Source organism: Xyrauchen texanus, chromosome 1, assembly GCF_025860055.1.
Source record: "Xyrauchen texanus isolate HMW12.3.18 chromosome 1, RBS_HiC_50CHRs, whole genome shotgun sequence".
Taxonomy (NCBI): domain Eukaryota; kingdom Metazoa; phylum Chordata; class Actinopteri; order Cypriniformes; family Catostomidae; genus Xyrauchen; species Xyrauchen texanus.
In genome coordinates this window covers 62,928,398-63,072,576 of record NC_068276.1, presented here as the reverse complement: position 1 = coordinate 63,072,576, position 144,179 = coordinate 62,928,398, and the positions used below count along the sequence as shown (strand labels likewise).

Below are 144,179 nucleotides of genomic sequence, written 5' to 3'. Positions count from 1 at the left end.
GGAGGGTAGAGTCACATGGGGTAAACTCCTCGTGGTGGTGATTAGTGGTTCTCTCAATGGGGCGTGTGGTGAGTTGTGTGTGGATCGTGGAGAGTAGCATGAGACTCCACATGCTGTGAGTCTCCGCGGTGTCATGTGATAAGATGTTTGGATTGACGTCTCAGACGCGGACGCAACTGAGACTCGTCCTCTGCCACCCGGATTGAAGTGAGCAACCGTGCTACCACAAGGACCTACTAAGTAGTTTGAATTGGGCATTCCAAATTGGGGAGAAAGGGGATAAAATATCAAAATATCGTGGTGAAAATTGCCCCTGCAAAAAGTTCCTGTTGTCGCTCTCTGTGCCCACTAGTACATATCTCACTTATTTTTTTCAGATCCGACTTTTCTGATTTATTTTCATTCGTTTTGGATTTTCCATTTTTAACCAATTTTTACTTGTAAAATATCAACTAAATGACTTATAAAATTACTTCTTCCAAAAAGTTGAAAGTGCCTTATGTATTAATATTAGAAATGTACATGAATTACGAGCAGCAGTGAGCTAAATCAAAGTGATATATTAAAGCCATTATTAAACCTACAATCGTTACTACAATAAAAGCTGATGCTAATTTAATAAACACACCCCTATTACAATGTTGAGGACACTCAGGAGTTTTGGAATACCAACACAGTAAAATATGCAAATTCCGCGAGATTCCGTGTTTATAAGTAAATTCCGTTTTTATGTAAAGATTCTGTGATTCCGTCCGTATTTTCTGCAACGTGGAAACCACAGGGCCTTAGACATCGCTAACTGTCCCAGTTAAACCAAAGAGTTCAAAAATGTTGAGCTTTTATTTTGGCAGCAAATGCGCCACAGCGAAACAATGTTTAGAGTTTTTAAGAAAATGTACCTTTGAATGTCTTGGAGTTGTCTCTTCATATTAAGCACTGAGAACATTACACATTTAAACTTCAATGTTTTCATCTTTCAGAATGTTGTGGACGTTCTGTAAGTTACTTTATCTCAAAATAAGATGAAGGGAAATAAATGATATGAGCCTTTTAAATTGATTTGAATATGGTGCGCCACACACACACGCAATGTAAATGCAAAAATCTATTGATGCATTTTAAATTCATTTGAACATGTTCTCTGAAGCCACACACACGCACACGCACCTGTTCTTTGAGCTCATCTATGGTGGCTTCAGCATGGTTCATCTCCCCTGTAGTTTCTCTTTTTGTGCACGCAGTGTCTCCAGTTCTTCTTCTCCATCTGTTTTTGAAGCTTCACGTGTTCCTGCTTCTCAGACGATGACAAATCCCTCATCCTGAACGCAAACACACATATTCTTGTTTCTCCAATAGCTTGTTAGAAACAGCCCAAGCCGTCCTTACTAGTTCTGACGTGATGTTTTTGATTTAGAGGTTTGTGCGCATCTTTTGTGACAGTCCATATTTTTTATTTTTTGGGTTTTATTTTCTTTGAACTGTCACATTTGCGATCGTGCTTTATGGTCTAAATCAGCGCGGCTGGGATTTACTATGACCTCGTGCCTGTGGCCAAATCACAGCCGTGCTGATATAGTGCAATACAGCACGGCTGCGAGCATGATATTGTTAAAATATATTTTCATTGTTTATTATTTAATGACATTATTTGAAATGCTTCATGGGATTACAGGTCGTGCCCTCTTTACAGATGGTAAGTTCACAGTCTTGTACCTGTCTTTTTGCCCAATTTTCAAATACTTCCTTGCCTTAAAACATACGTTTGTTATGTTGTGATACACCTCGGAGCTGGTTGCTTGGGTACATGGAGCACAACTCTTATGGAGGATTTTAAGAACAACCTGAGCAAAAATTGAATGGGAAAAATACTTCTGGAACACAGGTGGCAGAAAAAGTGGGCGGGCACTGTTGCACTCCATTATGGATTTCCCTTAGAGGGTGATCAAAAATTAATCTATCTATCCATCCATCCATCCATCCATACATCAGTCAACCGTCCATCCATCCATCCATCCATCCATACATCAGTCAACCGTCCATCCATCCATCCATCCATACATCAGTCAACCGTCCATCCATCCATCCATCCATCCATCAGTCCACCGTCCGTATATCCATCAGTCCATCCATCCATCAGTCCACCGTTCATATATCCATCAGTCCGTCCATCAGTCCATCCATCAGTCCACCGTCCGTATATCCATCAGTCCGTCCATCCATCCATCCATCAGTCCATCCATCAGTCCACGTCCGTATATCCATCAGTCCATCCATCCATCAGTCCACCGTCCGTATATCCATCAGTCAGTCCATCAGTCCATCAGTCCGTCCATCAGTCCACCGTCCGTATATACATCAGTCCGTCCATCCATCCATCAACCGTCCATTCATCCATCAGTCATCCATCAGTCCACCTTCCGTATATACATCAGTCCGTCCATCCATCCATCCATCCATCAACCGTCCATCCATCCATCAGTCGTCCATCAGTCCACCGTCCGTATATCCATCAGTCCACCGTCCGTATATCCATCAGTCCACTGTCCATCAGTCAACCGTCTATCCATCCATCCATCCATCCATCTATCCATTCATCAGTCCGTCCATCCATCAGTCCACCGTCCGTATATCCATCCCTCCATCCATCCATCAGTCAACCGTCCATCCATCCATCCGTCCGTCAGTCCACCCATCCATCCGTCAGTCCATCAGTCCACCCGTCCATCAGTCCATCCATCCATCAGTCCATCCATCCATCAGTCCACAGTCCATCCATCAGTCCATCCATCAATCCATCAATCCATCAATCCATCAATCCATCCATCCGTCAACCGATCCGTCCATCAGTCCATCCATCCGTCCATCCATCAGTCCATCCATCCATCCATCCATCCATCCATCCATCCAGTCCATCCATCAGTCCATCCATCAGTCCATCCATCAGTCCATCCGTCCATCCATCCATCCATCCGTCCATCCATCAATCCATCAATCCAGTTTCAGCACCTTCTTGGCCTCTGAGTTGTTTCTGCAGTTCGTTCTGCTGCTCTTGCATCTTGTTCTTCCACTCCTGCAGCTGCTCCAGCTGAATCTTGTCTTTCTCCATCTCCTTCAGTTTGACGTTATCTTCTGAACGCTTCATCCTTTGAGTTTCCAACTTCTCCTCCAGATCCTTCACTTGACCACGCAGAGACTCCTCCTCCTACAGAGAGAGCATTACAAAATGTGATTTTGTGAAATTCAATCTAAAGGTCTGGGGAAAAAGGACTCATCGTTTTGACTCTTAGTAGCAAAGACTTCAGTATGAACAGCATTAAAAGGCACAGAAGAGCAACAGTGTGGCCGGTCACTCACCTTGTTAGTGGTCGCGGATGGGGTTGTGCTGAAGGTGTTGCAACCGGCGCTCCCAGTGCAGTCTGGGACGATGAGGTGGTCTCGCTCTCTGCTAACATGGATACTGAAAGCCCCGAACCACCAACAGAGGGACGACCCATCTGCAAAGAGAGAACAAGTGTGGTGAAATATATACGTGTTTTCTGGTGAATCTATAGGCTATAAAAAAACATAATTTGGTAAATATTGCATATAGAGCATTGTAACGGAGCCAAATCTCTGTTTTTCAAAATAAGAGTCCTCAGTGTATTTCTGGCTTGTTTTAAGTAAAAAGTTCCACGTTATGCACCAAATCTTCATTTCTCTGGTTATTATTGGGGTTTTGGTTGCACAATAAACTGCTTTTGGGATGTTATTTGTTTTGCAGCCTCAATGTCTATGCCCTTCATAGTAAGGAAAGAATTTGTAATTATTATTATATAGATCGATTTTTTAAAACTATTGGATGGTTAACCATTTATCAGCCTTTTCCACCACCATAGTTAACGTATCGGCAAAATCCACCATCGGTCACCTCTATACAATAATTCTGATGTCTGCTTTGCTATTCACGAATGCTCAAACTTTAGCAGGTTGACGTTGACGTGTTGTCAGGGGCGTGGCAAATGTTTCTTCTATGCTGCATGCTAGTCGTGCGCATTACATACTGCGTGCAAACAAGAGGGTGTTACAGCACCAAGATTATCAAGTGACATCTCGTTTTTAGCGTGTTAACTCGGTGTTTAAAAAAATAACACAATTAATCATGTCCCAGGACCGTAATGAGCAATATTTCTACCATTGGAGTAACTGAAGCAGGATGTAGCACCTTTTTTCAGCTGGGGGCAGTAAGCGAAACTCCAGCTGTATAGACAACACGCATCAAACCACACACAGGCTTCCTTGACACTTGTGACAGCACAAGATGAGGACGCATTCTTACGTTCAAGCACAGCTGGATGGAGCGCAACTCTGATTGCAGGGATCACAAGATGTGTTTTTCAATATATCATAAAACATCATCAACAATCAATAATAAAAACGGATTTAAAATTATTTAAAAAACAAAACAATTTTGACCGCACTGTGTGCTACAAAATGTTCATTTGTGCCAATTTTGGATCAAAGTTGGATTATTTTCTATTTGACATGCCATCTAAAAACGCATAGCTCCTGGTGAGACATTGCAAAACAGAGCGATTCGTGACGCAACGGCCAGACATCCATCTAAACATGTACGGCTGTAGCATCGGTGCTTTAAAGAAGGAAAATTTAAAGATGAAACTTTACAGAGACAGTTGTATTGAGCTGTTAGCACGCTAATTATCGCTCCAGCACATGCGCAGTGCTCACCAGACCCTTGAGAAGAGAAAACCCTCCACCCTCGGTTCTGATGTACAGTAGTTTCAGATCAGTTGTGATGGTGTAATAGCTCTGATCTTGGATCAGTTGTAGGATCAGAACCAGGTGGTACCAACTCAGGTGATTTTGGGGGAGATCTGGTACATACTATTATGAGAGAGGGGAGGGAACTGGAGATGGAAATGCGTCCGGGAGTGTTCCACTGTTACGCACAATAAACATTATGACACATTTAACCCAAGCTGCCTAACTGCCTCCATACAGAAACTATATGACTGTGCATTGAAAAATATAAAAGACAAGTCAAAGACAAAAGTGCAAGATCTGGAGGCCATGCATCAAAGTGAAAATGTATTTATGCATCAGATGCACATCAATGAGTTTGAAATGGAAAACTAGCATACTGTACAGTAAACGGATTATACTAGAATACTGATTACATTCATACTGTAATATTGTACCATACTAAATGAGCAAATAAATGAGCAAATAGCATGTAGTATGTTGTGCCGATAAGCACTGATGATACAGTGGTAACCATCACAATGGTTATTCCGTGTCAACTACTGGTAAAATAAATGCATAAACAAAGATGAAAGCCAAAAAGTCTCTGCATCAAATCTCTGGTACGCTTCTGCTACACGGCGACACGCTGCTCGCGATCCCAGTGTGAAGACTCGAACCTGTTAAAATGATACAGATCAACATTTACGGACCGATCCAGTATTATGTTGAGGGGGGACAAAATGACAATTTTAGCCTATGATTTCAGCAAAACTACAGTTCAAATGATAATAAATACCTTAGAAAGGTGTCAGCATCATTATTGTATTTTTACACATATAGGAAAGTCCATTACTAACATGAGTTGACTTAAGCACCCTTTGTTGCATTATATGACAATAGCGCGTGTCCAAAAATGTTGGGGAAAAAAAACAACATTATTGTGTTGTTTTGCAAAGTTTGAGTGCCTGTAACTCCAGAGATATTAAATATATCTTAATATCCTTTAAGATTCTGGTTTGAAACAAACTTTACTTTCTGCATCTCCATTTTTAAGGCATTTTTAAGGTTAAATCCCAGAGATATGGGGCTCTCAATGTGGCTCCATATGTAAAATTAGAGGTGGGAAAAGATATCGATATATCGTGAAATTTTGCAGGCCAAATATCGATATTATTATTTTCATTTTTTTCTTATTATGGTGATGGGAATTCAACAACAGTCCATTAGAAGGCGCCGTTATCATGCTTTACACATAATAACCCACCATTACTAAAATGTATTACAATTTTACATTAGTAACATTAGCTTATTATTATTATTTTGACAAAAATGTTAGCATCATATTGCTAAACTTTTAGTTGAAATCCATTTTATTTTAAGGTGTTTAGGCTACTAGGGAGGGACTTTTCCCACAAATCAATGGTAATTAGAAGGTCTTACTAAAGACAGCTGCTAGATTGTTTTATGCAAAAGGCTTTCTCTGGCGTCTTTAGCTAGTCAGACTAATTGTTAGACGAAGTCTTAAGTTAATGGCGATGTTGATGCAACCGGCCCCAGAAATAGTGGTAGTAAGCCGTTCCAAACATAGCGATAGATTAATGAATCATTTCCAGAGAGCTTTACCGCAGCGTTCAGGCTCACCTTGGTACTGCGGCGCACAGCAGTCTGAGGGAGGTGCGGTAAACAGGGTCAAGTTGAGGGGTTTGCCACAGGAAAGAGATTTTAACAGAGTTAGGGTTAGGTTGACAAAGAAACATACTGTGAAGATATGCAGGAATAAAACCGCTTAAAAAAAAAAGTCATCCCAAACCACAGAAGACAGCGATGTGAGCATGTCAGATGCATGTTATCTCTGAGCAAGACTCAAGGGTTCAGACAAGAGATGAAAAGATTCTGCCTTTCGATGATTTTCAATATGAATGTTGATATTCACTCTTTGTTCAGAGGATCATGGTTTTCACTCTCTCTTGGCTCTCAACGAAGGCGGTCGCATTTTCTCACCCTCTCCCTACCCTTATCTTCCCTGCTTTGCTCCTCTCGTCATATCTAGTCTACTGTCTTGTACTTGAGAGACTCTCTCAGCACTGCTCTTCAAACTAAGTCATCATGGATTTGATCAACTGGTCTCTCAACGCAATTGACACCATCTTCTCGACGAGAAGCTTGGGTTCGGGGGAACCTGTCTGCCCTGACGGAACGTTCGCAGCTGGCTACACGATGGACGCGTGGGAGAGGTGGCGGTCGTGTGTCTGGCGGCTCTTTCCGTGGAGGACGTTGAAGATATCTACCTATTCGGTACCATGATAACAGGTCTTCTGCTGATTGGATTAGGCATTGCCCTGGTTTATCGAGGAGTTAAGAAGACGGTGACAGCTGTCCAAAGCCTCACAAGGCTGCCCGTCATGATTGAAACAGTGGGCAGAGCTGTCTGCACTCAGACTGGGTCTATGAACCAAAATACGGATAACATCATGGAGAAGCTCACAGCTTTGCAAAGGCAAATGGATCGTTTCAGAGACCAAAATGGACCAGGAGAATAGCCGTGTAAATTAGAATGCGGCTACTCTCCTTAAGACCAAACAATCCCAATCTTATCTGTTTCGGCCACCCTCAACCAGCACTGGCCTTGGCCAAGGCCGCTGTTGGAACAACAACTCCCCCGGAAGAGCACTGCAGTGAGCCACTCTCGCGTTCCTTCCCCGACTCCCCAAACACCTAGTGATTGTTGACTATGTCTGGGACCTGATCAAGGTTGTCTCCATGGCAACTTGCTGTGTATCGCTATGACAACCCTGCGGACTGAGGCACCTAGATTAGATGCTGGCATAGCGACTCTCCAGGCCTACACACACATGAACTCTTACACATATATACAGATATGCAATCATCCGCCCGATACCCTATCCCTGCCTTAGCCGCTTTGTACCCCCAGTCTGACAGGCGGGTCTGTGACCAGCGCCGAACATGGCTGCAGGTCCGGATGGCTGCTTGCCTGTGCTGGGCCACCTCCACCCCCAATCCCTCCCCTGTTGCAAGTCTTGTTCATGTTGTAGAGTGTACTGATTATGTGCTAATGTTGCTGAGGTGTTTTTTCCCTGTTCCCACACTGTACTTCTTAAGGAGCATAGTCTGGGGGCTGCCTTTTTTTTCTCCTCTCCTCTCCTCATGTCATGCTGTATTTCTTCTAATTCCCTGTCTTCCTGTCCTGTCTATCCCCTTGTCATATGTATGTTTGTATGGACAGGTCGATGGCCAATTTCACTGGTTTACTATGTGACAATAAAGGACTACTACTACTACTACTACACTTGTAGTATTTTTATAATGTATTTTCTTAGTTTATTATTGAAAGTCTGGCACTGGGACAAGACTAAAACAGTCAAATCTAAACATGAAAGTCATTTGAAAGGTACTAAAAATAAATGATGAAGGCCTGGTAACAAGTTTCTAAGTCAGTTTTAATTTGATCATTTTAATAAAAAATAAAATAAAAATCAACCCCTGGGAAATGATAGAGCCCGGTTGCTAGGGAGGGTAGAGTCACATGGGGTAACCTCCTAAGGGTCGCTATAATGTGGTTCTCGCTCTCTTTGGGGAGCGTGGAGAGTTGGGCGTGGATGCCGCGTAGGATGGCGTGAAGCCTCCACACGTGCTATGTCTCCGTGGCAATGCGCTCAACAAGCCACATGACAAGATGCGCGGATTGACTGTCTCAGACGCGGAGGCAGCTGGCATTCGACCTCCGCCACCCAGACTGAGGCGAGTCACTACATCACCACGAGGACTTAAAAGCTCGGCACAGCCATTGACCAGGAAAATAAGACCTCTGGTCTAAATCATTGAGATCACATTTTTCCCCATTCTAATGGTTGATGTGAGCATTAACTGAAGTTCCTGACCCATATCGGCATGATTTTATACATTACACTGCTGCCACACGATTGGCTGAATAGATAATCACATGAATAAGTAGATGTGCAGGTGTACCTAATAAAGTGGCCGGTGAATGTATACATCTACTGTATGTATGTAGAGAGAAAGAGAGAGAGAGAGAGAGAGAGAGATACTGTGTATACATTGCCCAACCCTCAGACATCATATGAAGAATGAAATCTTGCTCTGCTACCTCATGCGTGTGATATTCAAATGACAACTTCATCGTGAACCAATCAGAACCAAATACTGTGGCGACATGAGAAAAATCCAACGTGATGATATTGTTTTCATGCAAACATGTGTGTGTATTTCAGTGGGATGTTGGCATGGCAACTGCAATTTTACACCACAGAATTCAAAGTGGAGTCCAACAATATAAAAGCCAGGCAAAAGAACATGAAACAGAAAAGTGTGGCACTAAAATGGTGATTTTGCGAAATGAATGAATGTTAAAAGAACACCAAGATCTTTCAGATTTCAGTGAAAATAAGCTTAAATCAGGAACACACATCACATGAATATAATACAGTGAGGAAAATAAGTATTTGAACACCCTGCTATTTTGCAAGTTCTCCCACTTGGAAATCATGGAGGGGTCTGAAATTGTCATCGTAGGTGCATGTCCACTGTGAGAGACATAATCTAAAAAAAAAAAATCCAGAAATCACAATGTATGATTTTTTAACTATTTATTTGTATGATACAGCTGCAAATAAGTATTTGAACACCTGTCTATCAGCTAGAATTCTGACCCTCAAAGACCTGTTAGTCTGCCTTTAAAATGTCCACCTCCACTCCATTTATTATCCTAAATTAGATGCACCTGTTTGAGGTCATTAGCTGCATAGACACCTGTCCACCCCATACAATCAGTAAGAATCCAACTACTAACATGGCCAAGACCAAAGAGCTGTCCAAAGACACTAGAGACAAAATTGTACACCTCCACAAGGCTGGAAAGGGCTACGGGGAAATTGCCAAGCAGCTTGGTGAAAAAAGGTCCACTGTTGGAGCAATCATTAGAAAATGGAAGAAGCTAAACATGACTGTCAATCTCCCTCGGACTGGGGCTCCATGCAAGATCTCACCTCGTGGGGTCTCAATGATCCTAAGAAAGGTGAGAAATCAGCCCAGAACTACACGGTAGGAGCTGGTCAATGACCTGAAAAGAGCTGGGACCACCGTTTCCAAGGTTACTGTTGGTAATACACTAAGACGTCATGGTTTGCAATCATGCATGGCACGGAAGGCTCCCCTGCTTAAACCAGCACATGTCAAGGCCTGTCTTAAGTTTGCCAATGACCATTTGGATGATCCAGAGGAGTCATGGGAGAAAGTCATGTGGTCAGATGAGACCAAAATAGAACTTTTTGGTCATAATTCCACTAACCGTGTTTGAAGAAGAATGATGAGTACCATCCCAAGAACACCATCCCTACTGTGAAGCATGGGGGTGGTAGCATCATGCTTTGGGGGTGTTTTTCTGCACATGGGACAGGGCGACTGGACTGTATTAAGGAGAGGATGACCGGGGCCATGTATTGCGAGATTTTGGGGAACAACCTCCTTCCCTCAGTTAGAGCATTGAAGATGGGTCGAGGCTGGGTCTTCCAACATGACAATGACCCGAAGCACACAGCCAGGATAACCAAGGAGTGGTTCTGTAAGAAGCATATCAAGGTTCTGGCGTGGCCTAGCCAGTCTCCAGACCTAAACCCAATAGAGAATCTTTGGAGGGAGCTCAAACTCCGTGTTTCTCAGCGACAGCCCAGAAACCTGACTGATCTAGAGAAGATCTGTGTGGAGGAGTGGGCCAAAATCCCTCCTGCAGTGTGTGCAAACCTGGTGAAAAACTACAGGAAGCGTTTGACCTCTGTAATTGCAAACAAAGGCTACTGTACCAAATATTAACATTGATTTTCTCAGGTGTTCAAATACTTATTTGCAGCTGTATCATACAAATAAATAGTTAAAAAATCATACATTGTGATTTCTGGATTTAGTTTTTTAGATTATGTCTCTCACAGTGGACATGCACCTACGATGACAATTTCAGACCCCTCCATGATTTCTAAGTGGGAGAACTTGCAAAATAGCAGGGTGTTCAAATACTTATTTTCCTCACTGTATATACTTATGTAGAATAATCCATTAATAATCAATGTGTTTATTTGAATGTTAACAGTACAAATGTAACTTATAATTAGGTATGCACTGATGTATCAGCCACTGATAAGAAATAAGAGAATGCAGATATGAAACCACTGCCACTTTGGTAGTTTTCAGATAAAGCAGAAGTATGGCGTGCCGCAGGGCTCAGTATTAGGTCCTCTGCTTATCTCCATGTACATGCTTCCCCTGGGAGACATTATCAGGAGCTGTGAAATTAGTTTTAGCAGTTACGCGACGATAACAAACTGTACATTTCCTCTAATCCCAGCTAAATTTCCCAATTCGTAAAGTTAGTAGAGTGTATCAACGATGTCAAAACAGGATGGCAAGGAATTTCCTTCTTCTCAGTTCAGACAAAACAGTGTTAAACTTTCTTTTGCTCACTAAAAAGTTTAAGGCATGATTTTCAATCATGATATTTATTTAAACCGCACAATAAGGACTTTAAGACATTATGGCATCATTTTCCGAAAAGCTGCTTTGAAATACACATCTTTCATTGTGGCTCACTTAAAATTTGGCCTGTCTTGTATTCAACAGAATCACTTTTACTTTTGGAACATTAAAATAGATTTTTGTACCTCTTTATACATTTTTGAAGGATAATTCTTAAGCAAAACATTGATCTGATGATAAAATAATGTAAGTGGCAAAATATCGGTATCAGCCTATCGGTTTTTTATTATTATTATCGGCCAAAAATGTTCATAGCATCCCTACTTTAAGTATTTTCAAGTTAAACCAGAAAACAAAGTATGAATGGAAAGTGAACTCAGGCTGAATCACAACTAAAGTGGAGCAAAAAGTGATCTGAGTCCACTTTCAAAGCCAAAGTAAAATCCGAACTGGGTTCTTTCTCACTTGGTTCACTGTTTCAGTCGCTCAGGAGTCCAAGTATAGTTTCCTTTAAAATAACTAAAGATTGACCAGCATTGCTGGCCACCTCTTATTTCATATATCTGGTATAATTATGTTTGGTGATGGAGACAAAACCAGAGAAAGAAAGCTGGAGTTGGTCATACCTGCTTACCAGCTTTCTGCGTCTCCTGGACTTCTGTAATATTGAACAAAAAGACAAAAGTCTGTATTGTTACGCCCCATGTTTGTTTTGTGCATTATTGCTATTGTGGTTTTGCTGTGTGTGTGTGCTTCGTATGTCTGTTTCAGGTGCATCTGATTTGCCAATAATTAGTTCCACCTGTGTGATGGCGATTGGCTGTTCCTGATTGCATTGCTAATAAAATCTCTGCGCTGGCGTTCAGATAGGAGATGTTGTGACTTCGGGCCAGTCACACTCCTCCACGCTCCCCAGCAGCTGCCAACTGTGTTGTTCATTTGTGCACTTTAGCAATAGTGTCAAATCTCCTGTGTCCTTACCGGAGACTGTCACACAAATATCCCATGATTCTCCTCGCAGGTGAAGTAGCGCTTTCCCTGCACCGTTCCATCATTCTTGCCTTTGGGTTCATCCAGAATCACACCCACCCATGTCCCAGAAGCAGAAAGTGTAGCACCGATATATATATATATATATTTGTTACTACTGGCTCTCAGATAGTAACAAAGAAAGGCAGGAGAAAGTTCGGCAAACAAATGTCTAAGGATTTATTTGTTAACTCCAAAAGTTTACACTTGCATACAAACAACAATTCAAACACCGAACAAAGCCGGTCTCTCCCACTTCCTCTCGCCACACCCAAGCCCTCTTTATGCCATCAGCTGGGACACGCCTCGCGCGCCGGCATCCCCATCAATTAAGCACAGGAAGTAACCTAGGATAACAACAAGACACAAAACAGAAGAAATACAGAAACACAGACAATCGCTGGATGTAACACCCAACCCCCCTTAAAAAATGGGTCTTGGAGGCATCGCTACACCACCCCCATAATGTGAATAACACTACAGGAAACTTAGTACCCTGGTGTTAAGAGTGAAAATTTAGTGCAAAAAAATGTGCAACACATCCAAAAGATATATACAAAAACACACTATACTCTATACAAATTTAGAACTCCTTTATTCAAACGCAACTTACAACTGTCCAACTTCTGTAATCCGGGCCCTGGAATGACAGAAGAGACAGGAAAGAAGACATAGGGTAACAACAGCAAAACATTAAGAAGCGGGGGCACGAGATAAGGCATCTGCAATCACATCATCTGTGCCTTTAATGTGACGAATATCCAAATGGTATGGTTGCAGAAAAAGAGCCCATCTCATTAGGCGCTGATTTGGATTCTGAAGTGAGTGCAAGAACGTTAACGGATTATGGTCACAGAAGACCACCAAAGAAAAAGCACCAGCTACATATATATCAAAATGTTGAAGCACCCAGATTAACGCCAAAGCCTCTTTTTCAATGACAGCATAATGTGCCTGATAAGAAAGAAACTTTCGAGAAAAAAAAGAAACCGGACGATCAACACCGTGTTCATCTTCCTGGAGCAAAACAGCTCCAACTCCTACCTGACTAACGTCAACTTGCAGCTTGAACGCCCGGTTCAACTGCGGTGCTGCAAGGACAAGAGAGGAGGTTAAGAGAGCTTTAACGGATTCAAAGGAAGACTGGCAAACAGGTGTCCAGGTATACTTAACACCAGACTTAAGTAGATCAGTTAGCGGAGCAACAACCGAAGAGAAATTTGGGCAGAAACAACGATAAAACCCTGCCATACCTAAGAACCTCATCAACTCCTTTTTATTTGTAGGTGACAGATACTGATCTATGGCCAAAATCTTAGCACGAATGGGACACACTTGTCCTTGGCCTACCACCTTTCCCAGGTAAGTTACCGTCGCCCGCGCAAACTCACACTTTGCGAGATTGATAGTTAAGTGAGCCTGGGCAAGGCGTTGGAACAGAGCTCTAATAGAGTCCAAGTGTTCAACCGAACTGTTACTAAAGACCACCACATCGTCTAAGTACACTGCACAACCCTCTAGACCAGCGACCACGGTGTTCATCAGTCGCTGGAAGGTGGCAGGAGCATTTCGCAGCCCAAAACTCATTACCTTATATGAGAACAACCCTTGCGAAGTGATAAAGCTGGACACCTCTTTTGCACGGTCAGTCAAGGGCACCTGCCAGTAGCCCTTAAGGAGGTCAAATTTACTAACAAATGTCGCGGCACCAACCTGGTCTACACAATCCTCTATACGAGGTAAAGGAAAACTATCTGGCTTTGTGACCGCATTAAGTTTCCGATAATCGGTGCAAAACCTAAAGGTACCATCTGGCTTGTTAACCAGAAGGCATGGTGATGCCCAGGCCGATGCCGAAGGTTCAGCCAGCCCAGTGTCGAGAAGATACTCTACCTCTGTGTCGATGTACTTCCGCTTTTCTTGAGAAGCACGATAAAAACGCTGCCTAATTGGAGAAGCCTCACCAACATCTATATCATGTTCCAAGAGATGCGTCTGAGTCGGAGTATCTGAGAAGAGAATTGGAAAGTCATTAATTAAATTAATTATCTCAGCACTTTTGTCCCCAGACAAATGCTGCAGCAATTGTGGAAGTTGCATCAATGTCTCAGAATTGTGCAACCGCGCACGCAAAACCCCATCATCAGGAGTTCTGATCTCCTCTTGCTCCTGCGCTGCCACCGAAGGAACAAGAGACACAACTGAGTACTTTTCCTTCTGTCCGGAGTGGCAATTACATAATTAACATCTGAAACCTTCTTGACAACCGTATACGGTCCAGAAAATTTTGCCTGAAAAGGAGATGACACAACCGGCAAAAGAGCCAATACTTTATCACCGACTACCAAAACATGACGCTCCGTTCGCTTATCATACTGCTCCTTCATTTTAGACTGAGTGTTTGTTAACTTCTCACGAGCCAACCGCCTCGCCTCATAAAGACGTCTCCTAAAACCATTGACATAATCACACAAGGCTTTTGTAGGTTCTTTTAGGTCCAATCCATCTTTTAGGACAGCCAAAGGTCCACATACAGAATGGCCAAACACCAAATCATTAGGACTGAATCCTGTACTCTCTTGAATGACTTCTCTAGAGGCAAGCAACAGCCATGGCAAACCTTCCTCCCAGTCACATCCCAACTCCATGCAATATGCACGGAGAAGCGACTTCAGTGTCTGGTGGAAACGTTAAAGAACACCTTGACTCTGAGGATGGTACGCCGAGGCTTTGTTGTGTTTAATATGAAGCTGGCGTAAGACCTGAGCAAAAACACGAGACATAAAATTTGAGCCTTGGTCAGTCTGGACAACTTTTGGTATACCAAATATAGAAAAAAACTGCATAAGAGCTCTTATAATGGCCCTGGTAGTAATAGAGCGTAATGGGTAGGCAGCAGGATAACGGGTTACCTGACACATTACGGTCAGCAAATACCTAGAGCCAGATTTAGCACCAACTAATGGCCCTACACAGTCCAACTGCAAATGTTCAAAAGGACCAGCTACAACAGGTATTGGATGCAGAGGTGCAGGCTTTATAACCTGATTAGGCTTTCCAGTCATCTGACAAATGTGGCAGGTTTTAATGTAGGCCGCAACTTCTTTCTTTAATTTTGGCCAATAGAAATGACGCATAATACGATCATATGTCTTTCTCACCCCTAAATGCCCCAACATGTCATGAGCAGTCTTTAACACCAGCTGTCGAATGGTGACAGGCACAACAACCTGAACCCATGGTTCTCCCAGTGAAATGTTCGTTGCGGGTGTCCATTTCCTCATTAGCAGGCCATCAACAACACCATAACCATGATCCACACTCTCAAAACAGTCAGCAGGAACAGCTCGCTCAAACAATGAAGACAGAGATTGATCTGTATGCTGTTCCTTGACTAGCTCTTCTTGAGAAAGAGTCAAGGGAAAATCTGTTAAAGCAAAACTAACCTTTCCTGCAGCAGCCTTAACCTCCAGGTCCTCCACATCAGCACGACTAGCAGCACGAGTCACTGCACAAGCAGCAACCACCTGAGGAAATTCTCTAAAACCCTCATCAGATTCATTCCCTAGCTGAGGAGAATCAGTCACCACAGGAATAGGACTAGTCTGCCAAACACGGCCCCCAGCCAGATTATTCCCTAATATAACAGACACCCCATCAACAGGGATGGCCGGGCGTACTCCCAACTCGACTTCCCCCTCTACCAACTCAGAGTAGAGCACAACCTTATGTAAAGGGACTTCTAAAGTACTAAGATCAATACCTCTCACCAAAAGTGACCTCCCGGACCTTGAGGAAGAAGAAAACGGCAAGACAGACTCCAAAATAAAGGACTCTGATGCTCCTGTATCACGCAAGATTTTTACAGGAACCTTCTCCTCGTTGCCAAGTAGTGAAACAAAGCCATCTGAAATAAACGGAAGATAATTAGGCTTCAGTTTACCAAACACAACATCTGAATTACTAGGCGACACCGCCAAAGAAGCAGGTTTCACAAACGAAAAACGAGCCTTAGCTTTTGATTTCAGCACTGAACAACTTCTTTTCCAATGGCCTTTCCCTTGGCAATAACGGCAAGTTTGCTCTGCATCAAACGTTACAATTGAGCGATCCTGATTTACCGGCAGAGGACTGACGTTTGGAGTATTATTACGAAAAAAAAACGCGTCTCTTTGTCCACTTACTGAACGCCCTCGTTCACCAGAATGAGCTTTATGCGTTAGTTCGTACTCATCCACCAATACAGCAGCATCTGCCTCATTTGTTGCCTGTTTTTCAGCAATATATATCGCAACTCGCTCCGGCAATGTGTTCTTAAATTGTTCTAAGACTATCAAGTCTGTCATGTTATCAACTGTTTGAACATTAGAGGCGACGCACCAGCGTTGGTATTGTAACCGCAAGTCTCTCGCAAACTCCACATTAGTTTGATTGAAACGTCTTCGCATACCTCTGAAATGCTGCCGATAGGCTTCTGGAATTAACTCAAATGATTTTAAAACTGACGTCTTTATGATTTTGTAGTCTTTCGCATCGTCCACACTGAGAGCAGAAAACGCTCTCTGTGCTCTCCCCGTAAGAGTGCACTGCAGCATAAGAGCGCGATGTACATCAGACCAACCCTGTGCGTCTGCCACCCTTTCAAACAACAGAAAAAAAAAGTGTCCACATCATTCTCATTAAACGAGGGAAGAAGCCGTAAACTAGTGGAGATATCGAACTTCGAATCCCCTAAACCAGACATTCTCCCTTGTTTTATTAGATCCAAACGTTCAGCTTCAAGTTCAAGCTTTTGATGCTCTCGTGCTCGTTTCGCACGTTCATTTTGTTCGTTTAGACGCAACCTGTCCATATGCATTTGATGTTCTAACTTACGATTTTCTAATTGTAAGAGCAACAATTCTTTTTGTTCAGCAAAGGTTAAGTTCTCAGCAGGACCCGAAGTCGGAGAAACTATATCATCATCATCATCTTCAGATGCATCGGGAGACGCTATCAGTAAACCTTTAGCGCACAAGGCTTCATTCACTATCTTTTTTATCTCTTTTTTATATCGCTTACTTGTAAGCTCTATGTTATAATGATCAGCAAGATCTATTAACTGTTCTTTTGTCAATGCATTTAACAAACCCTTCGAGGGTTCCTCTACAAAGGTTTTTACCAGTGACGCCATCCTTCAAACAATGCAGATCCTATTATTAAGAACTCAAACCAACGTTTCTTATTACCACCTGTACGATCTAAATAAAATAAACATGAGCCGGGTAGGCCAGCGATATTTTCAAAACCATATAACCATTTCTCTTAAGCTTACAAAAAGTACCCCACACAATTTAACTAGACGCGGATCTTCAAACAGGCCCACAGTGGGATGGATTAAACACAAAGCCCGCAGGAGTGGCTAAACAACCAGTAGTCTGGCGATTTCCCCAATTCCTCGGTAGTGCCCCCGAGACCAATGCTCTAGCCACAGACCGTTCAAAAACAAAAAAACCCACACGACCCAAAAAACACGCAATCTACAATGTAAGCACAAAAAGAAAGGTCATGGCTAATTGATTAAATACATATCGCTGAACTTACCCGCATGTCCAACATTCCCGTGTAGCCTCTGATTACCTCCAACAAGACAACAAACATTAATAGTAGTCCTAGACACGCACAAGACACAATAATGTTTAGGTTTAGCCACTGTCCGACCGCACAGCTTTTTCCTCTGTTTACATGACTTGCAATCGCTCAAAAAAAAAAAACAACAACGCCAGACTTAATAACGAAGACACGCGAGCGAGCGTCCCATCAGCCTCCGATTACAATAGATTATAGGCAAAATTGTGTTTAGACGAGCCCCCACTTTGTTACTACTGGCTCTCAGATAGTAACAAAGAAAGGCAGGAGAAAGTTCGGCAAACAAATGTCTAAGGATTTATTTGTTAACTCCAAAAGTTTACACTTGCATACAAACAACAATTCAAACACCGAACAAAGCTGGTCTCTCCCACTTCCTCTCGCCACACCCAAGCCCTCTTTATGCCATCAGCTGGGACACGCCTCGCGCGCCGGCATCCCCATCAATTAAGCACAGGAAGTAACCTAGGATAACAACAAGACACGAAACAGAAGAAATACAGAAACACAGACAATCGCTGGATGTAACACACACACCTAAAGGATTATTAGGAACACATACTAATACTGTGTTTGACCCCATTTCGCCTTCAGAACTGCCTTAATTCTACGTGGCATTGATTCAACAAGGTGCTGAAAGCATTCTTTAGAAATGTTGGCCCATATTGATAGGATAGCATCTTGCAGTTGATGGAGATTTGTGGGATGCACATCCAGGGCACGAAGCTCCCGTTCCACCACATCCCAAAGATGCTCTATTGGGTTGAGATCTGGTGACTGTGGGGGCCATTTTAGTACAGTGAACTCATTGTCATGTTCAAGAAACCAATTTGAAATGATTCGAGCTTTGTGACATGGTGCATTATCCTGCTGGAAGTAGCCATCAGAGGATGGGTACATGGTGGCAATAAAGGGATGGACATGGTCAGAAACAATGCTCAGGTAGGCCGTGGCATTTAAACGATGCCCCATTGGCACTAAAGTGTGCCAAGAAAACATCCCCCACACCATTACACCACCACCACCAGCCTGCACAGTGGTAACAAGGCATGATGGATCCATGTTCTCATTCTGTTTACACCAAATTCTGACTCTACCATCTGAATGTCTCAACAGAAATCGAGACTCATCAGACCAGGCAACATTTTTCCAGTCTTCAACTGTCCAATTTTGGTGAGCTCTTGCAAATTGTAGCCTCTTTTTCCTATTTGTAGTGGAGATGAGTGGTACCCGGTGGGGTCTTCTGCTGTTGTAGCCCATCCGCCTCAAGGTTGTGCGTGTTGTGGCTTCACAAATGCTTTGCTGCATACCTCGGTTGTAGCGAGTGGTTATTTCAGGCAAAGTTGCTCTTCTATCAGCTTGAATCAGTCGGCCCATTCCCTCTGACCTCTAGCATCAACAAGGCATTTTAAGCCCACAGGACTGCCGCATACTGGATGTTTTTCCTTTTCACACCATTCTTTGTAAACCCTAGAAATGGTTGTGCGTGAAAATCCCAGTAACTGAGCAGATTGTGAAATACTCAGACCGGCCCGTCTGGCACCAACAACCATGCCACGCTCAAAATTGCTTAAATCACCTTTCTTTCCCATTCTGACATTCAGTTTGGAGTTCAGGAGATTGTCTTGACCAGGACCACACCCCTAAATGCATTGAAGCAACTGCCATGTGATTGGTTGATTAGATAATTGCATTAATGAGAAATTGAACAGGTGTTCCTAATAATCCTTTAGGTGAGTGTATATAGCCACGGTCCCGCGCTGACCTTTACCGATGACCTCCACCAAACAGCCGGTTTACCCCCTCCTTCAGAACTCATTCTGCTGACTGCACTGATTGACTACAGACAGACAGACAATAAGAGAGAGAGACATAAAATATGAGACAACAGCATTGTTTCAAATCAGCTTAGACAGCTGTACTGTCTGTACAACATCCCCCCCCACTGCCCAAACAAGACTTATTATCTCTGCACCTCTTCTCTTTCCTGCCCACTCCTGTCGTGAGCCTGGCTGAAGGTTCTAAGCACATAACTGGTAATCTGGTAATCAGAAGGTTGCTGGTTTGATCCCCACAGTCACCACCATTGTGTCCTTGAGTAAGGCACTTAACTCCAGGTTGCTCCGGGGGGATTGTCCCTGTAATAAGGGCCTTTGGATAAAAGCGTCTGCCAAATGCATAAATGTAAATGACACTTACAATGGAAGTCAATGGGGTCATTCTGTAATCGTTAAATTACTCAATGTTTCAAAAGTATAGACCGCATCTGTAGAAAGTTATAAACAATTATACACCTTTGTTACATGACGATGCAATGCCGTAACCCCTAAAACGGCTGTAAAAACAATTTACAATTTAAACAACTTAAGCTCAAACTATTTTTGTGGTAATCAATATTACGTCACAAATGCTGTCAATTGAGATTAACTTGTACTGACCCCAGAATATTCCTTAAGATATTTAAAGATGCGCACACACAGCTTCGGAAATATGACAATTGTTTGACAATTAAGCCCTAAAATTGTCATTGTTGCAATTATTTGTTTAACAATTAATTGTCAGTCAAATTTCATAACTGTGGCAGCCCTAACTACTATTGACAGTCTTTTCCAGGAAGTAAAATGTTCGCAACTGTCATGAAAATAATGTCACAATTGAAACAAAAACCTTATTAGCACAAACAAAAAAAAAGTATTTATTTCCTATATGCAAATGATCCATTTAAAAAAAAAATTGGATTTTTAAGTGGTGTATGATGTTTCCTCTTTAACTTAAGTAGTTCATGGGATTTTAACACTAGACAGACAACAACAGGACAATGAAAAATAATCAATTGTTGTCTAATTGAAATGTTAAAAGATAATATTGATTAAATATCATAACAAAAATATTACATTAACAACCAACTACACCACTGCACATCTAAACACATGCACAGGAAATAAAGGTACATCTTAGTGATTAAGTCATTTTTAGGGTCTTCGAATAGAAGAAAAAGTGCATTTAGATGTTTCTGAATTACTGTATGTTTATTATTATTTAGCATTAGCTGTGATGCTAACCGGCTAGTTCCAATATATCGCTCAGAAACGATAAAAAAGACGGTACAATCGCGCACTTACCTGTAGTTTTGAGCTCTGTTGTCACAGTCCGTTGGACACTACCGGACCCCCGGTTAATTAAAGTGGACACGTCAAAATGACTGTCCGGTAGACGCGATCAAGCGCCAAAGCGCAGGGCGGATAGTGGAGAATATGGCACTCTTATTAACTTCCGGGCAGAGTCACGTGACACTCGCGGCACCTCTGATTGGTCCGAGGACTCCAGAGCCGTTCTACTGTGGAGCGCAGAGTGGCAGTGCGATCAAACACGAATGTTCTACACATGTTTCAGGGACGTCACTTTCTCGCTGCCGCCTGTCGTGTACTCGTCTGCAAGATGGGCGATGCCGCTCAGGCTGGTTTCACACATAGTGCGTTTTAAGTGAACCAAACCCAGTTGGGTTAAAGTGAACTCAGTGCTTTTGAACTTTTTTTTGTCCTCTTCACATTAATGTGGTCTCAGACCGCTAGTTGTTCACCCCAAGGCTCTTTAAGACCCCATTCTTGATTATGACATTTGGCTGACCATATGTTTTCATAAATAACTGCGATTATTATGATTGTCATACAAATGGTGAACATATGGCTATTACAGATAGGCCTACACCTGAAGTACTAATTTATTGTTGTTTAACTTGAAATCATATAATAAAATGGGGCTGTATGATTACTTTAAGGCTTTAAAAATTATAAAAACGTTAATAAAAAATTATTGCACAGTGATAGATTTACATAAAACATATTATTTTAGATGTTATGTCATTTATGAAACCCAGACAACACCGCCAATTATATTACATGATGCAGTGAGGTACTTATGTCATAAAATGCAAAGCGAACTGGTTCCTCTTCACTTACACATCACACAAGGAGGCAAGAACCGGCTTGACAATATAAATAATATTTTATGACAAACTTAACCCAAAAGACACAAACACACAAAGGTGTCGGACAGCTGCCCGTAAACGCTCTCTCTCTGTCGCACCACCGTCCGCAGTCGGCCTTTATCCCTCTTGATTAGCCTGATAAGAGACCGGGTGTGTAGAATCACGACACGAACCCACCCTCCGCCATGCCACAATTTCAATGCTTGTATTTATAATATTCACTGGTTATATCTATCCTTCTTCTACTTCTTTTCATTTTTAAAAGCTCTAGATCAACATTCGGGTTGTCCAGTAACCAAATTGGTTTGTCAGGCCACACCACAGTCTCAGCAAATTCTTTATCATACACTTCCACTTCCTTTGCTATTAAATCACCTGTCCAAACAAAACTTTCTCCTTCTCCCAACATTTCTGTAATACCTTTTTCGTTGGAAGGTTATCTCCATGTCCCCTTAGATTGATCCAATAGGTGGTTGTCAAGTGCCTTCAATAACCACAACAGCATTTCACCTGCTTCAACCTGAAGGGCACATACTGGGGAAGTTCTGCTCGCCCCTAAGCATATTCTTAAAGCACGTGCTTGCACAATGTCTAAATCGACACAGAATTTTCTGCTGATCCATATACAATACATCCATAGTCTATCTTTATGGTAAATAAATTTGGACTAATTACACTCCCTTGTGGAGTTCTGTTTTCTACATTATATTGCCTTGATATATCTGACCCTATCTTCACCTGTATATTCCTTCCATTTAAGAAATCCATGATCCAGTTGAACATTTTCCTTCCAACTCCCATCAAGTGCAATTTAATTAGAAGTCCTTCTTTCCATAGCATATCATTTACATTGACATTTATGCATTTGGCAGACGCTTTTATCCAAAGTGACTTACAGTGCACTTATTACAGGGACAATCCCCCCGGAGCAACCTGGAGTTAAGTGCCTTACTCAAGGACACAATGGTGGTGACTGTGGGGATCAAACCAGCAACCTTCTGATTACCAGTTATGTGCTTTAGTCCACTATGCCACCACCACTCCATATCGTATGCCTTCTCCACATTGCTGTTTCTTTCTTTATTTGAGCTTTCCTTATTTCCTCTTCCAACTGTATCACAGGATCCATTGTGTTTCTTCCTTTTCTAAATCCACTTTGACATCAATCCATTATATTTCTACTCTCTAAGAAATACATAGTCTTTTATTTATCATGCGTTCCATTATTTTACATAAATGTGATGTTAATGCTATTGGCCTATAGCTCCCAGGTCTACTTGCATCTTTCCCAGGCTTCCTTATTGGAATAATTACTGCTTCTTTCCAGCTTTGTTGCATTTGTCCCTCCTATTATACAACATCAGTAGTATCTGCTGGCTTTCTGGACTTCAATGTTTTAACATACATTTACATTTATGCATTTGGCAGATGCTTTTATCCAAAGTGACTTACAGTGCACTTATTACAGGGACAATCCCCCCGGAGCAACCTGTGATGGTGATGGCTGTGATGATCAAACCAGCAACCTTCTGATGACCAGTTATGTGCTTTAGCCCACTATGTCAACACCACTCCAGTACATACTGTAACATATTTAGTCTTTTCCTGGTGCAGTTTTCCCTATCCTGTTCAATGCTCTTTGCAGTTCTCCCATGCTAAAAGGGACATCTTGTTCCCCATCACCATTATTTTTCCTACATAACGCATCCATAACGTTCTTTCTCTACCTCTTCTTTCATCTTCTGATAAGTTATTAGCTGTTTATCTTAACAAAGGCTTTTTCTCTCCCTTTTCATTATTTGTTACTGCAGTTGCATTTTCTTCAATCTTAACTGGATAGCTCCATATCACCCCCCCATCTTTTTAATCATACCCCATATTTCTTCAATCTGAGTTGTGTTTCCAATTGAATCACTATGTTTTCCAGAATGTCCTATTGGTTTGTTTGCCTTATTGTCCTCCTGCCTGAGCTTGCTTATACTGAATCACGTGTTGAAAATTATGTGTTGTTTTACTGAGTAGCCCGACCGCACGAGGCGAGTGGGGACTGGACTCCCCGACCACCTGGAGCGGAAGAGTGCCCTGCCACCCCCAGAGGGGTCGAGAGGACCGCCGTCCGTGAGGGCCGCTGCCAGGGGCGGAGGAGTGTCCCCACAGGCCGCCAAGAACGCGGAGGGGCGTTCTGTCTGCCGAGGGTCGGTCTGACTCCGGTCCGCTCAGGGAGGGTGAGGAGTGATCGGAGACCATGTGACGGCGCATCAGAGAACCGGTGAGTGAGGTTTTATTCCCTCTCTCTCTCCTCTCTCTCTGTCGCTCCGTGTTGGCCTTTATCCCTCGACTATTTTGTTTTTTTGTAGTTTTTACCCTCCTGCCTCCTCCCAGGTCGAGGGAGGCGGGCATGCCCCCACAACGTATTACGACCATTAAAATCCCCACACCACGTTGCTACAATTTTGCCCCTCTATCTCATCAAATTTCCTTAAGTCTAGTCTTTTACAAGAATTATAATAATTGACAATCACCAGCTCTTCCTTTTCAACCCACACCTTTACTACCACATATTCTTGCTCATTTCCTACACCTAATACTTGGCACGGTATTCCTTTCTTTATAAATGTAGCACATCATCCTCCTCCTCCTCCCTCTCTTCTATCATGTCTTACCACCACATAATCATATAAAACTATCCTTTCTGTTTTTGATTTAATCTCATACGTTGCATTTAATACTCCTGCAATGAAAGTGACCAGTTTCTTCTTCTCAATCCATGTATTCCACTTGTCTTCCTGTTCCTTTATTTCAACATGCTCTTTATTACCTCTTCCCTCCTTATTCAGATTTTCCTGACCAACCAACCTAACTGCTTCAGCTAACAGATGCCTTTCTTTTCCGATTTTTCCCTTCCCCACGCTTTCCCATTCACATACCCTCCTCTCATCTTCCTCACTACAAACCCTGCTATTACTCTCACTATCTGTCTCTTTCCCTGCCATTTTCCCCTCGGTTTGCAAGGAACGTTGGGATATATATCATTCCGGACCTATACAGGCCATGGGTCACTAATCCCACTCGAAGTTCCCCACAATACACAACTGCCAACTGTGCCCAAGCCTGCAGACCAAGAAGCAACAGTGCCACCAACAGCTAAGAAGTCGTCATCACTGGCAAGCTTCTTCAAGCAGAACACAACAACCATTACCGCACTGACACAGAGGCAGGAAACTGAAAATGAACTTTGAATGTGTAGAGAGTGATACAGATCCGACTGAGCCGCCTGACAAAGACATATATTTTGGTACCAGCCACTTGTAAATTAGATTTACATTTTACATTTATGCATTTAGCAGACAAATGCATAAATGTAAGTACCTTGCTCAAGGACACAATGGTGGTGACTGTGCGGATCGAACCAGCAACCTTTTGATTACCAGTTATGTGCTTTAACCCACTACACCACCACCACCACACTTTAAAAAAAATTTAAATCCCTTCCCAGACACATATGCATCTGCAACCTTCTTTCTGAAGGCCTCAGATAGCTCTTGGTGATCTCGCTCACTTCAACAATCAAGAGCAAACCAAATTAAATGTCTGAGGTTTAAATAAGACAGACTCCTCCACAATCCTCTCTAATGATAATCTAATCTTTTGCACCTGATGTGGTGCACCTGATTCTAATTGTATGCATTTTAAGTGTGTGACAGGTCGTGATGCTATGCACCCGGCCCCTAATCAGGCTAATCAAGCCTCAGAGAGGGATAAAAGCTTACTGGAGATTGCAGTGGGACAGAGAGAGAGATTTACGGACAGCTGTCCGACACCTTTGTGTGTTTGTCTTTTTGTTTAAGTTCTTCACTAAACGATTATTTATATTGTCAATCCGGTTCTCGCCTCCTCCTTTCCAGTAATCCCTTTACACTGGTGCCGAAATCCGGGAAGGAGGAGAGATGCGCCATTGTAGAGTCCTCACCAGTACCATCCACCCAAATGGAGCAGCCACGGCCATCTGCCGGAGGAGCCCGTCCGACCTGGAAGCGGAGGAACGGCCGCCGACCGCGAGGGGAGGAGGGGCTACCAACCAACCGCCTGGAGCGGTTATCACTGCCAGGGGCAGGGGAGACCCCTACCATCCACCAAAAACACGGCGGGCCATTCCGTGCACAAGGAGCCGGAGGTCTGGCTCCAATCCGTCCGGGGAGGCACGGCTGTCGTCCATTAGAGGGTGGAGGAGTGGCTGAGGACCAAGCTACGGCGTATCTGAGAACCGGTGAGTAAGTGTTTTTTTTCTCTCTCTCTCTCTCTCTCTCTCTACCACTGCCGCTCCATGTTGGCCTTTCCCTCTCTTTTTAAAATGTTTTGTTAATTTGACACGATCGCCATTACGTTGTGTAGATGGCGCATTTTTTTTGTTTCCCTCCCCTTGTCCCCTCCCTCATCCAGGTAGACGGGGATGACCTGCTGGCAGACGGGGCGGAAGGCACGCCCCTCCCCAGGGAAAGAGGGTCGTGGGGGGGGGTTTTGGTCATGCCGGGGGCTTCCCGGCCTCAGAGAACAAGGGAGGGATGTGGCAGGGTGGGCAGGGTCGTGATTCTGCACACATGGCCCCTAATCAGGCTAATCAAGCCTCAGAGAGGGATAAAGGCCGACTGGAGACTGCAGTGGGACAGAGAGAGAGATTTACGGGCAGCTGTCCGACACCTTTGTGTGTTCTTCATTAAAATATTATTTATATTGTTAAGCTGGTTTTCGCTCCTTCTTTCCATTAATCCCTTTACAAAGTGGTTAATAAATGTGGGGGTGTCCTATCTTTTTCTATTAAGTACATTTTACAAATAATTTTAAAAAGCCATTTCTTCAGTTTTATTAGTTTATTTATATTACCTCCATCTCTCAATACTGTTAAAATGAAGATCTAATGTCCATATGTTGAAAAAGACAAAGGTTTTCTTTTTCACATGACTGTATATAAATCGATAAATGGTAAGGCAGTGTTTTTATACCCTTTTGCTCTTGTGTACATATTTACATACAATAATTAAACCATTTAAAAGTCAAAACAACCTGAAGAGGCTTCGCTCCCTCGTGGAACTGTGCCTGCCCAGCCAGAGTGCAATACAACGATACAGGTGTGAAAGTTTGAGTATGTTTGTTTTGCAATCTATGTGTGGCTCAGGTGGTGGAGCGGGTCGGACACTAATCTCAGGGTTGGTGGTTTGATTCCCGGCCCACAAGACTCCACATGCCGAAGTGTATTTGGGCAAGACACTGAACCCCAACTTGCTCCCAATGCCAGACTAGCGGCTCTGCTGTCATTGGTGTGTGTGTGAATGGGTGATTAGGACACAGTGTAAAGTGCTTTGGTAAACTCTGAGGTTAAAAAAGGCTCTATATAAGTGGAGACCCTTTACCATATATATATTGTGTTATGTAGGCTCAGAGCTCACTGTGCACTTTGTTTCCTGCTATTTTAAGAAGGCTATTGTTTGAGGAAATTCCACTGCAATAAACATTCTTTATTCTCACGTCCCGACTCACTTTCATGTGTCAAAAACACATGTCAAGACGTCTGTGTCCTGTTCAATTTATTGCGCTGCATCTAGTTTATTTTTAGCGCACGTGTAACAAAGACAAAACCATCTGAAGAAGTTCAGGCTGCAAAGAGGACTTCACGTGACTGTCCCAATATTTCAAAGTGTTCTGCACCCCAAGCAAAGTTTAGGCACTTAAAAAATGAACAAGTCAAATCATGTCATTTTTATTTGTACGGCGCTTTTAACAACACACGTCGTTTCAAAGCAGCTTTACAGAAGATTTGGCATTGACAATGACCGATGTCTCTGAAGTCCATCCTGGATTAACTGCAGAAGTTCACATAGATGCAATTGTCCTTGTTAGTGATGAAGGGTTTTGCTGGAAAATAATTGAAAGTCGATGTATTCCATTTTAAGAGTCTAGTCCATCATTAGTCCGAGGTGATGCAGACAGATATTAATGAGGTGCGTCACAGTTCATCCGGCAGGTCATTTCGATGAGGTCCATCCTAAGTCCAAGGTTCAGGCAATGGCATATGAAGTATCCCATGTCTTATTGTTGGAGTTGGCATCAGTTCATCCTCTGAAGTCCATAGATTGAAGTAATGTCTGGCTGTCACCGGCTGTAGTTTGTCATCATCTTTTAGAGACATGTAGCATTGGAGTCCGACACGAAGCAAGAACGGAGACGGATCTGGTAACCTCGGGATATGAATCCCAAGGTTGAGCTTTGAGTAACCTGCTCGTGTGTCTTGACTTATTCGTTTGTCTGAAGGCTGAAGATGCAGTGGGCAGGGTCCTTGTTTTGACCGCTCTCTTCTCGCAGCAGATTCCCTAGAGGTTTAGGATGGATGGCAGGACGACAATGCATTCAGGTTTCATTTCTGTTGTGGTTGTCGATCCAAACCACAAGTGACTCCATAATAGCTGCATTAACCTGTAATTAAACTGTCATCGACTCGCATGAGCTCGTGGCAGGTGAACATTTAGTTACCACAGGTATGAGCTTTCTGGGGAAGACAATGCAGACGCATTGACTTTTGTGTTTAAGAAGTAGGGCAGATGAGAGAGTGCACAAACCTGCTGCCAGCAATCCGGGAATCCAGCGTGTTTGCCCAAAAAACACAGGAAGCAGTAATGGTAATTTTGTTGGCATATTGTTGGATCTATGCCGTTTATAGTTAAATAAAACATGCATGAAGCAGTGAATAAGACTTATACACAACTTCCTGTTTTAATATTAGCATAAACTGGACAGATCCAACATTGTGAATGACTATTAATATGAAATGGACAATTTAGTGAGTGCAAACAGAAGTGTGAGTTATGCACGCAAGAGAGAAATATTGTTTGGTTGGATCGACATCGACATTAATTACAGAAGACATGCAAAAGCCCTTTTAAAAGTGATGTATATTACTGTACACAATTACAAAGTCACACAAATATACACAGTGACTGTTTGTGTGTTGTTGCCTTTTATTCTTTGCATTTAGCATTGTTTTCCTGCTGTCTACCAGTTGAGACCCATTGATTAAAAGAAACAGCAGCTGCTCTTGTTATGATGGCACACACTCATTATTGTGGTGTTCATCATCTGTCCAGTAGATGACACCCTTTTGACTCCTTCACAGCACTGAAATGGTTTGATCCAGATGAGTTTTGCTTTTATATATATATATATACAGTATATTTTACATTCTGAGTGATTCCAGTCTAAAGATTTCCAGACAGTGCAAGTGAATGGTGACCAGAATATCTCTTCTGAAGACATGGATTAAACCAAATGGATTATTTTTATGCCGCATTTTGGGCCTTGAAAGTTCTGGTCACCATTCACTTGCATTGTGTGGACCAACAGATCTGAAATATTCTCCTAAAAATCTTCATTTGTGTTCAGCAGAATAAAGTAACTCAAACACATCTGGGATGACATGAGGGTGAATAAACGAGGAGAGAAATTTCATTTTTGGCTGAACTGTCCCTTTAAGTGTTTGGGTAGTTGAAGGTTAACGACTCCTAATTGTTTTCCGCAACATTAAGATTTGATATTAAAATGAACGTGAATTTATAAAAGGAAAAGTACATTAGTTGATGTAACTACTCACCATTTCTTAGAAGTTTTGCACCATTTTTAATCACCTTTGGCATTCACTGTAGTTTAAAAGGTCATGCGATGCAACAAATGATTATTTTTTGTACAAATAATCCGCATAACCTGCATGCACAGTTATTAGACAAGAATAAATGCAGTTTGAAGTGTTAGATGTCATACAGCACTCATAACTCATGAAAACGTGCAGCTGCATGTGTTTAATGTCTTGAATCATTTTCACATGACAGATCTAATTCATAGTCAATCTGCCAAGACAAAAGAGTTTCAGCGCACTGAGCATAACCATCTGTGTCAAACATGTCTAACGCATCCATCAATGTCTGTGAGTAGACTATTGTAGTTATTTCCTCCAGAAACATATTTGACGCTGTTGGATGTGAAAGAAACGCAAGTTATGAATCTCATAGATTTTTAATCATAAACATTCATGCACACATGAGAGCATTTTAAATCCACACCCCCTTCAATATGTATATGCAGTGTGCGTCACATTTATTCCAAAACATTTATATTGCGTTATATTGGAAGTTTTGACACATTTCCTTGTTCCTTGAACATTGCTTTATTAACCATCAAATATTTCTTCCTCTTCTGTCATTTCACCCAGAATGGTAAATCGCTTTGACCTGACTAATGCTACGGGAATAATGAATCTTAAAATGCCATTTTTAAAAATAGTCTGTATGAGAGTTGTATGACCTCACTGGAGTGGCTGTAATGTCTATCCAATCCAGTTTTTCTGGTTTATCGTGTTTTGGCGAGAACTTTGTCCATCATGACTTTTGAAATAAGGCAGGAAACACACTGAGATTCAGTTGCTTTAAACATATTTTATTCACATAAATTAACATTAATTATGCTTATAGAGGCAAATAGAATAAGCTATTCACAGGGTTGGGTTACTTTTGAAATGTATTCCACTACAGATTACAGATTACATGCTATAAAATGTCATTTGTAAAGATTACGCAAGGTCAGTAATGTAATCTAAATACTTTGGATTACTTCCTCAGCACTGGTAGATTTTTTCACTAGTTTTGACTATAAAAACTGAAATACACATGTTAAAATGACATTCTCTGCAAAACCCAAATATCTTATGCAGAGATGTTTCTAAAATAAGATCAATCAAACTGATCCTGTTTTACAGATTTTTAGATAATTTTACAGGAAAACAATAACATTTTTGCCCTAATATCAAAGATCAAAGAAATTATGATCCAAGTGAATTTTCTTGAAACAAATGACAATAAAATGCAAAGTAATCTCTTTAGTAATCCAAGTACTTTTGATTGTAGCTGTACTCTAAATATCAATGATTAAAACTGTGCATTTAAAAGTGTATTTAAAAGACTCATTAATGTACTCATTTATTGCTACATTTAATGACATTTATACATGAAAAAACATGATTTATTAATGCACAATTTTATTGTTAAATATAATTACATTTCTCAACATGAATTACATAAACACATTTAAATGTGTCTTTTTATTTGTCCATTTATAGATTGATTGATTTATTCAAGTTTTATTTTCAAATGAGTAGATTGATCATTTATTCCTTCATTCTCTTTGATTTGGCTGATTTGTGTTGTGAAAGGTGCTATACATATAAAATGACTTGAATAGTAGATGTCTAACTCTGTTTTTCATAGTTTTTTGGCAGGGCTTTTAAGTATGACATGGAATGGTGTTATATATCTTTCTGTCTGCTGTCTCTGACTTCACAGCTCAGGATAATCACTTGTGAAGTGTTTGGGACTGGATGAATTGTTACGGTGACATCAGCAAATCAGTGTTGACAGGACGTTATAGTGATAAACATAGTGTCACATAGTGTTTATGTCTAAGGTGGTATGTGGTTAGGACTAACTGGTATGCGGTTTACTATGTGGTTTGGCATGGCTGCAAAAAATGCTTTAAAACATTGTGAAGTGACAAGAAATTGTATTTTGAGTTGCATTGTTTTTTTGAAGCTACAGGATATGTTTGGCTGCCTGATTTGAAACACAAATTCAGGTTAGCGATATCAGATATCTCTCGCTTTTAACCCTTACTAGAAAATTGTCTTGTTCCTGTAGCTCAACTGGTAGTAGGACACTAGTAAGGACAAGATCAGGGGTTCGATTCCTCTGTGGTCTCGCATTCCAGCAAGGGGCAGCAGGAGTACTTAAGGAGAGGAGAATACGGCAGACGGGAGAGAGAGAGCCATGTTAAACTGTTTATGTGTGTTTAGCTGAAAAGCCAACAGAGTTTATGTGTGATGAAGCTGAAAAGCAAACCTTTTGTGTACTGCTGAAAAGTGGCCTTATTGTGTGTGACTGAAAAGTGCAACAATAAATGTCTACGTGTATTGTCAAGCCGGCCCCAGCATGAGTCCATGTCGCTGACTTGGGGTCGTGACACTGAGGGAGTGTTCGATCCAGTGGTGCTGGAGCCCCGCATCAACTGGCAACCATAAGGAACGGCTTAGGCGTCCAGTGCCGTCTCCTGGCGTCGATGACGGAAGCAGGAGAGCGGGCTGAGGACCACTCGATGCCGTATCTGGGGATGGCGAGCTCCTCACTCTCCTCTCTCTCCCCTCTCTGCTTTCTCTCTCCCTTTTGTTATTCCCGCCCCCTCTTCCCTTTCTCCTCTCTTTCATCCTGCGGCGGGAGTACTTAAGGAGAGGAGAAAGCGGCAGACGGGAGTGAGAGATGCGTGAAGCTATTTATGTGTTGTGAAGCTGAAAGCGGCCTTATTGTGTGCCACAATAAAAGTCTAAGTGTTTTGTCAAGCCGGCCCCAGCGTCCTCCTTTCCACAAACTGATACACTGGTGCTGAAACCCGGGAAGGAAAGATGCACCGTCCAAGGAGTCCTCACCCGTCTACCGAGGGTTGCGTTGCAGAGGGAGTGTTCAATCCGGTGGCACTGGAGTCCCACATCCACCGGCAACAAGAAAGAACAGCTAAGGGGTCCAGTGCCATCACCCGGCATTGATGACAGAATCAGGACAGCGGGCCATGGACCACTCGACACCGTATCCGGGGCGATGGGGGTATGTGGTGAGCAGGGCCTAAGATAAGTGGCAAATTACTTTCACATGCCTGCCACACTGGTTTTGTGTTCCAGCAAGGGATGGTGGAGGTACTTGAGGAGAGGAGAAAGAGGCAGACGGGAGAGAGAGACACACCGCCGACCCCAGATATGCAGTCGAGTGGCCCTCGTCCCCCTGTCCTGCTTCTGTCCACAGCACTGGACCCCCTTAGCCATTCCTTCTGGTTACCGGTTGATGCGGAGCTCCAGCACCACCAGATCGAGCACTCCCTCAGCGATGCGACCCCCAGTCAGCGGCAAGGACTCTTTGGATGGTGCATCCTTCCTTCCCGGGCTGCACTTTTCAGAAGCACACAATAAGGCTGCTTTTCAGCAGCATACAGAAGGTTTACTTTTCAGCTTCACCACACATAAACTCTGTTGGCTTTTCAGCTCAACACACATAAACAGCTTCACGCATCTCTGTTCATCTTCATGCAGTTCTCCTGGCTCCTCTCTCTGGAACGCAAGACTGGTGTGGCATGCACGTGAAAGTCATTCGCCACATACCTTCCCATCTCACTCTGTCCAGATGCCGCTTTGCTCCGTCCTGCTCACCACACTGAATTTAATATAATGTTGTGTTACACATACTGGTTTTATTGTGTTGCTCACTCAAAGTATGTGTTCGCTCATGGGTGGCGCTTGGGTTGGACTACATGGGCTTAAGCCCTGAATGTTTAGAGTAAAGCCCTGAATGTTTTTGGATGTCATAAGTAGGCTACCAGTACCAGTCAACTTGATCCTAAAATATAAATGTATTACCTACAACTTTTTGGTCAGTTTTGCTGTCATGGGCTAGGCCAACCCCATAGATATGAACAATTCCCTTCAAAAGAGAAGACATACACATTTATGCATTTATCAGATGCTTTTAACCACAGTGCATTCACGGTATTGATGTTATCATTACTTGTATTCCATGGGAATTGTATGAATGACATTGGTATTGAAAGAGCAATGCACTACCAGTTGCACTTTTGAAATGACTGGTAGAACATGTGCTACTAAATATGTACTCACCCTCATGTAATTTCAAACCTGTATGCTGTTTTCTTCTGTGAAACACAAAATGATTTTTGTGTGGAAATTCACCTGTAAAATGAATCAGGTCACTCCAGTGGAAAAGCTTAAGCAAAGAAATTTTTTATTCTCACTTACGAGCCTGGGTTGCCTCTCCTACTTCAAAGTATACATCAGAGAGCTACGAATATTTATCCAACACAATCATGCATATTAATTTTTCAGAAGACAAAGAATTAATTTACATTAATGCATTTGGCAGAGGCTTTTATCCAAAGTGACTTACAGTGCACTTATTACAGGGACAATCCCCCCGGAGCAACCTGGAGTTAAGTGTCTTACTCAAGGACACAATGGTGGTGACTGTGGGGATCAAACCAGCAACCTCCTGATTGCCAGTTATGTGCTTTAACCCACCACGCCACCACCCCTCCTAATGGTTCACTAATTAAATGATTGGCTAAATATAAAAAGTAATTACCATAGAACCTTCTATCTTTCTTCACTTTACAAGGACAGTTTCCTCTCGTGAAATGCTCTATTCTTCATCCACACTATACGTCTTCAGCTCATTCCATAATAATAAGATGTTTTTTACTCTTCAGCTGTGCTCTCTGATAAGACACAATTCTCTGTGTCCTTCTTCCTCTCTGACCTTGGCAGAGATGGCCATACAAATAAACTTAAGTTGACTTGGCTATAAAAAGAGAAACTATTTATCTTAGTATTTGAACAAGTTTGGTAAATTTACAGAAAGCAATTTACAGTTAATAAAAATTATAGAAAAAAACAAAGCATGATGAGGATTAATACGAATTACTTTTCCACATCCCCTCATGCTGTCAAATCAGAATAGTGTTCAGAGATGATAGTCTTCTCAGCACAATTGTACAGAGTGGTTATCTGCGTTACCATAGACTTTGTCATTTCGAACCAGTCTGTCCATTCTCTGCTGACCTCTCTCAACAACAAGGTGTTTCCGTCCACAGAACTGCCGCTCACTGGATATTTTTTTGTACTTGGTACTCATTCTGAGTAAATTCTAGAGACTGTTGAGTGTGAAAATCCCAGGAGCTAAGAGTTACAATGTAGCAAGGAGGAGGGCGGGTCGGAGCGTGATGATGTACACCCGGCTCCTAATATGGCTAATTAAGCCGACAAGAGAGATAAAGGCGGCTGGAGGCAGAGGTTTTGCACAGAAAGAGCTACAGGCAGCTGCCCTGTATGCGTTTGTGTTGTATGTCTTTTGTTTGAAGTTAATCATTAAATTATTATTTATATTATCAAGCCGGTTCTCGCCTCTTCCTTTCCCTTTTACCCCATTACATTGGTGCCAAAGCATGGGAAGGAGGACGTATGCGCCATAGTACAGTCCTCGCCACTACCATCCACCCGAAAGGAGCAGCCGCGGCCATCTGCCGGGGGACTGAGGAGCCGGGCCACCTGAATGCGGAGGAACGACCACTGACCGCGAGGGGAGGAGGGGCTCCCTACCGACCGCCTGCAGTGGTCTTGCTACTGCCAGGGGCGGATGACACCCCTACCGGCCATTAAAACGTGGCGGGGTCAAAGATAAGACAGCCATCAGTGAGCGGGGAGGGGCTCACTGCCATCTGCCTGGAGCTGGAGAACTGCTGCCAGGGGCAGAGGAGGCCCCTACCATCCACTAAAAGGATTGGGTTTAACTTGTATTGAACCCAGAATTTTCCTTCACAAATTTTAACAGAGATCACAACAAAGTTTTCTCAAAGTTTCTAGTTATATTTTGATGGCAACTGATTCTGGAGAATTCATGGTTTTAGTTTTATTGTACCTTACTTCCACTTTTGGTACTGCTGATCACTGCTGATTTGGTTGGGATTTCTGGTTACCGGTTGATGCGGAGCTCCAGCACCACCAGATCGAGCACCCCATCAGTGAAGCGACCCCCAGTCAGCGGCAAGGACTCTTTGGATGGTGCATCCAAAATGGTGCATTGGTTGGGATTTCTGGATCAGTCTTATATTTGTTCTTACCTTTCTGACTGGAGTTTCTGTGTTTTTGTAAATCAGATCTTGTCAGAGACAACAGTCCTGTCTTGTGGGGTTCCTCAGGATTCTGTTTTGGGTCCATTTCTGTTTTTGTTGTATATAATTCCTCTAGGACAGCATATCAGCCAGTTCAGTAATGTCTTCTACCACCTATATGTTGATGATATCCAGCTGTATTCTTCCTTCAAAGTTTCTGAGTTCCACAAGTTATCAGGCTTAATTGGTTGCTTCAATGACATCAAGCAGAGGTTAGCAGACAACTTCCTCCAATTGAACACTGATAAAACAGAAACTCATCATTGCCCCTGATAGTGTAATTCCTCAAACTAGACAAAAAATTGGTTCTTTAGGCTCCTCTGTTAAATCAAGTCACAGAAACGCAGGTGATGTGCTTGCCAAATCGATGCCTTCAGATTGTCATTCCAACAAATTGGTTCATAACTGCTTTTTCCATTTGAGGAATATTTCACAATTAAGATGGCTGGTGTCAAAGGCAGAATCGGAGATGATTATCCATGCTTTTATTTCTTGTCTCAATGTCTCAACAAAACAGCTCTTGATCGTCTTCAGACTGTACAGAATGCTGCTGTAAGGCTCTTAACAGGAACTAATAGAAGAGCGCATATTACTCCTGTTCTAAATTTTAGAATACATTTACATGTCTTGGTGTTAACTCTCAGGACTTTACATGGACAAGCTCCCCAGTATATCTCAGACTTGTTATAGTCTTATTTATCTACTCTGAGCCTTTGATAATTTTGCCAGAGATTTGTTCACAAATAGTTATTTGGTTATTTGTCGTGAGTCTGGAATAAAGAACATTAATTGCAATGATATGCATCGAACACTACTTAAATTAGCATGGATTGTCCACAGTGAACTATGAGTCTAAATAGCACATTACATAGATCTTCAAATGTAAAAATGTGGTGACACATGTGAAATATAGGTGATGTTTAGTTTATGTGACATGCTTGAGACATCATACAGGCCACATAAATTACAACTCAGAATGTATAACCTAGATATCATATAGAGACTGTGTCTGTTCCCTGAACTACCAAACACAAACCCCTCACTAAATCATTTAGAAAAATGTTTAAATAAGGTTTACATTAAAAAAAAAAAAAAAAAACAATCATATAAAGCTAACACAACTAAAACTCAGATCACTTTCATCCAAAGCACTATTCAGTAGTTTGTATGTTAATGTAATCTTGTGCTGAAGCAGTAAACGTATTTGGCTTGCTGTCCATATACTGGAGGGCTCGGAGTTCGAGACTTGACTCGAGTCCTGATTACCCCCCGGACTTTCCTTATTTAGATAATGAATCTATAGAATAGAGGAGATGGGGTGGAGGTGGAAGTCAGGAGACACAGGAAGCAGGTAAGCAGCAGCTTATATACCTCTGCTCGTGGGTTGTGATTTGTCAGATTAAAATGAACCTGCTCCTCCAAAACCTCTGTTAATTAACACCATATTGTAAAGGAAATGATCACAGATCATAGATTGGATGCGCTCTGTTTGACTGAAACCTGGCTTAAACCGGATGAATATATTAGTTTAAATGAATCTACTCCCCCAGATTATTGTTATAAACATGAGCCTCGTCTGAAGGGTCGAGGAGGAGGTGTTGCTACAATGTGAAGTTTTTGGTGTTACTCAGAGGACAGGATATAAATGTAAGTCTTTTGAACCAATAATGCTTAATGTGACACCGTTAGATGTAAATATTCTTTTTTTATTTATAGTACAGTTTATAGATCACTCAGGCCTTATTCTGATTTCCTTGGTGAATTTGCTCATTTTCTTTCAGATCTACTGTAGATAGAGCTTTAATTGTTGTTGACTTCAACATTCACATAGATAATGATAATTATACATTGGGATTAACATTTATCAATATTCTCAACTCTGTTGGGGTAGACAAAAGATGACAGAACCAATAATATGGAGTGGTGGTGGCGTAGTGGGCTAAAGCACTAAACTGGTAATTAGAAGTTTGCTGGTTCGATCCCCACAGTCACTACCATTGTGTCCTTGAGTAAGACACTTAACTCCAGGTTGCTCCGGGGGGATTGTCCCTGTAATAAGTGCTCTGTATAATACATTGGTAATCAGAAGGTTACTGGTTTGATCCCCACAGTCACCACCATTGTGTCCTTGAGTAAGACACTTAACTCCAGGTTGCTCCGGGGGGATTGTCCCTGTAATAAGTGCTCTGTATAATACATTGGTACTCAGAAGGTTGCTGGTTTGATCCCCACAGTCACCACCATTGTGTCCTTGAGTAAGACACTTAACTCCAGGTTGCTCCAGGGGGATTGTCCCTGTAATAAGTGCACTGTAAGTCACTTTGGATAAAAGTGTCTGTCTAATGCATACATGTAAATGTAATCATATGCTATATTTAATTCTGTCCTATGCAGTCGATGTTGATAATATAGCAATTCTGCTGCAGAGCGATGACATCTTGGATCATTACCTTGTTTCTAGTATGCAGTGTTTAGCTAAGGTCACTCAATCTAAACCCCGCTATCGTTCAGGTAGAACATTTCTTTCGACCACTAAAGATAGCTTCACTAATAAACTTGACGTAGTCATAGAAAATATGGATACAGTCTTTTCTAGAACTCTAGATAGTGTCGTCCCCTTTGATTAAAGAAAGTTAAAGAGAAAATTCCCACACCATGTTACAATGATCACAATGGTAAAATGGTATTTCACGGTGCATTTAAGGACAGTGTCTGTAGCTACAGGCAGGCACTAAAAGCTGCCAGGTCAGCATATTTGAGCAAACTCATAGAAAAAAACAAAAACAATCTTAGATATTTATCTAGAACTGTGGCTAAATTTGCACGAAAAAAGCTTCGACAGAATCAGATATTCGATTGTAGCACAGTACACAGATTTTATTTACTGATAAAATTGTAATCATCAGAAATTAAATTGGAACTATGTAATCATCTGCTACCGCACCTCAGAAAACTCATTATTCCCTATGAGCAACTTCAATCCTTTGCTGTCATAGGTCAGGAAGATCTGACAAAACGTATCAAATCATCAAAAGCAACAACATGTATGTTAGACCCGTTACAGATTAAGCTCCTAAAAGAGGTGTTTCCGGTCATTTCAGACCCTCTTATTAATATTATTATTATTAATTGTTCATTATGTCCTATGAAATTTTAAGCTTCAGTTATCAAACCACTTATCAAGAAACCACAGCTTGATCCAGGAGAGTTAACTGATTATAGACAGATCTCAAATATCCTATTTATGTGGACAATACTTGAAAAGGTATTAAACATGCATAAACAGCCTTTATCTCACCTGAGGGTTTGTTGGGTCCCGTTAGACTCAGGCCAGGTTGAAGACCTGTACTGGACATGTAGAATAACCCAGTAGTGATTTTAGTATACATATTCAAATACAGGCACATTGAACGGTTAACCAAATAACAACTATTCATGCACATCCTTAAGAAAAAAAAAGCTCCTTTTTTGTAGTCTTTTGAAGTCATAGGAGTTTAAGTCAATTGCCAACTAAAAAGTTAGTCTAGCTAACGTATGACTTCAGATGGCTTGGAATATTCTTGAAACATTCTTCTTTTGTCTTCCACAGAAAAAACAATAGCATACTAGTTTGACTCAAGCACAACCAAATGGACACTGCCAGTGCGTTTGCCATCCTTAAAATTAGTAATAATAATTTTTTAATAATAATAATTTTATTTATAGTGCAACTTTTAGCGATTAAGCTCAAAGTCCTTCACAAAATATATAAATTAAAATACACACACAGTAAAAGTAGAATGTAGAATATAAGAATGATTACAGGCTTTAAAATACACACAAGTATACACACAGACAAGGGCCAAGTTTATTATCGTACTCTGTCTTATAATATCATCGAAATCACTCTGCATCTTTTTTGTTTTTTTGAGCATACACTTGATTTGGAGATTCCATTCATATCTTCATTCTTTAGTTTGCTGTTGCAAGCGCCTCTTATTGTTACATTGATGACAGCTCAGACTTGATTTGCTTATCAGGAAGAATTCTTACACCTGAACTCTGATAACATCATACATTGGAACTGGTATTGTCTTAATGTTGTTAATTTCATTCGACAGAACACACCGTGTACATGTGTTGTACTACATTTGAAAAGACACTAGAATGTACCACAACTAGTATAACTTATCAAAGCTAAAATGGGGTGTTGAGGAGTGTATGTTAGTGCAAAGGATTGTTATAACAAGAAGCCAATGAATCAGGCAGGAAATAAAGAATTGACTAGCGTGTGGGTGGAGAGAGAATCTGAAGAATGACCTCTAAAAAAATAAAGCAATCAAGAAGAGACAGACAAACATGACTGGTGATGACTGAAAACAATGCTGAAATCTACAAATCATTTCTGTTTAAAAAAAAAAATAGAAAGTATTGTTACGCTAAGTCAAACTTGTATAGCTTAAGCCAAAAAACAAAAGACTCAATCAGAAGAGATAAATTGCTGTCTGCACAATGAATAAAGATTCAAGACTTGAATTCACTCTGTACTTTTCACCTTTTTCACTATGTAAATGTACAAATAAATGTGAAAAAGAAGAAAGCAATTAAATAAAATGCAGTTAAATTAATTCCAATTTAGTTTATTTGAAACCCTGAACATAAATATAGAATAGTGCTCTCTCTCTCTCTCTCTCTCTCTCTCTCTCTCTCTATATATATATATATATATATATTTTATATATGCACTGTACATATATATAACTTACAAGATTTTATACAGATTTAGTTATTTATAAATACATAGTTGATGATCTTGTGATAATAGAATTGGTAATAGAATACATCTGTCTCAGACTGTTGGAACCCACTTTAAACACAGACTTTTCTCACCAGTTAAAATACTAGTTAGTTGTACCTATTATTTCGTTTTTACCAATATCTACCAATGAATTTAGAGAAAAGACCACTTAATTTAGGATTAATTTAGAGAATACACTTCCTGAAACTCTTTTTTCAGACAAAGTATATTAAACAACTGGTTTGACTGGTTAGTGGTGACGCTGGTTTAGTCTTTTTAAAGAGGATCTTGAGAACACAAATGTATTTGTTTTGTTCCAGGCAATGCTGACTCAGATGTAAATTCTTCACACTATTCAGATATGATTACTTGCGATGATAGTGTAGATAGATGTGATCTCTTTGTGTTGGTTTGTTTCAGAAACAGATGTTCATACTAAACATGTGTGCAAACATGCGATGGTCTGAGGTATACAGAACCAGCGCTGGAATGGAATCCTTCAAAGTCTTGTTTGTCATTTTCAGCAAGATTATGTACAATATTACTGTAGTATCTTCTTCATATATGTGATATTCCTTCATGTGAGCGGCATTGAGGGCACCGTTCAGACCTGTTGGAGTCAGGACATGTGTGTCTACTGTCAGTCAAACCATGTGACCAGAAGTGACACGGCAACCAGGATTGAAGCGGTTGACACACTGATCCTGCTAGTGACTTCGCTTGATGAATATGCTGCATTGTGGGGAAAAGAAACAACATTTATTTTAGATTCATCCTTCAATTACAATGCAGCATATTGTGTCTCTGTGGCACTTTCAAAACGTCCCTGAGCGGCGCGCCCAGCTCGACACCGCAACACTGAGCACGTTTACATGCACACCAATACACCGATTACTCAGTAAAATCAGCTTATTGAAAGCAATAAATCTGTGTTTACTCGTGCGCACATTGAATGAGGCAGTTAGAACTCTGGTTAATGTGTTTACATGCCACGAGATATCAGCGTAATGGGCAAAAATCTACCCGTGTAAACCGGTTTTTCATAAGCCGTTTATGGCCTTCACACCGACAGGAATGCGGTTTATTGCGTTTACATGACCACACGCATTGTCAGCTTATTGTGCATTATCGGGGAAAGAATGTGCATGTAAACGCGCTCATTGACTCAACAAACGGAGTGAGTTTGGACTGTCTGTCACACTTCAGCTTTGAGTACTGCAATGGTCGTCTGATGAATGACGTGCCATTATTAAACAGCTCTACTGAAGGATAAATGAGTTAACAATTTGTCACTGCGCCTTTAGTTAAGTCACGTACTGACACGACTTAATTATATTCAAAACAGCATAGCTTATCCAGTAATGAGCTACTATGCAACTTAAACAGACCGCCCTCTCTCAGATGTAGTGTTGGGAAATAATTGTAATAAATCGGTTTTGTTTTCGGACAGTTCATGTTAGTGAACCAGTTCGAATAAATGATTCCCCGAGTTCCTGTGCCTTTTTCTAACCAGTAGTTACTGGAACCAGTAGTTCCCCTAACACTAATGCACTGTAAGAAAGTAAATCACTCACCTGTGCCATTAATCACAATGGAAGACGTGAAGATCTGGAAGGGTAAAGAGTTGTTGTAGGCTGCTCGGACTATAGTTTTCAATATTTGTGTACTGTTGGGTAGAGTGGAGTTCGCTGCAAATGTGAGGTCTATGGCGTTTTTAATCATGGGCACACTCTTTGATTTTGCAGTGGCATTACTGGGGAGAGTCCAAGAGTTTTGAGACAAGATTCAATAAACAATATTGCGTGTTTTCAGGAATCTAAAGTGATTTTAAATGAAATAATAAACACAAATGCATACCTGAATTGTGTTGAAGTTAGTACAGTGAATGATGTTGGATAATCAGCAGTGAAAAAGGGTTCAAGCTAAAAAAAGAGAGTAGATTAGAGAGGATTGTTTTTTTGAAAGCATATTTCACCATTTAGACGAGTAGACAATCAATACTTACCCCTAATTTTATCATTGATGCCCTGTTTCGAAATTCAGTTGAACTTGTGTCTAACAGAGCAGCCACAAAGGAGCCATTGGTCAAGAGGGTCAAAGGAATGATCTGCAGTGATTCTAAAATAGTTTAGAAAGAGAAAATATGTTAAAGAGGATAGTTCACTCAAAAGTGTAAAGTTATGTCAACATTTACGTGTTTTTTCAAACCCAACTGACTTTTCTGCCGTGGAACACAAAAGGAAATTTTGGAGATATGATGAATGGTGACTGGGACTATTGCAGTCATACAAATTTCAAACAACAAAAAATAATTTTTTTTTTAACTTACTGGTAACACTAATAGATTCAGCAACAATAGAGAGGTTGAAGCCTGGAGTTGACACTGCCTCTTTCAGAGTAATCACAATGTCATCGTTGCTTGGGATGGGTTCAGTGGAGGTTTCATTAAACACTAACTCAAGCTCTGCCTCCACATTTTGTTGCATCCGGGTTCTGGTAACACCTCTAAAGAGAAACACATCACCGTGTTCTTTACAAGAGGTTTCAGGACACATGGTACACATTCAATCTAGAAGCTGTTTTATCTGTTGACATATTCAGTTGACTCTAAGAATTAGGGTGCCTATACACTAGAGATGGGGCGGCTGTGGCTCAGGTGGTGGAGCGGGTCGGCTGCTAATCGCAGGGTTGGTGGTTCAATTCTCAGCCCACATGACGTCACATACCGAAGTGTCCTTGGTCAAGTCACTGAACCCCAAGTTGCTCCCAATGGCGGACTAGGGCCTCAGTGTGAGTGTGAATGAGATACAGTGTAAAGTGCTGTGGTAACCTCTAAGGTTAAAAAAGGTGCTATATATGTTCAGACCATTTACCATTTAGAGTTAATTACGTTAAACAGACTGCAAATCCATTTATTTCAAAAAGGGTAACATTTAAGAGAGTCCTTCTGTGCTTTTGTGAGCTCCTATTAGCTGAATTCTTGCTTTATCTCACACTCACACCACTCTTTCCAAGCCCTCCAAACGAAGCTTACGCACCCCTATCCATCAAACACTCCATTGGAGATTTATCTAGCGTAGGTACCAGTAACTACTTTCAAAGATTGTCTTTCACATATCCAATTAAAATGAATGTTTTGTGTAACAGGTATTTGACTTCAAGGATACTTAAGTTTTAAGGACTTTTGAGGACAAAGGAAACGTAACTAAAGGAGTCTCTAAAGTAATGAAGCAAACCATTGACCTACCTGAAAGCAATCACATGAACCCTGATGAAAAGAGGTCCATACTTCTTTTTATAGATTTTGTCAAACTGTAAAAGAAAAAGTAGCATACTAAGTTTAGTTACAGTTTATTTATATTTTACATTAATCCAAAATGCTGTCAGGTCATGCTGTACTTGTCATAAAAACGGATTGTAGTTTGAAACTCACCTCAAATTCAATTTGAAATGCTAGTTTCTTAAATTCTTGACTTTGCGGGTCTGCAAGCTGTATAACATATATTTGTAAAATGATCAAGTCTATGGTTACAACTGGTGGAGGACGTGTTGGAACTGCTGTTGTTGTAGTTTTGGTTGTGGTGGTTGGACGTTTGGTGGTTGGTTTGGCTGCAGCGGGTTTGCTAGTAGTTGTAGTAGGTTTGGTTGTAGTTGTTGGTTTACGTGTAGTGGGTTTGGTTGTAGTTGTTGGTTTACTTGTAAAGGGTTTGGTTGTAGTTGTTGGTTTACGTGTAGTGGGTTTGGTTGTAGTTAAAGGGTCAGCATTTGGCCTGACTGTTGTTGGTGGAGGTTACACATAGTTGTCAAAATAATAAATGAGAAAATATATTAGTCTCCAAGAGGACAAATTAAAATGTTTTTCTTTTTAAAGGTAAACACCTAAATTAATCATAAAGGAGAATTTTTTATTGAATGTTGATGCAATTTGATAACATAAACTTATTGACATACCCTGTACACTTGTGATATTAAACGTAGTGGTAGCATTGAGGAAAACTTCACTGATCTCAATATCACTGGGCAATACGCTATCCAACCTGAACTCTAAATTCATATCGGTGATGACTGATCCAGGACTGTATAAATGGAGAGGAAGAAAAAGATCTGGTGTGAAATTATTACTTGTTACTTTGAAAATTAGCCTTATAAAATATAAAATTTATATTTACTACAGATATAAGCTTTAAAGAAATGAAATACCCACCGGAACCGAATAACTCTCAATCTGATGAAGAAGTGGTATATTTTTCTAAAGATTGGCTCAAACTGTAAACAAAATTACAATACTAAGTTCAACATTGAGTTAGTAAGTCTTACTTTTGGAGAAAATTAACACATTAAAAACAGGAAATAGTTTTGAAGATTAATTTGTTACATTACATCAAGTTTCTTTACAAATCGTCCAAATTTCAGTGCATATTAAAATTCTACTGTGCACTAAATGTCTGTTTAAAACTACACGCTCAAAGTATTGAAATGTTTGTTATAATACACACCTCATTTTTGACTCTTCGTTCTCGTATTTGAAAGGTTTCTGAATTTGAGTCAGACAGTGCTATTTCAAAGTTTTCATTGCTGGTAAACCTGACGGTGACTGTAGTTGTGAGGGGTGTTGTTGTATGAAGTGTAGGCTTGTTTGAATTTGTGGTGGGATGAGGTGCTGTTTTTGGCAGGGTTATAGTTGAAGCTACAGACTGGTTTGTAGTTCTAGGTTTGGTTGCAGGTGTAGTTATTAGCTGGGTTTTAGTTGTTGTAGGTTTCAATGTATTTATTGTTGGCTCGGTTGCAGTTGTCAGCTCTTTTGTAGTTTTAACTGTAGGCTTGGCAGTTGTGGTGGTGAGTTGGATTGTTGGCTGGGTTGTAGATATGTTTGGCTGTGTTGCAGTTGTCGGCTGGGATGTAAATGTTAGAGCTGCGGATGTGGATGAATCTGCTGGCTGGGTTGCAGCTGTTGCAGGCTTGGTTGTAACTGTAGACTGCTGGGATATTTTCTGGACTGTAGTTGGTAAAGATGAGGATGTAGTTGTGGTCTGGACTGCATTTGTAGGCCCAGCAGTTGTTGTAACACTAGGCTGAGTTGTAGCTGCTGCAGTCTTGGTTGTAGCTGTTGCAGGCTGGGATATTGTGGTTTGTATTGGAGGAGATTTAGTTGTGGTCTGGGCTGCATTTGTAAGTTGGGCAGCTGTTGTAATTGTAGACTGAGTAGTAACTGTTGTAGGCTTGGTTGTTGCTGTTGCAGGCTGGGAAATTATTTTCTGGGTTGTAGCTGGTGACGGTCTGGATGTAGTTGTGGACTGTGATGCATTTGTAGGCCCGACAGTTGTTGTAACTGTAGTCTCAGTATTAGCTGTTGAAGGCTTGGTTGTAGCTGTTGCAGGCTGGGAAATTATTTTCTGGGTTGTAGCTGGTGACGGTCTGGATGTAGTTGTGGACTGTGATGCAATTGTAGGCCCGACAGTTGTTGTAACTGTAGACTGAGTAGTAGCTGTTGAAGGCTTGGTTGTAGCAGTTGCAGGCTGGGAAATTATTTTCTGGGTTGTAGCTGGTGACGGTCTGGATGTAGTTGTGGACTGTGATGCATTTGTAGGCCCGACAGTTGTTGTAACTGTAGTCTCAGTATTAGCTGTTGAAGGCTTGGTTGTAGCTGTTGCAGGCTGGGAAATTATTTTCTGGGTTGTAGCTGGTGACGGTCTGGATGTAGTTGTGGACTGTGATGCATTTGTAGGCCCGACAGTTGTTGTAACTGTAGACTGAGTAGTAGCTGTTGAAGGCTTGGTTGTAGCTGTTGCAGGCTGGGAAATTATTTTCTGGGTTGTAGCTGGTGACGGTCTGGATGGAGTTGTGGACTGTGATGCATTTGTAGGCCCGACAGTTGTTGTAACTGTAGTCTCAGTATTAGCTGTTGAAGGCTTGGTTGTAGCTGTTGCAGGCTGGGAAATTATTTTCTGGGTTGTAGCTGGTGACGGTCTGGATGTAGTTGTGGACTGTGATGCAATTGTAGGCCCGACAGTTGTTGTAACTGTAGACTGAGTAGTAGCTGTTGAAGGCTTGGTTGTAGCTGTTGCAGGCTGGGAAATTATTTTCTGGGTTGTAGCTGGTGACGGTCTGGATGTAGTTGTGGACTGTGATGCATTTGTAGGCCCGACAGTTGTTGTAACTGTAGACTGAGTATTAGCTGTTGAAGGCTTGGTTGTAGCTGTTGCAGGCTGGGAAATTATTTTCTGGGTTGTAGCTGGTGACGGTCTGGATGTAGTTGTGGACTGTGATGCAATTGTAGGCCCGACAGTTGTTGTAACTGTAGACTGAGTAGTAGCTGTTGAAGGCTTGGTTGTAGCTGTTGCAGGCTGGGAAATTATTTTCTGGGTTGTAGCTGGTGACGGTCTGGATGTAGTTGTGGACTGTGATGCATTTGTAGGCCCGACAGTTGTTGTAACTGTAGACTGAGTATTAGCTGTTGAAGGCTTGGTTGTAGCTGTTGCAGGCTGGGAAATTATTTTCTGGGTTGTAGCTGGTGACGGTCTGGATGTAGTTGTGGACTGTGATGCATTTGTAGGCCCGACAGTTGTTGTAACTGTAGTCTCAGTATTAGCTGTTGAAGGCTTGGTTGTAGCTGTTGCAGGCTGGGAAATTATTTTCTGGGTTGTAGCTGGTGACGGTCTGGATGTAGTTGTGGACTGTGATGCAATTGTAGGCCCGACAGTTGTTGTAACTGTAGACTGAGTAGTAGCTGTTGAAGGCTTGGTTGTAGCAGTTGCAGGCTGGGAAATTATTTTCTGGGTTGTAGCTGGTGACGGTCTGGATGTAGTTGTGGACTGTGATGCATTTGTAGGCCCGACAGTTGTTGTAACTGTAGACTGAGTAGTAGCTGTTGAAGGCTTGGTTGTAGCTGTTGCAGGCTGGGAAATTATTTTCTGGGTTGTAGTTGGTGACGGTCTGGATGTAGTTGTGGACTGTGATGCATTTGTAGGCCCGACAGTTGTTGTAACTGTAGTCTCAGTATTAGCTGTTGAAGGCTTGGTTGTAGCTGTTGCAGGCTGGGAAATTATTTTCTGGGTTGTAGCTGGTGACGGTCTGGATGTAGTTGTGGACTGTGATGCATTTGTAGGCCCGACAGTTGTTGTAACTGTAGTCTCAGTATTAGCTGTTGAAGGCTTGGTTGTAGCTGTTGCAGGCTGGGAAATTATTTTCTGGGTTGTAGCTGGTGATGGTCTGGATGTAGTTGTGGACTGTGATGCATTTGTAGGCCCGACAGTTGTTGTAACTGTAGACTGAGTAGTAGCTGTTGAAGGCTTGGTTGTAGCAGTTGCAGGCTGGGATATTATTTTCTGGGTTGTAGCTGGTGACGGTCTGGATGTAGTTGTGGACTGTGATGCATTTGTAGGCCCGACAGTTGTTGTAACTGTAGACTGAGTAGTAGCTGTTGAAGGCTTGTTTGTAGCTGTTGCAGGCTGGGATATTATTTTCTGGGTTGTAGCTGGTGACGGTCTGGATGTAGTTGTGGACTGTGATGTATTTGTAGGCCCGACAGTTGTTGTAACTGTAGACTGAGTAGTAGCTGTTGAAGGCTTGGTTGTAGCTGTTGCAGGCTGGGATATTATTTTCTGGGTTGTAGCTGGTGACGGTCTGGATGTAGTTGTGGACTGTGATGCATTTGTAGGCCCGACAGTTGTTGTAACTGTAGACTGAGTAGTAGCTGTTGAAGGCTTGTTTGTAGCTGTTGCAGGCTGGGAAATTATTTTCTGGGTTGTTTTTGGGATAGTTGGGGGTATTGTTGTTGTCAGAGCTGAATTTGTAGGGTGCACTGTTGTTGTAACACTAGGCTGAGTTGTACCTGTGTCATGTTGTGGGGTAGATATCGTTGGGTGTGTTTTAATTACTGGCTGGATTGTAGTTGTAGGTTTTAATGTAGTTGTTGTCTGGACATTATTTGTACCATGGGCTGTTGTTGTAACTGTAGATTTTGTTGTAATTGTTGACTGGATTGCAGCTGTTGTGGATATGGTTGTATATATCATTGAACTTTCAGGTATACCCGTCAGTTTCGATAAACTTGTAACTCTTTGTGGCTGAGTTGTTGTAATCTGGGTTGTAGGTGTTGCAGGCTTTGATGTAGTGATTGTTGGCTGGGTTGGAGTTTGTGTAGGTTTCTGTGTAGTTTTGGTCTGGGCTGTATTTGTACTTTGTATTTGGGCAGTTGTTGAAAGCGTTGGCTTTGTTGAAGATGTTGCAGGTTGTGATGCAGATATTGTTGCAGGCTGAATCATAGTTGTAGGTTGGAATAGAGTTGTTGCTGTCATCCGTGTTGTAGTATGAGCACTGTTTGTATCTTGGGCTGTTGTTGTAACTGTAGGATAGGTTGAAGTGTGTTGGATTGCAGATACTGTTTGTTGGAGTGTTGTTGATGGTTCAAGTGTTTGTATGAAAGTAGTTGTAGAAGGATTTGTTGTAGTTGTAAGGTCATCTTTCGGCCTGACTGTTGTTGGTAGTTTTATAGTAGATTTAATTGTTGTCATCAAACAACAATTAAGAAAAGTTATTTATTGTTAGTTTTCATCAATCCAAAATTTTCCTTGGTCACATAACATAAAACATCCAAACTATGTAGTGCAACCTTTTTTACTGGTTGACTTTATTACTTTTCTAGTTAATTGAACAATTTGAAACTTGCTCTCCAATTGAATGTTTTAAATGTTTTTGGAAGAGTGATACAGGATGCATTAAAATTGCATTGTTTTTTTTCTCCATATGAACTGATTTGCTTACCCTCTACACTGGTGATATTAAACGTAGTGGAGGCATTGAGCATAATATTTCTTATCTCTTCATCAGCAGGTAAAATGCTGTCCATCCTGAATATTAAATCCATATCTGTGATGACTGATCCAGCACTGGAAAGAAAATAGAAGAAAATGAGTCAAATGTTAAAGGTTATAACAAATAGCTTATAAAAGTATATATTTTTGAGGCAATATAATGCCAGAGAGGACATGTTTTCATTATAAAGAAAATAAATACTTACTGGAACCGGATGAATGTCAATTCGATGAAGGAGTGGAATGCTTTACTTAAAATGTTCAAAAACTGTAGAAAATTGATAATATCAGGTTCAACACTGAGTAATAAAAATTAAGTATGAAACATTTGGGCAAAATGAAAACATGGTGGTTGGTGGTTAATTTGTTGGTTACATACAATTACTTTACCAATTTAAAATCGGTAAAAAATTTGGTAAAATCGGCCTGTACTCCTTTCTTTGGAGGTCTTGTTCTCTAGTGAACTTTGTTTGTCATTTACATTAACATTTACAGTGCATTCAAAGTATATATTTTTTTATCTTTGTTCAAACCCATAATCTTGGCATTGCTAGCACCATGCTCTGCCAGTTAAGCTACAGCACCCTTACAGGAGCTACATACCTTTGTCTGTACCAAACTATTTACTGAAACCTAAAATATCTAAATATTTACAACACAACGTACGTCATCTTTGACTCTTTGTTCTCGTTTTTTAAATGTGGGTGAAGTTGAGTCCAACAGTGCGGGATCAAAAGTTTCATCGCTGGTGAACCTCACAGGCACTGTAGTTTTAAGCAGTGTTGTAGTTTTAAGTGTAGGCTTGATTGTTGTCATAGTGAGTTCCACTCCATTTGTTGATTGTTGGGTTGAAGATTGTATTGCTGTTGCAAAAATAAGAATAAACTGATATTAGCCTCAATAAGAACTTTATATCTGAAAGTCAAAGACATTTATATATTTATATAATTACATATAATATATATTTTATATACATATATTTACAGTATATGTATAACATATGGGCTATTTATATGTGTGGCTGGGCAGAGGGCGGCCTAATCAGGCTAATTAGCCCTCGAGATGGATAAAGGCTGACCGAAAACAGCAGTGCAAGAGAGAGAGATATATGAGCAGCTGTCCGACACCTGTGTGTCAGTTTTATATTAAACTATTATTTATATTTTCAAGCCGTTCTCGCCTCCTCCTTTCCCTTTAATCCCTTTAAACTGATGCCAAAACCCGGGAAGGAGGAGGGATGCGCTGTAGTGGAGGTCTCGCCACTACCATCCAACCCAAAGGAGCAGCTGCGGCCATCCACCTGAGGACAGAGGAGGCGGCCGCCTGGAAGTGGAGGAACTGCTGCCGACCGCGAGGGGAGGAGGGGTTCCCAATCATCCGCCTGGAATGGTTACCACTGCCAGGGACAGGGGAGACCCCTACCGTCCACCAAAAACACAGCCGGAGGACTGCCCCCGATCCGCCCGGGGAGGCACGGCTGTCGTCCATTAGAGGGTGGAGGAGTGGCCGAGGACCAAGCTATGGTGTATTGGAGAACTGGCGAGTAAGTGTTTTTTTCCCTCTCTCTCTCCTCTCTCTCTCCCACTGCTGCTCCACATTGGCCTTTCCCTCTCTTTTAAATTTGAATGTGTTTTTGGGTGGTATTGGAATCTGGGAGAGAATCTGTCCCTCCCAGATTCAGGAAGGCGGGGGTGACCTGCCAGCAGATGGGGCCAGAAGGGCACACCCCACCCCCCGGAGAAAGGGGGGTGGGGTGTACATCATGCCGGGGGCGGATCAGGCTAATTAGCCCTTGAGAGGGATAAAGGCTGACCGAAGACAGTAGTGCGAGAGAGAGATATATATGGGTAGCTGTCCGACACCTGTGTGTGTGTTTGTCTTTTTGGTTCAGTTTTATATTAAACTATTATTTATATTGTCAAGCCGGTTCTCGTCTCCTCCTTTCCCTTTAATCCATTTTCAATATGTATACCTTAAAAGGGGAGGCTCGGAATGTGAAACCTTTTAGGTCATTGCCATTTATGCACCTTCATGTGTACTGTTTGACTTTCTTCCGTGAAACACAAAATATGTTTGGTAGAATGACAGAATCAGTCACCATTCACTTTCATTGCATTTTTTCTCTATTCAGTAAAATGTATGGTGACTAAGGCTGTACATCTCCTTATTATGTTCCACATAAATTATGAAAAATTTTTCATTAGTTGTGTCAATTAATGTTCCAAAACAAAATAAATCTCAAAATACTTGAATACAGGTTTGCCTAACTTATATAACAAGGGTGTTTTAGGTGAGACAGTTGTTGTACTGACAGATGTCGGAGTGCCCTCTGTGGTAGCAAATGGAGTGTGGGGTAATGTTGTGTCCACTAGTGTCACTGGTTCTACTGTAATACCTGCTGTAGTCCTTGATGTGATAACAGCATTTGTTTCTCCAGGCTCAGTAATGATCACTGTTGTTTCTTCTCTGCTCTTTCCTGTAGTGGACTGTGATGCAAAATCATCAGTTGTATCTGTAGCAATTTCTGTGGGCACTGCTGTGACACCAGAAGTTGATGTGGATTTGATCTCGGTTGTTGATTCTGGTGTGGTGCTTGTTGATTGATCGGTAATTCCTACACTTGATTTCTCTGTAAACAATGTTGTGGACTCTATAGTTGAACCTGAAGGTGATGACTTTGTGAAGACTGTGGTTGATGCTTCTGTTATTCCTTTTGTGGATTTCACTGTAGGAGCAGTAACTGACAAATCTGTGGACTCTGTGGTCAATTCAAAAGTAAATGTTGTGGATTTTGCTGTGTCACTTGAGGCTGATACTGATGTTATGGCTGTATGTGATTGATCAGTAGTTGCTGATTCTTCTTTGGTAAATTCAGCTGTTATTTCTGTAGCTGATTCTGTTGTTAATGTTGTAGTTGACTGAACAGAAGTTCTTGCACTTGTTTTCTGAGTAGATTCTGTTGTGGACTCTGTGGTGGTAGCTGTCACTAAAGAATCTGTGAAATCTGAGTTTGGTATCGGTGTAACTGTTTTGGATTCCATTGTTGAAGAATGAGTTGATAGATCTGGAAATTCTGTTGTTGATACTTTAGTGACATTTTGGGAGATGTCTGATGTAAACGCTGTCGTTGAACCCAGTGTGTCTTCAGTAGTTAATTGTGGTGTTAAGACTGTAGCTGTTTGATCAGTTATTCCTGTAGTTGTCAGATCAGTCTCTTCTGTTGATTCCTCCTCTGAGTCAGTAGTAAAAGGTGTTGATACTTTAGTGACATTTTGGGAGATGTCTGATGTAAATGCTGTTGTTGAACCCAGTGTGTCTTCAGTAGTTAATTGTGAAGTTGTGATTGTTGCTGTTTGATCAGTTATTCCTGTAGTTGTCAGATCAGTCTCTTCTGTTGATTCCTCCTCTGATGAGTCAGTAGTAAAAGCTGTTGATACTTTAGTGACATTTTGGGAGATGTCTGATGTAAATGCTGTTGTTGAACCCAGTGTGTCTTCAGTAGTTAATTGTGAAGTTGTGATTGTTGCTGTTTGATCAGTTATTCCTGTAGTTGTCAGATCAGTCTCTTCTGTTGATTCCTCCTCTGATGAGTCAGTAGTAAAAGCTGTGGATACTTTAGTGACATTTTGGGAGATGTCTGATGTAAATGCTGTTGTTGAACCCAGTGTGTCTTCAGTAGTTAATTGTGAAGTTGTGATTGTAGCTGTTTGATCAGTTATTCCTGTAGTTGTCAGATCAGTCTCTTCAGTTGATTCCTCCTCTGATGAGTCAGTAGTAAAAGCTGTTGATACTTTAGTGACATTTTGGGAGATGTCTGATGTAAATACTGTTGTTGATCCCAGTGTGTCTTCAGTAGTTAATTGTGAAGTTGTGATTGTAGCTGTTTGATCAGTTATTCCTGTAGTTGTCAGATCAGTCTCTTCTGTTGATTCCTCCTCTGATGAGTCAGTAGTAAAAGCTGTTGATACTTTAGTGACATTTTGGGAGATGTCTGATGTAAACGCTGTTGTTGAACCCAGTGTGTCTTCAGTAGTTAACTGTGAAGTTGTGATTGTAGCTGTTTGATCAGTTATTCCTGTAGTTGTCAGATCAGTCTCTTCTGTTGATTCCTCCTCTGATGAGTCAGTAGTAAAAGCTGTGGATACTTTAGTGACATTTTGGGTGATGTCTGATGTAAACGCTGTTGTTGAACCCAGTGTGTCTTCAGTAGTTAATTGTGAAGTTGTGATTGTTGCTGTTTGATCAGTTATTCCTGTAGTTGTCAGATCAGTCTCTTCTGTTGATTCCTCCTCTGATGAGTCAGTAGTAAAAGCTGTTGATACTTTAGTGACATTTTGGGAGATGTCTGATGTAAATGCTGTTGTTGAACCCAGTGTGTCTTCAGTAGTTAATTGTGGTGTTGTGATTGTAGCTGTTTGATCAGTTATTCCTGTAGTTGTCAGATCAGTCTCTTCTGTTGATTCCTCCTCTGATGAGACACTAGTAAAAGCTGTTGATACTTTAGTGACATTTTGGGAGATGTCTGATGTAAACGCTGTTGTTGAACCCAGTGTGTCTTCAGTAGTTAATTGTGGTGTTAAGACTGTTGCTGTTTGATCAGTTATTCCTGTAGTTGTCAGATCAGTCTCTTCTGTTGATTCCTCCTCTGATGAGTCAGTAGTAAAAGCTGTGGATACTTTAGTGACATTTTGGGAGATGTCTGATGTAAACGCTGTTGTTGAACCCAGTGTGTCTTCAGTAGTTAATTGTGAAGTTGTGATTGTTTCTGTTAGATCAGTTATTCCTGTAGTTGTCAGATCAGTCTTGTCTGTTGATTCCTCCTCTGATGAGTCAGTAGTAAAAGCTGTTGATACTTTAGTGACATTCTGGGAGATGTCTGATGTAAACGCTGTTGTTGAACCCAGTGTGTCTTCAGTAGTTAATTGTGAAGTTGTGATTGTTGCTGTTTGATCACTTATTCCTGTAGTTGTCAGATCAGTCTCTTCTGTTGATTCCTCCTCTGATGAGTCAGTAGTAAAAGCTGTTGATACTTTAGTGACATTTTGGGAGATGTCTGATGTAAATGCTGTTGTTGAACCCAGTGTGTCTTCAGTAGTTAATTGTGGTGTTGTGATTGTAGCTGTTTGATCAGTTATTCCTGTAGTTGTCAGATCAGTCTCTTCTGTTGATTCCTCCTCTGATGAGTCAGTAGTAAAAGCTGTGGATACTTTAGTGACATTTTGGGAGATGTCTGATGTAAATGCTGTTGTTGAACCCAGTGTGTCTTCAGTAGTTAACTGTGAAGTTGTGATTGTAGCTGTTTGATCAGTTATTCCTGTAGTTGTCAGATCAGTCTCTTCTGTTGATTCCTCCTCTGATGAGTCAGTAGTAAAAGCTGTTGATACTTTAGTGACATTTTGGGAGATGTCTGATGTAAACGCTGTTGTTGAACCCAGTGTGTCTTCAGTAGTTAATTGTGAAGTTGTGATTGTTGCTGTTTGATCAGTTATTCCTGTAGTTGTCAGATCAGTCTCTTCTGTTGATTCCTCCTCTGATGAGTCAGTAGTAAAAGCTGTTGATACTTTAGTGACATTTTGGGAGATGTCTGATGTAAATGCTGTTGTTGAACCCAGTGTGTCTTCAGTAGTTAATTGTGGTGTTGTGATTGTAGCTGTTTGATCAGTTATTCCTGTAGTTGTCAGATCAGTCTCTTCTGTTGATTCCTCCTCTGATGAGACACTAGTAAAAGCTGTTGATACTTTAGTGACATTTTGGGAGATGTCTGATGTAAACGCTGTTGTTGAACCCAGTGTGTCTTCAGTAGTTAATTGTGAAGTTGTGATTGTTGCTGTTTGATCACTTATTCCTGTAGTTGTCAGATCAGTCTCTTCTGTTGATTCCTCCTCTGATGAGTCAGTAGTAAAAGCTGTTGATACTTTAGTGACATTTTGGGAGATGTCTGATGTAAATGCTGTTGTTGAACCCAGTGTGTCTTCAGTAGTTAATTGTGGTGTTGTGATTGTAGCTGTTTGATCAGTTATTCCTGTAGTTGTCAGATCAGTCTCTTCTGTTGATTCCTCCTCTGATGAGTCAGTAGTAAAAGCTGTGGATACTTTAGTGACATTTTGGGAGATGTCTGATGTAAATGCTGTTGTTGAACCCAGTGTGTCTTCAGTAGTTAACTGTGAAGTTGTGATTGTAGCTGTTTGATCAGTTATTCCTGTAGTTGTCAGATCAGTCTCTTCTGTTGATTCCTCCTCTGATGAGTCAGTAGTAAAAGCTGTTGATACTTTAGTGACATTTTGGGAGATGTCTGATGTAAACGCTGTTGTTGAACCCAGTGTGTCTTCAGTAGTTAATTGTGAAGTTGTGATTGTTGCTGTTTGATCAGTTATTCCTGTAGTTGTCAGATCAGTCTCTTCTGTTGATTCCTCCTCTGATGAGTCAGTAGTAAAAGCTGTTGATACTTTAGTGACATTTTGGGAGATGTCTGATGTAAATGCTGTTGTTGAACCCAGTGTGTCTTCAGTAGTTAATTGTGGTGTTGTGATTGTAGCTGTTTGATCAGTTATTCCTGTAGTTGTCAGATCAGTCTCTTCTGTTGATTCCTCCTCTGATGAGTCAGTAGTAAAAGCTGTTGATACTTTAGTGACATTTTGGGAGATGTCTGATGTAAATGCTGTTGTTGAACCCAGTGTGTCTTCAGTAGTTAATTGTGATGTTGTGATTGTTGCTGTTTGATCAGTTATTCCTGTAGTTGTCAGATCAGTCTCTTCTGTTGATTCCTCCTCTGATGAGTCAGTAGTAAAAGCTGTTGATACTTTAGTGACATTTTGGGAGATGTCTGATGTAAATGCTGTTGTTGAACCCAGTGTGTCTTCAGTAGTTAATTGTGGTGTTGTGATTGTAGCTGTTTGATCAGTTATTCCTGTAGTTGTCAGATCAGTCTCTTCTGTTGATTCCTCCTCTGATGAGTCACTAGTAAAAGCTGTTGATACTTTAGTGACATTTTGGGAGATGTCTGATGTAAACGCTGTTGTTGAACCCAGTGTGTCTTCAGTAGTTAATTGTGAAGTTGTGATTGTTTCTGTTAGATCAGTTATTCCTGTAGTTGTCAGATCAGTCTCGTCTGTTGATTCCTCCTCTGATGAGTCAGTAGTAAAAGCTGTTGATACTTTAGTGACATTTTGGGAGATGTCTGATGTAAACGCTGTTGTTGAACCCAGTGTGTCTTCAGTAGTTAATTGTGAAGTTGTGATTGTTGCTGTTTGATCAGTTATTCCTGTAGTTGTCAGATCAGTCTCTTCTGTTGATTCCTCCTCTGATGAGTCAGTAGTAAAAGCTGTTGATACTTTAGTGACATTTTGGGAGATGTCTGATGTAAATGCTGTTGTTGAACCCAGTGTGTCTTCAGTAGTTAATTGTGGTGTTGTGATTGTAGCTGTTTGATCAGTTATTCCTGTAGTTGTCAGATCAGTCTCTTCTGTTGATTCCTCCTCTGATGAGTCAGTAGTAAAAGCTGTGGATACTTTAGTGACATTTTGGGAGATGTCTGATGTAAACGCTGTTGTTGAACCCAGTGTGTCTTCAGTAGTTAACTGTGAAGTTGTGATTGTAGCTGTTTGATCAGTTATTCCTGTAGTTGTCAGATCAGTCTCTTCTGTTGATTCCTCCTCTGATGAGTCAGTAGTAAAAGCTGTTGATACTTTAGTGACATTTTGGGAGATGTCTGATGTAAACGCTGTTGTTGAACCCAGTGTGTCTTCAGTAGTTAATTGTGAAGTTGTGATTGTAGCTGTTTGATCAGTTATTCCTGTAGTTGTCAGATCAGTCTCTTCTGTTGATTCCTCCTCTGATGAGTCAGTAGTAAAAGCTGTTGATACTTTAGTGACATTTTGGGAGATGTCTGATGTAAACGCTGTTGTTGAACCCAGTGTGTCTTCAGTAGTTAATTGTGAAGTTGTGATTGTTGCTGTTTGATCAGTTATTCCTGTAGTTGTCAGATCAGTCTCTTCTGTTGATTCCTCCTCTGATGAGTCAGTAGTAAAAGCTGTTGATACTTTAGTGACATTTTGGGAGATGTCTGATGTAAATGCTGTTGTTGAACCCAGTGTGTCTTCAGTAGTTAATTGTGGTGTTGTGATTGTAGCTGTTTGATCAGTTATTCCTGTAGTTGTCAGATCAGTCTCTTCTGTTGATTCCTCCTCTGATGAGTCACTAGTAAAAGCTGTTGATACTTTAGTGACATTTTGGGAGATGTCTGATGTAAACGCTGTTGTTGAACCCAGTGTGTCTTCAGTAGTTAATTGTGGTGTTAAGACTGTTGCTGTTTGATCAGTTATTCCTGTAGTTGTCAGATCAGTCTCTTCTGTTGATTCCTCCTCTGATGAGTCAGTAGTAAAAGCTGTGGATACTTTAGTGACATTTTGGGAGATGTCTGATGTAAATGCTGTTGTTGAACCCAGTGTGTCTTCAGTAGTTAATTGTGAAGTTGTGATTGTTGCTGTTTGATCAGTTATTCCTGTAGTTGTCAGATCAGTCTCTTCTGTTGATTCCTCCTCTGATGAGTCAGTAGTAAAAGCTGTTGATACTTTAGTGACATTTTGGGAGATGTCTGATGTAAATGCTGTTGTTGAACCCAGTGTGTCTTCAGTAGTTAATTGTGGTGTTGTGATTGTAGCTGTTTGATCAGTTATTCCTGTAGTTGTCAGATCAGTCTCTTCTGTTGATTCCTCCTCTGATGAGTCAGTAGTAAAAGCTGTTGATACTTTAGTGACATTTTGGGAGATGTCTGATGTAAACGCTGTTGTTGAACCCAGTGTGTCTTCAGTAGTTAATTGTGGTGTTAAGACTGTTGCTGTTTGATCAGTTATTCCTGTAGTTGTAAGATCAGTCTCTTCTGGTGATTCCTCCTCTGATGAGTCAGTAGTAAAATCTGTTGATACTTCAGTGACATTTATAGATATTTCTGAGGTTAATGCTGTTGTAAATTCTGGGTCCTCTTGAGTGAAATCTGTAGTTGATTCTTCAAAGTTGAATCCACTTGTATTTCCTGTCGTTGGTTCTGCTGTAATGGCTGTAGCTGTTTGATCAGTTATTCCTGTAGTTGACTGTTCAGTTTCCTCTGTGAAATCAACCTCATATGACTGAGTTGTGGTAGTGTTTTCCGACAAAAATGTTGAAAATTCTTCTGTTATTTCTGTTGTGAAATCTGTCAAGTCATTAAAGGCTGATTCATCTGTGAAAAAATGCAAATAAAATGTAAGTAACTTGGACAGTTGAAGTGATTTGGCAAGACTTTAAGTGACATTGAGCAAGTGAACATTATGTGAAAATACTGGTTCAACCTGTTACAGATTCGTCTGTGCTGCTTGTGATTGATTCAGGTATTTCTGTATGAAGTTCATCAGTTGTGTCTTCTGTAGTGTCATTTGTAACATTTATAACTGATTCTGTTGTGATATCATCTGTTGAGTCTGTAGGCATTGTAACACCAGTTGCATGTGTTTGTGCTTTGATGCCAGTATGTACTGTTGAAACTAGAGCAAACATTAAATAAAGCACAGTTATTACACACAAATAAATGAGTAAAATCAGAAGTGCAAGATCCAAAGACATGAACTGACTGACCTGTTAAAATAAGAAATGTCATCAATGCTCTTCTACGCATCTTGGTAGCTGTCAAAAGGACCACCTATAAACAAACACATTATGAGAGATAAATACATGTATCTAAAAACCACATCATTTTATCTCCTTAATAAATGTCTTGATAAATGCTACTGTCCCAGTGTAATTCATATAACCATTAGTTAGTTGTAAGAGCGGTAAGTAATTTGCTCTTGGCAGTCTGTTCACGTTTCCAACCAGGATTAATCTTTAATCATAACTCAACAGGGTTTAGTAAGAATCTGTACATCTGGGCTAATCACTCAAATAGACTAAAAAGAGAGTAAGTAATCTCAGGCTCAGGTCAGGTTCGGTCTTTACATTTTATTCTTGTCTGCTCAGACTTCTGACTAGTTTTATAATAACCAGGGTGGCAAATTCAATTGGTAACACTTCACAATATGGTTGCATTTGTTAATATTAATTAATGCATTTGGTATCATAAACAAAGGATTAAACAATATATTTTTTTTAATTACTAAAAATACAATTGTTCATTGTGTGTTCATAGTGCATTAACTAATGTTAACAAATAATTGATGAAATTATCATGATTAATAAATGCTGTAAAAATATTGTAAATTGTTAATTCATGTTAACTAATGTTAAAAAATGAAATGCTATTGTAAAGTGTTACCATTAACTTTTCTTGCCTGCCAGCCATTATAGCTGGTGAATGCCCAATTTTACCAGACGCTTTTTCAAAAGCTCACAATATATTTAATAAATGTCCAAAGACCTCTTAAAAGTGGACAAAAGCAAACCTACTTCTTCAGTTCACGCTGTCCCTGACTTTGAAAGTAGACTCGGATACACTTCAGTCCACTCTCCATTCACTTTTAACCCCCCCAAAAATGATAAATAAAAAAATTCAAATGACCCCTTAAGGTTCGTTCGTTTCCAGTATGACTACAATTGGAAAAGACTAAAATGTCCTCATGTTAAAAAATAATACCTTAATCCCATCAATGCAAATGTCATTTTGTCAATATTCAAGGTTTTTATATAATTAAAAAAAACTTGTTATTTTCACAAGAATGTACATTTTGAAGATTTAAATGAATAATGGACTTCCATTATCCTATTTTCTAGACCCTTTATTCTGCCGCTTAAGCTGCTTCACCCTGCGTGTACATCGCTCTTGACAAGTAAAATGATAATCTCTATATTGAAATATGATATTGCATTATATTATAGTCTATAACTTTGGGTTGAGAGAAATTCGAGAGTAGAAGATCATTTACAAGTGCATTATTTCTCAAACAAATGTTAACATCTTCATTTCACATTATTCTAAGTGGTGCAGAAGTGGAAGTCAATTATCAAACATATTTTCTATTGTGTCATGTGTAATTATCGTTGGCCGTAAGGGAAGAGGCACTGCCTGGGTTTAGTTACAGGCTACAGTTGAATGTGAAAAATGGGGAATGCTCAGTGGGGTGTCAGGTTAAAACATGAATGAAAATGAAATAGTAAATGGAAAGTTAAAAAAGATGAAGATGCCAGTGCTCAGAGGGGGGAAAATGTACCTGTAGTTTTTGTCACTTTAAAATATTCATTTTTAAAAACACATATTTTTTTCTTACCATTTAAATTGAATTGTGTCTTGTCCATTTATTTCAAATACATCCATACTGGACAATTCATGAACATAAATTCTCAATATAGATTTTATTACCCTTACCCTAAGAGTTACATTAAATTCAGCTCACATGTCATGCCATAATATGTATAACTACTCAAATAAAATATTAGGAACAAGAACAGATGTTACACATAAAAAAACAGAATTTATCATTGGCGCATTTTTTTAATTTATGCTAAAATTCATGAATGAGATGCTAATTTCACTGACATCTTTAATTCAGCTGTCCCAGTGACTAATATTTACATTTGAAAAATATAATAAATCTTTCTCTCTTCACCTGGGAAATTAGAGCATGTTCAATAAAACCTTCCACACTCATAAATGAGCTCAAAGTGGCATCAGCTATTAAGAGAACAAAGTTAATTAACTCATAATTAAAGTCATACTCACACAATCCATTTGCTTGCTTTAACGGTCAGTTTGGTGGTAGAATGTCCTGTTAGGCTGTATGTCCCATGATTAAGGTATGTAAAGACAATCTCTCCTCAAATGCTTGTTTTATTAGCCGTGAGTCACGTGATGTACTGATGGATCCTATTGTTATCGATGTGAGTTGAAGAAGAGGAACTGTGAAAGAAGCTAGACCATCAGGCATTCACTAGAGCTGTAAGCAGCATTCCAGTGCTGAAGTTCTCCTCATTCTTTCCTCAACTCTTAACAAGTTTATACTTATAGCATTCCGTTTTCAACCAAACCTGACTGACCATGTTATGAACAATACATTCATTGTTAACTAAACATACAGTATTATAACATTGTGAGAACACTGATCAGACAACTCAGATTACACCAATGTAAGTAGAAGCTACAAGATTGTTCCTTTAGTATTATTAAATTTTTTTGTAGACCCCAGAAACACAGCGTCCACATTGTGGAATTTAATGGAGATCCAAATAAAGAGTCATTTACATTTACATTTATGCATTTGGCACATGCTTTTATCCAAAGTGACTTACAGAGCACTTATTACAGGGACAATCCCCCCGGAGCAACCTGGAGTTAAGTGCCTTACTCAAGGACACAATGGTGGTGACTGTGGGGATCGAACCAGCAACCTTCTGATTACCAGTTATGTGCTTTAGTCCATTACACCACCACCACTCCATTAATTAAACAGCAACATTGCCTCAACCAATGGCATACGTTTTGGGACTGTAAGTTCAAAGAAACGAAATTGTTTTTCAATTCTTTTACACACAAATATGGATTTCACCTTTTAAAACAAAATTTGAATTGGCTTTAAAATTGATGTGGGCTTAATCTTGAGAAACAGCTGGAGGTGAAACATAAATACTTCTGCCAACCAGCAGATGGTGCTATTGCATCTCTCTCTCTCTCTCTCTCGCTCTCTCTCTCATTTGAATCTATTATAAACCTGTCATAACCCGCACCTGTGAGTGGTTATTGTTATTGCACACAAGGAAGTATTGTTAAAAGGAAAGAGGGACATCATATATGGGTGTATTCCATTTGGTATTTAAGTGTATTTGCCGTTGTTATTACTTGTGTTTAAAATTTGTTCAACCCCACAGAGTCAGAACTGAGACATTATTAGAAGAGAAACAATTATACATTTATTTAGGATTAGCAAAAGTAAGCAGATAGTTAAGTCTATGATTGGATCATTATTGCAGTGATTAATATGTTTCAGCTGGCAACTGTTATTTTAATCCAAACTGATGCAGTGTGTTGGAAGACATATCCTGCGGTTGTGGAAAATATGTTACCGTGTTTCAGAAGGGAACGATTATTGGCCTGCATCAAGCAAAGTGTAACGATGCTGGCAAAAGGCAGACAAAGGGATGATGTTGAAGTGATGAACCCAAGTGCAGTTTATTTCCAAACATGAATATCCAAAAACCCTAACTAAAATGTGAACTAGACTTGACAAATACAAAACATGACTTGACTTAAACTAGACTTGAACAAAACAACAAGGTTACATTCACGATACTTGACAAGAGACAATGGCAAACATGAGGGCTTAAATACACAGACATGGGTGACAAGACAACCAATGATAGAACTATAAACAAGATAACAAGACTAATAAACTTAAGAAAGCCACTTGTTAGTGAGGCTGAACAACTTCAGTTTGCTAGGGGGCATAAAGATTGGACTGTGGAGCGATGGAAAAAGGTCATGTGGTCTGATGAGTCCAGATGGGCATGTCAGGGTAAGAAGTGAAGCACATGAAGCAATGCACCCATCATGCATAGTGCCCTCTATACAAGCCTCTGGAGGCAGTGTTGTGATCTGGGGGTGCTTCAATCAGTCAGGTCGAGGCTCAGCAACGTTATGCGGCAATAAAATGAAGTCAGCGGACTACTTGAATGTACTGAATGACCAGATTAACCCATCAGTGGATTTTTTCTTCCCTGAAATCACAGGCATATTCCAGGACGACAATGCCAAGATTCATCGGGCTCAAGTGTTTCAGGGAGCATGAGGAATAATTTTCACACATGTATTGGCCACCAAAGAGTCCTTAACCCCATTGAAAGTCTTTGGGATGTGCTGGAGAAGACTTTATGGAGTGGTTCGACTCCCCCGTTATCAATACAAGATCTCGACCGAACATGTATGCAACTCTGGATGTAAATTTATGTTGTGACGTTGCATATGATTGTTGAAACAAAGTCACAACAAATGCATGCCATAATCAAAGATAATGGCTGTCCAGTTAAATATTAGCATGTGCAACTTTTTTTTTACCATGCAGTGTATATTCTCAATGTAAGGAGGCCGATATAAAACTGTCTGAGAGAAATAATGGAGCTCAGCTTGTTTTGCAAGAAGGTTGAAAGATTGGAATCAGGTCCTATTAAATGCATCTTTCGCTGTCCTGCAAGACGATTTAAACTGTAATGTGTTGTGCACTGTATATTGCTGTGCTGAAGTGCCGTCTATAGCCACTAGAGGCCCATCATGACTCAAACACTGAAGGAGATGCACTGTTTGTTTATGTTGTAGTTTCTACCCATTTTGTGAAAAATCACTCAACATCTTTGGGATTTTGATTTCAGAAGAATAGACTTTATTATCATACAATAAAGCCGAGTTGCCTGCAGAACAACTAAAGCATCTCTGGGTTTTGGTTCACTTATAATACATGTCCTCTAACAAGGTTGGGCTATACCTATTCTTTAACCCTGGTCAGATTATTTTAAGAAGTGGACAGGAGACACCTGCCTCACCATATATTTTCTCAGCAGTCATGAGAGCACATATATGAGGCTATTCCTGTTCCTGCACATACCTTCAAATAGTCACACATATGTTGAGCACACATTCATCACGTCCACAGTCCTTTACACACACACACAGTAAACTGCATGTTTGCCCGTCAGACATAACTGTGGTACAAATCAACAATGTTTACATTGATTACACCTGATTAATTTATACTTAACTTGATATAAATACACTACATTTACAAAACTCAGGCAGCATTTTGTGGTGAGGCGCTACTGTGTAGTGGTAAATTGCAATTTCATTTATCAGCAACAGTGTTTTAGGGACAAAAATCAGAATATGTCTTGAGATGAAACCCTGAACGATGTCTTAAGGTGTGTTGACCGTGGTATAAGCAGAATAATTGACTATGGCACGATGATTATATTGAAAAACCAGCTGAATGATAGTTGTGCAATGTGTATAAACCTCTCCTGACCACAAGAGGTGCACTAGCGACTGACGGTAGACACTGTAGCCATCAAATCAAATCAAATCACTTTATTGTCACACTATCATGTACACAAGTGCAACAGTAGGTGAAATTCTTGTGTGCAGTTCCTAATAACATAGCAGTGACGAGACATATAGCAATTACAGTAAACAACATACTTACACAACACAATTTACATATCAAATGTACACATACTTACACAACACAATTTACATATCAAATGTACACATACTTACACAACACAATTTACATATCAAATGTACACATACTTACACAACACAATAATTATATACAATGTACAGTAAACAATACACACAATATAGAATACACATACAATAAGAATAAAATGATAGATTAATAAAGTGCAGTGATGATTATTGATCATGAGAGATCAAGTGTTCAACAGTCTGACTGCTTGGGGGAAAGAAGCTGTCATGTAGTCGGGTCCTGATGCTGCGATACCGCCTGGCTGATGGTAGCAGTGAGAACAGACCATGACTCGGGTGGCTGGAGTCTCTGATGATCCTCCAAGCTTTTCTCACACACCGCCTGTTATATATGTACTGGAGGGGGGAAGCTCACCTCCGATGATGTGTCTGGCAGTTCGCACCACCCTTTGCAGGGCTTTGCAGTTGTGGGCGGTGCTATTGCCGTACCAGGCGGTGATGCAGCCAGTTAGGATGCTCTCTACAGAGCTGGTGTAGAACCGTGTGAGGATGTGGTGGTTCATTCCAAACTTCCTCAGCTGTCTCAGGAAGAAGAGGTGCTGGTGAGCCTTCTTCACAACGGCCTCAGTGTGGACGGACCATGTGAGTTCCTCAGTAATGTGGACACCGAGGAACTTGAAACTGCTGACTCTCTCCACCGGTGCTCCATTAATGGTGATGGGGCTGTGTTCTCCGTCTTTCCTCCTGAAGTCCACTACAAGCTCCTTGGTTTTACTGACGTTGAGGGAGAGGTTGTGCTCCTGACACCAGCGTGTCAGAGTGTGCACCTCCTCTCTGTAGACTCTTTCATCATTGTCAGTGATCAGACCTACCACTGTCGTATCGTCAGCAAACTTAATGATGGTATTGGAGCTATGTGTTGCCACACAGTCATGTGTGTACAGGGAATACAGGAGTGGGCTGAGAACACAGCCCTGCGGGGCTCCAGTGTTGAGGGTCAGTGATGAGGAGGTGTTGCTGCCCATTCTAACCACCTGACGTCTGCCTGACAGGAAATCCAGGATCCAGCTGCACAGCGAGCTGTTTAAGCCCAGAGCCTGGAGTTTCTCATCAAGCTTGGAGGGCACTATGGTGTTGAATGCTGAGCTGTAGTCTACAAACAGCATTCTCACATATGTGTTCCTTTTTTCCAGATGGGAGAGAGCAGTGTGTATTGTAGATGCAATGGCATCATCAGTGGAGCGGTTGTTGCGGTAGGCAAACTGCAATGGGTCCAAAGAGGTGGGCAGGACAGAGCAGATGTGATCGCTTATTAACCTCTCAAAGCATTTGCCGATGATGGGGGTCAGAGCAACAGGACGCCAGTCATTTAAGCAAGTGATTTCGGCTTGCTTCGGTACAGGCACAATGGTTGATGTTTTGAAGCATGTGGGGAATACAGACAGGGAGAGGGACAGATTGAAAATGTCCGTAAAAACACCAGCCAGTTGATTCGCACACGCTCTGATGACGTCTGGACCCGCGGCTTTACGGATGTTCACCCGTCGGAAGGATCGGGTTACATCCGCAACAGTGATGGAGAGTGAACCAATCTCTGTAGCGTTGGCCGTGAGTGCTCTCTCCGCGAGGGCGGTGTTATTTCCCTCGAAACGAGCATAACGTTTATTAAGCTCATCCGGGAGAGAGGCAGCGGTGTTCACGGTTCAGTTTTTATTCCGTTATTAGTCCGTGATGATGTTAATTCCCTGCCACATACTTCTAGAGTTGGTGGTGTTGAACTGTCCATCAATTTTGTGCCTGTACTGGCGTTTGGCTTCTCTGATAGAGTTACGGAGGTTTGTTTATGCTCCTCCACGTTCCCGGAATTAGAAGCGGAGGTCCGAGCATTAAGTGCCGCGTGAACATCGCCGTTGACCCATGGTTTCTGGTTGGGGTAGATCCGTATTGTTTTGGTTGGCACAACGTCTTCTACGCACTTCCTGATGAAACACGTTACGCAATCAGCGTAAACCTCGATGTCGTCATCAGAGGCGGACCGGAACATCTCCCAGTCTGTGTGATCAAAACAGTCTTGTAGCGCAGAGTCTGATTGGTCCGACCAGCACTGGATCGTTCAGAGGGAGGGTACTTCCTGTTTCCGTTTCAGTTTCTGCCTGTAAGAGGGCAGAAGCAGAATGGAAGAGTGGTCTGATTTGCCAAATGGGGGGCGGGGGAGGGATTTGTAGCCATCCCGGAAAGGAGAATAGCAATGATCCAAAACCCGGTCCCCTCGTGTGTTGAAGCTGATGTGTTGGTGGTATTTTGGTGCGATTGTTTTAAAATTGGCTTTGTTAAAGTCCCCGGTCACAATGAACGCGGCCTCAGGGTGCGCGGTTTCCTGCTCACTTATACTCCCATACAGTTCCCTGAGTGCCCAGTCTGTGTCGGCTTGTGGGGGGATGTACACAGCTGTGATGATGACCGCTGTGAATTCCCTCGGTAGCTAGAATAGTCGACACAGAAGCATGAGATATTCCAGATCAGGAGAGCAGAAAGACTTGATAAAATCTTTGACTCATCCACCTCTACTTTTACCTGAGAGGTCTTTTGCTCTGTCCGCTCGGTGCACAGAGAACCCAGAGGGTTCGACGGCCGAGTCTGGAATCTCCGCAGCCAGCCAGGTTTCTGTAAGGCAGATAACGCAGCAGTCTCTCGTTGGAAAGAGATCAGCACTCTCAGCTCGCAGAGCTTGTTGTCCAGAGACTGAATATATGCCAGTAGTATACTGGGTAGCGGGGGTCGATTTGCACGATGTCTTAAACTGATGTGGACGCCGGCTCTTTTTCCCCTTTTCCTTCTGCATTTACGCGGCCGGGCAGCCAAGACAAAGGGCTCCGCTGGCGTGTTTGTGAACAGCGGGTCGGCATTGAGTAATTTGAAGTCCGGTTTACGGTGTGTAATTGCAGAATAGTATACAATAAGGCAGACAACATCCAAGACAAAAAACTAAAAAAAGTAAACAAAACAAACAATAAACTGCAGTGTTTTGTTGGAGCTCGCAACGCAGCAGCCATACTCAGCGCCATCTTGAGTCCCTTTAGCCTCCTTGTTAGCGCACCTGCCTCCTATGCCGGGTAGAACAGGAGCGTCACGCTAGCCTTAAAGGAATATTCCGGGTTCAAGACAAGTTCAGCTCAATCGTCAGCATTTGTGGCACATTGTTGTTTACAACAAAAATGTATTTCGACTTGTTCCTCTTTTCTTTAAAAAAAAAGCACAAATCTGTGTTGCACTTACAATGGAAGTCAATGGGGTCAATATTTTGAGGGTTTAATGGCAGAAATGTGAAGCTTATAATTTTATAAAAGCACTTATATTAAGTATTCTGTTAAAAGTCATGTATTATTTAAGCTGTAAATTTGTTGAAATCATCATTATTACAGTCATTTTAGGGTTTTAAGGTTTGTTGACATTACATTGTCATGGTAATTAAGGTGTAAAATTGGCTATAACTTTACACAGAAATATATACTTTAGAAACAGAGTATTTTAACGTTGACCCCATTGACTATAAGTTTGTAACAACAACAAAATCAGGTTTGAAAATGTAATTTCATCAGAGAATATTCACTGATCACATCATTTGAGATTTGGTAGATTTGACATTTGTTTTTTCAGAAAAATGGCAGAATTCTCCTGCCGACATTGTCGGTAGACAAATGAAACTGTGAGACTGTGAAAAGTGAGTTTCAGAGTTTATTTTCTAAAAGCTGACAGGGCCAAAAGTGTCCACGGTTGAATGAACACCTTTCTATCCAAAAGCCAAAGCAGAAGAGATTCTTTATTTGTAAAACTATTTCCTGATAATTTACAGATCACATGCTTTATACAAAAACATTGAATCAATGAGGAAATTGCAGAAACTGGGCAGGCGGGTGTTGAGCAGATATAATCTGATATGAAACTCACCTCATGGAAATATGACAGCTGAGAAACACAAAGAGAACACATGCATCGACCAGGAAATTCCCATGACTTTTCCAGCCATTTTTAAAAAATTGCACTGAAAATGAGCTCGATTTAGCCAATGAGATATTTTATATCTGAGCATATTATATAAATCTCCTTGATTTTTTAAAGATTTTATTGATTTCCAGACCAAGAAGAGTTTTCCATGACTGTATAAAATAACACACGATGACTGAAAATTGCAGGTTAATGATCATGTTTATTCACCACAAACTCCCATTACAAATACAAATATATATATATATACAATAATCTAACGTGAGACTTAGTCACACTATCTCGTGATCATATATTTGTCTTGAATACAAAATGGCTCATTATGTTGTTTATGTGACATACATCAACCAACAATATATTTTGAAGCATTAAATTAGCATCAGAAAAAGAGTTTAACAACAATATAATTTGTAATAGATTGCTACTGTTTCAGAATAAATAGATTTGAATATAAATAATTTGCAGAATACACATCACATCAGCTGCTGTAGATGTTAAATGCACTGTTGCCATTATGGATAAACACATCAATCAAATATATTCATTTAAATCACTCATTTAAGTCATTTATGGATGGGGGTGATTTTAGATTTGTCAAAATGTAACTAAAAAGGTCTTAAATGAAACATGTGTGCTCAGTATTATGTAAGTAAATAATGAGCCTGCGGCTTCAATGCTGTCTGAAGAGTCGGTCTGGTCTATTGTTGTCAAGATGAATGACAAGTCAAAACATGTTGTTTCATTGATATGAAATATTACCAGACCGTCTATTTTCACACCAGACTTTTCTGATGTCACGTCCTGTGATTAACTTTCTTTCTTCAAAGTTGTTCTTCAGGTTTCGTGGTTGAAATACTTCATCTTTTAACTTATCAAATCTCATCACAGACTCTTCAGAGTCAGCAAGCATAAAAACAACACTATGAATGTTTTCCATTACAAAGATGGCTTGTGTGTGTTGTGTTTGAAAAACATTAGAAATATGTGTGTATGGGACAGGAGGGGAGGCACAGCCTCTTCCCTAATTTAAATGATTCATGTGACATTAAAGAGTGACATGCCTATGCTTATGTACTGTAACGGAAATAAACGTTACTTGATGTATTATTGCATTTTACCCAATTTACTGTTGTTGATGCCTTGATGTTATGTATTTGGAATTGAGTGTAGTAACAACAGGAGCTGCTGGAGGGCGCTATTGCCTGGAGGTGACAGGATATATAAACTCACCTACCATAGAGTAAGTCAGTTGATATTCGCAAACGGACGGAGGTAGGGCGGAAGGAACTGAATGAATGATCACTAGCGCTTTTTATAGAGTGGGACGGTAAAATCAAATAAACTACTCACAGTGAATGTAATTTGGACAATGGCTGAGACATCTGGTGGATCTTTATTATCGTTAAACCTAGATAACATGCTTGATGAAGGTAAAATGTTTTGGGATGAGGTTGTTAATGGCAACAAGCAGAATGTACGACAAAGATCAGAGAGTGAAGGGGAATCCATAGAATCAGTAGTTATGGTGAAAAAGACCAAAACAGATGGTAACAGGGCCTTGAGGCCTCAGATTGATGTTTGGAAAGTTATTTTGGTGTTTGATGAAAAGGGAGGACCAGGTAATGGGAGAATACTGATCTTTGCAAATTCCAAGGAACAACAAAGTAATATTCTCAAGAAAACCACACTCAACAAACTCAAGGTAACGTCACATATTCCGGGTGCAGCATCTAAGGTCAGAGGAGTAATGGAAAGTTTAAAAGAGTATGATTTAATTGAAGCTAAGCGGTTGACAAAAGGTAAAGATAAAATAGAAAGCCTGTCTATTTTATTAGGCTTCAAGAAAGAAGTACCCAGCAGGGTTCAAATGGGATACATGTCATATTCAGTGAGAGAATATATCCCGCCGCCATTAAGATGTTTTAATTGCCAACGGTATGGTCATGCTGCTAGCCAATGTCGAGGAAAAATTAGATGTGCGAAATGTGGAGGAGAACATGAGTATGGCAAATGTGAACATGATGCTGTATTAAAATGTTGTAATTGTGGTGGCAATCATAGTGCAGCTTATGGAGGTTGTGAGAAGCACAAAGAGGCAAAAGAAGTCCAGAAATGCAAAATGATTCATAAAGTTTCCTATGCTGAGGCGGTTAAGAAAATTGAAATGGAAAGAAAGGTGCTAGCCTAATTGTTCCCCAGTATATACCAGAGCAAGCTCGGAAACAAATGCTAGCAACCCAATAAGCAGAGTAAACCACAGGAGCCATCCTAACGAGAGAGTCCAACAGGTCAGTAGGCCTAAACGTAATTCTCAACAGTCAGAATACTGTGAATTCAAAAAGAAAATGTCAGAAGAAATAATGTTGGTCAAGAAAAATGACTTCCTTGCCTTCATTTGCGCAGTGATCAGTAAAGCAACTGAACCTCATCAGGGAAGTAATAAGGTAAAATCAATTGTGGATATTGCAAATGACTTTTTAGGATTTAGCTCACAAGCTAGTAAAATTCAAGAGATACTGAATTGTAAATATGAGGGTCAAAATAGTGATTAAAAGCCTTCTGGTGTTTTTCATTCTTCAATGGAATGCCAGAAGTCTCATAACAAATGGTCAAGAATTTAAGAGATATATACACAATCTGAAAGAAAAACCTGAGGTCGTATGCATTCAAGAAACATGGTTAAAACCACACCTTGATTTTGTATTGAAAGGATATAATGGCATTAGATGTGATAGAGGAAAAGGCAGAGAGGAGGAGGGTGTATGACATTTATTAAATTAGGAATACCGTATAGGTCTATTAATTCCAAGGACCATGAATGTGTGGTAACTGAAATATTTAATAAAGGTAGAGGTAATTTTACTATCATTAACTATTATAATCCATGTAAAGCATTAAATAGTGAGTTATTGAAAAGTATTGTTAAGAGAAGTCACAGAGAGATTTGGTGTGGGGACTTCAATGCTCACAACAGTTTATGGGGTAGTAAACAGACAGATTTGAATGGTGAGGCAGTGGAAGAAACGATGAATGATAGAATGTTAGTGTGTATAAATAATGGTTATGGTACTAGAATTAATGTTTATAAAAATGAAACTTCTTGTATAGATTTAACTCTAGTTGATAGGAAAATTGCCAGTAGATGTGAATGGGAAATAGATCAAAGCACAAGCATGGGTAGTGATCACTTCCCAATTACATGTGCAGTTGATATTGAATTTATGATTGAACAGAGTTATGTGCCCCAAAGATGGAATTTTAAAAAAGCAGATTGGGAGAAATTTGTAGAAAGCTGTGGGAATGGGGAAAGTATATCAATTAATAATGATCAGACAGGTGATGAAATGAATAGTATTGTCAGTTCTTTTATATTGGTTGCTGCCAGCCAAAGCATTCCTGTTAGTCAAAACCAAAAGAAGCAAACCAATGTTCCATGGTGGAATGATAAATGTTGTGAGGCTATCAAGGACAGGAATAGAGCTTTTAAGAATCTGCGCAGAACATTAACAATGGACAATCTTATTAACTACCAAAGGAAGAAGGCATTAGCCAGGAAGGTTATTAAAGAGGCTAAGACAGATTCATGGAGACAGTTTTGCTCAACAATAGGAAGAGAGACCACTTTAAATAAAGTATGGATGATGATTAAGAAGATGATAGGCAAATTTAAGCCTCTTCAGGTTTCTGTCTTAATTAAAGATGGGACCCATGCAATCTCAGATATGGAAAAAGCCAATATGCTTGCTAGAGCTTTTGCAGACATACACAAGGGTAGCACCTGGAGGAGCGGTATATGAAAAGGAAAGAAGAGGTATTGAAAATAAATAGGAACATCTTAAATACCAAAGAGTCAAATATGTCTATTATGGATGCTGAAATTAATATGTCCGAACTTAAAAGGGCATTGAGTAATACTGCATACTCTGCACCAGGGACGGACAACCTGTGTTATGCTATGTTTAGGAAATTACCTGATAATATATTGGAGAAAGTTCTTAAGCTGTTTAACAAAGTATGGAATGAAGGTAAATTACCAAGCATGTGGAAATGGGCAAGAATCCATCCATTTCCTAAACCAGGTAAAGACTCAAGTGACCCAGGAAACTATAGGCCTATTGCACTCACTTCACATTTCGGAAAATTAATGGAAAAAAATTATAGTTGGACGTTTAAATTATTTTCTAGAATACAAAAATCCAATTAAAGGGTATCAAACTGGATTTAGGAGGGGTAAGTCAACAACTGATGCTCTGGTTAAAGTATGCAATGAAATTGAAAAGTCTTTAATAATGAAAGAAGTAATGGCGGCAGTTTTCCTGGATATTGAGAAAGCCTATGATACTATGTGGTGAGAAGGTTTGTTGATTAAATTAGGAAAGTTGGGAATTAATGGGAAAATGTATAATTATATACTTGACTTTCTATCTCAACGTTCCATCAGGGTCAAAGTGGGTGATGTAGAGTCTGATGAGTTTATTGTTGAAAATGGAATTCCTCAGGGGAGTGTTATCAGTCCCATCTTGTTCAACATAATGATTAATGACATATATGAAAAACTGGGAGATAGTAACGAAGGTCTATTATATGCAGATGATGCTGTCATTTGGAGAAGAGGACGTAACATTACATATGTTAATGATAAGATTCAAAAGGACATTCATGTACTTGAACAGTGGGGAATTGATTGGGGTTTTAAATTTTCTATTTCAAAGTCACAGGTTGTTTATTTTACTAGGAAAAAAGTCCCTGAAACATATAAAATTATGCTTTATAATCAGCAACTTGAAAGAAGTGAAAAATTTAAGTCCCTAGGAATATGGTTAGATGCCAAACTTACATGGAAATATCACATTGAATATGTTGAAACAAAGTGTAAAAAGGTAATTAACCTTATGAGAATGGTCACTGGGCATAATTGGGGAGCTGTCAGGCTGTCTCTGATGAACATATATAAAGCATTGATAAGATCAACTATTGATTATGGCTGTATAATGTATAGCTCAGCTTGTAAGACATCCCTCAAGAAAATTGAAAGAATGCAGTTTAAGGCATTGAGGATTGCCCTTGGTGCTTTTAAAACAACTCATACAAGTGCTTTATTAGTTGAATCTAAGGAAACTCCTATTAATTTAAGGTATGAGAAATTGTCACTAACTTATTGGGTAAGGTTAAAAGGAAGTTTCAACAACCCAGCTCTGTCAGTACTTAGTGATTGTTGGGAATATTGTAAAAAGTCCAGTGGGTTTGGTTTGAATATTGACAATTTAGTAAATCTTTATGGATTAAAAGAGTTGAAGTATGGTCCAGCATTAGCTTTAAGTTGTGTTCCTCCATGGCTGCTTCCTGTTCCAGAGGTAAATATTGATTTATTAGCGGGAAAAGGTGAGCGTCACACTAAGCAAAGTTTTACTGAAGCCTGCTTAAGTTATTTAAATACTTTATATTATGGATATTTGAAAATATGTACAGATGGTTCTAAAGAATCCAAGGGTCATTGTGGTATTGGAATTTATATTCCAGAATTTGGAAAAAGATATGGGTATAGAGTGAGTGACCATTTATCAGTATATTCAATAGAGATGACTGCAATAATTACTGCCCTCAGGTGGGTTGAGGAGACTAAACCTCTGAGATCTGTCATATGTACTGACTCTATTGCAGTATTACAAAGTTTTATAACAGATAATGCAATACGTGAAGATTTGGTACTAGAAGTAAAGCATCTTCTTTTAAATCTTATAAGCCTTGGATTAGTGGTACAGTTCTGTTGGATTCCAGGCCATTATGGAATTGATGGCAATGAAATTGCTGATAAGTTAGCTAAAAAAGCTCTGGGATTAGACCAAGTACAAATTCACATTACATTGGGTAAAGGAGACTCTAAAGCTCTAATTAAATCTCAGATCATACTTAGGTGGCAAGATGAATGGGAGTTAGAGAGTAATGCCAGACATTATCATAGGAACCAGAACTGTGTTGGAGGGAAAAGACTCACCTCATTGGGTCTTAATAGGCACGAAGAATGTATGATAACCAGATTGAGGTTGGGCCACACAGGCCTTAATTCCACTTTATTCTTAATAGGTAAAAGTAATGGCATATGCTCTGAATGTAAAGTCTTGGAGGATGTCGCTCATGTTTTATTTAAATGTAAGAAATTTGACAAACTCAGACAGAAATGGAAAGACACTGATGCAGGAAATGATATTCATAATATTTTACAGGAGCAAGGAATGCAGGGACAAAGAAGCAAATATTTAATTATATATCTTAATGATACTGGTTTAAGTAGAAGAATTATTATTTTTTTTTATTTATTTATTTATTTTTATGATGTGATGTATATAATTTGCCAAACGTCCTTTTTACACACTCCTGTGTAGTAGTCCAGTAGGTGGCGGTATATATCGTAAAGATATGATCCGCCATTAATCAGAAGAAGAAGAAGAAGTAAGTCAGTTTGTTTGGTAGAGGGAAATCAGATGGTTGAACTCATGCTACCTTCTTGCTCCTTTAAAGTCCTTTGTTGAGAACTCTGAGTTTCTGCTCAACTGACTTTTAATTTACACATGTTCTTTTGTGAGCACTGATGGGATACTAGAGACAGTGAATCCAAGTGCAATCCACGCTGGCAACAAGGCTACAGCACATGGCCTTGCACATGGCCAGCAACATGGCACTGAGGACAATATTTCATTGAACACCATTGACTGTGATCTTTTCTCACATTGTGGACTATAGGATTACAGTCATTGCATCGCACTCAAATAGCTTGGTGGAATTGAAACTCATTGCATCTTCATCATCACTTCAACTTATCAAAAGACAGGACATTCGAACGATAAGTTTATTTCATCTCCTTGACTCATTGAAGAGACAAAGACTTTTGAGAGTGCTTTGCGGTTTATTTATTATCTGTTTGGCACATGTATTAAGCACTGGTGGGGAAAATAAAATAGGTTTAAATATTAATTTGTTTTCTGAAGAGATTTATTTATCAGTACATGTCCAAAATCTGTTGAACCCCCTCAGAGTAATATCTTTAAAAGAGAGGTACTGTTACAGTACTATAACAAAACTGGTGATCCATCCATCCATCCATCCATCCATCCATTTTTATTAAATATTGAGATGTCTAAGTATAGGTGTGTTTATGGGTAACGGTTGATAATCTCATACATTTGATTACACATGTTTTACAGGGTTAATGTTGTAATTTTCAATATAATGGCAAGTAAAGTTGTGGGAAATGTTTGATCCCATGTCTCAAGAATCAGTGCTCAAATTTAATATGTATTTCTGCATACTTCAGATTTGTATTTACTGTATAAACGCCCTTGGTCCTTGTAAAGTAGAACATTTCTGGGACAGTTCCATCATGTTGGATATTCCATTAATGTGTGCAGGCATGTATGGAGCCAGCTGACATGAAATCCATCGTAGCTTCAAGGATTCATTTTCAGCAAGATTACGTAGGAGGCAATAAAATACGACTCATTCAGTAGCTTCATGCACGTGATTCCTTCATGTGAGCAGGTATGAAAGGCAGACCTGTCAGAGTAAATAATGTTGAAGCATATACATTATATGGCTTTGATCAATCAAGCCACGAGGCCAGAATTGACACGGCAACCAGGATTGAAGCAGTTGACACGCTGATCCTGCTGGTGACCTCACTGGATGAAAACGCTGCGATGCAAAGAACAGAACAAATGTATCTTAGATTTATCATTCATTGACAGTGTGGAGTTTTCTCAAATGGAGGGGTTTACAAATAAGAACTGTTGACGAAAAACACTTTAAGTATTTTAACATTGAGAACCTGGCATAAATCAAAGGATGAAGGTTTATTGTGTTTTGCAATACATGTTCAGTCCCCCCATACAAAGATGTATGCAATGTTTCATTATACTTATGAATGCATTTGTTAAGTTATTCGTATCGATATTTTCCCAAACCAAACCCCATTGCTAAACTTAACCATTTATCAACTATATAAAAATGAAACATGCAACTAAATGTAATCACGCTAAACTTACATTACTGTGACAGGGCGGAGGGCGGGGCCGGGTCGTGATTTTACACACCCGGTCCGTTATCAGGCTAATCAAGCCTCCGAGAGGGATAAAGGCCGACTGCGGACGGTGGTGCGGGAGAGAGAGAGAGCGTTTACGGGCAGCTGTCCGACATATGTGTGTGTTTGTGTCTTTTGGTTTAAGTTCTTCATTAAATATTATGTAAAAACAAAAAATTGCTGAATGTTTTCCTCTATATAGCACAAAACTAGAATGTATTATATTATGATCACCATTCATGGTGAACATAAAACTAATCAATAACACTTAAATAATTAAAGTCATTGATTTTAAAATGTTGCATTGGGTAAAGTACTGAAATACAATGAACTAATCCCCATTGTAATATAGCAATACCTCAAGAGACCCTGAGTTCACATGCATGGACATTACGTTTTGGCTTTGCTACTGTCACGATCCCGTGTCTTCTGCACCGCGTTTCGTGTTACGGTCCCTTGTCGTCTGCACCGTGTTTTCCGTTTCACCCATCACCTATCACGTTCCATGTCACGTTTTCCCTGTTGTCCGCCTTGAGTCTCACTGTCTTTGTGCAAACTACACTTCCCGTCATTCCCGGCCCTTATTACCTCTGTCGCTACGTTATTGTCCGCACCTGTCCGGTATTTTGTCATCACCGTGTCTGTTTATTTAAACCCCGCTGTTTCCCCTTCCCTTCGTCATGCGTTGACGTTTCATGTTTTCGAGTATGTCTGTTAAGACTCAATTTCTGTTCGTTCGAGGTTACCCTGCTATTTGTCTGTTCGTTCGAGGTTACCCTGCTGTTCACGTTCCCTGCCTGTTAACTCGTTCGAGGTTTACCCAGCCCACCGTGGAGTTTCGCTCTGTATGTTGTTTAGTGTTTAGTTTCCTTTTTCCCATCGCGGACTTTCATTTGTTCCTGAGTTTATTTTGTGTCCTCTCTAATAAAAGCCGCATTTGGATCCACACCCCCATCTGCCTTGTCCTGCTTCCCTCACACATCATTACAGCTACAGGCTATGCTTAATTAAAAAACAAAATGTAAACCAACTGATCTCAGTTCAGGAAAGGCTGTCATTAAATGTTTAAACTTGTAGCGCACCGACAACATGGTCCCAATCTTAGCCGAGTTTGTCTACCGGAGAAACAGCAACAAAACTACATCTGATAAGAAACCAGCATAAGTTTACACATTTAAACCTGTTTCAGTCTCTAGTTTCATCCGATAAGCCATATACAAATATTGCATAGATTTAACACGACACAGCACGATTAGGACTAACTTTCAATGGATGCATCCAAAAGTTGATAAATGTGTCTTTCAGAGGCCTTATATGGAGTTAGGATGAACATAAGGAGCATTTCAAACTGTAGGGAGCAAGGGAGCATCCTATAGCTCTCCTATAACTGTTCTGAGACCAGTGCAGACAGACAGCACACTGGAGGTTAAGCCATGCACTAAATAGGGAGCAAGGGAGCATCCTATAGCTCTCCTATAACTGTTCTGAGACCAGTGCAGACAGACAGCACACTGGAGGTTAAGCCATGCACTAAATAGGGAGCAAGGGAGCATCCTATAGCTCTCCTATAACTGTTCTGAGACCAGTGCAGACAGACAGCACACTGGAGGTTAAGTCATTCACTAAATAGGGAGCAAGGGAGCATCCTATAGCTCTCCTATAACTGTTCTGAGACCAGTGCAGACAGACAGCACACTGGAGGTTAAGTCATGCACTAAATAGGGAGCAAGGGAGCATCCTATAGCTCTCCTATAACTGTTCTGAGACCAGTGCAGACAGACAGCACACTGGAGGTTAAGTCATGCACTAAATAGGGAGCAAGGGAGCATCCTATAGCTCTCCTATAACTGTTCTGAAACCAGTGCAGACAGACAGCTCACTGGAGGTTAAGTCATGCACTAAATAGGGAGCAAGGGAGCATCCTATAGCTCTCTATAACTGTTCTGAGACCAGTGCAGACAGACAGCACACTGGAGGTTAAGCCATGCACTAAATAGGGAGCAAGGGAGCATCCTATAGCACTCCTATAACTGTTCTGAGACCAGTGCAGACAGACAGCACACTGGAGGTTAAGCCATGCACTAAATAGGGAGCAAGGGAGCATCCTATAGCACTCCTATAACTGTTCTGAGACCAGTGCAGACAGACAGCACACTGGAGGTTAAGCCATGCACTAAATAGGGAGCAAGGGAGCATCCTATAGCTCTCCTATAACTGTTCTGAGACCAGTGCAGACAGACAGCACACTGGAGGTTAAGTCATGCACTAAATAGGGAGCAAGGGAGCATCCTATAGCTCTCCTATAACTGTTCTGAGACCAGTGCAGACAGACAGCACACTGGAGGTTAAGTCATGCACTAAATAGGGAGCAAGGGAGCATCCTATATCTCTCCTATAACTGTTCTGAGACCAGTGCAGACAGACAGCACACTGAAGGTTAACTCATGCACTAAATAGGGAGCAAGGGAGCATCCTATAGCTCTCTATAACTGTTCTGAGACCAGTGCAGACAGACAGCACACTGGAGGTTAAGCCATGCACTAAATAGGGAGCAAGGGAGCATCCTATAGCACTCCTATAACTGTTCTGAGACCAGTGCAGACAGACAGCACACTGGAGGTTAAGCCATGCACTAAATAGGGAGCAAGGGAGCATCCTATAGCTCTCCTATAACTGTTCTGAGACCAGTGCAGACAGACAGCACACTGGAGGTTAAGTCATGCACTAAATAGGGAGCAAGGGAGCATCCTATAGCTCTCCTATAACTGTTCTGAGACCAGTGCAGACAGACAGCACACTGGAGGTTAAGTCATGCACTAAATAGGGAGCAAGGGAGCATCCTATATCTCTCCTATAACTGTTCTGAGACCAGTGCAGACAGACAGCACACTGAAGGTTAACTCATGCACTAAATAGGGAGCAAGGGAGCATCCTATAGCTCTCTATAACTGTTCTGAGACCAGTGCAGACAGACAGCACACTGGAGGTTAAGTCATTCACTAAATAGGGAGCAAGGAAGCATCCTATAGCTTACAGAATAGGAATGACTTAGAATCAAATGAATAATCGTGATTATAATATCAAGGGAAATCTTCGACAATTATGATTATTGTCACAATCGTGTAGCCCTAACAGCACTTCAAGTTTACATTGAATCACTCACCTGTGCCATTTATCATAATTTGAGAAGTGAAGATCTGGAAGGGCAATGAGCTGTTGGCTGCTCGGACTATAGTTCTGACTATCTGTGTACTGTTGGGTAGGGTGGCGTTCGCCACAAATGAGAGGTCCATGGAGTTTTGAATCGTGCGCACACTCTTCATTTTAGTGGCATCACTGGAAAAAGTTAAGATGTTTTGAAACTAGATTTTATCATAAAACAGAGAGTTATGTGGATGAAAATTCATATTACCTTTCAAACATTTGGACAGACTTGACTAAAAACATTCAAACAAAATGTGTAGCTTTTCATTCCCTATCTGGTCAGATTCTTCCATTTGAAATGAAGGCTTTATTTAGTTATAAATCCGTTAATATGCACAATTCACATTTTTCTACAACACTGGATTCAAGCATTTATGCATAAGCCTTTGGTAGTCATCAAGTGTCCATCATATAAGGGAGTGTGTGGAGCTGGAATCTACATAGACGAAGCTTTTGTGTTATTTCATGGTTTTGCTGACTTTGATTCTAGATCTACTTGTTCGGTGTGTCCAAACGTTTGACTGGTAGTGTGTACTCAAGACAAAAATGAACAAGCATGCATACCTGAAGTTTGTTAAGGTTAAAGTGCTGAATGATGAAGGGTAATCGGTGATGAAAAAAGGTTCAAGCTACAAAAAGAAAATAAATGTTTAGAGACTCTTTTGCACAACCAAATGAATAGATAAGTGGACTCTCTACTACATACTTACTGCTGTTTTTATCACCAGTGCCCTGTTTCGAAATTCAGTTGAAGATGAATTTGAGAGAGCAGCCACAAAGGTGCCATTTGTGAAGATAGCAACTGGGATCTTCTGAAGTGCTCCTAAAGTTAATCAAACAAAAAAAGGTACATTTACCACAAGTGTCCACACTTAAGGTTATTGCTGGTTTGGTGCTGATCCAGTCTGGTCATCCAGTATAGTCTTTCTGATGAGGCTGGTTGATCAGGTTAATCTTGATGGTCAAGCTAGTTAAGAGGCCTTAATGAAACCCCAGCACACCAACATTTCTGTTGGGGACCAGCACCCAAATCACAACATTTGGTGACCAGATTGAATGGTCTTTCAACAGGGAAGTCAGGTCTAAAACAACTTACTGACAACAACAATGGAGCTGGCAACAAAAGTGATGCTTAAGCTGGGGTCTTGAGCTGTAACTGCTGTTTCTAGAGTAGTGACAATGTCTTTGTTACTCGGGATGGCTTCAGTGGAGGCTTGGTTAAACACTAACTCAAGCTCCACATCCACATTGTCTGCCGCTCGTGTTCTGGCAGCACGTCTGAAAACAAACATATTACTCTTTGTTTAACAGTTTACAACTACCTCAAGACAGCATTACAAAGGCTAAAGTTTGGGAGCTAACTGTATGTTCTGTATTACAGGGATTCAAGTGTATTCTTTAATACTATAAAGTCTCTGACATTGAATGTGAGACATAGTTGATATTTGTAAAGGAATCATTTAAGCATTGACTCACCTGAAAGAAATCACAATGGTCCTGATGAAAAGAGTTCCAAACCTTTTTTTATAGATGATATCACACTGTGAAAATAGTAAATCAGGTTTAAGAACGTTATTATTATTGGAGATATAGATTGTGAATTACATTTACTTGTATGTATATCGTGTTTTTCTTGAGTGAGGGGATAGATTTGTTATAACCGCTTTTACCCCAAGTGAGGGAGAATTTTACCTCACACTTGGGGTAAAAGACCCCCTCGCCACCTTTAAAAAAAGTGATTATACAAAACAACTTTCTTTTATTATTTCTTTTAGCACAAATTATGTTGCTCCATCAAAATTCGTTAAAATAAATGTATAAATGCTGTTGCAGACATTCTACTTTGTGTCATTATTTGTAAATGTTAACAATTTCATGTATAGGAGAGTTACAATGGATGATCCAGGTTTTACTTGGCAATGAGAAATGGAACAAAAGTAAATCTAACCCAATACTACTGCCTTCAAATGTACCACATAATTGAATATGAGTGGTCCTAAATGATTATACAGTATATATAAGTGCAATACCAAGTTATTTCTACTATCGTTTTATTGAAACATTTTAAGCATTTAAGAACATGTAACATTTTTGCAATTCTTACTTCACATCTCAAAGAAATGTTGTCATTTGAAACTTACCCCAGTCTGGACTTTTGTTGCTAGATCCTTAAATTCTGGAGTTGTCGGGTCTTCATAATTTGGAATAAACTCTATTATAATGACGACTTCTAAGACTACAGTTGGAGGAGGGCGTGGTGGTGTTGTTGTTGTGGGTTTGGTTGTTGTTGTAGTGGGTTTGGTTGTTGTTGTTGTTGTTGTGGGTTTGGTTGTTGTTGTTGTTGGTTTGGTTGTAGTTGTATTGGGTTTGGTTGTAGTTGTATTGGGTTTGGTTGTAGTTGTATTGGGGTTGGTTGTAGTTGTATTGGGGTTGGTTGTAGTTGTATTGGGTTTGGTTGTAGTTGTATTGGGTTTGGTTGTAGTTGTATTGGGGTTGGTTGTAGTTGTATTGGGGTTGGTTGTAGGTGTAGTTGTATTGGGTTTGGTTATTGTTGTATTGGGTTTGGTTGTAGTTGTATTGGGTTTGGTTGTAGTTGTATTGGGGTTGGATGTAGTTGTTGTGGGGTTGATTGTAGTTGTTGTAGGTTTGGTAGTCGTTGTAGAGTCAGGATTCAGCCTTACTATTTTTGGAAGTTGTCAGAAGAGAAATGGGAAGAAGCTATTAGTCTCTATCAGTTTTATTTTTAAACCATTTCAACTGACGGAGAGGGCCACTTGACAAAATGTAAACACAAGTTATGCATATTCTGCAGCATATTCTGTCAATTCAAGTTTACCTGTTCATTGGCTTGCAGATGTAAGTTGTTATATTGCATAAACGTTGTGGATATAGTGACTGAACTCATGTTTAATATTGGTTGTGAGTGAGTGATGTAATTAACCCGTTTTGAAGCGTTTCATTTAGCCAGTGCTCAAGCAGAGAAATCCCCAAACACACTGCATTATGAGATTATCATATCTAATATCTTATTCTATAGACAGATCCTCTAGGTGTTTTTGACTTCTTCTGTTCAGGGCTTCATTAATGCACAGGCTTACCAGGGTTTAAGCCCCGGGGTCCGTGGCTGCAAGAGGGCCCTGCCACCGTACAATATTGATATGATAGCATAATGTAACAAAATGTATATATTTATAAATATAATAAAACATATTGCAGTTAAACTCATAATATACAATTATTATTAGACTGCCCTGAGCTTATTAGCTGCATCAGTAAATAATGCACTTGCATGGGCACTTTTGCCCTCTAGATTTTGACTGTAATTCTCAAACTGCATTGCTTGTAATTGTATTTAAACACCTGCAGATAAATATAATGGCCTACAACTAGATTAATACAGAACGAATTATACATTGTTTTGCATTGATTGACTCACCCTCTACACTGGTGATATTCAAAGTGGTGTTAGCATTGAAAATAGTGGTTTTGATTTCTACATCACTTGGTAATTTGCCAAATTGTAAATTCATATCTGTGATGACTGATCCAGACCTACATAAAGGAAAGGAAAGAGAAATGCTCTATGTTAATGGAATAGTTTTTGCCATTTTAAAATTCACGTTGTAAGGGAACATTTACCACATATGGAAAATTGTGATACTGCCTTTCTTCATTAAAAATGGTATGTATTCTTGGGATCTTGGGAAACACCCACCTGAACTGAATTACTGTCAATCCAATGAAGGAGCTGAATGCTTTGTTAAAGATTGGCACAAACTGTAGAAAAGTTCAAATGTTACGTTCAACATTGATTAATTATGTATAAAACATTTCAGATTAAACATCACTTTTCATATGAAAAGGGGGGAAATGTACAAAATAAAATCATTTAATATGATCACCCCCTGTTTTCATAAAATGCAGTTTTACAGTGGAATGTGTGGAGGAAACAAACTTAAGGTATAATATGGACTACTAATTATACAAAGAGCAGTGTAATGCTTTTTTCAATAGGGTGCATATACAATAGAACACTATTTGCACTGGAGTATTAATAGAAACTACTACATATTTGGACCCCATATAGACAGTATATTTGACTATATTACACTTGGGTGAATCAATTGTTATTTACACCAGAATGAAAAAAGAATAGAATATTGAATTTACCCGAATAGTATATGTTACTATTTACTCTAGGGTGCAGATAGCATCTGCCTTAAAGGTTTGCCACACAACTTACCTCATCTTGGATTCTTTTTTCTCGTCTTTTAAAAACATCTGAAGAGGAGTTTAAAAGTTTAAGATCGAAATCTTCGTTGCTGGAAAATGTAACAGGAACAATATTTGTAGGCTGGATTGTGGTTGTAGTTGTTGACTGAGTTGTACTTGTTGTAGGCAGGATTGTGGTGGTTGTTTTAGATGGAGTTGTTGTAAGTAGGGTTGTGGTCAATGTAGAAGGGGTTTTGGTTGCTTGTGAAGTTGAAGCTGTTGAAGGCTCGGTTGTTGTTGGTTGATTTGTAGTTGTAGAGGGGGCTGTTTTTATTGAAGCTGTGGCTGTATTTGTAGGCTGTGTTGTGTGGTTTGGATTAGTTGCAGTTGATGGTAGGTCTGTGTTTGTAGATTGAGTTGTTGAAATGGCCATAGTTGTTTTCAGAGTTGCTGTAAATGGCATTGTTTGTTGAGATAGAGTTGGAGGTGATGTCGTGGTGGTCTGATGAAATGTAGTTGTAGGTAGAGTTGGGGTTGTTATATGAGGGTCTGTGGTGTTGGTTTTAGAAGGGATTGTTGTAGGTAGGGTTGTGATTGTTGTAGTTGAATTGGGAGCTGATGTTATTAAAGCAGTGTTTGTAGTTGTAGGCTGTGTTGTGGTTGTTGACAGAGTTGTTGGTGACTCTTTGGTTGTAGGTTGATTTGTAGTTGTAGATGGGGCTATAGTTGTTGGTGGATTTGTAATTGTAAATTGTGTTATTTGTTGAGATGTTGTAGGTAGAGTTTTGTTTGTAGTAGGAGTAGCTGTAGTAGTTGGTTGAGATAATGTTGTTGGCTGGATTAAAGTTGTTGGTTGAGTTCTTGTGGTTATAGGCGTTAGTTGAGTTGTAAGTGTTGTAGTTTGTAGAGTTGATGTAGGGGGGCTCGTAGTTGTACTTGGTTGAGATAAATTTGCTGTAAATGGACTTGTGGGTGTTGTCAGAGGAGTTGTGGAAGTTAGTTGAGTTGTAGTGGTTGCAATTGGGGCTATGGATGAAGTCTCTTTTTGAGTTTGCTTTGAAGTTGGTGTTGTAGTTGTTTGAGTTGTTGTAGCTTGTTTTGTGCTTATTGTTGTTGGTTGATTTGTAGTTGTAGGGTGTATTGTGGTTGCATTTTCTGATTGTATTGAAGTGTTTGTAGATGAGCTAGTGATTGTGGTAAGAGAGGTTGTAGAAGTTGCAGTTAGGACCGTGGATGTAGTTGTTGGTGAAGTTGTTGTAGGTGAAAGTTGGCTTGTGGTTGTAGTTACAGATTGAGTTGAAGCTGTAAGAGGGTTTGTACTTGTTTGTTGTTGAGTCACAGTTGTTGGTGCAATTGTGGTAGTAGTCTCTGTGTGAGTTGAAGATGTAGGTGGGGTTGTGGGTTGAGGTGTAATTGTTTTTGGTGAGGTTGTGGTTGTTGTAGGCTGAGACGTAGTACTTGTAGTTAATTGTTCATTTGTACTCATTGTAGGTAGGGTTACAGTTTTAGGATCAGTTGTAGTTGAAACCAAACGTTCTATAGTTATTGGAGTAGTTGAGGTTGTTGATTGCACTGTAGATGAAGGAAATATGGTTGTTGTGGCTGTTAAAGTCACAGTTGTTGGCTGAGTTGTAGTTGTGGTAAGTGGGGTTGTGGACAAAGGTGTATTTGTCACAGCTGATGTTGATAGTGTGTTTTGGTAGGTGTATTGTGGATTACAATGGAGAAAAATCATATGAGTTACAAAATGATCAAAATTATTTCTTTTAAACCATAAACAAGAATTTAAACATAAGAAAAAACATTCACAGCTGAGGTACTCTGAATAGAAAAGGTGAAATGGTTACATAACTTAAATATTTCAGCTAAATATGATCCCCAGAGCTGCTTTATTGAACACAAATTTAGACCAATAGCAACAAGTGACAGAATAAATTATAAAATGTTTTACATGACTTTGAATCAATGTTTTTGTTTGACTGATTAATATAATAATACATATGCATATAGCATATAAGGGGGGAAATGAGGTACAACAAATTGGCTATGGGAAATCATGCTCTTGCATGCTCTACTGAAGACACCTCCATTCATCCCAAAGGCCATTGAATCAAGGCGAGGCCGTGTATCCCCACCCACCAAGCTGGTATGCAAATACCATCATCTTCGTCATACCCCACATTATAATAAAGGCTAGATTGGCCCATGCTAGAGTAAGATCTGTAAGTTGTGTGACACATACTGTAGCTCTAATATTAAAATGCAGATGATGACCATAATACTGATTTGGACACAAGTAGTGGGCACAAGCACAACAATCTCACACTTTGTCCATTGAGGCCTTAATCATCTCCAGGAGGAAAAGTTCATGCATTAATGCCCAAATGTTTCTGCACCACTCAACTACTAGGGTACTCAAGCTTCAGAATACTTGTGGTGCCACATTAATGTCCAAACAGAATGGTGACACTGTAACAACTGTTGAATGTACAGTAGTTAACATTCCCACAAAGCATGTGTTACACAAGCTGAGGAGGTTACCCCATGTGACTCTACCCTCCCTAGCAACCAGGACAATTTGGTTGCTTAGGAGAACTGGCTGGAGTCACTCAGCACACCATGGATTCGAACTCATGACCAAAGTGGTAATAGTCAGCATCAATACTCGCTGAGATACCCAGACCCCCAATAAAAAAAATTCTATGTAAAGTTACAGTAAATTTGGCAAAATTTTGATATGACAATGTAATGTCAAGAAAACTTAAAACAATTGTTAAAACAACTTTACAGCTCAAATAATGCATGTTTTTTTTAACAGAAGAATGAATGTAAGTGCTTTTATAAAAGCTTCACTTATCTGATTTTAAACCATTCAAAAATTGGCCCCATTCACTTGCATTGTAAGTGTCTTACAGTAACCTCAATTTTTACTTTTTTAAAGAAAAAGAGGGATTTGGTAATCAACATTATGCTGGTGGCACCGAGTGTTCTCTCATCAAAATCATACGGCATTCGAGACTTGAGCGTCGAGGCTGGCAGCAACGCGCACATGCCTCGCACTATAAAAGGGCCGATTTGTCATGGATGTCCAGTGAAAAGACTGGATAAGTGGGTATCCTTTATAAAAAAAGATAAACCCACATGCTACCTGGCATCACCTTGCGTCAATGGCGTTTTAGGTGCGAATACAGATGTCTTCAGTAGAGTACGCGAGAGTGTGATTTCCCATGGTCATTGTGTTGTAACGAGTGAACCGACTCAATGGGAACTTACCTGTTACACTGGAAATTGGGAAAGATGTGTTAGCGGTGGAAATTGTGTTTTCAATGTCATTGTTATTGGTTGGGATGCTGAACTGTAATTCCATATCTGTGAGGATTGATCCACGTCTACAAAAAGGAAAAGGGAAGGTAAATGGTCTTCAGGTAAATGATATCACAATTATATTTGGAGTTAAAAACAAAGGTTGCCACAAAGCATTTGGAAGTGTAAATATCTAGTATTTGTTGGTACATTATGTATTAGGTAATACAAAAGCCTGACAGATGCAGTGATTGCAGAAAACCCAACAAAGTGCACAAGAATATTTATAGCTCTATCCACACATATAGAAAAGAAATACCCACCGGAACTGAAGAACTGTCAATCGAATGAAGGAGCTGAATTTGTTTTTTAAGATTGGCTCCAACTGCGGACACAATGTCATGTGCAATGTATAATAATAGTAAATGAATGTTATAACAACACATCAAACATTTTCAAAATCAGTAATGTCAGTTCTAAACAACAATGCATTACATCACATTTGAACAGTAGCTTTTAACATGGTGTTTAAACTAATGACTAAGTGATTCCTTTTGGCAATATATTATATATAGAGAGAATTTATTTACTATATAACATACCTCATTTTTGACTTTTTCTGCTCGAGTTTTGAAGGCATTTGAAGTTGGAAATAACAATTCATCAAAAAAAGTTTCATTGCTGATAAAAGAAACAGCAACTGTACTAGAGGGCTTGACGGTTGTTGTTGTTGTTTGTGTTGTACTTGTAGGCTGGGTTAAAGTTGAAAATGTTTGTTGAGTTGTAGTCGTTGGATGAGTTGTTAATGATTTAGTTGCAGGCTGTATTTTTGTGGTTATAGGTTTGACTGCTGTATTTGTAGATGTTAGCTGAGTTGTTGTAGATGTTCTAGGCAAGTTTGTTGTAGACAGGGTTGTAGTTGTTGGTTGCATTGCAGTTTTTGATTCAGTTAAATTTGTGGCTGTAGATTGTAATGTAGTTGTTGAATGGGTTGTTGGTTCAGTTGTAAATGTTGCTGTAGGTTGTGTTATTGTAGGTGTAACTGTTTTTGGTGATGTTATGTGCAGGGTTGTAGTTGAAGTCTCTTGAGCTGTAGTTGAATGTAGAGCTGTTGATTTTGGTTGCAGTGTAGTTGTTGGTTCAGATGTTGTTGTTGCTATAGGTTGTGTTGTTGTAGGTGTAACTGTGGTTGGTGATGTTATGTGCAGGGTTGTAGTTGAAGTCTCTTGAGCTGTAGTTGAATGTAGGGCTGTTGTTTTTGGTTGCAGTGTAGTTGTTAGTTCAGATATTGTTGTTGATGTAGGTTGAGATGTAGGTGTAACTGTGGTTAGTGCTGTTATGTGCAGGGTTGTAGTTGAAGTCTCTTGAGGTGCAGTTGAATGTAGGGCTGTTGGTTTTGGTTGCAGTGTAGTTATTGGTTCAGATATTGTTGTTGATGTAGGTTGAGATGTAGGTGTAACTGTGGTTAGTGCTGTTATGTGCAGGGTTGTAGTTGAAGTCTCTTGAGGTGCAGTTGAATGTAGGGCTGTTGGTTTTGGTTGCAGTGTAGTTATTGGTTCAGATATTGTTGTTGATGTAGGTTGAGATGTAGGTGTAACTGTGGTTGGTGCTGTTATGTGCAGGGTTGTAGTTGAAGTCTCTTGAGCTGTAGTTGAATGTAGAGCTGTTGTTTTTGGTTGCAGTGTAGTTGTTGGTTCAGATATTGTTGTTGATGTAGGTTGAGATGTAGGTGTAACTGTGGTTGGTGATGTTATGTGCAGGGTTGTAGTTGAAGTCTCTTGAACTGTAGTTGAATGTAGGGCTGTTGTTTTTGGTTGCAGTGTAGTTGTTGGTTCAGATATTGTTGTTGATGGAGGTTGAGATGTAGGTGTAACTGTGGTTGGTGCTGTTATGTGCTGGGTTGTAGTTGAAGTCTCTTGAGCTGTAGTTGAATGTAGGGCTGTTGGTTTTGGTTGCAGTGTAGTTGTTGGTTCAGATATTGTTGTTGATGTAGGTTGAGATGTAGGTGTAACTGTGGTTGGTGATGTTATGTGCTGGGTTGTAGCTGAAGTCTCTTGAGCTGTAGTTGAAGGTAAGGCTGTGGTTGATGGTTGCAGTGTAGTTGTTGGTTCAGATATTGTTGTTGCTGTAGGTTGAGATGTAGGTGTAACTGTGGTTGGTGCTGTTATGTGCTGGGTTGTAGTTGAAGTCTCTTGAGCTGTAGTTGAATGTAGGGCTGTTGGTTTTGGTTGCAGTGTAGTTGTTGGTTCAGATATTGTTGTTGATGTAGGTTGAGATGTAGGTGTAACTGTGGTTGGTGATGTTATGTGCAGGGTTGTAGTTGAAGTCTCTTGAGCTGTAGTTGAATGTAGGGCTGTTGGTTTTGGTTGCAGTGTAGTTGTTGGTTCAGATATTGTTGTTGATGTAGGTTGAGATGTAGGTGTAACTGTGGTTGGTGATGTTATGTGCAGGGTTGTAGTTGAAGTCTCTTGAGCTGTAGTTGAATGTAGAGCTGTTGTTATTGGTTGCAGTGTAGTTGTTGGTTCAGATATTGTTGTTGATGTAGGTTGAGATGTAGGTGTAACTGTGGTTGGTGCTGTTATGTGCAGGGTTGTAGTTGAAGTCTCTTGAGGTGCAGTTGAATGTAGGGCTGTTGGTTTTGGTTGCAGTGTAGTTGTTGGTTCAGATATTGTTGTTGATGTAGGTTGAGATGTAGGTGTAACTGTGGTTGGTGCTGTTATGTGCAGGGTTGTAGTTGAAGTCTCTTGAGGTGTAGTTGAGTGTAGGGCTGTTGGTTTTGGTTGCAGTGTAGTTGTTGGTTCAGATATTGTTGTTGCTGTAGGTTGAGATGTAGGTGTAACTGTGGTTGGTGATGTTATGTGCTGGGTTGTAGTTGAAGTCTCTTGAGCTGTAGTTGAAGGTAAGGCTGTGGTTGATGGTTGCAGTGTAGTTGTTGGTTCAGATGTTGTTGTTGCTATAGGTTGTGTTGTTGTAGGTGTAACTGTGGTTGGTGCTGTTATGTGCAGGGTTGTAGTTGAAGTCTCTTGAGGTGCAGTTGAATGTAGGGCTGTTGGTTTTGGTTGCAGTGTAGTTGTTGGTTCAGATATTGTTGTTGCTGTAGGTTGAGATGTAGGTGTAACTGTGGTTGGTGATGTTATGTGCAGGGTTGTAGTTGAAGTCTCTTGAGCTGTAGTTGAATGTAGGGCTGTTGTTTTTGGTTGCAGTGTAGTTGTTGGTTCAGATATTGTTGTTACTGTAGGTTGAGATGTAGGTGTAACTGTGGTTGGTGATGTTATGTGCAGGGTTGTAGTTGAAGTCTCTTGAGCTGTAGTTGAATGTAGGGCTGTTGTTTTTGGTTGCAGTGTAGTTGTTGGTTCAGATATTGTTGTTGATGTAGGTTGAGATGTAGGTGTAACTGTGGTTGGTGCTGTTATGTGCAGGGTTGTAGTTGAAGTCTCTTGAGGTGTAGTTGAGTGTAGGGCTGTTGGTTTTGGTTGCAGTGTAGTTGTTGGTTCAGATATTGTTGTTGCTGTAGGTTGAGATGTAGGTGTAACTGTGGTTGGTGATGTTATGTGCTGGGTTGTAGTTGAAGTCTCTTGAGCTGTAGTTGAAGGTAAGGCTGTGGTTGATGGTTGCAGTGTAGTTGTTGGTTCAGATGTTGTTGTTGCTATAGGTTGTGTTGTTGTAGGTGTAACTGTGGTTGGTGCTGTTATGTGCAGGGTTGTAGATGAAGTCTCTTGAGCTGTAGTTGAATGTAGGGCTGTTGTTTTTGGTTGCAGTGTAGTTGTTGGTTCAGATATTGTTGTTACTGTAGGTTGAGATGTAGGTGTAACTGTGGTTGGTGATGTTATGTGCAGGGTTGTAGTTGAAGTCTCTTGAGCTGTAGTTGAATGTAGGGCTGTTGTTTTTGGTTGCAGTGTAGTTGTTGGTTCAGATATTGTTGTTACTGTAGGTTGAGATGTAGGTGTAACTGTGGTTGGTGCTGTTATGTGCAGGGTTGTAGATGAAGTCTCTTGAGCTGTAGTTGAATGTAGGGCTGTTGTTTTTGGTTGCAGTGTAGTTGTTGGTTCAGATATTGTTGTTACTGTAGGTTGAGATGTAGGTGTAACTGTGGTTGGTGATGTTATGTGCAGGGTTGTAGTTGAAGTCTCTTGAGCTGTAGTTGAATGTAGGGCTGTTGTTTTTGGTTGCAGTGTAGTTGTTGGTTCAGATATTGTTGCTGCTGTAGGTTGAGATGTAGGTGTAACTGTGGTTGGTGCTGTTATGTGCAGGGTTGTAGTTGAAGTCTCTTGAGCTGTAGTTGAATGTAGGGCTGTTGTTTTTGGTTGCAGTGTAGTTGTTGGTTCAGATATTGTTGTTGCTGTAGGTTGAGATGTAGGTGTAACTGTGGTTGGTGATGTTATGTGCAGGGTTGTAGTTGAAGTCTCTTGAGCTGTAGTTGAATGTAGGGCTGTTGTTTTTGGTTGCAGTGTAGTTGTTGGTTCAGATATTGTTGTTGCTGTAGGTTGAGATGTAGGTGTAACTGTGGTTGGTGATGTTATGTGCTGGGTTGTAGCTGAAGTCTCTTGAGCTGTAGTTGAAGGTAAGGCTGTGGTTGATGGTTGCAGTGTAGTTGTTGGTTCAGATGTTGTTGTTGCTATAGGTTGTGTTGTTGTAGGTGTAACTGTGGTTGGTGATGTTATGTGCAGGGTTGTAGTTGAAGTCTCTTGAGCTGTAGTTGAATGTAGGGCTGTTGTTTTTGGTTGCAGTGTAGTTGTTGGTTCAGATATTGTTGTTACTGTAGGTTGAGATGTAGGTGTAACTGTGGTTGGTGATGTTATGTGCAGGGTTGTAGTTGAAGTCTCTTGATCTGTAGTTGATGGTAAGGCTGTGGTCGATGGTTGCAGTGTATTTGTTGGTTTAGATGCTGTTGTTGCTATAGGTTGCGTTGTTGTAGGTGTGATTGTGGTTGGTGCTTTTATGGGTAGGGTTGTAGTTGTTCGATGAGATGTAGAAAAGGCCATCGTTGCTGTGGATTGGGCTGTAGATGTAAGTAGGTTTGTTGTTGTTTCAGGTGAGTTTGTTGTAGACAGGGTTGTAATTGAAGTTTCCTGAGCTGAAGTTGTTGCAGGCAGGGTTGTGGTTGTTGGTTGCATTGTAGTTTTTGATTCAGTTGAAGTTGTGGCTGTAGATTGTAATGTAGTTGTTGGTTCAGTTGTCAATGTTGCTGTAGATTGAGTTGTTTTAGGTGTGATTGTGGTTAATGTTGTTATTGGCAGGTTTGTAGTTGTTGATTGAGCTGTTGTAGTAAGGGCTTTAGATGTTAGCAGGGTTGTTGTTGTTTCGGGTGAGTTGGTTGCAGATAGGGTTGTAGTTGAAGCTTCATGATCTGTAGTTGATGGTAGAGCTGTTTTTGTTTGTTGCAGTGTAGATGTTGGTTCAGATGACATTGTTGCTGTAGATTTTGTAGTTGTAGGTGTGATTGCGGTTGGTGTTGTTACTGGCAGGGTTGTAATTGTTGGTTGAGCTGTTATAGAAAGGGATTTTGTTGCTATAGATGTAAGTAGGGTTGTTGTAGTTGTTTCAGGTGTGTTTGTTGTAGACAGGGATGTAGTTGAAGTTTCATGAGTTGTTGTTGACATTTGGGCTGTGGTGGTGTGTTGCAGTGTAGTTGTTTTTTCAGATGACATTGTTGCTGTAGATTGTGTTGATGGAAGTGTGATTGTGGTTGGTGTTGGTGTTGTTATAGGTAGGGTTGTTGTTGTCGGATGAGATGTGGAAAGGGCTGTCGTTGCTGTAGAAGGGGCTGTAGATGTTAGTAGGGTTGTAGTTGTTTCAGGTGAGTTTATTGTAGACAGGGTTGTAGATGAATGTTCCTGAGCTGTAGTTGACAGTAGAGCTGTGGTCTTTAGTTGCAGTGTAGTTGTTGATTCTGATGCCGTTGTTGTTGTAGATTGTGTTGTGGTTGGTGTTATAACCAGGGTTGAAGTTATTGGTTGAGATGTTATAGAAATGGCTGCCGTTGACGTAGGAGGGGCTGTAGATTTAAGTATGGTTTTAGATGTTTTAGATGAGTTTGTGTAGGCAAGGTTGTTTATAAAGGTTCAAAGTAGAACAAATACAATTCAAATCTGTCTAATTATTTACTCACATTCACTAATAATGTTGCCCTGCACTGCAGCTCAAGAGCAGCTCTCAAACTAAGTATGACACATATGGTTGAATGTCAATAATATGAAATGCTGTTGTTTCCCTTGTCTCATGACCAAACGTCATGGTGTCAAACCTGTGCCATAGCCACCATATTTGATTTGAGTGCTGCTCTTTAGTTGCATTGAAGAAGACACTTTTCAGTGAATAACAACTTCAATTTTTGTCTGTTACTGACACAAAGGCACATTATATCAATAATCAAGAGTTGGAATACAGCGCATGAGTGGACTACTTTTATGGTGAGATTTATGATTTTTGTAGCTTTGCAGACAAGTTCACTAAAACTATCTATGTAGAGTGTTCCAAATCAATAACTTATGAGGTTCAATTTCAGTTAGGAGATATAAGACAGCTGCCTGAGTAGGCAGGAAGTTTTGGAACTTAAAAAATGTTATTATATTTGACAGCAGAGCTTTCAAATATAAAACAGTGACATGTACTGTACATCACCAAAGACCCACCCATTAGTAAGCTCGCCCAATCATCAAACAAAGAAGACATGCTTCCAGGTGGTGCAAAAATAGATTGATTGAAAGCCTAATGTTTAATAAACTTTAAGAAAGTTCATTCCAAGGCAAGTAAAGCTCAAGGAGTTCCCATAAATTCCGAGCGATGCTGGGCATCCAGATGGGACATTTTAAGAACCTCTTGTCTAATCAACATTGATCTTTGGTAATATATAGTACAACTATCTGTCAGACTCCCATTGAACTACAGATTCTAAAATGGTGTCTATGTGCCGTGCGTCTACTGACTGAACATATTCATGAAAAAATTGAATTATGTTATTTTAAATATATGAAATATGTAACTGCAGCAATCAGAATGAAATTTTAAGGGAAGCCAAATTTCCCTTTTAGTCTTAAAGCAATCGCCATTGTATTATACACATGACAGCTTGTCATTGAAATTGTAAATACATTTCGTTTATTGACTTTTGAACGCTGCTAAATATTACAAATATTATCAGTTCTTCCCAAACGTTGGGAGATTTCTGTCACATGAGTCTGGAAGTGGAATGTAGTGAAGTTCAGCATGCATGGTAGAAATATTCCAAAAATCTACTTTAGTGCAGTGATGAAGTATTATTTCATTACTATAACCTACCAGTTCTGGATTTGAGTGGTAAAACAAGGAACTAATTAGAGTACTAGAAAGAAAAATATTTGAAAGTTTCCGTGAGATCAAAATGTGAGGAATGTTATTTGTTACAAAAGTAACGTGTGACTGATTTCAACTATACAGAAGTACAGTATATTTGATAAAACAACACTGTAAATGATGTGCTTGATGATGATGTGGCTGTTGGCATTGTGGTTGATTGATCAGTGGAACTTTGTTCTGTTGTTCAAAATGCAGTTGAGTATTAGTTGTGGAATCATCACAAGTAAACAATAATAAGTGAAATTAAGCAAGTTCATTAACTCACCTAGTAACATACACACTGTCATTACCAGAGCTAGTTTATGCATCTTGATTGCTTTTGAGATGATCATCTAAAAAACATTAAATAAATACAGATATGCAAATAAAGACATAATCAACATCAACTTTTATTTCAAGTAATATCAACACAATTTGTCCAGTGCAAGCAGTCACTCCTTTCATTTTCATTTTTTAAATGGATCAAATTTTAAATGAAAGTATTAATATACTTTGTAAGACCTCTTTCCAGATCATTTGTGCATGAATAATGAAGGTACAAGTATTTATAGTTTATTTTTACTATTTAAAATAAAACAAACATCTTGGGCATAGTGGACGTCAGAGGAAAGTTCAAGTGCGGGCAACATTATGATAATGAGCTTTGACGTGGTTCGGCGCAAACCTGTTGGAGTATAGAAGTGCTCTAGCAAAGTCTGGAGAACACAACAGTGTAAACTTTGGTTCCCACCAAACAATAGTTCCGAAGACAAAATGGCATTTTATTTTGTTGATTTTGGTAACAAACAACCATCATTTTAATTACTTTCTGCCATCGATCAATTTCATGAGGATATACGCTACTTGTGGCAATACAGATACCGGTCGACATGTCTGGATGTTTTGAGGTCCCTTTAAATATAGTTCACAAAAACAAGCACACCAAATGAACGTTGCTGCCAATTGCAGCATCCACGAATCTTCCATAGCATTGTTGGCAGGCCAGCCAGAGCGAATTTTGACGCTCTCGCCGCCTCTGGTCTGAACGCACAGTCAGACTTTTGCACAGTACTGTATATATACTAATATTGGATATTACATTTTGTATAAGCAATTTACTAAGATCATTCCAACTGTAATCTTCAACACCACTATCAATACTTGAACTCCATCAGCACTACTTCACTCCTTTACTCTTTTCAATTAGTGGAGAGCTTCAAATAAGAAAAGAGGCAGTAATTAAAAGTGAAGGGAGATTTGGTGAAATGCTGTAACAGTAATTATATGTTAGCTTAATCTACAGTTACATCTTAACACATATGTAAAGACAGATCTTAGTTGTTTTAAAATGTAGAATTACATGTTGACTAAGTAACTTTGTAATTTCTAAGTCGTATTGTAACAGAATGTTTAAAAATGTTAATGACAATCAGAAATTATGTTCTTGATTTTAAAATGTTTTTTATGAAACATTAAAGTTGCATTTGTTTGTATTATTCAGGATAATAATGCTATTGTGATTGGTAACAATTTGCCCTCAGTAAGAACACATTGTTGAAAATACAGTATTAATACTGTATTGTGCAAAAGCCAGCTTCTAAAGAGAAATCCTACTCTAACACAGATATAATCACACAAATCTGTTATAAACTCCAACAACTCACCCAGTACATTCAGGAAAGTCTGATGTAGAGTTGAATGTAACATGCACAGGTCACTGTTATTAAGGTAGGTGTAATCATGCTCTTCAGAAAATGCAGCGTTTTATTTGCTCTGTTTAGTCATATGACTCGGAAGACACATTATCACTATAACACATCTTGAAGCATTCTGGATATACCAACTTACTCAACAATGCATTCTTCTCCAAGCACACTGTTTTCAAGTGCTGCGGAAATAAACAAGCAGGAACTAGAGAAATATTAGACTTGCTCCCCTCTTGCTAGTCAGTTAAATCAGTTGAGATTTTTCTTATGTAGATTACACACACGATATCAATTTTAGATATGAACTCTCATGATCCCATTCATGGGAAGTCATAATAATCACTTTGCATTTAAGTTGAGTTTAGTTTAAACTGATTAAACCTATGAAGTAAGTGTAATTCAAACCAAAACTAATCTGGTAGTAATTTAACTCCTACATTGCTGTTCATGAGCAGTTTGTCATTGTAGATCATTTTCTTATGCATTTGTTTTGTAAATGTGAAGGCTTGTGTAATTACAAAGCTCTGCCACCATTGGTGTGTGTGTGAATGGGTGACTGGGACACAGTGTAAAGCACTTTGGTAACCTCTAAGGATAAAAAATATAGCACAGACCATTTACGGTGGTCAATTGTTTTCATTCAATATCCAAAAAGTTTTTAGAAGTTTGAATATTTATTTTATGAGTTATTGGCTTTTGGATACACTTGGTCAAACCCACATGATAAATGCAACCCCTAAATAACTAAATAACTAAAGTTCAACTTTTATTTGATAATTATTGACCTAGGAAATCCTAGATGTAGTTCACAATAGCAGGTAACATTGGATAATATACATTCATTAACACACCATTTATACAGCCATTTTGCTGAAATATGATTGGCTGCTGGCGGCCATGTTTTTTTATTTGTCAGAGTCATAATGTAGAATATGTAAGCATTTGGCCCCTTCAAGAAGCATACCAATTTTCAACATCATTTATAATACCGTTGCGGAGTTATGAGCGTTTTTTAGTTGTAGCGTCTCCTATAGGCGAAATATTTCGTAACTTTGCGTGCATCCTCAGAATGTCCTGTTGTCTGTGTTTACAAACTGTTGTAACATTTGGCCTTTTCGTTTGGTAGACATTGGTCAATACGTAAAAAATGGACGACGCCTGACCTTTGACTTTGATACATTTTTTGTGCGAATTATGCAAATTAGCGCGAACATTGTCATGAAGGAAATTAAATCGGATATACATTTTTTTTTCTTCTTGAGCCAACAAATCCAACAATGTAAGACGGTTTAGGATTTATGGGCCAAAACGTAAACATGATCTCTATAGTGCCACCTTGAGTCCAGATTAAAGAAGAAAAATCTAATTGTTTTAATATTAATCACAAGCTGAATATTGAGTTTATTTGATACACTGAAAACATCAATGAAGCATATCCTTAAATACAACATAGATTATTCTCCAGAAACACCGTAAAATACATATATTACTATATAAATGAATATACAACATAAATGTCTTATTAGTGCAAATATATATGTTTAACATACAGGACTGTGTTCTATGATCACACATTTCTGTGGTATTAATTCAGAGAAAGCCTTTGAGTTTACAATTCAATGAACATCATCATCATAATAATATGATTGCTCATTGCTGTACTTTTAAGAATGATTAACTTTAATAATAAAGTAGGACATGTAGTTGCAAGCAAACAGCAATTATGTGACAGTAAAACAGCGGCAGATTCACTGTAACATAAAACACATGTACAAATAATCAGGATTTGATTTTCTATTTGATTTTCAGATATCAAGTTGAAAGCTCATGAGCAGTATTTTTAACTCGTCTAGTAAATGACACTCATATTGTACTATCAGGGCTTGATCTCAGAGTACAAAGTTGACTTTTTGACTTTTTTTGACTTTGTTGCCAAGATCCAGCCTCACTTTCTGTTTGGCAACTTAGGAGTCAAATTCATTCATGTGATACAGGCAACAGTTTTTAACATCATATGATATGTTTACCTCTTTCACTGTTGGCTTAATTTGGGCAAAACTGAGGACTGGTTTTAAAAACAAACCCATTCCACGGTGTCCCATCCAACCTGTATGAGGATTGGCCCGAAGAGGCCCAATGTTATGGAGAATGGATGAACTTTGTAGAAGATGAAGCGAAAAACAGATTTAGTTTAAATCCAATATAGCGTGGTGGGGTTCACTGAATTTGGCATGAGCAGAAGACTGCATGTACCTTTACCAAACAGTTATATAGGGCTGTCATAGACTCCCGTTAATTAAGAAGGCTAAAAGAAAAGGAACATTTTCAATAGGTGTCTAGACAACACAGTCGCTATGGTCCCTTTTAACCTTTACTCTACATGAAAGACGTCTGCTAGATATTATGAAATGAACTATCTTGAGCATCAGCTGCCGTACAGGACTTTTGTTGTACAGGTTTTTAATACGTGTGTAACATTACAATCCTAGTTTTATGACTTTTCTGATGTCATGTCCTCTTCATATTTCTCATTCTTTTGTGTTGTATGATAATGAAAAAAGGGTATCTTTGAGCTCATAAAAGCTTATCTCGTAGTCAAACAAATCTTTAACTTTTTCCATTTCAAGACATCTTTGTTCAGATCAGTTGTGACCTACTGTATTGCATTTGAAAGACCTACAATTACGGTATGCGTACAGGAGTTGGGGAGGCGCGGTCTCTTTACCAGATTAAATAGTTCATGCAAGATTTGACCCACCATATGATTAAAGAACAAGCATTTCTACATCATTTAGCTAAGCAGAGAGTTTATAAACTTACTTTACTGGGCTAAACTACAGTAGGTCCTTATTATAAATACATGCAATCCCATGATCAGATTTAAAATTCAATGAATCAACAGGAAAATTTACATTTTATGCATTTGGCAGACGCTTTTATCCAAAGTGACTTACAGAGCACTTATTACAGGGACAATCCCCCCAGAGCAACCTGGAGTTAAGTGTCTTACTCAAGGGCCCAACAGTGGCATCTTGGTGGTGCTGGGGCTTGAACCCCCAACCTTCTGGTCAGTAACCCTGAGCCTCAACCACTGAGCCACCACTGCCCCTATCATCTATGTCATCAGCACACTATGCTGGGTTTCAAAATAGAATCTGAGGAAACATGCAGGTGTATTCAGAGCTGAAGTGCAATCCAATGTTCAGTTTTAAGAAAGATTTGGGAAAATATTACTGTAGAGGCTTCATGTATTTGAGATTCCTTCATGTGAGCGGGCACGGAAGGCAACAGTCGAACCATGTGACAGAAGTGATATGGAAACTCACTGATCCTGCTGGTGGCATCTCCTGTTGGAAATGCTGCATTACAATGAAAACAAAGAAGACTGTGTGTCTAGTGCTAACGTGTATATGTTGATTTAATATACAGTTGTATGCTATTAACTTACGATGGCGAAATCTATGATTTCTGAATATTTTGAGAATAAAGTCACAGTGACCGGAAACAGAATGTATGTTTTCCGTACAAAAAAAAAACTGATAAAATAGACGTGTCAGGTCTCACTTTAAAACAGCTTTCATTTTCAACATACTAGTGACACTTATAGAGTTAACGTCAACGCTGAGGTTAAAAGCTGGATTTGAAGCAGCCTCTTTTAGACCATCCACAAGCTCTGGGTTGTTAAACTAACTCAAGCTCTGCCGGCACATTTTCTTGCATCCGTCTTCTGATTACACGTCTGAAAGGAAAAACATACCACATGGTTAACATGGTTAACTGCTTCAAGATATATGGTACACAACCAATGTGAAACCTATTTTATCTCTTGGTAACTGACTGTACGCTAGACCAGTGGTTCTCAAACTGTTTAGCCAGCGACCCCTAAACTAACATCGACGAGAACTCGCGACCCACTACCTACCACAGCATACACAAACAATAAACAAACAAAAAAAAGTGGTTTTAAATCCACATCCACTTCCTATTTAAGCTTGTTTCCACCACAGAATAAAAAATAAAAAAGGTATCATGCAATTCTGACTTTATAACTGGCACTGCAAGTTTATATTTCACAATTAGGCCTATGAGAAAACAAGTCAGAACAGCGAGATGTAAACTCACAATTTTTAGATAAAAAAAAAAAAATCGCAAATGTTTTCTTATGTGGCGGAAACAAGCTTCCATAACTTCAACTATATTTACTGTATATAAATTTAGGCTTACCTTTCAGTGGGATGGGTGCACTTGTTTTTCGGTGCACAAAAGCTTAATCTGTGGCCTGATGTTGGACACGGCTACTCGCAGATCATCCTCAACATCAAGACGTGATCTGTATTTATTTTTCATGTATGTAACAGCGGAAAAAGTCTGCTCGCACAAATACGTAGATCCAAACGGAAGCAGTACATCCACTGCCACACCGGATAACTCTCTGTATTCTTCTGCTACTGCGATCCAAAATTCAGGCAGTGTGGAACTGGAAAATAAAGTTTTTAATTTTCGATCACTGGACAGCTCCAGCAAAGCATCTTCCAGTTTTGTGGGGAGATTAGTCCTAGTTTCAGTGAATGGTTGCCGTATCCAGTCATACAGTTCTGGTTGCGTCTCTTTTGGAAAATACTTCTGGAATTGTTCCAAAAGGCAGTGGAGATGACCAGTGATGTGTGTTTTCAGGCTGCCGAGACTCAGTCCATTCTCCTCCAGATGTTCATCCAGCTCAGGAAACATCTCCACATTACATTGTTCAACTCGCTCAGCCCATCTTTCCAGCTTTTTCACAAATGCATCAATTTTCTCATTCATTATCAAGATGTTTGTGTTTGGACCTTGTAATGAAAGATTAAGCATGTTAAGCCTTTCGAATATACAGGCCAAATAAGCAAGTTTTGATAACCAATCTGGATCTGTCAGGTGGTGCGCGAATTCAGATTTAGATTCTTTCAACAACGAGTGCACTTCCTCACGCAGTTCGTAAAGCCGGCCGAGTGCCTTCCCGCGAGATAACCACCGGACTTCGGTATGAAACAGCAGCGCTTTGTGCTGCGAGCCCATCTCATTGCAAATGGTGGCTAGCAGTCTACTGGTTACTGGACGTGATTTTATGTGATTTACAATTTTGATTGCACTTTTGAGAACACTGTTAAGCTCACTGTCAAGTGCTTTGCTAGCAAGAGACTCACGGTGAATGATGCAGTGCGTAAACTTAACATGAGGAGCCACTTCTAAAACCTTTGCCTTGAGTCCCTTGTTTTTACCTACCATTGCACCTGCACCATCAGTACATACGCCAACACAGTTATCCCATGAAAGTCGCATCTCTTTTAGTCTGGTGTCCAGCTTGTTGAAAATGTCACTGCCGGTACAAGTCCCCTCCAGCACTGAGCAGAAGAGCATTTCCTCGTGCAGTTTTCCATCAAATGTGTATCTGATGAATGCCAGCAACTGAGCAGAATTAGACACATCGTCGAGCTGTAACGCATATTTCTTTCCATTTAACCTATTAATCAATTGACTCTTAATGTATTTTGAAATATCATGAATACGGCGAGCTGTCGTGTCATTCGACAATGGGACAGTCATAAGCTCACTTGCAATTTTCTCGCCATGCATGGTCCGACACATAGCCACAGCTGCAGGCTTTATCAAGGTTTCCCCGATCGAGTGTGGCTTTTTGGACTGTGCTATCAGGTATGCCACCTCATAAGATGCCTTCAGAGCATTAGCAGTAATTTGGGTTTGTTGTGCGAGTGTGCGTTTTTGAATCTGTAATTCCTTCTCTTTTCTGCGAAAAAAGTCTATAGGTTTTTCAACACAAGCAGGGTGTCTTGTCTCCAAATGTCTCTGCATTTTTCCTGGCTTCATACTTTCATGGGCAAGCACTTCTGAACAGATTACACACTGAGGATGGTCCACGTCGTTGACAGTAGAGCAAGTGAATCCATACTTTATGAATTCCTCTTGATATTTCCGACGTTCCCTACATTGGTCAGAAGGGGTCTTGCTCTTGTGTTTAGTAGATGTACACGGTTCAGATGATTCAGGCAGACTGTCCACAATTTCCTCAACATTTTTAATGTTGCGAATTACAAATGTATCAGTTTCCACGTGCAGTTGCGTGCTGTATTGATAACTAGCGATCAGTCGCCGCACAGTGACGTCATATCTTAGAGTCATGAAATATTATTTAAAAAAAATTTAAACCTTCTAATCACTTCTGTCTTTAGAAATCAGAAAATATTTAGTTGTAATCTTAATTTTTCAGTATTGAAAAATATTTATTGTAATCAGAAAATACATACATTTTTCAAACCAACTCGCGACCCCCATTTTGAGAACCACTGCGCTAGACTTAAAGGATTCCCGTTCTCAAATGTCTTTCATGCATCAAAGAAAATGTACTTTGTGTCACTGGGAGTCAAGTATATGTTAGAAATGTCATACAAAATGGCACTGAAAAGCATGATGGAGAGAACATTTAATAATGCAATATTCTAGTAATAAAGTAGACCATTGACCCACCTAAAAGCAACCACACTGGTCCTGATGAAACGACTTCCATGCTTGTTTTTATAGACTTGGTCACACTGTGAAACAAGTGTATATTAACTATTTATGTGTAGGAGATATCAGAAGATCATGCTTCATTTCCTATGTATCACACAATTAAACACATTTTAAAATGCAATCATATCCTCCTTTTTGCAATTTTGAAACGTACCCTAGTCGCAATCTGTTCTGCTAAGATCTTAAACGTATCACTTTGCAGGTTTTCCAGCTCTTGATCAAATTGCATTATTATGATGACCTCTATGGCTACAATCGGCAAAGGGCGTATTGAAAGCAGTGTTGCTGTTGTAGTTTTAAGTGTGGTGGTTGTTTTGGCTGTAGTTGTTTTAGGTTTAGTTGTATTTGTTGGCTTTATTGTGGCTGTTGTAGGTTGGGTAGTAGTTTTAGATTGAACTGTTTTTGTTAATGGCACTATTTTGGTTGTAGAAGAGGTTGTAGGTTGCATTGCAGTTTTTTGTGATGGTTTGTTGTTGTTTGAGCTGTAAAAGATGTAACTGGGGTTAAAGTGGAGTGATGGTGGTGTAGTGGGCTAAAGCACATAACTGGTTATCAGAAGGTTGCTGGTTTGATCCCCACAGTCACCACCATTGTGTCCTTGAGTAAGACACTTAACTCCAGGTTGTTCCGGGGGGATTGTCCCTGTAATAAGTGCACTGTAAGTCACTTTGGATAAAAGTGTCGGCCAAATGCATAAATGTAAATGTAAAGTTGGAGCTTGCCTAGATAATTTGGGCCAGCCGATGGAGCATTGAACATTGCTCCAAATATGGGTCCCTGGTTAGCCCATGTTCAGAGTCAAGTTAGAAACTTGGGGGTTGACCTTGATCCGGATCTTAAACTAGACAAGCAGATAAATACTGTAGTTAAGAGCTGCTTTTTCCAAATCAGAGCAATTGCTAAGCTTAAGCGCATTGTTTGCTTTGCTTTGTTCACACTCTCACTAGTTTCTTTCATTTGTGTGCTAATAATGTCCAACAGTGTCTGTAATTGCATCACAAGAGAATTATGTGATTCAAGTCATGAAAATGAATGTCCAGCACATCTCAAATTATGCATTGTGTTTAATACAATTCTGTGCTGGAAATGATGCTGATGGAAATGACATTTTTAAAATGTTTTAAATAAAATGACTGACTTGAAGTTGAAGAAACACCCTTCCACTAAGTTCAGATACACTATATGGCCAAAAGAATGGAAACGCCTGAAAACCACACCCATTTGTGCTTATTGAATATTTAATTTCAATTCTATTGACATTCCACTCTTGTGGTTGATCTTTCACTAGACGTTCAAAAAATCATCTTATTTATAAATCTGACAAAGAAGCAAAACCTCAAATATAATCACATTACTCTCTACTTTTGACATCAAACTTAGAGGCATGTGCACATCACTTACGTACATTGTATAAGCCAGTAAAGGTGTTTACATGCAACCCGAAATCGGCTACATGTGTGTTGATCGATTTATTCTGAAGCCATTTTTGACCTTCCGATAAAGGAAAGACGTTTAGCGCATTTACATGACCACACACGTTGAAGGCTTAAGCATGTGTAAGGATGTGTATGGCACATGCTCACTGTTAACGAAATGAAAAATGTCCCTCCCTTAAGTGTTGGCACAAATGTAAAAGCACTTAATCTTCAGAATGTTATTGTATGGTGTAATATTACGATTTGTTTTCACTAGAATTAATGAGTAGTCAAACCTGTTGATTAAAATAGGGTGTCCACATACTTCACATCAAATCCCTTTATTATCACTCAACCATATACACAAGTGCAACAGGGGGTGAAAGTCTTGGGCGCAGTTCCAAGCAACATAACAGTCATGACAAATAATATAAACATCTGATTTACACAACACAATTAACAATGCACACATAATAAGATACACTATACAGTATACACAAAATAAGATTGTATACAATAAAAATACACTGTACGTGTTATTTACTCAAAATCTAATTTCCAGTCATGCAGATTTGAACTAATGTTTTGCAAGTTTGGCCTCAATGAGATTTCAATGCTTCAGAGGTGACAAAGATTAATATTGAATAACAATTTATATAAATATTTGCCCATTCTTCCAGTAGAGCATTTGTGAGGTCAGACACTGATGTTGGATGAGAGGGCCTGGCTCACAATCTCCGTTCAAGTTCATCCCAAAGTGTTGGATAGGGTTGAGGTCAGGGCTTTGTGCGGGCCACTCAAGTTCTTCCACGCCAAACTCATCCAACCATGCCTTTATGGACCTTGCTTTGTGCACTGGGGCACCGTCATGCCGGAACAGAAAAGGGCCTTCCCCAAACTGTTTCCATAAAGTTGGAAGCATATAATTTTCCAACATGTCTTGGTAAGCGGAGGCATTAACCTTTCCCTTCAGTGGAATTAAAGAGGCCTTCGCCATCCCCAGAAAAACCACCCCATAGCATTATCCCTCCTCCACCAAACTTGACAGTTGGCACAATGCCGTCAGGCAGGAGACGTTCTCCGGGCATTCGCCAAACCCGGAAGCATCCGTCAGACTGCCTGATAGAGAAGCGTGATTCGTCACTCGACAGAACATGTTTCCAACGCTCCAGAGTCCAGTTCCAGCGTGCTTTACACCACTCCATCCGACGCTTGGCATTGTGCTTGGTGATGTAATGCCTGCATACAGCTGCTCGTCCATTTAAACCCATGCCATGACGCTCCCCGCGCACAGTTCTTGTGCTGATGTTAATGCCAGAGGAGGTCTGGAACTCTGCAGTTATTGAGTCATCAGAGCGTTGGCGACTTTCCCCAATGCGCCTCAGCAATCGGCGACCCTGTAACCCTGTAACTCTGTAACTTTCGTGGATGAGTTGCTGTGGATCCTAAACGCTTCCACTTTGCAATAATACCACTTACAGTTGATCATGGCCAGGTGCTTGATTTTATACACCTTTGGCAATAAGAAGAAGAATTCAAACTCACCCAATCCACCTTTAGTGCGATAGAGATTGATTCTCCTGCGTTGCTTTGGGTTAAAGTCACATAATCATCCCTTTCATCTGGTATATATTAGGTCTATCACATGACGTGACATCTAATAATGAGTTGTATTCTTAGTCCAAGAAAAACCACAAAATAACTTGATCATTATTAGAGATGAGTTGTGTGGTAGCGTGTCAATGATTGACTCATTTGCATGTAAATAAAGAGGTACAGTACATTGCAACTTTGATTGATGTCTTTCAGAACATAGATTTCACTTGCTTTAATGTAGAGTAAATCCCATCACTTCTGCTGTTACACTTTACTGGAAAAAACGAAATAATATAATATCTTGACAGTGTAATATAAAAATATTCTGTATATATATGACTGTTGTTATAATACAGTTCCTCATTTATAATTCCAGGAAAGACTGACAGCTTTTTGACACAAGAATTCCAGACAAAATACCTTTTGGCAAAGATCAGCCAATTTTCCAAAAAATTAATTAATATATTAAATAGCATGCAAAGGCATGAATAATGACACAAGCGTTCGATCATTTTGGACTCTTGAGAAAGGTTCATGTCCAAAGTTTGCATTGAAGTGAACTGTACACAAGCCAACAGGGAAGAATGAATTTACTGCTACTGAGGTTGAGGTGCGGGTGGGTTTAGGAGTAAGTGTAATTAAATACAAGTACATTAAATGTAATTACAATACAAGTGTAACGGGAGCCAGCTGGTAGATAGCTGTGCAGTGTGTAAACCTCACTCTCCTGACCTCAAGAGGTGCACTAGCGACTGATGCTAGAGGCTACAGCCTTTAGCCTCCTTGTTAGAGCACCCGCCTCCCACGCTGGAGACCTAGGTTCGAGTGGGTTGAACAAGAGCGTCACACAACCATGTAGTTGTGTGACGCTCTATGTACATAATAAGTACCTTGTATCAAATGGTTAAGTGGATAATAGTTAAGGCCACCTAATATAAAGTGGGTCCAAAGTGTAAAGTAAAATAAGAACACTAAAATACTTTTTTACCTGCTGTGGTTAGACATGTTAGACAGGTCTTCATTATATACATGGAAAGCATTCTTTTTTCTTTCAAGCTCCCCTCTCGTGCTCATCTGCTCTTCTCCATGCATTGCAAAGCTGTCTCCACTCTTTCACCAGCTGAAATATTTTACCCATCACCCTGGTAACACTCTTCCTCACTGATGCTTTCCCCAATTTAACTACACATCCTTTGTACACAATGTCACTAAACATGTTAAGCTTGGCCCCACCCCTTTTGCTAAGTGCATTCTCTAAATTGGAGCACAGGTCCTGGTTCAGTCTTCTCCATGCTTCATTATCATTAGATCTTGGCCAATTAATTAGTTTCCTTCTCCCTTGCTCCTTTTCATTGTCTTGCCTTCCTTGTCTTGTCTGTGGGTTGACAGTTGTATCCTCCTGCGGCTCACCACATGGGCAGTACTGGTCTTCTTGGTACCCTTCCACAACAGTAGATTAAGTAGCACTGTGGCGCTCAACCAGGCTCTGTATCCTTCTTTTCTGACCTGCTGTTTTAGTGCAAGTTTCTGTCTGGCTGTTCCTGCCACATTTCATCCTTCCTTGATGAATCCACAGCCACTTGTTACTTGTTACTCTCATCCACTTGCAACTGCATTTCCTAAGGATCCTTTGTTCATAATCCATGGATGTTCCAGTCATGTCCATAGAGTTCGTCCTAGTTGGTCCATCTTCCATTCCACCTCTTGGAAGACTACCAGGCTGTTTTTCTTGTATTGTGCTCGTAATTGGTCCTTTATGAGGACCTGTGGGTAACTAGACTGCCCACATCTGTGCAGATTTTCCTGCTGTCAGTCTTTCCTGACAGTCTTCCAGTTTTTCCTGGACTCCAACTGCCCTATTCCCAGTATGCAATGGTCTCGAAGAATTTTAATTAAAAGAACAGGTAGATGTCTAAACCTGCTGAGCATTACTGCCTGCCACACCTCCGCTAGTGCCTTCAGTCATCCAGATATGATGTCATCAGCCGGAAGCCACCCATGACGGATGTTTCACCCCATTAATCCCAGAACATCTCCTGGTGGTGGGGCAGCAGTCAGAGACTTCTCCCTGTCACCCCCGCAGCTGGACACCAGATCCTTTCAATTGCCTCTTGTTCTTGCTTTCCCATCAAGGCATTCCTCCTTTCATTACTATTTTTACGTCTAGACATACCATACAACCAGGATTCAGCACACCCATGAGCAGACCTACACAATATCCAAGTCCTGTTCTCTGTAAATAAAACAAGCTTTCAATCTCTGCCTACCGTCCATCTAGTGCCTATCCTTAGACCAATCCTCCAACAGATTAAGAAGAAGAGCGATGTGAGTGGCGAGCCATAAGGCTGCATCAGCCGCCCCGCGAACATATAGCTAAGCATGGTTTTACTCCCCCACTTAATCCCTGGCAGTACAGTAAATTAAGCTAAAACAGAAACTGAATGAATATAATGGCAATATTAGTTATTTATGTTTAGAACTATTAGTGGTTTAAATTAAACCAAGTGTTGAGTAAATAATTAGCCAATTCTCCTGGATCAAGCTCTGGTTTCTTGATAAGCAGTCTGATAACTGCCAGTTTAAAGTTTCTTAGGACATGTCCTAATGATTTAGTCGGTATTGGGTCTAACATTCATGTTGTTGCTTTTGATGTTTTCATTTTTGTTAGCTCTTCTTGACCTATAACAGTGAAGGATTGAAGTTGCTCGTGGGGAATAATTTTAGTCTTCTGAGGTGCTGTGGCAGATGGATGCTGTGGCAGGGCACACCCGGTCCCGTATTTGGCTAATTAAGCCTCCGAGAGGGATAAAGGTCGACTGCAGAGGATCGTGTGGGAGAGAGAGATCGTTTACGGACATGTGTGTGTTTGTCATTTGTTGGAGTTTAAAATTAAACTATTATTTGTATTGTAAAGCCGGTTCTCACCTCCTCCTTTCCATTGATCTCTTTACAGTTGCTTAATTCCAATTTTGTTTCTGAAGATTTCAATTTTATCAGTAAAACAATTCAGAAAGTCACTACTACTATGCTGCGATGGAATATTTGGTTCAATCAAAGTTTTATTCCTAACCAATTAAGCCAATGTACTAAATAAACAAATAGGATTGTTGTGGTTATTTTCTGGCAGTTTTTAACGGTCTGTTTGTAGTTATTAACACTATCCTTGCATGCACCACAAAATAATTTTGTACTCTTCCACTTATGCTCTATTTTTCAAGCTGATTTCTTGAGAACATGAGTGTGATCATTGTACCATATTGTGTGTTATTTTCTCTTTAATCGAAGGGGGGTGACAGAGAATACTGCATTCATATTTTCTGTTCTTCTGAACTTTGTCATACTGAGCATTTAGAAATCTGGAAGATTACTAGTGAATCTGTCTTTAGTAGCTGAAAGAATAGTTCTACCTGAACGATAACATTGTGTGGCGGGGCAGTGGTTGGACAAAAATTACTCTAAATGTACAAAATGGAGCAAGATAAAGAGCAGACTACGCCACCCCGTTTCTATGAACGGGGAAATTTCATAAGACACACAGTTCGCTACCACAGAGGACAAGAGATGTGGATATGAATACAAAACTATTTTTATTTTCACAACAATACAATTTTAAATGTATAAAAAAAACAGGTAAGAGTTCTCACTGCTTCAGTGGGCGCCAGACCAAAAATGGAAAAACTTTCAGGCTGAGGCTTACCAGTAGGGTGGCTAGCTGCACAGTGAGTATCCTAAGAACACACACACACACACACACACACACACACACACACACACACACACACACACACACACACACACACACACACACACACACACACACACACACACACACACACACACACACACACACACACACACACACACACACACACACACACACACACACACACACACACACACACACACACACACACACACACACACACACACACACACACACAGAGAAAAGAAAGTGCCAACGGCAAAACACTCTGTGAAGGAAACACCACAAAAAGGACAAGGACAGCTAGCTTCCCTACACCGGGGGCCTCCAGTTCCTGAAACAAACAAAAAACAAAACAATTTATTCCACAATTAACAGACACTCAGTTATAGGAAAGCAGATTCCAATGCTGAAGAAGGTCAACAACTGGCGAATTACTGGCCACCAGTTATACAGACGGGTGTAACCCAGAAAGGTTTACACTAAATTGCCAGTAAGGCCTGAACAAACAATGAAGCAGCCAACTGCTATAAAGAAAAGAAATAAAAATAACCCACAAACATCATAAGTCAAAAAATACAAAATAGAAATGACAATTAATTATGCTTCAAACAAATTAAATCACAAAACAAAAAGTAATTAGAAAATTCAACTAGGAAAAGCACAGACCAAAGAAAACAAATTAACAAACAAACAGTTGGTAGCGATATCGCAAAAGGTGGGGCTAAGGTGCAACATTGGAAAGTCTCACGCTTAGTGACGGCCCTGAGACTAGCCACCCTTCACCAAGACCACCAGTATTAGCGTAAAGCCGTTTACAAAACAAATAATCACACTGTAGTATAGAAGAACAGCAGAACAGACAGTGCAGTCTAAAAAGGTTATCTAGGAAGCATTCGCCCCGCAGTCCACAGCGACGAACCGCTCCCAAGCAGATTAACGCACTAAAAATAAACAAAATAAATGAACGAAACAATACTCAACCTGATCATGCTCAAATGGTTAAAGATACATACCCGGTAATAGAGCGTTAGAGCCACAGATTATTCGGTTACTCACAGCCCATGTTCATAAGCAAAACGCCAATGTACCGGTGTTCCATCGAAACATACACATGAACTGTAATACGATAAAAGCATAGGTTACCGGGAGTCACACCAAAACAAACATTAGTCCGTTGAAATAAACATACCGGAGAAAAGACAGCCTGCACCCCAAAAGCAAAGTCGCACCAATCCTGGTCAGAACCTGGCTACAACAAATACACCACCACTTTAATAGTGTATGTGTGTGTGTGTGTGTGTGTGTGTGTGTGTGTGTGTGTGTGTGTGTGTGTTAGCAGCAACATTAGCCAAACAGCTAGTACATACCTCCCACAGAGCTGTACGTACACACGCAAAAGCGAATCTGACGATGACACATACCCAGGTGGCCCGAACTCCGCCTTAAATAGGTCAGGGACAGCAGCCCATTGGCTGTCACACCCATCAGTCATTTAATAATCACACATAATAATAGGGTGGGTTCTAACCCGCCTTGCCACAGTCGCATAGATTGAGTGAGCTTTGCTAAGTGCAGCATACAAGAGACGAGGTAATGATCTGAGATATCATCGATCTGCTGCAGAATTTATATATTATTGACATCAATTCCATGTGACAAAATTAAAACTAGCATACTAGGACTGCACCTGTCACATTTTGTCTAACCCCAACAGAGATGAGTTTATTGATAAATGCTAATACCAATGGATAATTTTCAATATATATGTAGATGTTGAAGTCACCAACGGTTAAAGCCCTATCCACAACAATTACTAGATCTGACAGAAGGAAGGAACAGAAGGAACGATAAAGATGTTTTGTTTATATCTGATGATGTCACTGATATCTACTCAGGATCTTGTTACTTCCACCCCCCACCACAAGAGGTCTGCATCATCTGAGTATTAAGTTCTGTTTCCTGTACAGCTGTGTCTCATTCTCTGCTCATTAGGGACTCTATTTAAGGACTCTTTGTTTGTTGCATTATCACAAAGTATTGTCTTTCTATTATATTGCAATTCTGAGCACTTTCTTTGTTCTTGAATTATTCTGTGTCAGACCCTTGCCTTGTTCTCCAGTTTTAGCCTTTTGCCTACAGTTTTGGGTTATCTGCATTGAATTGTTTGCTTACTGGTTTTGACTGTTGCCTGTATTCTCAATGCTTTTTTTGCCTGCTCCTTTTATAGTCTTCCACTTCTGCATCATTACAGTCACATTATGCATTATCAGTCCAAAAGAATTACACTTATATCCTAACCTTTGAGTAACACCAAAAACATCACTGAAAATTGAAGCAACACCTCCTCCTTAAACTTTTAGACGAGGCTGATGTTTATTACTATAATTTGAGGGAGTGGACTCATTTCAACTAATACATTCAAGTGAAGTGTGCATTTTCACATTGAGAATCAATGTATTTATCCAAAAGCTGAAAAATTATGCTTTCAGAGTATTTATATGGAATTAGGATGAAAATAAGGTGCAAGAGTCCAGTGCTGACAAACAGCACACTGGAGGTTAAGTCATTGACTAAGTAGGATGCAAGGGAGCATCCAATAGATTTCACTGTAGTTAAGTGCATTCACTCCTAAAATCTGATCAAAAGTTCAGTTTCAGCTGCAGATGATGTTTGAACCACTCAACTTTTTGGCAGACATGAAACAATGGAACTTATAATGTTACATTTTATTTCAACATGGTTGGCAATGGTTGGATGATGCTGACCTATACTTTGAATGAGAATTATTTATTCAGCTTTATAGAAAAACATGGTCTCAAGAGGATAAATAATGCAGTTTCCTATCATCCATCCATCCATCCATCCATTCATCTATCCATCCACCCATTCATCTATCCATCCATCCATCCATCCACCCATTCATCTATCCATCCATCCATCCATCCATCCACCCATTCATCCATCCACCCATTCATCTATCCACCCATTCATCTATCCATCCATCCATCCATCCATCCATCCACCCATTCATCTATCCATCCATCCATCCATCCACCCATTCATCCATCCACCCATTCATCTATCCATCCATCCATCCATCCACCCATTCATCCATCCATCCATCCATCTTTCCATCCATCCATCCATCCATCCATCCATCCATCCATCGCATTGTTTGTGCATCTGCTCAAAAGAATGTCAATGTAGTCAATCCAAATGGACATGCTAAAGTTTCATCAAACTGTGTCTAGTTCCGAATGAAGACACCATTGAACATTTTCAAAAAGTTTGATAAACACAAATATGAAGGTATTCAGTCAGAGAGGCTTTATTTTGTATGAAAAAAACAACACGTAACATTCCCAGGACGTCTCATTATGAAACACATCTAATATTTTTAGACAATACAGACATAAAAATGCTAAATTAACTGCATATGTTTTTATATTATAGCGCATGTTCCTTTCTTGATTAAAACAAGCCATAGAAGACCTCTCACTTATATCTTTTTGGTGTTCTTTAAACATTGGCTGTCAAACAATGTCTTACAATTAAATGAAAGCAAAACCGAAGTCCTGATTGTATATTAGCGCCCCAATGTATCAGTGACCTTCTCCTCCCTTACTCCCCCACCAGAGCACTCAGGTCTTCTGATCAACTTCTATTGAAGGTTCCTCATTGCCACTATAGATCTAAGGGTGGCCATGCCTTTTCTGTGATAGGTCCTAATCTCTGGAACAATCTCACTTTCCATGTGAGGTCAGATTCATCATTAGCCATTTCTAAATCTTCTTTAAAAACATAGTTTTATTCTGTGGCATCTGAATAGATCATTGAATAGGTGGATTAATTCATGATGTTGTATTGAAATGTTAAGTTAGTGTGATCTGTAGAGCACTTTGGGTCCACTTCTTGACTTGTTCTGTGTGTTTCAGTATGCAACACTTTGATTTCAATGTCCAAACATTAGCACTGCAAACTTAAGAGTTCTGACAATTCTAATATTTGAAAATAATATACAAATATATTATTTATACAATATAAAATATTAGAGTAAAATATGACAGTATTTCTAGATATGATAAATATTTGATTATATTCTTCAAGGCCGACGTTCCAGCCCATTCACGGAAATATAAAATATGTGCACTTGTTTAGTGCACTCAATCAATGATGCCGATGATATTAAAGTGAAAGATAGTTTTAAATGTTCGTTTGTTATAACTGCATAGTCACATGATCAGGTTGATGTTGAAATAATTAGATACTACATGAACAGAGTGACTTACTTTCAGTTCCTGCATTCCTTTTATTCCTTCTCTCTCCGTTTGCACCTGTTGAGCAGCATTTTATGTGACTCTTACTCACTTTCCTACAGTTTGGTATAGTTCATTCATCCTGTTTATGAGCAACAGGTGATAAGAAGGGCTTATAGTATCATGGGAGATGACATACATCCTTTGCACTCTCAGTTCAAGCTTTTGCCCCTTGGGAGGCATCTACGTGGTGTAAGGGGCCTTACAAATCGGTATAAATGTACCGTTGTGCCTGTGGCTGTTCGACTATGTAATGGGTGATATCAAAGTTTCAAATCATTATTATTGTATTTTTATGTATGGATTTTATTTTTAATTTATCTTTAATATTTATTCTCAAAGTGTGATCTGATACGCTGTATGCTTGTTTAGTTTAGATTTTACACCTCAGCTTTAAAGGTGAACTGGTTCATTTCTGCACCACCAGCGTCAACAAGTGGAATTGCACAAATAATGACTGTTTTCAAAGAGGTTTCTCAAACATTCCCCACTATTTGTCGGACAAAAAACGGTACCGCCCCAAACTCACGCCATTGCTTGAACCAATGTTGCTATGTCGGGATGCTCAAACGATCAGAGCCATGTTTTGATAGTGCCACAAAGACATTGAGTTTACTGAGTTGTAAACCCTTAATTAACCATTTCACTTCTTTTTTAAAGCCTACATTTGTGTTCGGTATTAGATGGCTTATTTAAGGCCAATTTGAGGGACCTTTTAAGAACGTTTCATGGTCTTGAATCTGTGGTCATTATTGTAGTCTGATGTACCAATGGGTGGCTAAAGGTGATCGTTTCAGGCACATTGGGTGTCTTTAAGCAAAACACAATAGTGCCCCTTCCCGACTTTACAGTATTATCAATGTTTCCTTCTCCAGTAGGGTTGCTAGATATTTTTGAGTTTGTTGGACCTGTTAGTATCAAAGATCTACTGTTGATTGACAGGAGGTCTGTGGTTGTAGTTCCTTTCGAATCAATGTTGTTTAGCTTCTGTTTGAATGTGCGTGGATATCCCAAACGTTGAGTTGTGTGCAGGAGCTAATGAGGTCGTCACAATGACTGAATTGGAGTCTTTTCTTACGGTTGTAAGAACAGATGGCAGAGATGTAGAAAATGAGTCTAAGGAGGTGTTGTTTGTTGTCTGGCTTGAATAAGTGGTTGGAATAATTGCAGATGGGCCCGTAGATTTTTATTTATACATACTGTCCCAACATTTTCGGAATTGGGGTTGTATTTAATCTTTATACATAAAATCCCTAAAAAGCATGAATTAAATGCCAAAATGCTCCATTCACCCAAGGACTCAAGATGGCGCCGAGTATGGCTGCTGCGTTGCGAGCTCCGTTACAACACTGCGGTTTATTGTTTGTTTTGTTTACAGTTCTTTGTTTTTTTGTCTTGGATGTTGTCTGCCTTATTGTTTACGACAGACAAACGCTTTTGGACATTAGTTCTACAATCACACATCGAAAACCGGACTTCAAATTCCTTAATGCCGACCCGCTGTTTACAAACACGCCGGCGGAGCCCTTTGTCTGTGCTGCTCGGCCGCGGAAACGCAGAAGGAAAAGAGGAAAACGAGCCGGCGTTCTCATCAGAGTAAGACGTCGTGCAAATCGACCCCGCTACCCAGTATACTACTGGCAAATGTTCAGTCTCTGGACAACAAACTCTGCGAGCTGAGAGCGCGGATCTCTTTCCAACGAGAGACGAGGGACTGCTGCGTTATGTGCCTTACAGAAACCTGGCTGTCTACGGAGATTCCAGACTCGGCCATCGAAATCATGGGCTTTTCCGTGCACCGAGCGGACAGAGCGAAAGACCTCTCTGGTAAAAGCAGAGGTGGTGGTGTATGTTTTATGATCAACAAATCATGGTGTGATCAGAGGAACGTACATTTCATCAAGTCTTTTTGCTCTCCTGATCTGGAATATCTCATGCTTCTGTGTCGACCATTCTGGCTGCCGAGGGAATTCACAGTGGTTATCATCACAGCTGTGTACATCCCCCCGCAAGCCGACACAGACCGGGCACTCGGGGAACTGTATGGGTGTATAAGTGAGCAGGAAACCGCGCACCCTGAGGCTGCGTTCATTGTTGCCGGGGACTTTAACAAAGCCAACTTCAAAGCAATCGCCCCAAAATACCACCAACACATAAAGTTCAACACACGAGGGGACCGGGTTTTGGATCATTGTTACTCTCCCTTCCGGAAGGCTACAAATCCCTCCCCGCCCCCATTTGGCAAATCGGACCATTCTTCCGTTCTGCTTCTGCCCGCTTACAGGCAGAAACTGAAACAGGAAGCACCCACCCTCAGAACGATCCAGTGCTGGTCGGACCAATCAGACTCTGCGCTACAAGACTGTTTTGATCACGCGGACTGGGAGATGTTCGGTCCGCCTCTGATGACGACATCGAGGTTTACGCTGACAGCGTAACGTGTTTCATCAGGAAGTGCGTAGAGGACGTTGTTCCGACCAAAACTATACGGATATACCCCAACCAGAAACCATGGGTTAACGGCGATGTTACGCGGCACTCACTGCGCGGATCCTCCGCTTTAATTCTCCTAACACGGAGGAGCGTAAACAAGCCAGTTATGCCCTCCGTAACACTATCAGTGCAGCTAAACGCCAGTACAGGCACAAACTTGAAAGTCAGTTCAACACCACTGACTCCAGAAGTATGTGGCAGGGAATTAACACAATCACGGACTACAAGCGGAATAAAGTCTCCGCCATGAACACCGCTGCATCTCTCCCGGACGAACTTAATACATTTTATGCTCGTTTTGAGGACAGTAACACCGCCCTCGCGGAGAGTGCACTCGCGACTGACGCTACAGAGGTTGATTCACTCTCCGTCTCTGTTGTGGATGTAACCCGATCATTCCGACGGGTGAACATCCGTAAAGCCACGGGTCCAGACGGCATTCGGGCCGCGTCATCAGAGCGTCGCGCGAATCAACTGGCTGGTGTTTTTACGGACATTTTCAATCTGTCCCTCTCCCTGTCTGTAGTCCCCACATGCTTCAAAACATCAACCATTGTGCCTGTACTGAAGCAAGCTATAATCACATACTTAAATGACTGGCGTCCTGTTGCTCTGACCCCCATCATCAGCAAATGCTTCGAGAGGTTAATCAGAGATCACATCTGCTCTGTTCTGCCCCCTCTTTGGACCCATTGCAGTTTGCCTACCGCAACAACCGCTCCACTGATGATGCCATTGCATCTACAATACACACTGCTCTCTCCCACCTGGAAAAAAGGAACACATATGTGAGAATGCTGTTTGTAGACTACAGCTCAGCATTCAACACCATAGTGCCCTCCAAGCTTGATGAGAAACTCCGGGCTCTGGGCTTAAACAGCTCGCTGTGCAGCTGGATCCTGGATTTCCTGTCAGGCAGACGTCAGGTGGTTAGAATGGGCAGCAACACCTCCTCATCACTGACCCTCAACACTGGAGCCCCGCAGGACTGTGTTCTCAGCCCACTCCTGTATTCCCTGTACACACATGACTGTGTGGCAACACATAGCTCCAATGCCATCATTAAGTTTGCTGACGATACGACGGTGGTAGGTCTGATCACTGACAATGATGAAAGAGCCTACAGAGAGGAGGTGCACACTCTGACACGCTGGTGTCAGGAGCACAACCTCTCCCTCAACGTCAGTAAAACCAAGGAGCTTGTTGTGGACTTCAGGAAGAAAGACGGAGAACACAGCCCCAACACCATCAATGGAGCACCGGTGGAGAGAGTCAGCAGCTTCAAGTTCCTCGGTGTCCACATTACTGAGGAACTCACATGGTCCGTCCACACTGAGGCCGTTGTGAAGAAGGCTCACCAGCACCTCTTCTTCCTGAGACGGCTGAGGAAGTTTGGAATGAACCAGCACATCCTCACACGGTTCTACACTAGCACTGTAGAGAGCATCCTGACTGGCCGCAAAGCCCTGCAAAGGGTGGTGCGAACTGCCAGACACATCATCGGAGGTGAGCTTCCCTCCCTCCAGGACATATACACCAGGCGGTGTGTGAAAAAAGCTCGGAGGATCATCAGAGACTCCAGTCACCCAAGTCATGGGCTGTTCTCACTGCTACCATCAGGCAGGCGGTATCGCAGCATCAGGACCCGCACCAGCCGACTACATGACAGTTTCTTCCCCCAAGCAATCAGACTTTTGAACACTTGATCTATCAGGATCAATAATTAGCAATGCACATTATTCAGCTATAATCTCACACTGGACTGTCAACATATTCTCCTCAATACAACTGCTTTATATATATATATATACACATATATATTTCATATACTCCCACTTATTGTATTGTATTGTATATTCTGTTCTATATTCTGCATTGTATATAATTATTGTGTTGTGTAAGTATGTGTACATCTGATTTGTAAATTGTTTTGTGTAAGTATGTGTACATTTGATATGTAAATTGTTTTGTGTAAGTATGTTGTTTATTGTAATTGGTATATGTCTCATCACTGTCATGACTGCTATGTTGCTCGGAACTGCACACAAGAATTTCACCTACTGTTGCACTTGTGTACATGGTAGTGTGACAATAAAGTGATTTGATTTGATTTGATTTGATTTGATTTGATTTGAAACAAATGATCTATGTGTAATACAATTCACGGTTTGAATTAGTAAGCAGATGTTGGTGGCCAATGTTCAAACTAAAATCTTTGAAGTCCAGCCCGAATTGACTGTGGAAGTGCAAGTAGATGCAGTATCCTTTGCTATTTGGCTGTTTTTTATGAAGTTAGATCAGATACCTTGTCACCAAAAGTGGAAGGGGCTCAGTGACATGTAATAATGCAAAGACACAATACATTTTATTATATGGCGATCCATGGACAGAAATACTTTACATTTATGCATTTGGCAGACGCTTTTATCCAAAGTGACTTACAGAGCACTTATTACAGGGACAATCCCCCCAGAGCAACCTGGAGTTAAGTGTCTTACTCAAGGACACAATGGTGGTGGCTGTGGGGATCAAACCAGCAACCTTCTGAGTACCAGTTCTGTGCTTTATCCCACTATGCCACCACCACTCCGCAAAAATACTTGCATTATTGGCACTACTTCCGTGGCTGGAACAGTACGTTAAACACCATGACGTCACCCTCAACTAACTAACTTGAGTTTACAATGCTAATATAAGGGAATCATTTATTTCAACTGTCCGAGAGAACCGATTCACTTAAATGATTTGGTTTTCGTAGTGCTACGTAAAAAAGAGAGGATGGTTTAGGTGAGAGTGTTTGCCTACAATTCAATGTGCCAAATTTGGTGTTTTGTCTTTCTACGGCGCTACTTATTGGAAAATGTAGCTTGTTACTGGAAAAGTGACACTGTTGTCAAAATAGCTTAGCTACTGTCACGCTACTGAACAATTTTAGTTAAGTTTGTAGCATAAGTGCTGGTAAAGTTAGTAAATGCATATCAATACAAAAGTCAAAAGTCTCTGTTTTGCCACAATGATATCATGATGCTTTCAGTCGTATTAATTGACTCTTGCAGTTATCGTTTCTGAAATGCATTTTAGGCATGATAAATCACATTCTGGGTGCCATTTAGACCACATTCACACAAATGAGTGCTGAAATGAATAACAATTTTAGAAAATATATGTTTAGCATTAACCAGCACTTGTAAATTTGATCTGATATCAGACGCTCTGGCACCCAAAATGCATTTAACGATGTTGGCTGGAGTCTCTATTTCCACGTTGTCTTTCTCACTGACCTCCACTAGCGTTTGGATGTGTGTCTCTAACTCATTAACCTTCTCCATCAGCCTGACTAATTCCTTACATTTACCACATGTGAATCCCTCACTGCTGACAGAAGCTATAGTAAACATGTGGCATGCAATGTAGGAAGCAAATACATAAGCAGATGCCATGACTTTGAGATTGATGTAATAATCCATGTAGCACAGAGGAGAAAATGGGTGTGCGCTGTAAAATGCACACAGTTTAATCACGGAAAGCATATACACATGGAAAACATGCATGCAGTTGATTCGCTATAATAGAATAATGCAGGGGAAAATCTGATGTGCCATGAAAAACTGCAGATATATTAAAGATTAAAAGTTGAACACAGATAGATAAGCGATGCTAAAAATGCTATTAGGCTACAAACACAGACTCCAGCTAGGGCGTCACCAGCAGTAACAGGAAGTGACATCAACCCCAATCTAACACAGCGACTAAGAAATTATTTAAATGTATTCTAGCAGAGTGTTTAAGAGAGCTTGTACAGTACATTACATGCAGCTATTGTGTATTTGATGTTAATTTGATTTTAAATGCAAAGCCATAATTGCCAGATTTTGCATTTACTTTATTGAATTGTCCAATGCACAGTGGGTACTTTTATGGATATATATGTTTGATAAATATTGTCTCATTAAGGTCAGAAAAGTTCCTAAATATCAATTATTTGAGTAATATTTGACTTTCCTACATGATAATGCACCTCATCTTATCCTCTATAATATCTGGAACAACACAAGAACTAATAATGCTATGTGAAATATATCAATAACAATAATGCCAAATAACAGCACATTTTAAGCTTGAATAGTTAATAATTATCGGACAGACAGAGTGAAATGCAAGAAATGGCATTCTTAAAATACCCCTTTACACTGAACGGTGCAGATCAGCGCGATTAGAATGACGCAATGTGGGAATTCTTGGTGTTGAAATATGATAAACGTCAAATATTCAAGCTCACCTGTAAATGTATTGCACTCATTTAAAGCAGTCTTACAAATTACCCTCAATGTTTGGTCAATTTATGTTTATTATTATTTTTAAGCATGAACATCAGAGAGGAACAAAACACAAAGAACCTGTTGGGTGAGAAATTTCCTGTTCTGGAATTCTGGCATGTTTCTGTTCAGTTAGAACAGAAACATGCCAATGAGTTCCTTATTATTCCGAAGTTGTTTGTTTCTTTGTTTCTTGTTTTGTTTTTGTATAAACAGTATTTGGGCACTTGGGCCACACCAACAGTAAACTTTGAGGAAATTAAGTAAACAAAATTCAAGAAATTCAATCAAAACCTTTGACGAAAAGAATCATTTTAACTTTAGCGCTCGCATCAGTTGTAATTCGAATTCTCTGCAGTTTATCACGTTACAGTGTAATTAAACATTTCCTTGATAGAAAATGGTCAGATACTCAGATACACGTGTTGTCACATTGTTTTAGATGGGATAAGTTGTCACAAAAGGTCAAAGGGCAATAAAGATTAAAATATTCTACAGCTTTTTTGTGGTCAAGGCTTTTAAGGTTTTTGTCTATACATGAATTTACATATCCTAAAAAAAATTACTGGAGTAAAAAGTGTGAAATCTAGCCCCAGTTTCCCTATCGGGGCCAATAGGGTTGCCCCCGTACCAAACTTTTGGCTTTGGCTACCACCCCATGTACCTCGGTATCGATACTAAATCGATACTGTAATCAACAAATAATTTTTTTTTATTAAATTACACAGATGTTATAATAAAATTGTGTTTAATCATATTGATACAAACAGCTTTAATAAAACAAATAATATATAATTTTTGGTCAAATAGAGCTTCATAGTTTTAATGAAAACAAGAATAAAATCAATCTGATTACCTGTGGCACAAGGGTGCTATGGCTGAATCAAATCATGCTAATAATACTGATATTGCTTACAGATAAGAATAATAAGCAATAATAATAATAATAATAATAGGTACATTTCCTGAAGAAAATGTGAGTGGTGCTTTCCATGGCAAAACTCATCACCACAATGTCCCACCAACTGCCCCAAGTTGAAAGATGCCACCCCACTACTGTAGGATGTTCTGGTGAAAACATATTGCCGTTGTTCCACTGTTGCTAGGGTGTTCTATCTGGTTGCTAGGCAGTTGCCAGGGTAACAATAAATGGCATACTTTCTATCTCGAGTAAATTGAGCCCATCCACATGTATCCATAACATTATGGTGCAGAGACATGAGTGTTGAAATGGTTGAACTTGAAACTATTTGGTTGTTAGGGTGACCCCCTCTGGTTTCTAGGCTGTTACCATGGTGATACAAAATAAGGCTTCTTGTTAGCCCGAGTCAGGTGAGTCAACCCGGATGTCTCCACAATGTTCTGGTACAGAGATATGTGTTTTGATACTCAGTTGCTAGGGTGACCCAATCTGATTTTTAGGCAGTTTCCAAGGTGATACTAAAAAGGCTCCTTGCTAGCTTGAGTCAAACTAGCTAACCCGGAGGTCTTTACAATGTTCTGGAACAGAGATATGTGTTTTGCTACTTGGTTACTAGGATAACCACATCTGGTTACAACCCAGATGTATCTATGGTAAGGGTAACCCTATCTGCTTGCTAGGCAGTTACTCGTGTGATATTCAAAAGGCTCCTTGCTAGTCTGAGTCAAATGGGTCAACCTGAAAGTCTTTAGGATGTTCTGGTTCAGAAATATGTGTTTTGTAACTCAGCTGCTAGGGTAAGCTCATTTGGTTGCTAGGGAGTTGCCAGGGTCATACTCAAAAAGCTCTTTGCTAGCCTGAGTCAAACGAGAGACCTCGGAAGACTCTTTGATGTTCTGGTACAAGATATGTGTTTTGATACTCTGTTGCTAGGGTGACCCAATCTGATTGTTAGGTAGTTTCCAAGGTGATACTAAAAAGGCTCCTTGGTAGCTTGAGTCAAACTAGCTAACCCAGAAGTCTTTAGGATGTTCTGGTTCAGAGATATGCATTTTGTAGCTCAGCTGCTAGGGTGAGCTCATTTGGTTGCTAGGGAGTTGCCAGGGTCATACACAAACAGCTCCTTGCTAGCCTGAGTCAAACTAGAGAACTCGGAAGTCTATATGATGTTCTGGTGAAGAGATATGATTATTGCAACTTTTAATGAGTTTTGAGAAATAATTAGATTTTTTGAAACTAGATTGGAGAACGAATCTAAAATGAGGTCAAATCTGATAAAAAATATTACTTTTTGTTGAAATAATGTAATTGAATTGCATTAAAAAGTTTCCTTGAAGTTCATTGAAAGTTGAAACCTAACTGACTTTTCATGACACGCATGTAAGATTGAATAAGTGAGCCCACAGCAGGGTGTGCACTTTCATTTTAGATGGAATCTGTCAAGGAAAATAACATTTCTTTCATACCTCAGAACAACCAATCATATTGTTCTTTATAGAAATGTAAAGAGGTACATGTCAAGAAAGATGTCAGTTTCAACAAGATTGGCTTTTCCTGAAGGAAATACCTGCAAGGCTGCAAAATAACAGCATTAAAGGAATATTCTAGGTTCCGCTTACAGTGGAAGTGAACAGGCTAATTTTTGGAGGTTTAAAGGCAGAAATGGGAAGCTTATAATTTCATGTATTTGTATTTACATTTGTAAAACTGATGTCCCAGTCCTGGATGCTCATGTGCCAGAAGCCGTGTTTAATTCAGTGAAGCGCACATCTTACCTCTGAACAGAGTCTGTGCAGATTCCATAGCTGATCATTATCCTTGTTGCATAGCAACATTCTGTTTACTGTTAGTTGTTTACTGAAAGGAAACATTTATTCTTGTAATTATTGATTTGTCTACCTTCAATTAATGTATTTTGGGACATCCTAGGATGTAAGGTCACAGAGAAAATCAGGCAAACATGCAAGATGATCAGCAGGGGACAGACGAAACATGGTTGCCAATGCTCCTTCCAGAGTTTTGTTAGCTTTTATTCAGTCAGAAAATGTAATTTATTAATTTGCTTTGCTTATCTGAGAGAGAGAGAGAGAGAGAGAGAGAGAGAGAGAGAGAGAGATAATGCCTATTGCTCTGTACAGAAGTGAGGTTTGGGGTCTGTCTGGCAGATTACTGGAGATGGGACAAACACCCCATTGAATCCCTGCATGCAGAATTCTGTAGAAACATTCGAACAGTTCAGAGAAGAACACCTACTAATGCATGCCGGCCCAACTAGGCAGATACCCCCTTATTATACATATTGAAAAACCATCCCTCACATTTTGGACACAACTAAATTCAAGTTCCCCAAACACACTGCAACATGAAGCCCTTAAAACCCAAGAGCTGAAGCCTAAAACCAGAAAACTCACAAACCCACTAACAACTAACAAACACCAGTTTCAGACCAGCACTGCTGAACTAAACCAGATCACAATAAACCAAATCAAACTGGACCCTAAACAGAACATATAATCTTGCAGAATATCTGCACACTGTAAGAGATCCAAAACAGAGACGGATCCTCCCCAAATACAGGTATAATGCCTTTATTACACATTAAAATGAGCGTTCCAACTGTCCCGTTGGCATGGGTAACGAAAGCACTGCTGGTCCTCAAACACTGATTGTGGTAAGTGTTCAACTGTACTTGGTCTACACACATTAAAGCAGGTGTCCTGCATTTGATTGGATTGGGTTTAAAGAGAAAACACCCTCTGCCATTACAGGTGTGGAACTGTTCCATGAATGAAGGAATGAAGGAATGAAAATGTGCAAGTGATTTAAAAAAATCCCTCAAAGCACTCAGTCCAGCCAATCATTGATAGCCATCCCGACATATGTGAAGCATGCAATTACACGACTAGAGTTCTTCTGCCTGACACAACAATCAAACAATGAACAAAATCATTAAACTCAAGTTAAACCTGTATCCGGCTGTCGGTACAGTTAGAAAGAATGGTCTGCCCCTTTAATTCATTAATTCACCTCTATATGTTCTTGCAAAATGTTTAAGAACACAGGAAGTGTGTCAGGTAAAAATGGCATTATAGGCCGCTTCCATATTGGTTCTTTTTACATGACGAAACAACTGTCAGGTCGGAGATTTCAGAGTTCAGGTGTTGTTTAGTTTCAAGAGAATATTTCGGGTCATTATATCAATTGTATCGCTTAAAACCTGATGTTTTTGTGCAAAGTTTGGTTTAATAAGTTCTTCCTTTCAAATGCACTTGCTTTGATATTTGCTATCTCATGCAAAGACATTCATACATTTTTAAGCATTTCATAAGAGTCCAAATACTTTTCGGAGCTACTGTATATCTCAACTCCCTCAAAACCTTTGTGATGAGTTTCTCAGAGAAACGCCCTTTCTGAGAGGATGTTGAGAGGCTCTTCTAAAGATCAACAGGAGTGTTGTAAGTGCTGAAGCGAGTCCATCAGCTGTAATGATATCTGCTGTACTATTGGTGCATGCTTGTGCGTGTGGTGTACCAGGATGCATTTCAAATGAAAGTTATTTTTGATGCAATGAAATTCTGGAGGTGGTTCTGCGTCATTGTTGCAAAACATTTGCTTAATGCAAACTTCTTTAAGACCTGTTGTGTTTGTAATGACACACTGTAAGCACTTAGTGAGCTCGTTTGTGCTTGTAAGGATCCACTTAGCAGATGCTTCCATTCAAAGTGACTTATAAAGGGCAAAGTGATAGTTTAGCCATAAATTCTGTCTTTTAATCACCCTCATATTGTTCCAAACGTTCTTCCAAGGACATTCTTTCTTTTGTGGAATCAAAAAGGACCATAAACATATAAAGCAGTGCATGCAACTTATGAAGTGTCTTTATAATATGTCAAATTGTCAATCCAATATTAAGCATGCCACCTTTAGATTCACACATTTATTAAAAATGTACCATATAACGATGTACAATCTCCTGAACTTCAAGCCTAACTAAAACGTTTCCAGTCCTGTAGTTCAAATGTAATGTGAGCTGAACATCATATACAAACTTTTCACATATTTGACTTCAACGCATTTACAGTCATGAGGAAGTTTTAATGCACGTGAGACAACATTAGCTTTCGTTATTGGTGTAAAAAAACAAGAAACAGAACCAAAATGCGAGAACAGCAAACATCACTTGATACTCTGTTTTTTATTAGTATGAACGGGTGATTTTTAGTAGAAAATGAAGTTCTGAAGTGTCACTTTTTAAAGTGTTTATGCCTTCTTAAATCAGACCTTATCCATACAATCTCTTAAAGGAAATAAATGGGTAGATAAAGTATGCAGTGGCCACACCCTCGTCCATAACTGGATTGTCCATGTGAAGAGGGAATGCCGTGTGTGTGGTGCCGTGATGGACCGCACATGGCGAGAGAATGTGTTGATGTGGATGTATGTTTGTGGATTGCTGACTGTCAGGTTTTGATGTGTCAGGTACACTGAGCTAAAAATAAAGATTGCTTCATATTTTTAATATAATCGTTGATCAGCTCACTACATCAAAGGCATGGAAATACCCTCTGGATCTCCAGCTAATATAAGCTTTCAGAGATGGCAAATGCTCATCAGAGTTCAATGAGTATTTCAAAGACTGATGCGTATGTTATCTCAGCATTTGGCTTTATCGCGCCTCCTGACTGACTGATTCACCTGAAATGTATTTATGATTATTTTAGAACTTTGTGCATGAGACTGAAGATCAGAATGAGGATATCCAGACGCCCAAAAAAGTAAAATATGCTGCTGGATCTTTCCTCAGAATTTACATCACATTACTGAGTCATTTTTGCTCACTATGGTAAATGGTAAATGGTCTGCACTTATATAGCACCTTTTTAATCTTTGCAGTATTCAAAGCGCTTTACACTGTGACTCATTCACACACACACACACACACACACATTCATACACCAATGACGAGCTTCCATGAAACTTTACTTTTCATTTTTATTTGATAGGGACAAAGCATGTTGATGAACATTTGTACAGAATACAAGATGTAAACAAGCCAGCCGGATTATAGCAGTATTGCTAATTTACGTCCGTAGTCCCTAGGCAGGTACTCACAAATAACAAATACTCACTATACACAAGACTCAACTAAAAAAACACATTACAAAAATTACTAAGAAAAATGTTTACACACTTGATTTTGCATAAGCCACTTCTTAAGATAAGTTGAACATTGTCGTATTGACTGTGGCAAACTATTAAAATATTTGCTCCCTATCACTGATAAAACTTTCTGGCCAAAGGATGTTCGTCTATTTGGTACTTCCCAGTCCCCTCTACTGACAGACCTGGTACCAATACCACAGTCACCCCTCTGTTTAATAAACTCCTTCAATGGAGGTGTAAGGTGCTAATCTGCCATTGGGAGCAACTTGGGGTTCAGTGTCTTGCCCAAGGACACTTCAGCATTTGGAGTCATGTGGGCCAGAAATCAAACCACCAACCCTGTGATTGGCAGCCCACCCGCTCTACCACCTGAACCACAGCCGTCCATCTTTGGTCTTGTGGTGATTTTAGTAATGTCAACAAAACAGACCTCCCGACCCTAAACCTTAAACCTAAACCGAACTGATAGTGTCAGGAAAAGCACATGTGAGATGAAAAACACAAGCACATCATTTTGTGCTGCTTCTGTGACACTTTGGCTGTGTTCACATAGGCAGAATAAAATCTGATTTGTTTGACGCAGTCACTCAAATCTGTTTAGGTTTTTATATTCTGAACAGGACAAAACCACATTTGTGGGTCTCAGTCTGAACGGTCAGATCAGATTTCATGTGGGGTTTTCCATTTGCGGTGCATGACGGTTGCGTTAAACGTCTGGTTTTGTGACGAGAAACATACTGTGCTCCGAACGGCATAATTAATGCCTTCAAATAATGCTTTTCAATTAAATGACTTTAAAAGTGAGTTCAGCCTGTTTTATTACAAATTTCAGCCCTACAAAACTCTCATAGTGGAATGTTATCAGGGCATAGAGATCATCACTTCTGAATGAATCACATCCATATGTCATTATATGTTACAGGCATGTAAAGCACGGAAAACCTCTTAATACAGACATTGGCTTAACTTACACAAAGTAAGTAAGAGGTAAGATGATACACCCATTGGCCCAGTCGGTAATCCATCCCTAGTAATCTAGGACAGTGTACAAGCATATGTATCTAACATAACTGTGAATTTTTAAGCTGGGCAGAATTATTAATATTTCTATTCTGGTGTCATAGTTGCCCTCTGCTGGGCTGATCTTTTTTTTTGTCCCACTCCAACCCCGATGGATCATTTAACTCTTAAATGAACAGTACTTTTTTTCTTCAAAGTTTTACAAGTAATGAAAGGAACTGATTTGCATATGTGCTGAAAGTAATAATATTAATAACAATAATAATAGGTCGTGAGTCCGAATCCAGGGTGTGCTGAGTGACCCCAGCCAGGTCTCCTAAGCAACCAAATTGGGCCGGTTGCTAGGGAGGGTAGAGTCACATGGGGTAACCAAATTGGGCCGGTTGCTAGGGAGGGTAGAGTCACATGGGGTAACCAAATTGGGCCGGTTGCTAGGGAGAATAGAGTCACATGGGGTAACCAAATTGGGCCGGTTGCTAGGGAGGGTAGAGTCACATGGGGTAACCCAATTGGGCCGGTTGCTAGGGAGGGTAGAGTCACATGGGGTAACCTCCTCGTGGTGGTGATTAGTGGTTCTCTCAATGGGGCGTGTGGTGAGTTGTGTGTGGATCGTGGAGAGTAGCATGAGTCTCCACATGCTGTGAGTCTCTGCGGTGTCATGCACAACGAGTCACGTGATCAGATGTTCCGATTGACGGTCTCAGACTGTAGTATATTTTTATCAAGTTAATCAGGAGTAATCAATGAAAACATTGTTGATTTGTACCACAGTTATGTCTGATGGGCAAACATGCAGTTTACTGAGTGTAAAGGCCTGTGGACGTGATGGAACGTTTGCTCAACATATGTTTGACTATTTGACGGTGTGTGCAGAAACAGAAATAGCTCTTACATGTGGGCTCTCATGACCGCTGGGAGAATTGATCTTTTCCAAAGGTGGTTCTGTTACTTCTTAATATGGTCAAGACCAGAGTCAATGAAGAGCATGATAGATAATGCATGTAACCCCACCTTGTTTGAGGAGATGTATTTAAGTAAAACCAAACCAGAGATGCTTCAGTTGTTGTTACTGTGGTTTCACTGTAGGCAACTCGGCTTTATTGTGTGATAATAAAGTCTATTCTTCTGAAATCAAAACCCCAAAGATGTTGAGTGATTTTTCACAAAATTGGCACAAGAAACTACTACAAGAAGCAGAGGCAACTGAGACTTGTCCTCCACCACTCGATTGAGGTGAGTAACCGCGCCACATCATTTCTGTTTTTAATAAAATCATATTTTAATTAAATACAAGAAATAAAATGTATTTTTTTTATCTGATTAATCGATTAATCGAAGAAATAATTGAAGATTAATCAATTATCAAAATATTAGTTTGTTGCAGCGCTACTAGCAATTGCATAGCAATGTGCTAAACACAGTGAACAACTTGGCACACACCCTAGTAACCACTCTAGTAACCATGCAAAAGCAAATAGTACTGACAACACCTTAGCAACCACTCATAACACACTAGTAACCACCCTAGTAACCATGCAAAAGCAAAAAGTACTGATAACACCTTAGCAACCACCCATAACACCCTAGTAACCACCCTAGTAACCATGCAAAAGCAAAAAGTACTGATAACACCTTAGCAACCACCCATAACACCCTAGTAACCACCCTAGTAACCATACAAAAGCAAAAAGTACTGATAACACCTTAGCAACCACTCATAACACACTAATAAACATACAAAAGTAAAAAGTACTGAAAAGACCTTAGCAACCACCCAGAACATGGCAGTTTTGCTTTGGAAAGCACCATGAGCATCTTCTTCAGAAAATGTGGGCTAAAAGTAATTATTCTCCTGTTACTGACATTTTCATGAGCACATATAGTTATTATATACACATCAAGCCTTGGTTTGGTGTACAACCAAACCTACTTTACAACTACTTTATATATATATATATATATATATATTTAATATACTCTTTACTTTATTGTATTGTATATTGTGTGTATTGTCTACTGTATATTGTATATAATTATTGTGTTGTGTAAGTATGTGTACATCTGATATGTAAATTGTTGTTGTGTAAGTATGTTGTTTATTGTAATTGGTATATGTCTCATCACTGTCATGACTGCTATGTTGCTCGGAACTGCACACAAGAATTTCACCTACTGTTGCACTTGTGTACATGGTAGTGTGACAATAAAGTGATTTGATTTGAAATTGTGAGAAATACAATGTTACATTTTGTAACTAGATTGATTGACAGATCTCCTGGAAAGGCGGGAAACTGATCACACTCTTCATCATAATTTCACAATGTTCATCATGTTTAAGCCAAATTAATTGAAAGTCAAAACACAGATTCAAATTGATATGAGCGTTTTCTTCTCTGTTGAGATGCTGTTCCACGTGCTCTTCATTCAGATTCATGATCCACACACTGAATCATTCAGACCAATTCAAAGGAATCTCATTTAAAAGATTTGACTCAAATGATTCTTTATCCAATCAGACATCACTTGACACGTACAGCTGTGTTATGTTTAGCGCTGCTCAGTCTCAAAAGTACAGAATGGGTCGTGAGAAATGTATCGAAAGTAAAAGTATTCATATCTATAACTGTACTTAATTACCGTAAACAAAGTATTTGCACCCTGACACATGCAGTCAACATGAACTAACAGATATTTAATAATATGAGTTCATTTTAATTTCAACATAGATACTTTTCACATTAAAGATGTACATGTTGACAGAAGTCCATGCAATTTAAACTAACACGAACAAACAATTAATTATGATTAATTAACATGAATTAACATCTTTGCTCATTAGTTCATGACATTGGCGTGGTAGTTTAGGGATCACAGTGTGCTAGCGGTAAAAGCTGCATCTAATTAAATGTAATTTGTCCATTAAAGTTTCGAAGACATTCATGAATTAACATCGGTTATCCTAATTGAACTTGTTAAATTGATTGGCAGCTGCTATTATAACGTATAATATATTGTTTGTCTATATATACTGTCCCGTGTGGAGGCTGTCATTAAACATATCGCTTCAGGTCTAATACTTCCTGTGACTGACGTCTGTTTCTAAAACTGCACAAAGGATTTCAGAAGTCAGAAATGTGCCCGTGTGTCATTAGACTGGTAAGATCTGTTTGACAAATAGCAAATATTTCGGTCATGCTGTCAATCAAGCCACATCATTGTGCCGAATACAGGTAAAGTGGGACGCAATGACGTAAAATGCCCCACTTTACCTGTATTCTCCCTATTCGAGCTCTACATGACATTGAAGAGAATAAAAAGTATTTGTTTTTAGAAAATGAATTATTTTATACCCTTTATTGTTAAATACGTCGTAGTTCATATGTAAAATATCCTGATGATATTGAGGAGTGTGTGTGCGTATGGGTCAAATGTAGCGTGTTTTATATCTGTGCACCGCTTTGTTAGGATCATGACATGCACATATTAGTTATTCAATGCACACAGTTATTGTTAACCTTTATATATTGTTAGCAGAATTGCACATGAGATTAGTTTAAAATCTGCAGGCTTTGAAATAATAACATGTTTCAAATTAATATATAATAATATAATAAATAGGACTGTTGTCTATTTCCAGGTTTAATGAATGAAATATGTTTAATGTCTCGCTGCACAGAAGCTCTCTGTATGGACTGATACTGTACATCAGATTGTGTTTTAGTCTCACCACATCATTATTAGATCTGAGGCCTGTTTGTGTTGGGATGTGATGCCATCTAGAGGACCTCACTGAAACACACAGAAAGAGTTGTGTGAGGGTTACGTACACAAGGTGAATATGGTTCAGCTTGATTCATGCATGTAAACCTACAGTAAGTGACAGAAGCTCTGGAGCAGGACCTTCATGCTAACAGCAGTAACTATTTACAGCCTTTGACCAGAATAACAGCTGAGACAGGATAAGCCGTCTCACTCAGGGTGTGCGTGTGTGTGTGTGTGTGTGTGTGTGTGTGTGTGTGTGTGTGTGTGTGTGTGTGCAGTACACCCAACACTTACAGTGTTATGTTAATATATAAGTGTTATATACTTGTAGTATTTGTAGTATTGTAAAATATAGGGCCTCTTGTGGAGCACTTGCTTGTGATTCACACATGACAATAAAAGACTGAATACATTATTTAATCAAGGACAATAATGTGTGTAAAAATATCAGAAATAATCAAACCAGCCCAATCATCCACGCTCCAAATCACTGACATCACATTGTTCCCCATTCTGATGGTTGATGTGAACATTAACTGAAGCTCCTGACCCGTATCTGCATGAGTTTATGCACTGCTGCCACACGATTGGCTGATTAGATAATCACATGGATGATTGTTGGTGTCAGACGGGCTGGTTTGAGTATTTCGGGTATCTGGTGATGTCTCTGTGAAATGAGTCACATTGATCAAAAGAACATTTGTCCCCTCGTCCCGTCCCCCGACTGCTACGCCCTTCATCTCACTCTCTGATTTCAGTCAAAAGCCCAATTATAGTATATTAAAATTAAATTATACATTATATTAAATGTATAATTTAATATACTATATAGATATTTATATTAAATATAGTATAGTATATTAAATGTAATGATATTATGTATTATATTATAGTATATTATATTAAAATTAAATTATATATTAAATAAATGATATAGTATAGTATATTAAATGATATTATATGAAATGAAATAATATTATATATTATATTACATAAAACTATTTGCAGCCCATACAGAAATCTGATATATGGCAATAAACAAAACATACAGGCCTATATTAAATATATGTTCAAATATGGGTTTCACTGAAACTAAAGCATATTGTGCATACAACATATTTTATTAAATACTAAAATAAAATGGTAGTTTTAATATTCTGTATGTAACATATATTTGACCAAATGCTACATATATGCTCAAATATATGGCCATATATCTGATATGCACTGTTCACGAAACTATCTGTTTTTTAAAGCACACAAATATGAATAAATCATTATTATTATTGTTGTTTTAGTTTTAATTCATTGGAATAGTTTCTTAAATATGTAAAATAACAATAAATGGCTGTTTTGTATATGAGGCAGTTGTTGTTGTTTGCAATTATTATTTGGCGGGCGTCCAGGTGCTTTTAATTTCTCGGAACCGGCTCCGGTGGTGACGTCAACACACCCTCCGGTTTGTCACGGTGTCCTACGTACAACTGGAGCAGCGGGCCAAACGCGAGCTCTCTCCGACGCGTGAGCCATTTGTAAAGCTCAGTCACGCGCGTCGCCCGCTCTGTGTCACCGGATTAACGGAACTCTATGGAGGGAGCAGCGGAGTCGGATGCGCCCGTCCCGGGGAGGTCAGCGGCGGACAGAGCGGCGGCGCTCGCTCGTTTACTGCACCGCGACTGCACGCGCCTGCTCGAGCTTTACGTGAGTATATGATCATATTTGGAGAAACAGCTGTTGTTTACGCGACGATGACGACACTCGTGCTGCCATTCATCGGATTTCAGATGGCAATAACTAACAACAATAATGTTTCATTGCAGCGTTTTTAATGTTATTCAGTCAATACTGGTACTGTGTGTCAAACCTTAGTGAGCTGCAGGCAGGCAGGCAGGCAGACAGGCAGGCAGACAGACAGTATTTGACCTGAACAGAAAGACAGACAGTATTTGACCTAGACAGACAGACAGACAGACAGTATTTGACCTGAACAGACAGACAGACAGTATTTGACCTAGACAGACAGACAGTATTTGACCTAGACAGACAGACAGACAGTATTTGACCTGAACAGAAAGACAGACAGACAGACAGTATTTGACCTGAACAGACAGACAGACAGTATTTTACCTAAACAGACAGACAGTATTTTACCTAAACAGGCAGACAGACAGTATTTTACCTGAACAGACAGACAGACAGTATTTTACCTAAACAAACAGACAGACAGTATTTTACCTAGACAGACAGACAGACAGTATTTTACCTGAACAGACAGACAGACAGACAGTATTTTACCTAAACAGACAGACAGACAGACAGACAGACAGTAATTGACCTGAACAGACAGAAAGTATTTTACCTAAAGAGACAGACAGTAATTGACCTGAACAGACAGACAGACAGACAGACAGACAGTATTTTACCTAAAGAGACAGACAGTAATTGACAGTACCTGAACAGACAGACAGACAGACAGTATTTTACCTGAACAGACAGACAGACAGTATTTTACCTAAAGAGACAGACAGTAATTGACAGTACCTGAACAGACAGACAGACAGACAGTATTTTACCTGAACAGACAGACAGACAGTATTTTACCTAAAGAGACAGACAGTAATTGACAGTACCTGAACAGACAAACAGACAGTATTTTACCTGAACAGACAGACAGACAGTATTTTACCTAAAGAGACAGACAGTAATTGACAGTACCTGAACAGAAAGACAGACAGACAGACAGTATTTTACCTGAGCAGACAGACAGACAGTATTTTACCTAAAGAGACAGACAGTAACTGACAGTACCTGAACAGAAAGACAGACAGACAGATGGACAGTATTTTACCTGAACAGACAGACAGACAGTATTTTACCTAAAGAGACAGACAGTATTTGACCTGAACAGACAGAAAGTATTTTACCTGAAAAGACAGACAGACAGCATTTTACCTAAAGAGACAGACAGACAGAAATTATTTTACCTGAACAGACAGACAGACAGACAGACAGTATTTTACCTAAACAGACAGACAGACAGACAGTAATTGACCTGAACAGACAGAAAGTATTTTACCTAAAGAGACAGACAGTAATTTACCTGAACAGACAGACAGACAGACAGACAGACAGTATTTTATCTAAAGAGACAGACAGTAATTGACAGTACCTGAACAGACAGACAGTATATCTGAACAGACAGACAGACAGACAGTATTTTACCTAAACAGACAGTATTTTACCTAAAGAGACAGACAGTAATTGACCTGAACAGACAGACAGACAGACAGTATTTTATCTAAAGAGACAGACAGTAATTGACAGTACCTGAACAGACAGACAGACAGACAGTATTTTACCTAAAGAGACAGACAGTAATTGACAGTACCTGAACAGACAAACAGACAGTATTTTACCTGAACAGACAGACAGACAGTACTTTACCTAAAGAGACAGACAGTAATTGACAATACCTGAACAGAAAGACAGACAGACAGACAGACAGACAGTATTTTACCTGAACAGACAGACAGACAGTATTTTACCTAAAGAGACAGACAGTAACTGACAGTACCTGAACAGAAAGACAGACAAACAGACAGTATTTTACCTGAACAGACAGACAGACAGTATTTTACCTAAAGAGACAGACAGTATTTGACCTGAATAGACAGAAAGTATTTTACCTGAAAAGACAGACAGACAGCATTTTACCTAAAGAGACAGACAGACAGAAATTATTTTACCTGAACAGACAGACATACAGACATTATTTGACCTGAACATACAGACAGTATTTGATCTGAACATACACACAGTATTTGGCCTGAACATACACACAGTATTTGGCCTGAACATACAGACAGTATTTGACCTGAACATACAGACAGACATACAGACAGTATTTGACCTGAACATACACACAGTATTTGGCCTGAACATACAGACAGTATTTGACCTGAACATACAGACAGTATTTGACCTGAACATACACGCAGTATTTGATCTGAACATACACACAGTATTTGACCTGAACATACACACAGTATTTGGCCTGAACATACAGACAGTATTTGACCTGAACATACAGACAGTATTTGACCTGAACATACACACAGTATTTGACCTGAACATACACACAGTATTTGACCTGAACATACACACAGTATTTGACCTGAACATACACACAGTATTTGACCTGAACATACAGACAGTATTTGGCCTGAACATACACACAGTATTTGATCTGAACATACACACAGTATTTGACCTGAACATACAGACAGTATTTGACCTGAACATACAAACAGTATTTGACCTGAACATACAGACAGTATTTGACCTGAACATACAGACAGTATTTGATCTGAACATACACACAGTATTTGACCTGAGCATACACACAGTATTTGACCTGAACATACAGACAGTATTTGACCTGAACATACAAACAGTATTTGACCTGAACATACAGACAGTATTTGACCTGAACATACAGACAGTATTTGATCTGAACATACACACAGTATTTGGCCTGAACATACAGACAGTATTTGATCTGAACATACAGACAATATTTGATCTGAACATACAGACAGTATTTGATCTGAACATACACACAGTATTTGACCTGAGCATACACACAGTATTTGACCTGAGCATACAGACAGTATTTGATCTGAACATACAGACAGTATTTGATCTGAACATACAGACAATATTTGATCTGAACATACAGACAGTATTTGATCTGAACATACACACAGTATTTGATCTGAACATACACACAGTACTTGATCTGAACATACAGACAATATTTGATCTGAACATACAGACAGTATTTGATCTGAACATACACACAGTATTTGATCTGAACATACACACAGTATTTGACCTGAACATACAGACAGTATTTGATCTGAACATACAGACAGTATTTGATCTGAACATACACACAGTATTTGATCTGAACATACAGACAGTATTTGATCTGAACATACAGACAGTATTTGATCTGAACATACACACAGTATTTGATCTGAACATACACACAGTATTTGACCTGAACATACAGACAGTATTTGATCTGAACATACAGACAGTATTTGATCTGAACATACAGACAGTATTTGATCTGAACATACACACAGTATTTGACCTGAACATACACACAGTATTTGACCTGAACATACACACAGTATTTGACCTGAGCATACACACAGTATTTGATCTGAACATACAGACAGTATTTGACCTGAACATACACACAGTATTTGATCTGAACATACAGACAGTATTTGATCTGAACATACAGACAGTATTTGATCTGAACATACAGACAGTATTTGACCTGAACATACAGACAGTATTTGACCTGAACATACAGACAGTATTTGACCTGAACATACAGACAGTATTTGATCTGAACATACACACAGTATTTGACCTGAACATACAGACAGTATTTGACCTGAACATACAGACAGTATTTGGCCTGAACATACACACAGTATTTGATCTGAACATACACACAGTATTTGACCTGAACATACAGACAGTATTTGACCTGAACATACAGACAGTATTTGATCTGAACATACACACAGTATTTGATCTGAACATACACACAGTATTTGATCTGAACATACAGACAGTATTTGATCTGAACATACAGACAGTATTTGATCTGAACATACACACAGTATTTGACCTGAACATACACACAGTATTTGACCTGAACATACAGACAGTATTTGACCTGAACATACAAACAGTATTTGGCCTGAACATACACACAGTATTTGATCTGAACATACACACAGTATTTGACCTGAACATACAGACAGTATTTGACCTGAACATACACACAGTATTTGACCTGAACATACAGACAGTATTTGACCTGAACATACAGACAGTATTTGGCCTGAACATACACACAGTATTTGACCTGAACATACACACAGTATTTGACCTGAACATACAGACAGTATTTGACCTGAACATACACACAGTATTTGACCTGAACATACAGACAGTATTTGACCTGAACATACAAACAGTATTTGATCTGAACATACAGACAGTATTTGATCTGAACATACACACAGTATTTGACCTGAACATACAGACAGTATTTGACCTGAACATACAGACAGTATTTGATCTGAACATACAGACAGTATTTGACCTGAACATACACACAGTACTTGATCTGAACATACAGACAGTATTTGATCTGAACATACACACAGTATTTGACCTGAACATACACACAGTACTTGATCTGAACATACAAACAGTATTTGACCTGAACATACAGACAGTACTTGATCTGAACATACAAACAGTACTTGATCTGAACATACAGACAGTATTTGATCTGAACATACACACAGTACTTGATCTGAACATACAGACAGTACTTGATCTGAACATACACACAGTACTTGATCTGAACATACAGACAGTATTTGACCTGAACATACAGACAGTATTTGACCTGAACATACACACAGTATTTGGCCTGAACATACAGACAGTATTTGATCTGAACATACAGACAGTATTTGATCTGAACATACACACAGTATTTGGCCTGAACATACAGACAGTATTTGACCTGAACATACAGACAGTATTTGACCTGAACATACAGACAGTACTTGATCTGAACATACACACAGTACTTGATCTGAACATACAGACAGTATTTGACCTGAACATACAGACAGTATTTGACCTGAACATACACACAGTATTTGGCCTGAACATACAGACAGTATTTGGCCTGAACATACAGACAGTATTTGACCTGAACATACACACAGTATTTGGCCTGAACATACAGACAGTATTTGACCTGAACATACAGACAGTATTTGACCTGAACATACAAACAGTATTTGACCTGAGCATACAGACAGTACTTGACCTGAACATACACACAGTACTTGATCTGAACATACAGACAGTATTTGATCTGAACATACACACAGTATTTGATCTGAACATACACACAGTACTTGATCTGAACATACAGACAGTATTTGACCTGAACATACAGACAGTATTTGACCTGAACATACAGACAGTATTTGGCCTGAACATACAGACAGTATTTGACCTGAACATACAGACAGTATTTGACCTGAACATACAGACAGTATTTGATCTGAACATACAAACAGTATTTGACCTGAACATACACACAGTATTTGACCTGAACATACACACAGTATTTGATCTGAACATACACACAGTACTTGATCTGAACATACAGACAGTATTTGACCTGAACATACAGACAGTATTTGACCTGAACATACACACAGTATTTGGCCTGAACATACAGACAGTATTTGGCCTGAACATACAGACAGTATTTGACCTGAACATACAGACAGTATTTGACCTGAACATACAGACAGTATTTGATCTGAACATACAGACAGTATTTGACCTGAACATACAGACAGTATTTGACCTGAACATACACACAGTATTTGGCCTGAACATACAGACAGTATTTGACCTGAACATACAGACAGTATTTGACCTGAACATACAGACAGTATTTGACCTGAACATACAAACAGTATTTGACCTGAGCATACAGACAGTATTTGACCTGAACATACACACAGTACTTGATCTGAACATACAGACAGTATTTGATCTGAACATACAGACAGTATTTGATCTGAACATACACACAGTATTTGACCTGAACATACAGACAGTATTTGACCTGAACATACACACAGTATTTGATCTGAACATACACACAGTATTTGATCTGAACATACAGACAGTATTTGACCTGAACATACAGACAGTATTTGACCTGAACATACAGACAGTATTTGACCTGAACATACAGACAGTATTTGACCTGAACATACAAACAGTATTTGATCTGAACATACATACAGTATTTGATCTGAACATAAACGCAGTATTTGACCTGAACATACAAACAGTATTTGGCCTGAACATACACACAGTATTTGATCTGAACATACACACAGTATTTGATCTGAACATACACACAGTATTTGACCTGAACATACAGACAGTATTTGACCTGAACATACAAACAGTATTTGACCTGAACATACAGACAGTATTTGACCTGAACATACACACAGTACTTGATCTGAACATACAGACAGTATTTGACCTGAACATACAGACAGTATTTGACCTGAACATACAGACAGTATTTGACCTGAACATACAGACAGTATTTGACCTGAACATACAGACAGTATTTGACCTGAACATACAGACAGTATTTGGCCTGAACATACAGACAGTATTTGATCTGAACATACAGACAGTATTTGACCTGAACATACAAACAGTATTTGATCTGAACATACACACAGTACTTGATCTGAACATACACACAGTACTTGATCTGAACATACAGACAGTATTTGACCTGAACATACACACAGTATTTGGCCTGAACATACAGACAGTATTTGGCCTGAACATACAGACAGTATTTGGCCTGAACATACAGACAGTATTTGGCCTGAACATACACACAGTATTTGACCTGAACATACAGACAGACAAACAGACAGACAGTATTTGTCCTGAACAGACAGACAGTATTTGACCTGAACAGACAGACAGTATTTGTCCTGAACAGACAGACAGTATTTAACCTGAACAGACAGACAGTATTTGTCCTGAACAGACAGACAGTATTTGACCTGAACAGACAGACAGTATTTGGCCTGAACATACAGACAGTATTTGGCCTGAACATACACACAGTATTTGACCTGAACATACAGACAGTATTTGACCTGAACATACAGACAGACAAACAGACAGACAGTATTTGTCCTGAACAGACAGACAGTATTTAACCTAAAGCTCCATTTTCCGGGTGTAATGTCCAAAAGTGGTGCCATTTTCAGCTGTATAATACAATAAAGAGAAATGCATGTTTTATAATACGTACCCCAAACCTAACCAGTAAAAATTTTATGTTAGAGGGGAAATCCCGCTTATCACTGTTTTTGTGAACGTGATTACTTCCTGGATTAATTGTGGAATATGAACCCAGGTCTGTTACGCTGCTGATGCAACACCAACAAAAATGAAGAATCCAACAGAGACCAGCCAACACTATAAAAATCGAATGATCCTCGAGGCACCATTTGGGGTCCCACAGAGTCCACTCCGATGTTTAATTTGGTTAAAGCTGGACAACGTTGTGAATGCCTCTACTCAATGACTGTCTCAAACACAAACAGTACTTTGGCCTTCACAAAGGTGCCCAAAAATATGCTGTGCAGGTAGACAGCACACTAGGTTTTGTGACACAGCCATTGTTTGTCTTCCTGCAATTACCTCTGGAGTCATGAACTGTTCCCGTGGACCGGTAAAATGTTTGTCTGATGTTATTTATGTACAGGAAATGAAGATGATGCATAATTGATACATCAAATGCATTTATGTGCCAGACTCTTAATTCACCCTCAGAGGGATGCTGTGTTAATTACAGGTTCGAGGGCGCACGTGGGAACAAGGAGAATGCAACGAAATACCAAATGCATTAACCGTAACCATTGAGTGGGTCATCAAAATGACTAAACTTCCTCTAAAGGGCAAGATGTTCCTGTAATAACTAATTACAGCCTCTCTCCCTCATCACAGGGTTTTGAAGTTAGTGTAGTTTTCACTTCTGACACGATGGCCACATCCAAGCTAATCCATTTTCATTTGGAAACTCCTCATTGTTTAAGCATTTTTTGTCTCTGTTTTTGTGATGGTAAAACAGTTCCAGTGTGGATGAGAGGTGTAAACATATTAAATTCAATATGAAAACGTATTTGTGTGGATGTGGCCTATGACTGTTAGTGAACTTTTAATTTTTTCAGCATTTAATTGTTTTTTATTAGTTTATTTAAGCCATGTCCACACTAATACGTTTTCGTTACGTATCCAAAGCAACTTACAAAAGAGGACTAATACATCATAAGCGATTCCTCTTGAGACAGTGGTACGAAAAGTGATGCAATACTAAGTTTCACCAACATCAGAATACATTTACATTTATGCATTTGGCAGATGCTTTTATCCAAAGCGACTTACAGTGCACTTATTACAGGGACAATCCCCCCGGAGCAACCTGGAGTTAAGTGTCTTGCTCAAGGACACAATGGTGGTGACTGTGGGGATCAAACCAGCATCCTTCTGATTACCAGATTACCAGTTATATGCTTAGACCACTACACCACCACCACCACCACTAGAATAGCAGTATTCAAGACCGATTAGAGTGCAACAAGAATATATATATTGTATGAGTGACTGGTTAAGTGCACATGGAAAAGATGTGTTTTTAGCCAATTTTTGATGACGGAAAGTGAGTTGGGATGGTCATTCCACCAGCCGAAAGTCTGTGAAAGTTTTGTTTTGGTGCCTCTTTGTGTTGGTAAAGTAGGCTTCTGGTGGGAACGTAGCTCTGTAGAAATGATTTTAGGTATGCTGCAGCAGATCCAGTGACTGTTCTGTATGCAGCATCAGAGCCTTGAATTTGATACATTAACCGGCAGCCAGTGGAGAGAGACAAAGAGGGGTGTAACATGTGCTCTCTTAGGCTCATTAAAGACCAGACGTGCTGCTGCATTCTGGATCATTTGGAGAGGTCTAATTGCACATGCAGGGAGTTCTGCAATGAGAGCGTTACAGTAGTCCAGTCTAGTTATGACTAGTGACTGAACGACCAGTTGTGTGGCATGTTCATAGGGTCTAATCTTCCTGATACTGTAGAATCTACATGATCTTGCAGTCTTTGAGATGTGGTCTGTGAAATTGAGTTTGTTATCGATGGTTACCCCTAGATTTCTGACCGTTTTGGACGGCGATACTGTAGTTGTACCCAGCTGCACGGTGATGTTGTGTTCAACAGCAGAGTTGGATGGAAAAACAAGAAGCTCAGTCTTGGCTGGGTTGAGTTGCAGGTGGTGTTCCTTCATCCAGGCTGAGATGTCTTCGAGCAGTCTCTGTGGTTTCGATGGGCTGGAAAGACAAGTAGAGCTGTGTCATCAGTGTAGCAGTGGTAGCAGTGTACCATGTGACTGAATGATGGGTTCCCTTGATGTTGTGTATATGGAGAAGAGAAGTGGCCCAAGCACTGATCCCTGAGGTACCCCAGTAAGTAACTGATGTGGCTTGGATACCTCCCCTATCCAGGCTACCTTGAAGGACCTTTCTGAGAGATATGAGTTGAACCAGTCAAGCACAGTTCCAGTGATGCCCAGATTAGAGAGGGTGGAGAGTAGGATATTATGGTTGACTGTGTCAAAGGCAGCAGAAAGGTCCAGCAGAATCAGGAGGAATTATCTGGATTCAGCTTTCGCCTGTCTCAGCGACTCTGACAGACAGCAGGGCAGTCTCAGTGGAGTGTCCACTTTTGAAGCCCGACTGATTGTCATCCAGCAGCTTGTTCTGTGAGAGATAGGCAGAGATCTGATTGAAAACTGCCCTTTCAAGTGTTTTTGCCATGAATGGGATGAGAGAGACTGGTCTGTAGTTTCTATAAGTGCAGGTTTCTTCAGCAGTGGGGTTACTCGAGCCTGCTTAAATGTAGTGGTAAAATTGCCTGTAAGTAGAGAAATGTTAATTATTACATTTATTACATTTAAGACGCTTTTATCCAAAGCGACTTACAGTGCAATTATTACAGGGACAATCCCCCCGGAACAACCTGGAGTTAAGTGCCTTACTCAAGGACACAATGGTGGGGTTAGAACCTGTGACCTTCTGATTAACCTGTGACCTTCTGATTAACAGCCCTGTGCTTTAGCCACTATGCCACCACCACTCCCTAATTATGTGTGTGAGTGCAGGAAAGATGGACGGAGAGATGGCCTGGAGAAGGTGTGATGGAATGGGGTCAAGGGAACAGGTTGTGGGGTGGTTGGAGAGGAGGAGTTTAGAGACCTCAGTGTCAGTTAAAGGAGCATAGGAAAAGAGGGGTTGCATACAGGAGGTGGTTTTTTGACAGGGTGTGGTGCTGTGAATGTATTGCTGATGGCTGTAACTTTATTAGTAAAAAATGTGGCGAAGATATCTGCTGTCAGTGATGTGTCAGGTGGTGGAGGGGGAGGGCAGAGAAGTGTCTTAAATGTTCTGAACAAGCTGTGAGTGTCTGTGGTGCTGTTGATCCTGTTCTGTAATAGGAGTTTTTTGCAGATTTAACATTATCTGAGAAAGGTGCAAGCTGAAGCTGATATTTACCTAGATCAGCTGGATCTTTAGATTTCCACCATCTCTTCTAACCTGCCCTGAGATCAGTCTGATGTTCACGAAGGATGTCAGAGAGCCAGGGGCTGGACGGTGCCATACGTCTACTGCAAGCTATAATATACTCTTATTTTATTTAAATTTCAGTTTTTCCTGTTAAAGCTGTAGTGTATATAACTAATAATTTTTCCAATCTTAAAATTATTTCTCATATCTAATCTAATATGCAGAGTCAACTATAAATAAGCCATTTGCTAACTTGTAAACGCTGTGAATGTGGCGCTTTCCAAACATTGATCTGTTACTTTGCGTGTTCTGAACATTGACTCAACCAATGGTGTGAGTTTGGGGTGGGACCATCTGTTTGTTC

At 39.9% G+C, this 144,179-nt stretch overlaps 3 protein-coding genes and 1 pseudogene across 3 annotated transcripts; all 4 read right to left on the bottom strand.

The window, feature by feature from the left end:
- The window catches only part of LOC127645763 (dynactin subunit 1-like), a 32,651-nt pseudogene extending 17,770 nt beyond the window's left edge, over positions 1–14,881 (bottom strand).
- Positions 14,882–39,515: 24,634 nt separating this feature from the next.
- LOC127645755 (mucin-17-like) lies at positions 39,516–58,759 on the bottom strand. The gene is made up of 15 exons (XM_052129423.1): positions 58,621–58,759; positions 51,603–58,511; positions 49,961–50,157; positions 49,501–49,562; positions 49,245–49,369; positions 44,978–48,954; positions 44,686–44,747; positions 44,433–44,557; positions 43,915–44,255; positions 43,729–43,793; positions 42,811–42,986; positions 42,487–42,599; positions 42,339–42,403; positions 42,056–42,234; positions 39,516–41,213 (listed from the first exon to the last, which is right to left on the bottom strand). The coding sequence occupies exons 1-15, from the start codon at positions 58,757–58,759 to the stop codon at positions 41,122–41,124; spliced, it is 12,627 nt and encodes a 4,208-aa protein (XP_051985383.1). The 3' UTR covers positions 39,516–41,121.
- A 16,575-nt stretch (positions 58,760–75,334) lies between these two features.
- Positions 75,335–96,286, bottom strand: LOC127644760 (mucin-2-like). The gene is made up of 15 exons (XM_052128131.1): positions 96,222–96,286; positions 94,844–94,910; positions 87,846–93,238; positions 87,567–87,628; positions 87,214–87,329; positions 83,972–85,617; positions 83,444–83,505; positions 83,165–83,280; positions 81,870–82,408; positions 81,205–81,269; positions 80,825–81,006; positions 80,439–80,551; positions 80,293–80,357; positions 79,688–79,860; positions 75,335–76,139 (listed from the first exon to the last, which is right to left on the bottom strand). The coding sequence occupies exons 1-15, from the start codon at positions 96,228–96,230 to the stop codon at positions 76,048–76,050; spliced, it is 8,700 nt and encodes a 2,899-aa protein (XP_051984091.1). The 5' UTR covers positions 96,231–96,286; the 3' UTR covers positions 75,335–76,047.
- A 4,204-nt stretch (positions 96,287–100,490) lies between these two features.
- Positions 100,491–102,437, bottom strand: LOC127645747 (SCAN domain-containing protein 3-like). Its single transcript, XM_052129410.1, has one exon. It carries the CDS (start codon positions 102,435–102,437, stop codon positions 100,491–100,493), a length of 1,947 nt encoding a protein of 648 aa, XP_051985370.1.
- Positions 102,438–144,179: the final 41,742 nt, after the last annotated feature.

Coding starts and splice junctions, on each gene's coding strand:
- LOC127644760 (XM_052128131.1), bottom strand. Junction 93,239..94,843: donor GACAGTGTGTATGTTACTAG/GTGAGTTAATGA, acceptor TTAAATCTACAG/CCCCTCCTACGTCAACGGCA. Junction 83,506..83,971: donor AAAAAAGAATCCAAGATGAG/GTAAGTTGTGTG, acceptor ACTTTTCTACAG/TTTGTGCCAATCTTTAACAA.
- LOC127645747 (XM_052129410.1), bottom strand. CDS start 102,437: ATGACTCTAAGATATGACGTCACTGTGCGGCGACTGATCGCTAGTTAT.
- LOC127645755 (XM_052129423.1), bottom strand. CDS start 58,759: ATGCCTACAGACTCAACAGATGATATCACAACAGAATCAGTTATAAAT. Junction 44,748..44,977: donor AACGAAGAGTCAAAAATGAG/GTGTGTATTATA, acceptor TTTTGTTTACAG/TTTGAGCCAATCTTTAGAAA. Junction 44,558..44,685: donor TTGAGAGTTATTCGGTTCCG/GTGGGTATTTCA, acceptor CCATTTATACAG/TCCTGGATCAGTCATCACCG.